This window comes from Pogona vitticeps, chromosome 3, assembly GCF_051106095.1.
Source record: "Pogona vitticeps strain Pit_001003342236 chromosome 3, PviZW2.1, whole genome shotgun sequence".
Classification (NCBI taxonomy): domain Eukaryota; kingdom Metazoa; phylum Chordata; class Lepidosauria; order Squamata; family Agamidae; genus Pogona; species Pogona vitticeps.
In genome coordinates, this window is record NC_135785.1 from 36,619,777 (window position 1) to 36,743,021 (window position 123,245).

The 123,245-nt window shown below is 40.4% G+C and overlaps 3 protein-coding genes across 5 annotated transcripts; 1 reads left to right on the forward strand and 2 right to left on the reverse strand.

Annotated features, from left to right (window-relative positions):
- Positions 1-945: 945 nt before the first annotated feature.
- MOGAT1 (monoacylglycerol O-acyltransferase 1) lies at positions 946-21,361 on the reverse strand. 2 transcript variants are annotated; one of them, XR_013542989.1, is made up of 7 exons: positions 21,036-21,266; positions 16,703-16,881; positions 12,110-12,314; positions 10,165-10,339; positions 5,440-5,639; positions 2,590-4,544; positions 946-2,526 (listed from the first exon to the last, which is right to left on the reverse strand). XR_013542989.1 is itself a non-coding variant. In XM_020795479.3 (6 exons), the coding sequence occupies exons 1-6, from the start codon at positions 21,127-21,129 to the stop codon at positions 4,390-4,392; spliced, it is 1,008 nt and encodes a 335-aa protein (XP_020651138.1). In that variant the 5' UTR covers positions 21,130-21,361; the 3' UTR covers positions 946-4,389. The 2 variants fall into 2 exon arrangements, 1 of the variants encoding a protein (XP_020651138.1); XM_020795479.3 differs by having other exon boundaries at positions 946-4,544; positions 21,036-21,361.
- A 7,610-nt stretch (positions 21,362-28,971) lies between these two features.
- Positions 28,972-69,341, forward strand: FARSB (phenylalanyl-tRNA synthetase subunit beta). The gene is made up of 17 exons (XM_072995968.2): positions 28,972-29,078; positions 31,335-31,390; positions 31,939-32,093; positions 34,274-34,346; positions 35,652-35,767; positions 36,389-36,539; positions 38,041-38,149; positions 40,763-40,833; positions 41,659-41,720; positions 41,810-41,861; positions 43,185-43,246; positions 45,423-45,630; positions 46,072-46,152; positions 47,540-47,632; positions 49,132-49,249; positions 54,366-54,518; positions 68,700-69,341. The coding sequence occupies exons 1-17, from the start codon at positions 29,021-29,023 to the stop codon at positions 68,849-68,851; spliced, it is 1,770 nt and encodes a 589-aa protein (XP_072852069.2). The 5' UTR covers positions 28,972-29,020; the 3' UTR covers positions 68,852-69,341.
- A 1,773-nt stretch (positions 69,342-71,114) lies between these two features.
- Positions 71,115-112,139, reverse strand: SGPP2 (sphingosine-1-phosphate phosphatase 2). 2 transcript variants are annotated; one of them, XM_020795503.3, is made up of 5 exons: positions 111,747-112,139; positions 99,100-99,258; positions 83,193-83,372; positions 81,514-81,603; positions 71,115-73,457 (listed from the first exon to the last, which is right to left on the reverse strand). In XM_020795503.3, exons 1-5 carry the CDS (start codon positions 111,963-111,965, stop codon positions 72,915-72,917), a joined length of 1,191 nt encoding a protein of 396 aa, XP_020651162.3. In that variant the 5' UTR covers positions 111,966-112,139; the 3' UTR covers positions 71,115-72,914. The 2 variants fall into 2 exon arrangements, with proteins under 2 accessions (XP_020651162.3, XP_078245338.1); XM_078389212.1 differs by lacking the exons at positions 99,100-99,258; positions 111,747-112,139 and adding an exon at positions 87,922-88,007.
- Positions 112,140-123,245: the final 11,106 nt, after the last annotated feature.

Consider the following 123,245-nt stretch of genomic DNA (forward strand, 5'->3'; position numbering starts at 1 on the left):
GGCAAGGAGTGGTCAGCATTCCGTGCCCCTCTGCTTTTAGTTTTTGGATTTTATTACATCTCTGAGGAAGTATATAATAAAATATAGGTAGGCAAGAGAGAGAGAGAGAGAGAGAGAGAGAGAGAGAGATCTTTCCCTTCAGGGGTTCAACAGCTTTCTGTTAAGAACAAAGCAGAATAAATAGCTGGAGGCTGTATGCCAAGGAAAAGAAGATTGTTGAGTCAGATTGTTGGGAGATCCTTTGAAGGACAGAGGATAGAATAACAATACACAACAAAGACTGGTGTAATGCAAGACAATGAAATAATAGATTATTATCCTTGCTTTGTTAGTCTTGCAGTTCTTCATCAGATAAACTGATGAACTAGCCTCAGCAGGGTTACTATCCTCCTTTTCAAGTAGAATACAAAACAAGAGTAATTTACCAGGAAGACTAGTTGGTTTGTGCCTTAATAAAATAAGCTGATGTCTAGTGTGTATAAGACTCCCTGTAGGCGTGCATTAATAGCTTTCATGCTGGGTCCTCATGACTGCATGCAACTTTTATTTACTTCTATGCATGTTCACCATACTTCTATGTATGTAGTTAACTTGTGGCCAGAGCTCAGGAAAGCTTTTCTTTGGGTTCTGCAGCTACCCAGATCCCCCAGCCAGCATAAGTAGGGTACTGGATCCAAGTCTAAGAGCATTTAGAGGCAAGCCATGAGTTCCTCGCTTTTGTGTAGCACAGGGGATGGTTCAACAATGTCTGGATGGAGAAAAACAGAATGTGAGGGAGTTTAGGAGTGCTGCTTCTATTTCCTGTTGGAAAGAATACTAAAATGATAAAGATTCAGCTCCCTGGAATAGAACCAAAATGTACGTGTGTGCATTTTAACCTCACGGAAGTTGCCGATGTAAGCATAATCTCATGTGGATATTGTAAAAAAAAACTTCACAAAGACATTAATATTAGACCACTTTAGTATAATCAATCTCCCCATCAGTGGGCTACTAAAGGAATAACAGCAAAAACACAGTAAGGATTACATTTGTATAAACAAAGATACATGTTTGGTATCAAAGTATTGTCCTAGCCAACTATTCACTAGAAAACTAAAACTAATGTATGTTGGGTTTTATTTTGTTTTTGGTTTCTGCAACTATTTAAAATCTTAAAAGATGATGCTGTTAAGGTGCTACATTCAATATGCCAGCAAGTTTGGAAAACAGCAGTGGCCAGAGGATTGGAAAAGATCAGTCTACATCCCAATCCCAAAGAAAGGCAGAGCCAAAGAATGCTCCAACTACCGTACAATTGCACCCATTTCACATGGCTAGCAAGGTTATGCTCAAAATCCCCCAAGGTAGGCTTCAGCTGTATGTGGACTGAGAACTCCCAGAAATACAAGCTGGATTCCGAAGGGGCAGAGGAACCAGAGACCAAATTGCTAACCTGCACTGGATTATGGAGAAAGCCAGAGAGTTCCAGAAAAATATCTACTTCTGCTTCATTGTCTACGCAAAAGCCTTTGACTGTGTGGACCACAGTAAACTATGGCAAGTCCTTAAAGAAATGGGACTGCCTGACCACCTTATCTGTCTCCTGAGAAACCTGTATGTGGGACAGGAAGCAACAGTTAGAACTGGATATGGAACAACTGATTGGTTCAAAATTGGGAAAGGAGTACGACAAGACTGTACATTGTCCCCCGGCTTATTTAACTTATATGCAGAATACATCATGCAGAAGGCTGGACTGGAGGAATCCCAAGACGGAATTAAGATTGCTGGAAGAAATATCAACACCCTCCAATACGCAGATGATACCACTCTGATGGCAGAAAGTGAGGAGGAATTAAAGAATCTTGTAATGAGGGTGAAAGAGGAGAGTGCAAAAAATGGCCTGAATCTCAACATCAAAAAAACTAAGATCATGGCCACTGGTCCCATCACCTCCTGGGAAATAGAAGGGGAAGATATGGAGGCAGTGACACATTTTACTTTCTTGGGCTCCATGATCATTGCAGATGGAAACAGCAGCCACAAAATTAAAAGACGCCTGCTTCTTGGGAGGAAAGCGATGGCAAACCTAGACAGCATCTTAAAAAGCAGAGACATCACCTTACCAACAAAAGTCCGAAGAGTCAAAGCTATGATTTTTCCTGTCGTGATGTATGGAAGTGAGAGCTGGACCATAAAGAAAGCTGACCGCCGAAGAATTGATGCCTTTGAATTGTGGTGCTGGGGGAGGCTCTTGAGAGTCCCCTGGACTACATGAAGAACATGTTGAGAGTTTGGTTTGTACTAAAACTCGTATGAATTCCAGTACAATGCGCAGCAAGAAGTGTCAGCCGGTTCGGGCAGAATTAGCTAGAAGTTCCCTTTTGTACCCGCCCCTCACCAAACACTAGCACTCAAGAAATAACACTCAGGAGGCCTTATTTTGTATAAAAGGAAGAAATCTATATTCTACTCACGAAGATAAGCATTTAGAAGGTTTCAGGTAGATACAGGAATAAAAATAGCAAATACAATGTTCTTCTCCTCTGGCCCCACGTGGCTGGAGGGATTTTCCAGGCTCAGTTTGCCCCGGCATGGAGTTCTTACATCTTTCCAGGTGAAGAGCGTGTGCAAGAATGGTCACCAACAATGGTGGTTCAATCACCTCATGGCCAGGAGGGCCGGAAACAGGGGTGGAGCCTCCCTACCCGGGAACAACAAACTCCCACTAATTGGTCAGCATGCAAACAAACAAGCAAACAAGTTAGTTTGTGTTGCAGGCTCTTCCCCCTTTGAAATTTACATCTAGATTGCTTGACTATCCAACAGAAAAAACCTATCCATTCTAAAGGAAATCAAGCCTGAGTCCTCACTGGAGTGAAAGATCCTGAAGCTGAGGCTCCAGTACTTTGGCCATCTCATGGGAAGAGAAGTCTCCTTGGAAAAGACCTTGATGCTAGGAAAGTGTGACGGCAAGAGGAGAAGGGGACGACAGAGGATGAGATGGCTGGACAGTGTCTGTGAAGCAACCAATATGAAATTGACACAACTACAGGAGGCAGTGCAAGATAGGAGGGCCTGGTGTGCTCTGGTCCATGGGGTCACGAAGAGTCGGACACAACTAAACAACTAAACAACAACAACAACACTTCTCCTTTCCACAGCACTTGGCTTAAGGGTGCCAGGCCCAATGTGCAGTTCAAAATCCGTTTATAACTCATATGCCCCCCCCACAAACATAACTACAAAGCATAAACGGTTGATTCATATGGACTTATACATACACGCTAGACATGGGGACGAAGTGCCAAAATGGTGCTTCATCTTGGTTTGTGGGTTGTCAAACTTGACAAATCAATTAGTTGTCATTTTTTTTGGATAGCCTGTGGGGCTATCTTAAAAAAAGAAAAAAAGCCCCGCCCCCTTCAGCCTCCCTATGCCCCATGGGAACCATCCTACAGCCGCACTGCCTTACCAAAACCTCATTGTCATGCAGATTCGTCGTTTTGCGAGGTCGTCACCTAGCGCGGCACCACTGTAATGATACATACTGTATATAGATATACAGAGATAGAGACAGACTGATCTAATGCAGTTCCAATGCAGTTAACAATTATGAAATATTTACTCCTCACTGAGGTTATGTTCAGCCTAAAAATCAAAATTGAGAATTGTCAGGACAGTCCAATGCTTATGAAGTTGTACCACAAGATATCAACTACATTTCTTCTCATCTGTTTCTTTGATAAATAAGCTTCCAGCTGCAAAAAATATAGTAACACACTTCTCAAGTGGATTTTTTTTTAAAGGAATAAAAGCATACTCTTTGGAATTTCTCCTCTGCAACCATTCTGATATTGATTGACTAAAATAAAAGAAGCCTACTAGGTTGTTGTTTGTTTGTTTTTTTGCATAATCCCTTTTTGTCATAGTACACGTCCGTTTTAACAGAGGTGATCTGAGTATTGAAACTAAACAGCCCTTGTACACAAAAATCCATTCCTGTTTACTCAAATCATTCTTTGCTTCTGTGCTATAAATTATATGGAAGAGGAACCTTTTATTGCTTTCATTGTGAAATAAGTGTGATTGGAAATCCTTGCCAATCTATTACAAATCACCCAGAAATCTACTTTCTGCCCTTGCCCCCAATACCACAAACAAAAGCAGATCCATTTGAAGCAGGAAGAGGGAGAAATATCTCCAGTCAATAGTATGAATCAATCGAGAAACTCAAATTCACACCAAAAGTAAATGCACACCAGACATGTTTTTGAAAATTAACAAGTCTTTTCTAACTTCAGTTGCTGTTATGCAAAAAGGATGCAAACTCTTGAAAGTCTTTTGAGACCGAGATATTTCCTTCCTCATCCGCAGGCATCTGCACCAGATCTCCACTGCTTATATTTAGGTAAGGGTGAGAGACATGTGTTCGGGTATTCCATACTTTTCTTTGTTTTTCTCAAATAATCTTTGCAGCTCCTGCAGATATATCTTATGGAGTTGGTCAATCTCTTCAAGGGTGGGATTTGGATTCTGTTTCACAGCAATAGGATTCCCAACTACAAAGACACAAAAACATTGTACGTAACAGAAATGGGGAACATGTAGCCCTACAACTGTGGTTGTACTGCAACTACTAGCTATGCTGGCCAGGGTTGATGGGAATTGCATTCCAGCACTTGAAAGGCTGCCCATTTCCCACTGTGGATATAAGTGCTCTGCCTCTAAGTCAATAACCTGGATTGCTTTAGTTTAAAACAGCCTTTTTAGGCTTTGCTTTCATTTCCTTTTCTACAGTATGAAAGACAGTAATCCATATATTTATAATTTTAAGAAGCTGCAAGAAATTTAACATCTCCACACTGGCAGAGCGCTGCAAACTATCATAGAATAATTGAATTGTAAGGGGTCTTTAAGACCATCGTCCAACCTCCTGCTCAACGCAGGAATCCAAATCAAAGCAAATCTGTATGATGGGGGATGCTTTCCCTGTTTGATTGAATTGTTAAAATTTTTATTTTGTCAATTTATTGTGTGCTTTTTCTGTTAAAAGTATATTTTTGGTGAGGGTTTTTTTGGGGGGGACTCTTCTGTTTGCTTCTGTGGGAATGTGTTCACCAGGGGGGTGGACTTTGTGACTATACCACACTGAGTGAATGTGGTGATATAAACTAGTGCCTGCAAAGATCTGATAATGATTTTTCTTTCTCAGGTACTGTTGTCTGCTTTTAGAGTAGACTGATTCTTTGTTGTCTTGCCTCTGCTTTTTCAGAGTAGAGTTTTAAATGGTTCTTTAAGTACCAGTTTCAAATGTTTTCCTCTTTTTTTCTAGAAAAAGGACATACTCTCTAAGAAAAGAACACATCTCAAAGAATAGATGCCTAGTCTTCATAGCAACAAAAGTGTATATTTAAATATCCACAAAGAAAATCCAAAACTGGAAAAAGAACTCACCAACTGTATGAATAGGTTTCCTATAAGGCATCAAGCCGAAACTATATTGAAAGACCCCTCGGCCATGAAACAGAGGCATAGCAAATCCCATAATCTTCTGTAGCTTTTCTTGCCATGTTCTCAGCAATGTTCCTTTTGGATTGGCAACTTGCTTGAACAATTCATTTTCACCAAAAGAAAACACTGGAACTAGCTGAGCCCTGTCAGAGAAAAATAATATGTAGCAGGTTAAGAAGGGGGAGAACATTCCATCAGGATATTTCACATCAAACATGTCAAGTTAAACATAGGTTTTTAAAAGCTTTTTTGTTTATTTTATTTATAGTCTGCATTCTCCTCAATTCAGGGACTCAAACTGGCTTAGGAAATGGCAATGGGGGAAGAAAACTAGAATATAAATTTTAAAAATTTAAAAATGCAATGAAATATGACAATATTAAATGTCATTAAATGTAAAGCAATTTAAAAACAAAAGAAAATAACAAACATATATAAAAAATGTTTGCCTTTTAAAAATAAAACTTTTTTTCTCTGCAGCTAAAAACTTGCCTTTAAAGATCTTTGCTGTCACTAAGAGGTCAGCAAAGGAGGGCCCAACCTACTTTTCCAGGGAAAGAAGTTTCTTGTCTTGGGAGTAACCCCTAAATCAGCCTTCTATGGAGCATGAACCAAAAATGCTTACTAGGCTGGTCGGATTGACAGAAGGGCTTCCCCAGGACATCTTGAAACCTTAAGAGGTTCATGTGGGAACATGTAATCTAAGCCCTCTAGGTCAGAAATTCTAACTTTCAAATGCACCACTTGCATTTAACTCCGCTGTAATTAGACTTTTTAAAAAAGAAATTTATTCAGCAAACTACTGGCTCTGGGAAAAGTTTAATAAACAGTATAATTAAGCCTTGATTTACACAATTGAATACTGGATAGCTTAGTGGCTTAGGTTTCTGGCTGTGGAACCAGAGGCTGGGAGGTTCAGTTCCCCACTGTGCCTCTTTGATATGGGCTGGATTCGATGATACGGGTTCTTGGTTATACAAATCCTGATCAGGGGCTCATAAGGAGATTGCCTTCAACTTATAAGGAGGGGGGGCACTGCTAGCTTAACCACTCATCACTTTCTTCCACTGATGAGCAATATTCTAAAGGAGACAGTGTCTTCTATGTGTACAGCCTCTCTATGCAATCACAAACCCTGGTTACTCACAGTGGAGCTTCTTTTCAGAGTGTGGACCTACATAAGAAGAGAGCATTGAGAAAGTGGGCTGGGCTAATTTGCTCCCTCTACTCATACATCCAAGTTAAGTCTAGCATGATGACCTGAACAGAAGTAAAATCTGAGCAGTATCATCTGATCTAGCTAAGAGGGCATCTCATGTTTTAAATACATATACCTACATAAGGACAACCTGCAAGCCTTTCATTTTCAGCCTTAAGTCTCAGAAACTCTGACTGCTGTCTATCCTGTCTGGAGGCTTCTAGAAATGGAAGAAGAAAACATCTGGAAGGCCATACATGGATAATCCCATACTACTCACTCGTAAAGACCTGACTTCCTTTTGGTTTTACAGTCCCTAGACAACTGGCAGCTGGAGCACAGGATTCTTTCTCGAAGAAAGATGGGGAAGAAAGCTTCCTGCATCTGCTCCTTTTCTGGCCAATGTGTACAGCCAGGTGGATTTGTCAAAGTATGTATGTATGTATGTATGTATGTATGTATGTATGTATGTATGTATGTATGTATGTATGTATGTATGTATGTATGTATGTATGTATGTATGTATGTATTTATTTATTTATTTATTTATTTATTTATTTATTTATTTATTTATTTATTTATTTATTTATTTATTTATTTATTTATTTATTTATTTATTTATTTATTTATTTATTTATTTATTTAATACCCTGCCTATCTGGTCATTGCGACCACTCTAGGCGGCTTCCAGACAAATAAAAAATAACATATACATATACCAAAATAAAAATTATAAAAGAACTAAAAGCAAAAAATATAAAAATTATAAAAGTATTTTTTTCTGGAAGACAAATGAGGTAGTCACCTCCCCAACCTTTGATCCTTAAGTAGGATAAACTGGATATAATCTGAAATGTAATTTTTATACATTAAAGAACTAGCATATATAGTACTTACAGAGTTTTGACAGTCCTCTGCATACATCATTACAGACAGAAAAAAGTCACTTTTCGGACTGTAACTCACATCAGCTAGCATAGCCACTGGTTGGGGGATTCAGTGAGTTGTAATATGACTAGAGTATTCTATGAGCTTCAGTCCAAACATGCAGCTTTTCCAAGCTCTGGTTAGAAACAGCAGCTATTTATATAATGTTAGCTCACAAGGCCACTTAGCTTAATACACCATACATTGTAAGACTGCCGAAACAGAAATGTGTTTCTGCTAAAATCATACAGTTCTTTATTTTCAAGTCTCTACAGATTACATAGATCCAAAAATGGAAAACACTGTATATTAAGCCATTTTAAAATGACAAAAAGAGCTTTCCAATGGAGGATAAAGGAAGATAGGATGAGGAAAGGTTTAGGAAATTACTGTTGGCTGTCTCTTTTACCCAGAAATTAAACTAGAAATTATGGAGATGCATTTTGAAATAAGAAAGCAATATATAAAGGAAGGGAAAGGTCTGTGTGGTTATTATTGGCCAATAGCCCATTTAGAAACCGTGACTGGGGGGAAAAACAGTAAGAAAGAGGAAGTTACGACACAGGCTGTTTCACTGGCACACTGTGAGGAAGGTCAGTCAGTTGTTGTCCCAAGGCCGTAGTTCTCCACCCTCTTCCCTGGAAACAAAGCTTACATATATGCAGCTGTTGTGCACATTGCACAATCATAGGATCTCAGAATAATGGAGTTGGAAGGGGCTTATAAGGCCCTGGACTTCAACTACTGCAAGAATCCAAATCAAAGTACTGTAAACCTGACAAGAAGTTGTCTAATTTGCTCTTGAATGCCTCCAGCACTAGAGATAATGGGTTCCATTACCATAGTGATCTAACAGGAAGTTTTCCTAATAATCAACTGAAATTTGGCTTATAACCTTAGAACTGCAGAGCTGGAAGGGGCACTACGAATCATCGAGTCCAGCCTCTGTCAAGGAGGCACAGTGGGGAATCAAACTACCAAACTGTGGCTAGAGGCCTAAACAACTGAGCAATCCAGCAGTTCAAGGACAGAAGGGATACAGATTTCCTGTAACTTGAGCTGATTATTATGAGTCTTGCATTCTAGAATGATTGAAAACAGATTCTGTCCCTCCTCTGTATGATGACCTTTCAAGTATTGGAAGAGTGCTATTCTATCTCCTCTCAGCTGTTTTTTTCTGATGATATGTATTTATGTATACAATATTGAAACAGTGCCGTCTACGTTGGCTTGGGCACATTGTGAGAATGGCTGATGGTCGGATTCCAAAGGTTCTCCTGTATGGAGAATTAGTGCAGGGAAGCCGCCCCTGAGGGAGACCACAGCTGCGTTACAAGGACATCTGCAAATGGGATCTGAAGGCCTTAGGAATGGACCTCAACAGATGGGAAACCTTGACATCTGACTGTTCAGCCTGGAGGCAGGCGGTGCATCATGGCCTCTCCCAATTTGAAGAGACACTTGTACAGCAGACCGAGGCAAAGAGGCAGCCCCGAAACAAGCAAAGCCAGGGAGCTGGACAGGGGACAGATTGGATTTTTCTTCAGTGTGGAAGGGATTGTTACTCTCGAATTGGCCTTCTCAGCCACACAAGACACTGTTCCAAGACTTCCATACAGAGCACGATACTATAGTCTCTCGAGACTGAAGAATGCCTACATGTATTCATTTCATACTGGTTTACAGATTAATATCTGACTTCATAGTTCCATGTACAGTGCATCCCTTTTACACTCACACATATGCAATGAAGCACACAAACAGTTATTGTAAGTGTTGGAGGATGACAGAAGAAGATATGGGCAGGTGTGACCCTCCAGATATTTTTTGCCTACAACTCCTTTGAGCCCAACCTCACAGTGCAGTTCAGAAACATCTTGAGGGCCATATTTACCCATGTTTGACTCAGTGACTCAAGCACTCTGTCAATGTCATCAGTTGTTACTACCAATACTAATCATAATAATACCAATAATTAAGGAGCCTGGATGAGCTCATTCCCCTTCAGGCAATGGAGTTCCTTCACCCATAGTAGGACTCATTTTCACAGTCACTGCCTGGTTATTCCTTACTAGGCAGATCAAATATTGTTTTAAAGATTTCTCTGAGACATCTTTCTCAACTGGATTCCTGCAGTGAGACATTGTTCTCAACTACCTTCCTTCGCAATGCATTTCAAAGTTTACCTCAGATTTCATTTTCATTACATCTTACAGAATGATAAATCACACTATAGTGGATCCGTTGAATCAATGGAGATTTGGGGAGTCAAGTTCCATTTATTCAAATGGGCCTCCTCTAACTGTAATGTACTTTAGCACAATAGATCACAACTACAGTAGGCCCATTTGAATCAACAGAACCTACAAAACAATTTACTCACTAAATCTCCATTGATTTGATGAGCCTTCTCTAGTGCGATTTACTATATGAAGCAATAGGATTTTGGCTAATGTCCATTAAAATATGAGTTCTTCAGATTCCCAATAAATGCCATTCTACACATTTATTCTCTGAGCATGCCATCTTGGTATAGAACTTACCCATGTTTCAAAGCAACTTTAATGAACCCTTTCCTTTTGAGAACATTAAGAGTTATGCTTTCAGGGTGAGCATCCAAAGACTCTTCTGCCCCTCCAATTACAATCACAGCAACATTTCCCCCTCTTTCATTGCTCAGCACATGAGACACACTCTTCTTTGATGCTGAAACCATTCCTGAAAGAAAAACTCATTCAACTTACTACAAATGCTGTGCTGAGTCTTGTAGCTGTTTATAGCCATTATACATATATTAATCCTGAAATCAAACTAAGGTGGCAAACAGCAATTGGAACAGGAGGAAAGGAAGGCTCAAGTCCTCCACAAGACACTACAGACTTGATCTGGAGCAGACTCCCCCTACTAGTAGCTGTTTAAAGATACAGAAGAAGAGGAACCCAAGCATGGGCTTCAAATACGCATTTGACACATATATACCCTGTTTCCCCAAAAATAAGACCTAACCTGAAAATAAGCCCTAGTATGATTTTTCAGGATGCTCGTAATATAAGCACTACCCCAAAAATAAGCCCCGGTTAAGTGAAATCCCGCCGTCCACCATTGTGCAGCAACCAGAAGAAGATGACAGGACTGTATTTGAATCAATATAGATCGCTGTACATAGGAAAAAAATGACATCCCCTGAAAATAAGCCCTAATGCATTTTTGGAGCAAAAATTAATATAAGACCCTGTCTTATTTTCAGGGAAACAGGGTAGTTTAATGCAAAAACATGCACAAATTATGACATTAAACTACTCCAATGTGAACATATGGAAAAATCCCATAAGATCAGAACTTGGAAAGTCACATTTTATACAACATGACTGCTTATCTACAGCTTAAGGTTCCAGAATGAAGTTAGCTATCATTGTCGTTGAAGTTCTCAAAAAGCAACCCTTTTTCTTCTTATTAAAAAGTAACATAAGCGGTTACTTTTAATTGTTTTTTTTTAATTGGAAGGTAACAAACAGCCGAAGTAGAGACTCCTATAACGATAGCCTACTCAGGTGTTTGTTTCTCTCTCAAGCAGCCACACATGCTCCAGCCCATCCCCTGTACTCCTGACTTTCCCATGTTCGTAGGGAAAGTCCAAAAAAATTGTCTGAAAGAGGTGCCCTCTTTTGCAGTGCCTGCTTCAATTCCAGGTCATGCATAGCACCACCAGAGAAACATGTAGTCGGAATAAGTTTAAGCAATGAGGAATCAAAGTAGGGAGTCAGTCCCTTTTACTGGCATAACTCACTAGAGGATTATAGGCACAGAATCAATGGACTTCCATACATACTGACTCCACTTCTGCAATTAAGTCTGTGGGTCCATCCCAGCTGAAACTAGCAACTGCACAGTGCAGCCCTCTGTGAATGTCAAGTCCCATCAGGTCTAGCCAGCACTGCCAAAGACAGAAGAATGGCAGGAGTTGCAGATCCACAACATTTGTGGGTCACATATTGCCCACCCCAGTTTAATCCTTTGGTCAGGATCCAATACAACACCAACAGAGCAAAAAGTTGGACCAGTGGGAAGCATAAAGCTGGTACAGTGAGCCGTTCTTGCATTTCACAGTGGGCAGTTCTAGCACTTGGTGGTGGTTCAGGGGGCTGGGTGGGCAAAGCAGTGCTCCAATGCCTAGCTAATGCTTGACTGGCATGTCAGCTGCTCTGTTGCACTGCCTGGCCTCTGTGCGTTGACAAGAGCCACTTGGGTCTGGAAGCATGGGAGGACTCCTTGCACCAGCTTGGAAAATGTACAACCAGTTACACAACCCAAGACTCTGCTGCTGACAGATTCTGGGCCCAGCCTGATGCCCTGTAGATGCAACTGGCTGCAACCATGTCAGCTAGAGATGATGGAAGTTGCAGCTCAGCATATCGCCAGCTTGAGAGAAGTTGGCTGAAATAAATACAGCATCTGAAGGAATTGTTAAAATGACCTAACTTTACTTACCTGCACACATAATATAATCTCTGAAAAAAGGACATCTGAACCAGAAAGGCAAGATATGAAGATATGGAGTCAGACCAGGGAACAGCTTCTTAAATCCAGTATATTCAGTGCAGAAGTTTCCAAAGGCTCCAGCAACAAGGACACCATGAGGGTGAAATCCAAAGAGATAATTTTTACTTGGATCCAAATCAGAAGTCTTTATGAGCTGCAAAGAACACCCATTAAAGTGTTTACTCCATTTTGCTTATAAACAAGAGAAGTGACTTTTTCTGAATTTACAACTATAGGCAATTCTGCTCCATGTTCTTATTGTGGAAGTGTTACATGTTTCCTCAGAAGTAAATTCAATTCCATTCAAAGGCATGTACTCCAACATAAATGCACTGGACGACAGCCATAACTTATTAATTATAAGAATCACATAGCCTAACCCTGTGTACTTTTAGCAAGAAGAGCAGGTTGAAACTGTGTTGATTAATGTAAAAAGCATAGCATAGGCTCATTCAACCAATGGGAATTTAGTGAGTCAACTTCTCTGTAAGTTCCACTGATTCAAATGTATCTACTCTAGTTGCAACTTATTATACTAAAGTAAATCACAGAGTAGACCTATTTGAATCAATGGAACTTACAGAGGAGTTGATTCACCAAATCTCTACTAATTCTGTCGACCTACTTTGGTTTGCTTTCTTATACTAAACAGCAGAATTTCAACCAATGTTTATCATCACTGATTTATTTACTTATTTATTTATTTATTTATTTACTTATTTTATATCCCGCCTATCTAATCAATTAAGATTACTCTAGGCGGCTTACAACAATAAACAACAACAATACGGTTAAAATAAATTATACAAAGGAAAAGTTACGACAAGATGGGACAAAACTAAGGAAGAAAAAGGAAGGGAAGGGAAGGGTGATCAGGAGTTAATAAACGTGAAAGCCTGCCGGTACATCAAAGTTTTTAGTTGTTTTTTAAAAGTACCCAGTGAGGGAGCCGCGCGAATGTCAGGGGGAAGGTTATTCCAGAGGCGAGGAGCCACTGCCGAGAAGACCCGATTTCTTGTTTTTTCTTTCCGGGCCTCCCTCGGCGTTAGGCTCCTCAGCCTCACCTCCTGACTCGCGCGAGTGACACGGGTAGAACTTGGTGGAAATAGGCGTTCCGCCAAGTATCGAGGCCCCAAGGCGTTTAGGGCTTTATAAGTAAGCGTCAACATTTTGAAGTCGATGCGGAAACGGATGGGCAGCCAATGCAATGCGGCCAGAGTGGGCGAAATGTGTTGGTACCTTTTCACACCACTGAGTAGTCTGGCCGCCGCATTCTGCACCACCTGTAATTTCCGCAGCAGCCTCAAAGGCAGCTCCACGTAGAGCGCATTACAGTGGTCTAATCTTGAGATTACGAGCGCATGCACCAACGTAGTGAGCGCCCCCACCTCGAGATAGGGCTGCAGCTGGGCTATCCGCCTAAGGTGGTAAAAGGCGGTTCGGACAACCGACGCCACCTGGGATTCCATGGTGAGCGCCGGGTCCAGATGGATCCCCAAGCTGCGGACCCCATCCTTGGCGGGGAGGGTCGCCCCCCCAAAAGTGAGGAAGTTTCCCAAACACCCGACTGTGGGAGCGCCACCCTCAGTACCTCCGTCTTGTCCGGGTTCAGCCTCAACCCATTCTCCTGCATCCATTGCAGTACGGTCCCCAGGCAGCGCTGAAGGGACAGAACGGCATCTCCTGTGGTAGGTGGAAAGGAGATGTACAGCTGAGTATCATCAGCATACTGATGACACCGAGCTCCACATCCCCTGATGACCCCACCCAGCAGCCTCATATAGATGTTAAATAGCATTGGGGAGATAATCGACCCCTGTGGAACCCCACAGTTGAGACTCCACGGGGCCGAGACATTCTCCCCAAGCTGTACTCTCTGGGGGCGGTCCCCCAAGAAGGAACGGAGCCAGGCCAATGCCAGGCCACCAATTCCCAACTCGGAGAGCCTCCCCAGGAGGATACCGTGGTCAATGGTATCAAAGGCCGCTGAGATATCGAGGAGGACCAGCAGGGACACGTTGCCCCTGTCGGCCTCCCTCAAAAGGTCATCGCACAGGGCGACCAATGCCGTTTCTGTACCATGGCGCGGCCTGAAGCCCGACTGAAATGGATCCAGGGCATCTGTTTCATCCAGGTGCGCCTGAAGCTGGTCGGCCACCACCCTCTCAACCACCTTGCTTAGGAAAGAAACATTGGCGACGGGCCTATAGTTGCCAATCTCGTCCGCCGCCAAACTTGGTTTCTTCCTAATGGGCCTAATGAGTGTCTCCTTGAGGGCAGATGGAAATCTGCCCTCAAGGAGAGACCCATTTATTATTACAGTGGCCCATTCCATTGTTATCGGCCTGGCTGCTTTGATTAGCCAGGCCGGGCAAGGGTCAAGGGAGGAGGTGGTGGCACGACAGCGATCAAGCGCCCTGGCCACAGTGTCAGGCGTGACTGGCTGAAAAGAATCAAAAGTTACCGGGCAAGACGGAGCGCTGGACATCTCAGCTCGACTCACTGTGTTCAAATAAGGAGAGAGGTCCCGGCGGATGGCCTCCACTTTAGATTTAAAAAATGCTGCAAATTGGTCCGGTGTAAGACTAGGGGGAGGCCCATCACCCGGACCAATTCCGGATAGGTCGCGCACTATACGGAATAATTCCGCCTGCTGGTTGGACGCTTCGCTTATCCGGTTAGCGAAGTATGCTCGACTGGCAGCCTTTACCTTAGCCAGGTAAAGGTTAGTGGCGACTTTAACAGCAATCCAATTGTGATCCGTCGGGTCCTTTCTCCATTTGCGCTCTAGCCGTCTCCTTATCCGCTTCAGCGCCCGGAGGTCCTGGTTAAACCAAGGAGCCGGGCGAGCTCTGCGTTGGAGAGGGCGCTTAGGTGCGATCGTGTCAACAGCCCTAGCCGCAGCGGCGAACCAGCTGACGGTCAGAGCCTCGACAGGAGCGCCAGCCAGGTCAGTCGGAACTCCTCTCATGGCATCCTGGAATCCATTCGGATCCAGTAGTCTTCGAGGGCGGACCATAACAATAGGTCCCTGCTCCCTGCGAGGGGGGAGGGCCATGTTGAGGTTACATTTTATTAGGTGATGATCCGACCATGACAGAGGAGACTGCTATTTATGAAGACTGCTATTTATTTATTTATTAGAATTCTATCCTGCCCATCTAGAGTCTAGACCAAGGGTCTAGTCAGATCTGTATGCCTCTTACATGCCAGTTGCAAGCAGAAATGAACGGGAGAAGATGTTCTACTCATATCTTGCTTGTGGGCTACCACAAGGTAACTGGTTGCCTGAACAGAATGGTGAATTACAGTTGTCGTTCTATTTGCCATTTACATTTTTGTTATATTTTGTTATACAGTATTTTAAAAAAAGAACACTGAAAAGGGTCAGCCTTTATATGATCCACTACATGATAATGGTCATTATTTCTAAGTAAGACATTGTTGCTCCTCCACAGATTTGGGCTTCAACTTCCAGAAGCTCCAGCCAACACAGCTAATGATAAAGGGTTATGGATGCTTTAATTCAAAATACTGGGGGGGAAAGGTGAGATATTAAGATTCATTGTTTTATGATTCACTGCCTTCTGTCCTTACCTAAAAAAATTAAGTCACTGCTAGAAAGAGAGCTGCTTTAACTTTTGCCATCTTCTTTTCGGCCACTATTTTATAATTCAGAACTATTCAATAGGAAAAATGCCTTTTCTGAAATTATTCTACAGATACAAGCTTCTTGCCCTATTTGGGTTCATGTTCACTTGTTTGTCATTTTCTCTCATTGGCTGAAATCCTGTACAGCCTGGGGAAGTATAAAGATACACAAGCAGTTGGTTGCCTGTGTTACACTCAGGCAACCAACATTGTGCAATACAATCATTCAACTAATTGTGCACTTCTCATCACGACTGTTGTTTGGCATGTGTGGTGAAAAGTGGTTAGTGAATAGCATTTCTGCCTTGCTGCTGTTTTCCATACAATTTCTGCAAGCGTGCAGCTGCACAACAAGATTTCAGCTGTTGTTTGGGCATTGGTTCCTGGTATTTGCAGTTCACACAGCAAAATGTCAGCACAGGATTAATAAAAGTAAGAAAAAAAAGAGAGATGCAAGTGATAGGCTTTATTTGCCAAGTAGATTTACTGCTTGCTCATAGAGAAGGCAGTGAGACTCATTAGCAAACATATTGACTCACTGACAGCTGCCAAGATACCACAGAAAGTCTTGGGACATTAAAAAATGAACAGGTTTTATCATACATAAGCAGTCATTGCCTGTAGTCCACTTCTTCAGATGCAAGACTATGTCTTCAGATACAAATACAATGTTCTGCCTTGATACTGGTTCCTCCTCAAAATTATTGTACAGACTCCCCCCCCCAAAAAAAGCAGAAGTTGAATTCCACATTTTCAGCAGTACTTTTAGTTTCTATCCCAGTAAAACTGACAAAAATACTTAATAGAGACATGCAGTGTCAGGGCTCAGTTTGGTTGGAATTGCTAGCCCCACAGATTAATTTTCACCATTCCCTATGGGATTTTACTTACATGGATTGGAAAGTATTCCTTAAAGTACCTCCACACCATCCAGTTTCTGACCCACTGAGATCTCCTCCCTCCAGTGTGAGGTGATTCCCAGTCAAGGTAGAGCCAGAGTGCATAAAACGCTGAGATAAACCAGTAGTCCCCAAAAAGGAAGATCATAAAGATGCCACAGCAACACTGTGCTAAAAAGGAAACAAAGACCACAAAATATTTGAAATAATCCAATTGCAATTTATTCTCAATACAGTTTTCTCCTCCTTTCTCATTGTGCATTGTTCCCTCCTGTGAAGGAGAATTGAAAGAAAGTGAGCCGTCTTCAACAGGAGAGGCGGTCAGAGAGGAAAAAGGAAGTTGCGGTATGGAGGCATCTAAGGGAAGAGAAGTCCTAGGGAAAGAGGCGGGAAAAATAGAAGAGATGAAAGGAAAGGTTGAGGTCTGTTTGGTGGCGGAGGGAGAGAAAGGAAAAGGGGAGGAGCAAAGGATGTTAGTTTGGGAAGAAAGTATAAATACACAGGGGGAGAGGTGGTTTGGCAGTAGATTTGAAAACAAGGGATTGAGAAGAAAGGAAGGACGAGATAGACCAGAGACTATGAGAAGGTGTGTGGGCTCTTGAAGGATTTTCCAAACCTGAAGGCTGGTGGACTGTTACTTGACCCCAAAACCAAAGGAGGGAGAGACCATATGTGAGACACACGAGTGAACAGTGATTTTCTTTCTGTGCGGGCAAGGAAGAGGCAAAAAAGGTGATTCGGCCAGATCCCACCTACAATAAACCACCTAAAGAGGGAGGCTGGGCGAGGCACCCATTTTGCGGAACCATCTGCACAGTGAGGAGTGCTCCCCTGCGGATCGGGAGCATTTTGGCCCAGCACCCCAATGAGTTATCTAGACTTTCATCGCAAGTTAGTTTCTTCAAGTTATGGCCCATTGCCTGATTTATCTTGCTTTGATCCAACTGAAATCATCGTTGAAAGATTAGAAACCAATAAAAGTGAAATTGTGAATCCAACTGACAAGCCTCCGTTGTTATTTCCCTCCAAAAGTGAGGAACTGCCAAAATTTTTAAATGAACCCGATCACACCTCCATACACCAAGTTGAAGGAGATCAAATTTCATGCATAGGTCTTCCAAGACTGTAAACCCTCAAACTGTGGAAGCACCATTTCTTTAGAGATTAAAACAAGACCAAGATTTTTACAAGGCTCTGTCATACAAGAAAAGAAGCCCTGCTGAGGTCTTGTAAACCTTTTGCTTCCTTTAGGGAATCAATCCATCTCATATTTGGTCTCCCTCTTTTCCTGCAGCCTTCCACCTTTGCCAGCTTTATTGTCTTTTCCAGAGAATCCTGTCTTTTCATGATGTGCCCAGACCCACTTGTTCATATTTCTTGCAATTAAGGGTATCATGCTATTCTCCAGTAAGGTAAGGTAAAGGTAAAGATTACCCTTGACAAATGTCCAGTCGTGTCCAACTCTAGGGGGTGGTGCTCATCCCAGTTTCCAAGCTGTAGAGCCAGCGTTTGTCCATAGACAGTTTCCGTGGTCACATGGCCAGCACAACTAGACATGGAATGCCATTACCTTCCCACCGTGGTGTTACCTATTAATCTACTCGCATTTTTACATGCTTTCGAACTGCTAGGTTGGCAGGAGGCTATTCTCCAGCACCATATTTCAAATGATCCATTTTCCCCCTGTTAGCCTTCTTCATTGTCCAGTGTGGTGTAGTGGATAGAGTGATGGACTAGGACTCTGGAGAACAATGTTCGAAACTGACCAGGGGAGTGGAACTGGTAAAACTAGTCTTTAGATGCCTCACTTACCTTGAATGCTCAATTAGGGTTGCTATAAGTCGGTTCTGACTTGACAGCACAGAACACACAGAGATGTCATGCACATTACTAGAAACCCTGACAAGATTTTCAAGGTATGTTAGATATTTAAGGAGGTCTTTTACCATTGCTACCTCCTCCCAGTGACTCTCCATGCTCTCACTAGGATTTGAACCCAAGTCTCCTGAGTCTGAGCCAGGTCATTTTATCTACTACTACACCACACTGGCTTTCAAATAATATTTCCCAAATGTATTTCCTTGCCTTATGTTAAAACTTTTATTTGGGTTTTGTCCTCCAAAGCGATACTGAAGCCACAGATGGAAGAGGTAGGGAAATCAAGTTTTATTTTACATTAAAAAGATCAACTCTAAAGAGAGCTTGGTTGCAGTAGATACTTTTCCAATCTCTGACTACAACGTCTACCCTGCATGATTGCATTCAATTCTACTACAAAATACAATAATGGTAAGAAAAGGTGAAGGTGGTAGAAAAAGGAGTGTGAACAATAAATAGAGTGATTCAATAAAGGAAGTCACAACTTTTACTTTGCAGGACCTAAGCAGGGCTTTTAAGGAAAGCTTTTGAAGGTCGTTCATTAATTCGTAGGGAGAGCTTAGAAAAGTTATACTTTTGATTTATAACATCCACAAATCCCAAACTATCCTGGCCAATAGCCATGCCAGCTGGAGATTATGGGAAGCACATGATCTCTACCAGAAGCACCACAAAGCACACATGGGTTTATAAATCAGAAGTGATTTGATTGCAAATCACAAGCACTATGAATAAGTTGTACTTCAGTCTTTCCTAGCCAGATGTCATATGGGCTGTGGATGATGGATACTAGACTCCAACACATCCAGAGGACACCAGATTTGGAAAAACTGCTTGACTGTTTGCCAGACCTGAGCAAGGGGCAAGATCTGTTCTTGATCATCCCAGAGTGCAGGACACGCAACAATGCGCTCAAGTTAAAGGAAGTCAGATTTCGATTCAATATCAGGAAAAATCTCCTAACTGTTAGAGCAGTACAATAGTGGCACCAGTTACCTCGGGAGCTGGTGAGTGCTCCAACACTAAAGGCATTCAAGAAAAACTTGGATAATCACCTGGCAGATATGCTTTGATTGTATTCCTGCGTTGAGCAGGAGGTTGGACTTGATGGCCTTGTAGGTCCTTCCAATTTCACTTTTCTATGATACTATGATTCTATGAAGGGGGTATGCCTTTTTGTAGGTTGTTCATTCATAAGGTTGCCATAAATTGAGAGTGACTTAATAATACAGGATCCAACACAGCCTGCTTTTTCTCCCCTTTCCTTGCACGCTGCAATTTGGAAGATCCAGTTTCTCTGTTAGGTATCTCATATTACCTTAATAACGTAATGTGAGATACCTAATGTTTCTCTTCAGCAGAGTAGGATCAATTAATTACTCAGAAACTCTGGATCCACCAGTCCATCTTTTTAGAACATGGTCCCATGGGAAGTAATGTGACTGGATGAAAGCAACCAAAACTCGCTATCAGGGTGTACAATGCAGTTGGCCAGTTTTCAGTTTCCATAAACAGTAATGAACAGATCTAGCCTATGGTTGATTGTGCAGCCAGACCAAATGCATACCTGTTTGGAAGCGGATTTTGGAAAAATGACTTTTTTGGCCAACCCTCTGAATCTCCCAGCCTGCCCCTCCCCCACAAGGAAGTCTTAGGAAATTAAACGGGCTTGAGTCACAAGCAAATATGCATTGGCTTTCCAGGTTGCTAGACAGTAGGTCACATCCTGAGCTAGGTCTTATTGCTGTTGTGATGTGCCCTCCAGGCAAAACTGACTTACAGAAACCCTGACAGGGTTTTCAAGGTAAGTACGGGATGGTACTTAACGAGTGGTTTTAACAGTTCCACTCCCTCAGTGAGGTTCCAGGGCAGAGTGGGTATTCGAACCTTGTTTTCCATAGTCCTAGTCTCTCGTTCTATCCACTACATCACACCAGGTTTTACAACCTAGGAAACATGTCTAGGACTGAAGGTAAAGCCCCTTTACTCTGAGCTAACCCTCTCCCTTGTTCCATAAGTCCTTAGTAAAGAGTAAGCTTAGGCGCCTGTTTGAGATCAGTTTAACTCAGTGGAATTGGCTCCCAATGTAGGTGCAGGGCTGTCCACTTGTTTAGACTTTGAGACAGTCCCGATCCAACGTTCATTTTATCCGGAGGTAGACCCTGTTCAATTCAGCTGGAACTCTCACTTCCAAGTAACCGCGCGAAGAACTGCGCGACAAGTCCGTCTTAAGCACGTTTATTAGAAAGCAAATGCCGTCCCCGTTCAGTTGGGTTTGCCGTCTTAAAGACGGAGGGGCACGGCTGAGACTGAAGACTACCAGCACGTTTGGGAGGAAGCCCGCCCCCCCCCAACTTAAGACCAGAGGTCCTTGCAAACCGAGGCGGTCAGGATCGGGCGCAAGAACCACGGCGGTGGATGCGTCCAAGAAGCGAAAGAGCGGTTACCTAGCAGCAGGAAGGAGAAGACCCACTGAAACACGGCCGCTGTCTGTAATCTTCTGGCCAGGGGAATATTGAGCGGGGCAAATTCGACCTTCATGCCGCGCCTGGCTCTGCCCGGAAGGGTCGAGGAGGCTTCGCCGTCCGAGAAAGGCGAGGAGGCGCCGCCAAGCGAACACAGCCCGCTTCGCCTTCGGGAACTGGGCGGCGGCCTGGCGCTCCCGGGGCGGCGCAGGGCAGCCCATTCACTGCAGGGCGCCCCTTCCACGTTTGGGGACGGGCAGCGCCCGCGGGGGCCCTCCGGCCTCGTCCAGTCCAGCCGCCCGAGGTCTCTCGTGAGCCCCACCTACTTAGCGCTTGTCTCCCAAAGGCCTCAAGGGCACGAGGGTCAGTCCTGGGGGAACGAGCAGAGGGGAGACCGCAGGGGCCACGGCGGGCCGAGGCGAGAAGGCAGGGCTCGGGGAGCAACCGGTGGCGGCTCTAGAAATGCGGGGCGGGGGAGGACTGTGGAGGAGGAGGCGAGTGCGTTACGGGGGTGGCGGCACGTGTTTTGTCCCAAACGTCTGAAGATCGACACCTGAAGTCAATGCAGACAGATGTTTGGGGCGGGAACCGGTTGCGCCCCCTTATTTTACTCCCCCCTCCCCCGTTTAGAGTTTGGATGTGAAAAACGCTTTTCGGTCTTTGCAAGTCTAACGATGTGTCTCGGAGCTGCTTGTCCACTTCTGGCGCCGCTTAGACGAAGGTCCGGTTGTCTTTCAAAGGTCCTTGCTTCGCAGTTGTTTAGCCTTCGTGACCCCATGGACCAGAGCACGCCAGGCCCTCCCGTCTTCCACTGCCTCCCGGAGTTGGCTCAAATTCATGTTGGTAGCTTCGATGACACTGTCCAGCCATCTCGTCCTCTGTCGTCCCCTTCTCCTCTTGCCTTCACACTTTCCCAACATCAGGGATTCTTCTCTTCTCATGAGATGGCCAAAGTATTGGAGCCTCCGCTTCAGGATCTGCCCTGCCAGTGAGCATTCAGGGTTGATTTCCTTCAAAATGGATAGGTTTGTTCTCTTTGCAGTCCAGGGGACTCTCAAGAGTCTCCTCTAGCACCACAATTCAAAAGCATCAATTCTTCAGTGGTTAGCCTTCTTTATGGTCCAGCTCTCACTTCCATACATCACTACTGGAAAAACTATAGCCTTGACTATCCAGACCTTTGTCGGCAAGGTGATGTCTTTGCTTTTTAAGATGCTGTCTAGGCTTATCATCGCTTTCCTCCCAAGAAGCAGGCGTCTTTTAATTTCCTGGCTGCTGTCACCATCTGCAGTGATCATGGAGACCAGGAAAGTAAAATCTGTCATTGCCTCCATATCTTCCCCTTCTATTTGTCAGGAGGTGATGGGACCAGTTGCCATGATCTGAGTTTTTTTTTTATATTCAGCTTCAGACCATTTTTGCATTCTCCTCTTTCACCCTCATTATGAGGTTCTTTAATTCCTCCTCACTTTCTGCCATCAGAGTGTTATCATCTGCATATCTGAGGTTGTTGATATTTCTTCCGGCAATCTTAATTCTGGCTTGGGATTCATCTAGTCCTGCCTTTCGCATGATGTATTCTGCATATAAGTTAAATAAGCAGGGGGACAATATACAGCCATATTGTACTTGTTTCCTAATTTTGAACTAATCAGCTGTTCCATATCCAGTTCTAACTGTTGCTTCCTGTCCCGCATAGAGATTTCTCAGGAGATAGACAAGGTGGTCAGGCACTCACTTTTCTTTAAGAACTTGCCATAGTTTGCTGTGGTCCACACAGTCAAAGGCTTTTGCCTTTTTGCTTTGTAGTATTGAGGCACAATCCTGATAGAAATGCGGGTGGAAGAAATAAAAGTTATTCTGTCATCCCCCCCCCCTCCAAATTTGTTGTTTGAAAGCTCCTCCGGTTAATGAGAGCTCTGGTTTAAGTTGTTAATGAGAGACGATGAGGTGTCGTGGTCGGAGTGCTGGACTGAGAGAAAGAAGATCCAGGTTCTAATCTGTACTATAAATGTCGCTGGCCTTGTCTTGCTCTGGTAGCTTGACTCCCTCCACCCACAAAAAAAGCATGTTCCTCTCTACATCATCCAAAGGCCAGGGTGGGAGATATGTTTATTTGACTACTAAAAAAAACTTACAGAAACTATCTTTTGACCCCACAAGCTACATAAACATCACAGAACTGAGCGTGCAGAGGAAACTCCCAAAACAATGGAGCTTTATGACTTTGCCACTAGAGCTGAAATCGGAATCTTCAGCCCCCATTTTGTAATATGCTTTTAACAAAGGAACTTAAGTCTACACATTTGGCCATGATTTGGGGGAACTTTTATGTTTTTACAGCACCATCCACTGCTCTGGTCCCCAGACTAACAAAAACCCTACATGAAGTTGAAAGCTGCTTTTGTTTGCAATTTTTAAAAATGGCCCACCTTTGCCCGCCTCACAGGTCTGCTGAGTGGCTTCATTGATGAGGAACCCGTGCATGCACTTTGAGCTCTTCTGAGGAATAGTGGAATGTAAATATATAATAATAATGACTTATTTAAAGTTCATTTAAAAATCAAGACACTTGTACTGGTCTATGAGGAAAATAAATCCACGGGGAGGACTCCAAATTCTACACTTGTATAGTCTCTTGTTAATGTCCTGCTAAAATGCCACCAAAATATGTATACCTTCTTGTTTTCTAGACAAAAGAAAGGATTCTCTCATACAAATGAAAGGATCACTGGGGAAATGCACCAGAAATTATGCACTAGAACAATGGTTCTCAAACTACAGCCCCCAGATGTTCTTGGACTGCAACTCCCAGAAACTGGCCAGCGCAACAGGTGGTAAAGGCCTCTGGGAATTGCAGTCCAAGAACATCTGGAGACCCCGGTTCGAGAACCACTGTACTAGAACAGTGGTTCTCAACCTTGGGAAATCCAGTTGTTCTTGGACTGCAATTGCCAAATGCCTTCACCAGCAGCTGTGCTGGCCAGAGTTTCTGGGAGTTGCAGTCCAAAAACATCTGGGGAGCCTAAGGTCGGGACTATCACTGCCTAAATGCAGTTACTGAGAAAATAAAATGGAAAAAGTCATGAACACCACCACTGAGCTCTCTGGAGGAAAACAGAGGTTTGCCTCATTACTGGAGGAAGCAAGTTAGGGTTCAGCCTCTTCTTTGTGCTAAATAATCTAGAGCTGCTTTTTCTCACACCTTACTCCTTACGCATGGCCTCAAATCCATAATTCAATTCAAGTGGGTAAAATGTACCATCTTGGTTAGGTTGATATGACTGATTGTGGTCCAAATTTTATGTAACTGTTGCCTTCCTTTGCAATTCATTTCCCCTTCCTCCCCACACACAATTAAACTTATGTTTTAGATTGGGCATGCAGCTACATTTAAAGGAGAACATTTCATTCAGACTTGTTGTTGGATTTTGTTAAGTACCGTGCAGGTTTTTGACAAGTAGATCCAGATTGCCTACCTTCTTAATTTCTGAAAAAGAAAAATGAAAAGAAAAAAATTCCATTTATGGAATAGGCTAGTGTGTGTAAAGAACTTCATTGTGAATTTTGGCAGACTACCAGAATTTCCTTTAAGGGGAACATTTGTAAAGAAAGAGTTCCAAAGTGGATAAAGTTCTGCCCACCAGGAGCACCTCAATGGACAGCACTAGAGCAGAAGCAAATTATAGACCAAGGACAGGCAACTTCTATCTCCTCCAGTGTTGTTTCATGCTTCCCCCACCAGACACAGCCAACATAACCATTGAGGAAGTGTGACTGGAGTTTCCAAAAAATATCTAGAGAGCGAAAGGTGTTCACCCCATAGTACTTGGAAGGCAGACTCGGACGTGTTGCTTCACAACAATAACCTTGCCAAAAGTTCTGTAACTGAATAATTATTATGTCCAGACACTGTTCCAGAAAATAAGAACATCTTTATTGTCAGTCAAGCATATATTCACATACAGCTGAGAGGAGTTGGAGTGTGCTCTTTCATATTTTTGGTCAACTTCCAGAATTATCCAGAAATTTCCCAGGCAGAATTCTTGGGTGGTGCAGTCCAGAATCACAGGTCTGCAGACCAGCTTTCCATTTATTTACCTCCATCATTGCCTTCTCTGACCAGTTTCTGTTTTCAAAATTAGAAAACTGTAACAATGATACCTGGGAATCTTAGTTCTTCAGGTGGTGCCCTCTATAGAGCCTAATGGTCAGCAAGATTATGACTCTCAGTGTTCTCTGCACCCAGGAGGACTCGCCTCTGCTGGTCAATCAAATACCCCTTCTGTCACATGATTGACTAGTAGTGGTGGACCCTCCTGGGGATAGAGGACACTGGGGGTAGTTGTCTTGCTGCCCATTAGTCTCTAAAAAGGGTGCCTCATGAATACTTGTGACTAGGGATGTGCCATTTGGATTTTTTAGTCCAGGGCAGCTTCCTTTTTTTAAAGGTAGAGGTAAAGGTTCCCCTTGACAATTTTTGTCCAGTCGTGTTCAACTCTAAGGGGCAGTGCTCATCCCCATTTCCAAGCCATAGAGCCAGCGTTTTTGTCCGAAGACAATCTTCTGTGGTCACATGGCCAGTGCGACTTAGACACGAAATGCTGTTACCTTCCCACCGAGGTGGTCCCTATTTATCTACTTGCATTTGCATGCTTTCGAACCGCTAGGTTGGCGGGAGCTGGGACAAGCAACGGGAGCTCACTCCGTTGCGTGGATTCGATCTTACGACTGCTGGTCTTCTGACCTTGCAGCACAGAGGCTTCTGCGGTTTAGCCCGCAGCACCACCACCTGCAGTCCTTTAGGAAGCTAAATTGGAACAAGGCCTTTCTCTAGGTGAGTGAAATTTAGGTGTTTGTAGGTACACGTATGTCAGGTAGAATGTCTAGAAAGGAGAACTTTGGGAGTCAGTGGGCAAAAAAAATCTAAATTACACATCCATACCTATGACTTTCATGTATCACTGTGGCAGTTTCCTTGTTTTTGAAAGTAGAAATAGCCCAGAAAATGCAGCAATGGAGATAAATAATTGGAAAGCTGGTCTGTAGACTTGCTTTTCTGAGCACCACCTATCAGGCCAATCCAAACATAAAAAAGAACATACGTACTGTATAGAGAAGAGTCTACCTGATATAAGGTCATGATAGCTAGCAGTTCCCTTTGGATTTAATGATGGGCAACAGGTGATGGTAAGATAATTTCTTTGGACATAAAATTGAGTTTCCTCTTCCAAGATTAATAAAAAATTGAAGAGCCACCTTAGGTCCTTTTTAATGAGAAAGGGTAAATGTTTAAAATAAATAAACATATTTATAGTTTTCTGTGTTATATTCTTCAGTCATACAACACTGGAACTATATAGTCACAATACCTAAGTTAAAACAAAAAAAAATTAACCTTACCTCTCTGCTTATAAAGTATAATTTATACAGAAAATGCAATAAACCATTTAGTTTGCTAAAAGTCAGAAACCTCTGGCTTAGTATCTAGATCATTTTTGGGCATTTTTTCAATTTTTAAACATACTGTAAAAGACTAGTAAAAAAATTAAGCAAACCATAACAATATTGTCATGCCACAACTGTCAATTCTTTTAAAAAGTGTTCTGCTATATTGTCAATATAGACAAATTAAGTACTAGACATTTTGTGCGATTTTGTGGTTGCAGATGGTATTCCCTGGTTATTTTTGATACTGGCTATGTGCGATTATGTGAAAGAAGATTGAAAAAACAGAAGTAGTAACAAACTTCAGATTTTATTTCATTAATCAAGTGTGTTAGCAGTAATATATTCACCCCAGAAAACAATAAAACTGTTCTGCTCATCTAAATAATGTTCTGCTCATCTAAATACAACTTTAACTATTTGTTTTGAAATTTATGCTTGCCTATATCTGCCTCTTGCAGTAAGAAACAGAAAATAAATAAGCCCTCCAATGTTGCAGTGTCTGTGCATTTTGTGTGATAGAGTATGGGGCAAGGGGAGTGATCTGTCAAAATCTGGCTTAAAACCTAATGTTATCTTGATATTGCAGATAGGTTGGATGCGTGATATACAGTACTAATGCACACACGCACACAAAAAAATGTAGTCTCTGAGTGCCGATTATTACACTACCAGGACAGCAAAATCCCTAGGCAGCAGTGAGTCAACCCAAACATTTGCATAAATATTAAAAATTAGGGGGCGGACTAGAAAGAGCGGAGGCAGTACAGACTACATATATATTCCCTAAATATGGAATGCTGATTTACTGTGGAGCTGGAAACAAAACAAGGAAGAGGGAGTGCAATGGAGTAAGTATGCAAAGAAGCCAGGTGGTTCGTAGAAGCCTAGAGCAGTGGTTCTTAACCTTGGATTACTCAGGTGTTTTTGAACTGCAACTCCCAGAAACATAAGCCAGCACAGCAGGTGATGAAGGCTTCTGGGAGTTGCAGTCCAAAACACCTGAGTAAACCAAGGTTAAGAACCACTGGCCTAGAGTATCTCTCATAGCAACATTTTGATGCATACCCAAATTTAACAGCAACATTTTTAACACATCCCAACTGAAGAGCGGGATCAGCAGTTCCAAAACAAAATAGGCACAGAGAAAGCTTTGTTTTGGAATTACAGCTCCTAGTGTCCCACAGCAACACAGACTGAGAAATTTCGCAAGAACTACAGTATAACAGGATATATAGCTATTTCAGCTCAACTCAGTTAGCCAAGAGGGTCCACTGGTTCTTCTGTATACATTTTCCTGAGAATAAGTTGGTTTCATTCAACTCAATGAACCTTACTTGTCAAAAGACTTATCTACAACTGCACAAGGAATGTCATTCATCAATTCATTCATTCATTCCCCGCCTTTATCCTTTAAAAGGACCCAAGGAGGCTTATCTTATTAAAAGACAATAAATATTTAAAGCTAAAAGCAATGAGCATACAAAGGTAGCTTACATAATTAAAAGACAATATTTAGATCTAAAACCAGTAAGTGTACAAATACTAAAAAGGGTCAAACAAATATAACTGAGAAACAGTAAGCACAAGCAATACTAAAACACATTCCAAGCAGGAAAGCACACCCATCCATTAAAAAAAAACACTCAGGTGGCCAGTCATTAAGGGAAAGCTTGCCTGAAGAGGAAGTTCTCCACCTGCTTGCGGAAGGAACTTATGTGTAAGCATCCTTCAGTCTAGAGAGACGATTGTAACCTGCTCTAAATATAGGACTTGGAACAGCGTCCAGTGTGGCTGAGAAGGCCAATTCGAGAGTGACAATCCCTTTCACACTGAAGACAAATCCAATCTGTCCCCTGTCCATGGAAGTTGGGCGTTTGAATTCCCACTGCTCCTCTCTGACCAGGGCTGGACTCGATGAGCAAAGAGTGTCTTCCAGCTTAGCAGTTCTAAAATTATGATGATGATAAAATAAATGCAGTAACTCGCTGCCTTCTTCACCCCATCTAACATTCTCACTCCCAAACCAGCACTCCTCCTAATGAGTCGCAAAAGGGGAGAGCCGGAAGCTGTGTGTAGCGCCAGCACTCCTCCTAATGAGTCGCAAAAGGGGAGAGCCGGAAGCTGTGTGTAGCGTTATTACTCTGACATTTTTCTAACTCTACGTAGAAAGGAACCAGAGGTGAGGCCCATGCTGCGGCTGATGTAACATCCTAAAATTTAGCGGTTTTACAACAGGCCTGACGACAGGCACCTCCAACTTCGGGCAACTTCTTGACTGGTGGGTCAGGCGCCGTGCAGATAATGTGACGCCTGGGCGATATTCATGTTCGGTTTATGCTTCTGAGTGAGACAGACGGGCCTGAAGGGAGGAGGAAAGGGCCACGTTGGATCAGGCAGTAGTTTCGACAACAAAATTGCAACCGGCCAAGGGGCCTTCCGTGCCTGAGCTCAAGAGTGGCGCATGCGCCTTGGGGGTGCGTCTCTCCCCCCAACCCCAGCCATTCAGCCGTCCAGCCATGCCGACGATCAGCGTCAAGCGAGATCTGCTGTTTCAAGCGCTAGGAAGGAGTTACAGTAAGAAGGGGAAAGGGGAAGGGGGACGGGACGAGCTGTGGCAGGCGGCGGGGTAGAGGTCCCAGTGGTTGCAGGGGCTGCCGGGCGAATTGACAAGGAAAGGAGAAGTGTCCGGATTTAGACCCTAACGTAGCATCGGTGACTGAGTCTGTATAAGTGAAATAAAGGAGAGCCGTGTGGTCAATACAGAATAAAATAGAAATGCGAGAATTGGCGATACCTTTATATATGCTATTTGTCATTTATGTGTGTATACACACACACTTGCATTTGCATATAAATGGTTAAAGATGGACTTGTGCACTGATTGCATTTATAATTTCCCACCCCCTCCAGTGAGTGATCCAGTCTGTTTCTCCTCTCACCTTTTTATCCTCACAGCAACCTTGAGAGGAGGTTAGGTTGAGGGATGGTGAGTGCCCCAAAATCACCCACTGAGCTGCTTGGCTGAGTGGGGATTTGAGCCCCTATCTCAAGGTTTCTGTTGTTGAAAGAGGAGTGGATGATTAGAAGCAAAGTGTGCTGCTTCATGACTGTCTCACAGCGCTTAAAAGCACTCTCTGGGTGATTTAATTAAATTATACAGGGTACACTTTGCCCCGCAGCAAACTGGGTACTTAGTTGATTGACCCCAGAAGGATGGAAGGCTGAGTGAACCTTGAGTGGGCTACCTGGGATTGAACCCAGGTTGTGAGCAGAGTTTTGGCGGCAGTACTGTACCGTGGTTGAGCCACAAGCCATTTAGGACTGTGGATCCCCAACCTTGGGCCTCTAGATGTTCTTGTACTACAACTCCCAGAAGCTTTCACCACCACCTCTGCTGACCAGGATTTCTTGAACATCTGGAAGCCCAGGGTTGGGGACCACTGATTTAGGAGATTGTTTAGAGACCTATTTGGAGTCACCAAAGTGGCAGAGGTCATCTAGACCAGCCTTGCTGTCGTATCCTTTCATTCACCACATGTGTACTTCTAGTGGGTAGTACTTATAACATATGGGGAATCATACCCACTGCAAGGCATCTCTTTGCATGCTTTGAAAAGTTATTATTTCATTGACCTTCAAGGTTCAAAGTGTTGCTTTTTGAAAAAGAAAAAAGAAATAGCTACGCAGGGGATCTGAAGTAGTAAATTCTTTAAAATGTAAGCATTTTCCACAGGTTTATATAGTCTTTGAAAACTAGTCTTTACTGTTACACCTTCTCTATAGTTGTCATGTTCTTAAAAAGATGTCCTGATTCCTTTCAGCTGGGATATTGCTATTGAGGGGAGACATTTGGGAGATGACTGGAGCATGTTTTGGTCATCCGAATCTGAGTATAGGTTCAAAATCATATAGGAAGCAATAAGACACAGAAAATAAATGAGGTTGTTAATGTACATTTTTATTTATTTATTTATTGTATTTATACCCCGCCTATCTAGTCATTTCGACCACTCTAGGCGGCTTACAACATAAAGGATAACAAGTTCAAGAAAAATTTATAACAATTAATTAATTAAATGATTCAGCAAGGTGGGAAAAATACAAAATAAATCAAATAAAGAGAAAAAGAATAAAAAAGGAAAGAGGATAGGAATTAACTGGAAGGGAAGGCCTGCCTATACATCCACGTTTTTAGTTGGTTCTTAAAAGTAGCCAGTGAGGGTGCAGCGTGAATCTCTGGAGGTAGGTTATTCCAGAGGCGAGGAGCCACCGCCGAGAAGGCCCGGTTTCTAGTTCTTTCCTCCCGGGCCTCCCTCAGCGTCAGGCTCCTCAGCCTCACCTCCTGGGTCGCGTGGGTGACACAGGTAGAATTAGTTGGGTGTAAGCGTTCCGCCAAGTATCGAGTAAAGAGGGTGAGAAGACATGGAAAAGAAGGACAAACTTTTACATGCGTTTTTGAACACCAGATAAGAAAGCAAACCTGTGGTGTGTTGGCAGTTAGTTATTGTATGTAATTGGAACTTAGTAGCTCTTTGGCAACTGTATAGTGTGAGAAACAGTGCATGTATGAGATAACAAGTTGCAATACAATTTTACCAGTCTTGGTTATCTTAATATTGAACCAGAAAGAGAAGGACTTTACTAAATTTAAAAACTGCTTAACAAAACTGTGTTTCTTCATAAAACTTGTGTAACAACCTCGCCTTCGTGAATACAACCTTGTCAGTACTTTGAAGTTAACTTACAGCACAAGTATGGAATTGGTTACTTTTCAAAAATAATAATTTCTTAATGGAAATGCTAGAATTAATTAAAGGATTTTCTTTTTAGCCGATGAAGAATTTGATGAACTATGTTTTGAGTTTGGCTTGGAACTTGATGAAATTGTAAGTAATTCTTTTTCTTGCTATACTTATAATGTGGTGTTAGATGTGGGATACACAGTGTAATTGAACTGATGTCCTACAAGGTTTTCTTGTTGAGTTTTTTAGACTTGAGTTCTGTAAATGGTTTACAACTGTAGTGAAATCCCTAAGCAACATTTATTCAGGATGTTCTTTCCTAAGCTGTCAGTACCTTGCTGCTTTCCAGGCACTGTCTAATCTTACTCCCAGTGGTTTACCAGCTAAGAGCTTAAAAGCTTATGTAATCTTTCTTGTCCTATGAGCCTACTCAGAAGCTGATAGTGATTTCAATGAGTGATGTTGTCAAAATGTTTTGCTGCATTATTCATTTCTAAGAACTACTAGACTTTCCTTAAGAAAATAGTGGTACTGTATTATAATGTACAATAAATGAAGACCTTTATGTTGAGTTTACAGATTTATTGCTGTATGATCATCAGTGACAATAAGGTAACTTATCTTGAGAGACAGATTTTGGTGTGATTTCAAGATCATGTGCACTTTCTGTAAAGGATCTTGTTTCGTTTCAGACTTCTGAGAAGGACATAATAAGTAAAGAGAAAGGTGATGAAAAAGCAGAGGGTGCATCAGAAGTTGTTCTCTATAAGATTGATGTTCCTGCTAATCGGTATGACCTCCTCTGTTTGGAAGGCCTGGTCAGAGGCCTTCAGGTCTTTAAAGAAAGGTAATGGTTTTCTGCAATATCATTGGAGGTAGTTGCTACCTTGTGTTAACTGTTGGCTTACCATTAAGCCCTCAGTTGAAAGACTTAAATTTGTTTAGGCCTCAGAAGGATTTGTGTAACTTGGCAGTGGATGCTGACATACTTTAAGCAAGCAAAATATGTCCAGATACCCCTCTAAACATCTTGTGATATATTAAGAAGCAACTGAATGATTTGCATACTTACTCTGAACATAAAATTAACATTTTATTGTCTAGAATCAGGTTGGTGTTTTGTTTAGTTTAGGTAAAGGTAAAGGTTCCCCTTGACAATTTGTCCAGATGTGCATTGATGAGGTGCTGGGACATATCTTGGTCATGTGCATCATCACACACTCAGTTGTGCAACTGATGTGTGCCTCAGCACCTTGTGAATTAGTAGGTTGATTTAGGCAAATCTTACTTGAGCATCACGATGATCACATATATTTTCCTTTTACCCAGTTTCTCAGAAGAGGTCCATGATCAGGTTTATGTAATTCTTATGCATTCATTGGATGCCTAGTATTTTGCTGATTGGGACTATTCTAAAAGTGCATCATAATTTTCTCTGTCATTAAATGTGCATTACAGTCCGTAAAAAGGCATTTTTCTTACAAGGCTAATGTGGATGCAAGTTCAGGTATTTTAAAATGTATTGTAAGTCCTTAGAGTAATCCAGATTTATAAAATGTGAGGTCCCAATCCACAGATCCTTTCTGCAGAACTTGGTTTTGCACACTGCTTCTGCTTATTTCTACCAAACATAATTGGCACTGTCAAATTTCAAGTTGCCTGAGAGAGAAAGGGAGACTCAGTTTGTGAGCCTCATCAAATCCATCACTTCCTCAAACATCTTCTGTGCCTTTTTTGTCAGAATCTACTGCTTGTTTTTCAAATATGTGTTGTGAATCCAGTTGGCAAGTCATAATTTTTACATAGCACTGTAAATTCTTTCAGAGTTTTACTGAACACAATGGGATTGACTTCTGAGGAAACATGTAAGATTATAATGCATGTCCTGCTTAGTCTAGAATAATTGCATTCAACAGAACGCTGCATCTTTTTGCATATTTAGGAAGGGAATGAGTTTTCACAATTAATATCATGGAATTCTGATGTGTGTATTTTTATGTTCTTAAAAAAATATCCTTGCTTTACATGCTAGGTCTAAAATAACAAAAAAATTAATAATTTGTACTTTTAAAAATAATCATGGCCCAGTCCAGTATTGTTGTTGTTTAGTTGTTAAGTCATGTCCGAGTCTTCGTGATCCCATGGACCAGAGCAGGCCAGGCCCTCCTGTCTTCCACTGCCTCCTGGAGTTGGGTCAAATTCATGCTGGTAGCTTCAATGACTCTGTCCAGCCATCTTGTCCTCTGTCATCCCCTTCTCTTGCCTTCACTCTTTCCCGACAACAGGGTCTTTTCCAGGTAGTCTCTTCTTCTCATGAGATGGCCAAAGTATTGGAGCCTCAGCTTCATGATCTGTCCTCCCAGTGGGCATTCAGGGTTGATTTCCTTCAAAATGGATGGGTTTGTTCTCCTTGAAGTCCAGGGGACTGTCAAGAGTCTCCTCCAGCACTGCAATTCAAAAGCATAAATTCTTCGGCGGTCAGCCTTCTTTATGGTCCAGCTCTCACTTCCATACGTCACTACGTAGCTTTGACTATGTGGGCCTTTGTCGGCAAGGTGATGTCTCTGCTTTTTAAGATGCTGGCTAGGTTTGTCATCGGTTTCCTCCCAAGAAACAGGCACCTTTTAATTTCATGGCTGCTGTCACCGTCTGCAGTAATCATGGAGCCCAAGAAAGTAAAATCTGTCACTTCCCCTTCTATTTGCCAGGAGGTGATGGGACCAGTGGACATGATCTAGATTTTTTAGATGTTGAGCTTCAGACCATTTTTTGTGCTCTCCTCTTTTACCCTCAGTATTGGGGTCCAGTATTGGAATTCCAGTATTGGAATTGGGGTCTAGTATTGGAATTCATCTATACTTATGGGTAGGAGCTAGGGGAAAGGCGGCAGAAGAGAATGCCTTGCTTCGGAACTGTACATGTTGGTTGGAGGGGTTCTAGAGGACCTGATCAAGTGTCTGGACTCTTAAGCATGTCTGTAAAATTGCCTTTTAATTCGGGAAAATAATTTCAAATGTTTTATTTTAGAATAAGGGTTCCAAGATATAAAAGAATCATGCCACCCAGTGGAGGAATTCAGAAACTTACCATCACTGAAGAGGTAAATATAACAGAATTGTATCTCAGTATGACTACTAGATAAACAATAAATATTCGTCATAATTGTTGTTGTTGACCTCAATAAATAAACATGGTTTTTTTGTCCAGTTTGATTTCATTGTAACAACAACAAATGCTTTATTTGTGAATATAAATATATATTTTCAGTTCTGAAGGTTACAAATGTGTGTATGTATGTGTTTGAGTTCAAATCACATCAGATTTCCGGCACTGGCTACAAACCTTGTGTGGGCTGCTTGGTCATTAATGGTTCCATTTCAGATGGATTCCCCCTTTAAAAATTCTAAACAGAAATAATACATTTCCAATATAAATTAGTTTTAGAAATAAAGTCTTAAAGACTGTGCTTATGAGAGCATAATTCATATGCTAGTGGAGTAGAAGGAATTCATCCCATCCTATAATTTTTTTCTGGAGCAATACTGATAGTTGTGAGCATACAGGTGGTTAAAAGTTAGTTCTCTAAAATGACCACTTATCCAGACAGCTAATCCTTGCACGTAGTGTTAGAATATTCTAAAGAGCTGTTTTAGGATTCTCCATTCTGACATGGAGTTTTCATAATCTTGAGCAGTTCATGTTCGTTGTATTTAACCTAGTGTTAAAATTATAAAGAATTTTCTGGTAAGATGTTCTTCAGTGATTTTCCTTTTCATAGGTGCCTGCTTAGCTGCAGTTTTCTTTAAAGTTCTCAACACCATTATTGTTATCCAAAGACTGATCACTCAGTGTTGGCAAGAGTGTAAGGTTGGAATCTGAAGTCCTGTTTAAGGTCATGAATGGGGCTCGCACTAATTTTAAAATATGTACTGTTCTGTTTTGAACAGCAACGCTCGCTGAAATCCAGTAGTGAATCACAACTAAAGTTAGGCCCTTTGAATCAGTGAGAACTTAGTGAGTCAGCTCCTCCATAACTTCCACTGATTCAATGGGCCTACTCTAGTTGTGACTTTCTACTGGATTTCAGCCTCTGTGTCATGTCACAATATGTGTTTGAAACTCTTTTCCATTTCAGAAGCTGTATATTGTGTTGTGACTGGAATGATGGATCAGGGGCTATCATTTTTAATGGTACAAGTCTATTTGGATGGCAAGGCTTGGTTCCCTTATTCTGTGCCTAGCAGTGAACCTCTTTGTGCTTTGCTGCAGAACTAGGTTTCTTTTTCCCTTTTCATTAAAGTGAAAGTTTAAGTTCATAAAGCACTGCACCTTGATTGCTTCTTAATAACAAAGTACTTTTAAAAATCTATATTGCTGCCTGTAATTGGACTTCTTTACATTGCAGACGATCTCAGTCCGACCTCATGCTGTGGCTGCCGTTCTTCGTAACATTACTTTTGACAAAAACCGCTATGAGAGCTTCATTGACCTGCAAGAGAAATTACATCAGAATATATGCAGGTTGGCCATCATGTCTTTAATCAGGAAGTTACCATTACTGTATTAATAATGAAATATCAACCAGTCTTTTGTAATAGTGGAGCTTCTTTTGTATTGATGAAGACTGTCATGCGTCATAAGAAAAATGTTCTTAACCAGCATTTTGAAATATTTTTCCCATGATAGTTTTAAGAGCTTAGTTAAGCTTGCAATTGCTGGTTTAACAACATTTGAGGACGCTTCTCGGATGCAGTTCTTGACCCATTTGACTTGAATTTTATTGAGTTGTGTATCTTATATAATGGCTGATATCCTGTTAAACAGTTAAGCAACTGATGTAATTTGGATGTGAATTGGCATGAATGAAGAATTCTCTATAGGCATAATTTGTTGGATGTCGGATTGCATGACTGAATATTGAACAGAGTATGCCAGTGTCTAGTGAGATATCTTAATTAATGGCAATTTGCCTCCAAAAGTTACTTCTTTAGTGTAATGCAAGAGGAATTGATCAGTTAAAGAAAAGTGGCTTAGTTTTTCTGTAAAGATTCTGCAGTTGTGTTTTTGTCAGCACAGTACTGGACAGGAATGTCAGGTGTAAGTTGAATCTCCATTACATAATCTTTTGTGTTTTGTTTCTAGAAAAAGATCATTGGTTGCTATTGGAACCCATGACCTAGATACAATTTCTGGCCCATTCACATATACAGCTAAACCACCCTCAGAAATCAAATTTAAACCTTTGAATCAGGACAAAGAGTACAATGCTTCTGAAATTATGGATTTATACAGGGTAAGTGCCTTCAAAACTGTAAGGGTTGTTTCCATAAATAATGCAAGTGTTAGTAAAGATAATATACCAACAATTTGTAGGATCATTTATTCTCTGCACTGACTGGGGCTTTGCTCCATAAGTAGCTCATGTAGAAAACCACATTTGAAATTTTAGAAACATTCAAAATCTGTACTGTGTATGCACACACAAAGTTAACTCAGAAAGATAGTTATTGAAAGTACTTGTTGAAACCTTTGAGTATCTCCTGAGTTTATTGGTTGTGACAGTTAACACCAACCTTGGTACCTAAAGAAATAAAATTTGTGATGACAACAGTTTGGCTTCTAGAAATTAGACTGTTGTAACACACCAACTATGTAGGCTCATTTCACACACCACATGAAACCATGGTTTACATTCCAAATATACAGCAGATATACCACAGCTTAGAGCTGTTTCTCTGTCCTTCTGACACCCAGCTTTGTAGGTTCAGTATGATGCTACAACCTCTGGAAGCTGAGTGATGGCCATAACAATGATTGCTCAGTCATGAAAAACAATCAGTAGTGTCAAGCTGAGTTTGCCAAGCCTTTTCACTTCTCTTCATTTTTATCTAGGTCGCAGATAGAAAAACTGGTTTATTTCAAGGGTCACGGTATAGCAGCACCCTTTAGAATCTCATTGTATTCAACTGTGTGCTCTTTGGAGACAAAGTAGAGTAAAAACATTTTGTTTTTTAATTTGGATGAGTGAGCCATCATCATGAGTTTTTTTTTTTTTTGTAGTCAACACTGAAGTACAATGTTTAATTGTCTTAGTAGCTCCTTGTCATTGAGGTATACTTTGAGGTAAATAATACTAGAAATTGTTCTTTACTGAGTGACAATGTGTCTACTTGCTTCCATGTTAGATACTCTATAAATACTGCATTATGAAGTGCTGTGAAGTTGGAAAGTAAGAAGGAAGTGAGGAGAATGGATTAGGATGGGTGTCATTTGTTACTGTTTAAGGCATTCTTGTATACATAATGTGTCTGCAGTTTTGCAATGAAGGAATTTAGATTCTTATTTCTGTAGAAAAAGCAAATCAGATATCTTTTCCTGATTACATGCAATGATTCCTGGGATTTTCACTGTAAAATACTTAACTAGTTTGTTATTGAGCCATAGCACAAGTAGCATTGTGAGACAGAATAAAAGTTTTAAAAAGCTTTTTTCTCTCAATGCTGAACATAGTTGGATATGAAATTGATACAAGGAATAATGTTAATCTGGTTAGTGAATTAGTAACCATTTGTATGTGTCTCCTTAGTAAAGTTGTTCTCTTCCGAGATTAAAACATGATTCTTAAAAGGATTAACAGTATATTTTCTTTTGTTCAAATAAGTTAGTGTTCTAAGAACAAAATGTGGTAACTTCTGAGAAAAGGAATGTAAACCGCCTAGAGTGGTCTATTGACTAGATAGGTGGGATATAAAATAAATAAATAAATAAATAAACTTTTTTTTTCTTCATTTTAGACAGATAGCCATCTTAGGCATTACCTACATATTATTGAAAATGAGCCACTGTACCCAGTTATTTATGATAGCAATGGTGTTGTTCTTTCCATGCCACCAATAATTAATGGTAAGATTGGTTTATGCTACCTTGTTTTCATTTTCTGCTATCTATCCATTGCCTATCTATGTCGCTTTTCTCCTGTTATGATCTGATGAATTTCATTATTGTGATCATATAGCAGTAATATTAACTCTTTACTTAAATCTGACTTGCAGAAGTTACCTCATCTGTCTCTTGGGTGTTCAGTGTCGCTTATGTGCCTGCAGACAGATCCCTTGGTGTCCGTCATACTACCAGGTCTTTCCGATTAGCAGATTTTTAAAAACATGTATACATATTTTTAAACATATACACTTTAGATACAGTAGCAGTACTGAGCACTGCAGATTAAAGAGAATTTAAAAGATTCAACCACCAAACAGATGGCTATACTTTACAATCAAATTTGAGAGGTTTGGTCTCCAGATAGTTTCTGTAGTTCTTGATGAGAAACTTTTATTGAATTGGATTTGTTATTTTTCCCCAATAGGTTTTAAATACAAAGCCCGACCATTTTTGTAAAAATGAATGCTATAACAGCACTTAGGAGAATCTTGCTCAAAAACAAAAGGGGAGATATAATAGCATTCTTCAAATTCTTGAAAGATTGTCATACTGAGGAGGGAAGGATCTGTTCTCAGTCATTCCAGAGTGCAAAGCGCTTAATGGTGAAGTCAAGCTACAAGAAGCCATATTTAAGACATAAGACATAAGAAATTTATTTGTCATTGCGCTCACAAGTGGGTGCAACGAAATGAGGTGCTCTTCCCCAAGGTAAAACTGGACAACACTACAAAAAAAGTTAAAATATACACAACTTTCACCATCCAAATATAGATACCCCGTTTTCTCTCAGCAATTAAAATTCCACCAAAAACCTATGGCCCCGCATTTAAACTCAATACTGCACTTGGGTAAAAACTGTTCTTGAATCTGCTTGTCCTTGCTTTCAATACCCTGAATCTCCTTCTCGATGGTAATAGTTTAAAGAGCTGATGTCCCGGATGAGAGGAGTCTTTCAGTATGTTAGATATCTTCCTCTTACATCTGTTCTTATACAATTCTTCCAAAGAGAGGAGTGAACAGCCAATGATGTTTTGGGCCTTCTTAATCACCCTTTGAATTGCCTTTTTCTCTGCCACTGTGCAGCTCGTGAACCATACACAGAGACAGTAGGATAATATGCTCTCAATCGAACTCTGATAGAAGGTGATTAACAAACTCTCAGTCAATTGTTGCTTTCTAAGAATCCTTAGAAAATACAACCGTTGTTGTGCCTTCCTGATTAACGCAGCGGTGTTTGCACTCCAAGTCAGGTCATTTGTTATGATAGTCCCAAGAAACTTACATTCAACCATCTGTTCCACACAAACTCCATCTATATACAGTGGATTTTCCTGTTAGAGCAGTACAGCAATGGAATCAATTACCTCAGGAGGTGCTGAGTGCTCCAATGCTGGAGACATTCAAGAGAAAGTTAGACTGCTATATGTCGTACTTTAACTTTGATTCCTACATTAAGCAAGGGTTTGGACTGGGTGGCTTTATCAGTCCCTTCCAACTTCATTGTTGTATGATTTTGTGAATAGGAAAAGGAAAGTAGTTATCACCTTGAAAATACCAGCTTCTACCGTAGCATCCTTCGCTACTGACTTCTCTTCAGGACTGGACCTTTGAAACTACACATATCCATCTGCATGGCTTCCTTTTTACAGTCCTTTTTCCAGAAACAACTTTATGCTCCTCCCAGAACTACCAGAAGTTTCTTACATACTGTGGTGCCTCGCTTGATGATGATAATCCGTTCTGTTGAAATTACTGTTAAGCGAAATAGTCGTCAAGTGAATTTCAAAACCCATTGAAATGCATTGAAAACCATTCAATGCGTTCCAATGGGCTAAATACCTGCTCGTTTTGCGAAGATCCTCCATAGGGCGGCCATTTTCCGGTGCCTGTAAAGTGAGGAATCCATCCTAAAACACATTGGGGAGCCATTTTGCACAGCAGGCGGCCATTTTAGAGCTGCCAATCAGCTGTTTCAGAATCATCATCTAGCGAAAAATCAGTTCCCGAAGCAGGGAACTGATCATTGTCAAGCAAATTTTCCCTATCTAAACATTGTTTTGCGATTGCTATTGTCGTCGTTTAATGAGGTAATCGTTAAGTGAAGCACCACTGGATTTTGTAACACAAAGTAAGCATCTATGGCTGAGGGCAAGAAGCCTTCCTGGCCACCTGCCAGTCCTTGTGCATGCCTTAAGTATCTCCTTCATCATGCCTAGATGCATGTTTCTTACATTGTGCCACCAGGTCTGCTAGTATTGCTACTCAGTACCTTGATGGTGTTGAGTGAAAAATATAAAGTGGATCTCTGGCTTGCTGTTGCAAAATCTGTATATCAGCCTATTGAAAGAAGTCGACCTTAAACTTGCAGAAATTTGTATTGCATACCACCTTGTTTAGGATTGAAAAAAGCCAGGCCACTTGTGCAACAAGTCATTGTCTGTGTGGAGGGGACAAAGAAGGTTATTCCCTCTGATTCTTATGTTTAGTTGAGGTCTGTTTAAACTGTGGAAGGATGTTTTGGCCTGGCTATAGATCAACACATGTAACATCAAAAATTTCATCTGTATTTTCTAGGAGACCATAGCAAAATAAGTCTGGGCACCAGAAATGTGTTCATTGAATGTACAGCGACAGATCTTACCAAGGTAAATGAGCTTGATAAAGTAACAAATTTAAGGACAAACTATAATCCTGCTTTTCAGGATAAAATTGAAATAATGAAAATTTGAAGATAATCTTAACTATTATCATATAATAATCTTCAGAGTTAAATCTTCAGAAAAGTAGTTGATAGAGCTAAGGTGGATTTTTTACCAATGGAGCTTGTTTCTGAAGCCAATGAATCATGGAATATGTGTTTGGACTTCAGACCATTGTTAACAACGGTTAACAACCCATGACAGTGGGTGGAGAAGGACTGCAGAAGTGGGATTTTCACTCACCCCCAGTCCTTTTGTTCATCTAACAAGCCTATTTGAGCCTGGGGGAGGTGAAACTAATGTGGAGGATATATCTAGGGTCTCCTACCAACTCTCCTCAAACTGAAGAAGCTACTTGGATGAGTAGCAAAATGTTTAAACTTAATAAAAAATGAAGTTCAGTTGTCATGACTGGACTTCCAGATAACCTCACCCGGATGACTGAGAATCTTCACAGATGTTTTGGACTTCAGTTTGGGGCTTATATTTGTCCTTCTGGAAATTGAATTTGAGACCAGTGAAGTGTGTAGGGCCATAGCCACACAAAGCTTTCATCTTCTAGGAGCTTTGGGGTTATGTCCTCATGGGAGAAATTCAGTTGGTTTTAATTAGTGGGATTAGGTTGTATGGGTTCCTTCCCTCAATTTCATTGGGGAAAGAAGCTATTTCCGTAAGCTGATAGACCACTTAAGTATCTCACTGTATTGTCTTGTTTTTTTAAATTTGTCACGTCCATTAATCTAACAAATGGATATATTGTCAATATTTCAGGCAAAAATTGTATTAGATATCCTTGTTACCATGTTCAGCGAATACTGTCAGAAGACATTCACGTGAGTTGGGATGAACACTTTTTATTGTAAATATGTGTATGTCTTCTATATCCTGTACTTTAAACATTTGCTTATCTTCCCCCCTGTAGTGTTGAAGCAGTAGAAGTAACTTACCCGAATGGAAAGAGCTACATCCTTCCAGTAAGTATTACAGAAATCATACAGTAAATTGGTAATTAATGGATTTTTAAAAACGATGTTCTTGAACATGCCTTGAGCTGGCCGCTTTTTGAAAGGAATCATGTTACCCTTGTCAGCAAATTAAGTTACCAAAGCATGAATGATTGAGGTCATGTTCTTGTCTGAGAAGGTGCAACAGCTGCGAAAGTGCAGCCTGGTAATCCAGCAGCTGTGATTGCTACCATGTTTTTCGTTGTTGAAGGATGGGCAGACCTGTTCAGAGCAAGCTGGAAGGGTGCTCATTCTAACTCTGCTCTCCTGCCATTATAACCACCATGAGATCTCCTGCCATTATAACCACCATGAGATTTGGGTTCAGCTTCTTATTCATCCAGTCCGTATCTGTGGTTATGCTTTCATTGAAGGACCAACCTGCTGCTCCTGGGATTCATTGAAAATGAAAACTAAGAATTGGGTGCCCTGGTATATTGATTGCACTGCACTCCCAAACAGATGGGTGATTTATTGATGCATATAGATGTGAATTGACTTTGGAAACATTGCAGTAAAGCAGTGTATTTGATGCAAAGTATATCTTTGCACGTGATGTACAAATAGTAGAGAAGAGAATCTGCAAAATTGGTGCACGTGACAGTCATAAATACTTGATGTTCAGGTTTTGTTCCTCTTTGCTGATGTTTGAGCATCCCTTCCTCACTGCTCTAAATTTGTGCCACTCTGAGAAATGAGAGGAGTATCACGACTTGTTTGGTGCCACTGTTGACTGCAGGACCATATAACAGAGAGACACAGAGCAAGGGAAGGTGTGGCAGCTAAGTGGCTTTCCTTTCCATGGTTTCAGTTAAATCTTATCAATGAGGATGAGCTTATTGTAATGAATAACTTGGTCAAGCTGAGGGTAAGAGCTTGATGTCTCTCAGCCTAATGATGATTCTAGTGTAAGGGCTGTGCTATATGTAGAGATTTTGTCCCCTTTTCATGTCAAAGTGGGAGTACTTGTTCCTATCAGGAGGTGGTATCAGAGGACTGAGACTAAGGATTTCTATAACCACAGTCCTTTTATTAAATGATAAAATAATTGAAGAAGGAAGTGCTCACTATAACAGATAACTGTGAGGTTTTGTTTTGTTTTTTGTTTGTTCATGGAATGTTTTGATGATGACTAACCGGTGTCTGTTAACCAGTAAAGCCAAGAATGTTCATGCTTAAAAGCAATATGCGTCTGATTACCACCTTATAGAATTAAATAGTTGGGATAATGGCATCATGCAATCAAATACTGATGTTCAAAGAAAGCAACTGACTTCTTTATTAATTTTGTAGGAGTTGGCTTATCGTCGTGAAAAGATAAAACCTGAAATAATGAACAAGAAAATAGGAATTAAGTATGTTACATTTTTTCACTTCCTTTGAATAGCGCACATAGAATGATGCATGTGTCATATTTTTAATGCATGAGATATCCAGTTTTTACCATGGTAAGAATAGGCAGAGACTGGTCATGCCCTAGAGATCAAGATTTTATTTATTGTGGTGTATGAGTGACTTCTTGGGAAATCTTTAAAAGGAGCCTACAATGAAAATACAGTAAAACAGTAACTATGTATATTTATATGTATCTGTATCTGTGTGGATATGTGTCCGTAAAGAAAAACAGCTACGGAACAAAATAATTCTGTTACACAGTTCATAGAAAATGTATTTGTTTGGCAGCCAACAATGTGTGTCTGTTGCAGGCTATCATGCTATCATGATGATGATACAAAATGCCAGTGTTCCAGCTGCTGCTCTGAATCCATTTTGCACTCATGGTTAAGTTATTAGTCATCATGGATAGTTTTGAACAAATCACAGTAACAAATTAGAATAATGACCTATGTCTTGTAGCTCTGTTCCACTGAAATATTTAACTGGATTGCTAAGAGTCGTAAACATCAAGAAATTCTTTGTTGCTCTCTGTCATTTGGCTTAGATTTAAAAGACTGTCATTTGCCATCTGCACACAGATGTCAGCCTGCATGATCTCAGACAGCCAAACTGCACCAGAAGACTTCATTTATATAACCCGTTTGTCCCTCATGATCCTCATTTTCTAAAGGCATTCTGCTTCTGGGGATGCAGTCGGTGGTCTTCAACCCTGATACTAGTGAAGTGAAAAAGATCCTTAGTATATAGGCAACTTGTGACTGGAGAAGGGAGGTACCAATGAAACTGGGATGCAACCCTGGTCATTTTGTGAGCTGACTTTGCATGAATGTAGTCATGCTGGATTTGACTGTATTGTAAGCAGTGGTACAAGAGGTAGGGTATGCTTGCTGTCATTTGCACAGCTGGTTGTGCAGTGGAAAACTGTGTTTCAGCCATCTACTGGACTAACTCTAAAAATGCATTCCCATTAAAGCAGTGGATCCTGTGCAAGCACAACGGCATCATTGGACTCAAGCTATATTTTGCTCTTTTGTCTTGATGTACAATTAATGTCACTAAGGAATGAATATATGTATCGATCCATCAGCACTGGAGAGTTTCCTACTTTATTTTGGGGATTGGATACAGTGGGCTAGATGCTTTCTTTTGGGACAGCTGTGCTGCTATTTGAGTCTTTGGGTATTGGATTCTATGTGCTTTTTTGTGTTCACATATACTCTGCATCATGAAACAGCCTGGCTTGTTAAACACAAAGTAGTGCTGCACTCTGATTAGTCTCATTCCCTTAAAGAATAGGAGGGACAGGAAGAAATTTCCAGATAGCATCATCCTAGTAGGGACCGCCCAGTTTGGAACAGGCTGTCTTCTCCAGTATGATTAGTCCATATTTGTCTTCTGGGTATACACTTTGATGCTAAAATTGAAGCTTTTGCATGTGATTCCTTCTACCCAAATTCTGGCAGAACTTTATATTCACTTTTCTCTTCCCACCACCCTGACTGCCCTCTGTAAGTTTGCTTTCTAGTAGCATTGCCAGCATGCCTTCAGCTGCTTAAAATCACATCCCATCTCTCCAGGGCAAGTATATTTGCCATTATCTGTAAGAATATCCTTTTTTTTTTCTTACCCACAAAAGATCTAGCCGATTCAGCGTTATGCTGAAAACAATTGTTAGACTGCAACTCTTCCAATAAGAGCACAGCTTTGACTTATGAAAACTAACCGTTTCTGCTGAAGATGAAGGGTCTTTTTTTTTTTTTTAAAAAAAAAGTTTATTCCAGAGTTTGGCCCTATGTTAAATTTTAGTTTTGACAATTTCCTGTTAGATGATGTCTAAAGTAAGGCTGGCAGAGATAGGAAACTTGTTTGAAAATATCGGTGATGGTGTGTGAAAACAGTAAGGCAGATTTTGAATGAAAGAGTAAGTAAGTGATTTTATGAATGAGCCCTACACTACCATCATAAGGATTGGCAGTGTAGTTCCAGAAAACTATTTTATATCCTAGTTTGATTTATTACAGGGTCATACCTATTTTGGAGCTACAGTGCTTGGTTGCTGCAAATGAAATCCAGTGGCTTAGGAATGAAGCCATGTGATTTTTTTTTAAAACATGACTTTTGTTTTTGTTTTAGTGAAACACCATCAAGCCTTGCAAAGCTGCTCACCAGGATGTGTTTGAAGTCACACGTCATAGGGAATGGGAACAATATAGAAGTTGAAATCCCTCCTACCAGAGCTGACATTATCCATTCATGTGATATCATGGAAGACGCAGCAATAGCGTATGGCTATAATAACATTCAGATGACTATTCCAAAAACATACACCATAGCTAATCAAGTAAGATTGCACCCTTAAGTAAACAATCTATATTGTCAGTTAAAAGGCTAGAAGCATGCCAGAAGGGTTCTTAGAAAACTGCATCTAAGAATTAAAACAATATTCTGTGATGTCTTGTGGCAAAAGGGGGTTTGCCATAGTAAGGATACAAAACAGATGCCCAAGTGATCTTATTAACTCACAAGACCTGCATTGGCTAGCCTTTACAAAAGAACGAAAGAAAATAAAAGGTTTTTAAAAAAAAAAAAAAAAGCAAGATTTAAACCTGGAGGCTATATTAAATCTCTAACAGGGAATTGCATTTCCTCTGTAAAGACCAGATGTAGCTGGCTGGGTTTACTCCTTGTTTCTAAAAGGGCATACTAAACAGTCATCTCTGTGATTTTGTGATACTTGTTGAGCAGAAAGATTAAAAAATTGCTTTTTTTTCTCCCTTTCTAGTTGCCTCTCAATAAACTCACAGAACTTCTGAGACAAGATCTGGCAGCAGCTGGCTTTACTGAAGCACTTACTTTTGCTCTGGTGTGTGTAAATAATCTGTTCCTAGAGTTTAAGATATGGATGGAGGGAGCAGTTTCTTCCAAGGATGCAGATGGCAGCAGCATTCTGTGATGGTTTTGGATTCTCTTTCTCTAGTGTAGCAGTCCCAATGTATTCCATGACCTCTGTTGGTAGAAGTAACAATTCCCCTGGTTGTAAGACTTAGCATGACTTACCTTCCTTTCCTTGCTCCCTTCTCATTGCCTAATCCAATTAGGAGGTGCGAGAGATGAAGGTTAAGGAACATCTCTTTGCTGAGTTGAATCAAAAAAAGAATACCTTTCCAGAACATTGGGAAAAGTTGCTTTTTAAGACAATGACTCCGAGAATACCCAGCTCACAGTATTCTTGAATCTCTAATCCAAAAAAAGTAAATTTTCTCATTTTTACTTATGAAAGGAAATATGTCTGCTGGCCCTACCATGTGTCAGAAGAGCTATATTTTGGTTGACTGGTCTTGTCTGCAGGAAACCAGTTTAGGAAAGGATGCTTTATTAGGAACATCTCTCAACACGTCTTGAAGAACAACTGTATAGATTGCCAACCCGTTTCTGGGTAGAACTGAATATACTGGCAGCTACCTGTGAAGCTGTAAATGATTTGTTTGAAATATGGTGCTGGAGGAGAGCTTTGCAGATATCCTGGACTGTCAGAAAGATGAACAAGTGGGTCCTAGATCAAATCAAACCTGAACTATCTCTGGAGGCAGACGTGATGAAATTGAGGCTGCTTTACTTTGGTCACATCATTACCTGGAAAAGACAATAATGATTAGAAAGGTTGAAGGCTGCAGGAAAAGCAGAAAACCAAGTATAAGATGGATTGACTCTAAAGGAAACCGCAGGCTTGAGTTCGCAAGAGCTGTTCTGTTGAAAATAGAACTATTTGGAGATTGCTTATTGATAAGATTGTCATAAGTTGGATGCGACTTGGTGACACATAACAACAGCAACAAGGCCTTATCAGGAGTCACCTTTAAATATTTCTCTAAAATGGCAGAAATGTGCAACCTGAATTTTTAATGTCCTGTATTTGTAAATTGAACGGGCTTGTTAATAGAGCTTCAGATTAACTTTAGTATTTTTTAATTATGTGGTGTTATCAAGAATTATCTGAAATGAGGATTATTATTAAATTGTGGAAGGAAATGTCTTTATTTGTAATGATAACATTTTTAGGCATTGTACAATAAGTAGACATGAAACATAATCACAAGATATAGCTAGAATGTGTAATACTTTAACACCGGGGCTAGCAGACAGGATGGAGATGGTCAGGGAATTCTGCAGAGAATTGCTTTTGCAGCGGTGTTGTATTTAACATTAATGAATTAGATTCATTTGTTTTCTCCCTCATCTCTCATTGTTAGTGTTCTCAAGAAGACATTTCTAATAAACTGGGGATTGATATCTCTGCAACAAAAGCTGTCCATATAGCAAATCCCAAAACAGCAGAATTTCAGGTGAGGAATAAAAATCTAGTACTGTTTTGAATGTAAAACTTCATCTTTTCAGGTAGGTTTTTATGGGTCTCTGAATGCCTTTTTAAAGTTAAGACAGTTTTTAAATGATTACTTCCTTTTAATTATTTAATCATATTTTAATTAGTGTATAAGTTTAATTGTTTTTAATATTTAACTTTTTGAAATTCTATTCTTTTAATATTGTGAGCCACCTTGGGTCCGCTTATCAGGAGAAAGGGAGCCTATAAATAATAAATACTACCTAAAATCCCAATGAACTGTGGTCAAATAATGGAACAGTATTCGCGAAGGCTTTCACGGCTGGGATCTAATGGTTGTTGTGGGTTTTTCGGGCTCTTTGGCCGTGTTCTGAAGGTTGTTCCTAACGTTTTGCCAGTCTCTGTGGCCGGCATCTTCAGAGTGCTGTCCTCTGAAGATGCCGGCCACAGAGACTGGCGAAACGTTAGGAAGAACAACCTTCAGAACGCGGCCAAAGAGCCCGAAAAACCCACAACAATGAAACTTGGGCTTATAGTGCCATGTAAGTGTGAAGGATATACATTACAGTGTCGTCCTAACCCATTGAATTAGCTTTCTGGAGGTAGTTAGAATCAAGCCATAGTGCCCCTCTGCCAGCCCTCGGTGGTACAAAGATTTGTTTAGGGAGACTCTTCTCGCCCATGCAACTCTATTGCACCCACTCAGAGCTCTGAATGAGAATGTTACTCTGGTAGTTCTCCTGGTGCAATAAGAGTAGTAAGCCTCTCATGGGGTATTAAGGGCAGCAGTACTTTGGGATCTCCTGTTTGCAAAGCCTTGCAGATCCCACAAAGGATTTCTTAGCAGCTACTCCAGTCCAGAGGTGGTGTAAAATTCACCCCATCACTTGTAATGTGAATAATTTGTTTTTTGAAAAGTCGAGGAGACCTCATCCCATCCCTTTCACTCTAGATGGCCCTTCCTGCAGTTCGGATTGCTCTGTTGCTTTCTAGTGTACTGATTCTCAAAAGTGAGGCTCCCAGTGTTCTTGGACTGCAATTCCCTAGCTAGCACATCCAAATTCTTAGGGCTTTCCAGAGCTGTACTCCAAAAACCTGAGGCCGAAAGTCTGAGAACTTCTAATGTGGAAGTCAAACATCTACCATTTTTCACATTTGGAATTTTATACTTCTCAATGTTTATGGTCAGTTTGGAGGAATATTTGATAAGTTTTAACTTTATTGCTGTGTTCTCCACTTGATTTTATTGAATTTTTCATTGACAGGAAATTTTTATGCAATTAATATTGCAGTGGGTATTCAAACATGGCATTTGTGACCCAGTGCTGTGAATGTTGGGCTTTGTTGTCAACAAGCTGGGAAAGCTTGACCAATCAGAGAGAAATTAATAGATTTCCCATAAATATTTATCCTCCCTTCTTTCCTGTAGTGCCGTATAATGCTTTCTGTTGGAGATGTTCTTAGGTGTAGAAAAATTAACATTCTCTGTATGACCGATAGGTGGCACGCACTACTCTTTTGCCTGGGCTCCTGAAAACGATTGCAGCTAACAGGAAGATGCCACTACCTCTGAAACTCTTTGAAATCTCTGACATTGTAGTGAAAGATTCCACCATGGGTAAGAGAATATTAAAATATCAAGGGCATAGTACACCATGGATGCTGCACTCATAAGTGGAGGGTTGCTGTAGATTTGATGCAGCCTAGTTCGTCTTCTGCCTGTATTCACTGTAGGATGTGTTCATCCAAGGTAAGCTATCAAGAGCAATGGGAAGTCTGTATGTTCCCCCAAGTCCCTATTCAGCTCACCATCACTAACTCGCAGCTGTAATTTTTAGGTTAGCAAGCATGAATAGTAAAGCATAGGCTTTCCTTACCTTCTTATGATCAGGTGTGCTGGCAAAGAAGCATCTATACATGTCCACAGTTGAAGAGGGCAGAACACGTTGGAGATCTTCTTAAGATGGGTATTTCCTGGGTCATACATTCAAAGGGTTTTAGCACACTTGCAATCAGTGGACTTCTCCCCCGGCCCCACTTTTTTTAGCTGAATAAAAATTATTTTTTATGGAATAATACTTGAATTTTATTGCAACATTCATCTTTCTGCTTGCACCCTTTAAAATATGTTCCTTTACCGTAATAGTTTTTTTAAATATTCATTCATTCAAAGTAGGTTTTTTTGTGTATTTGTTGATTGTTTGGAAATTCCTTATAAGATCCTTTGGAACAACATAGAAAAATTGATTCTGGAGAAAATATTCCAAAGCTCTTTATAAAAAGCAGTGCCATCAATTTGAGATACATTTGGTGAAGGAAAATAGTACCCTGGAGGAGTTCTGTTAGTTTTTCTAGTTGTGCAAGCAGTAGTGCATTTGTTCTCATGGTCCATAGGCACACTACTGCTTAAGCAGCTTGATTGTACAACCAGTTGCACAAATGGAGACTGGATTCAATTCTGCTTTGTCACGTGGTATAGAACTAAAAAGTGTGCTGCTTACAGTATATGCCGCCCCATAGCACTTCAAGCACTTAACTCTGGGCAGTTTACAAGTTAATTATGCAGGCTACACATTCTCCGCCTCACCACCACCCCCGTGAGTTGGATATTTATTTTATCAACCTCGGAAGGATAGAAGGCTGAGTTAACCTTGAGCCGGCTACCCGGGATTGAACCCTGGGTCGTGAGCACAGTTTTGGTTGCAGTACAACAGTTTAACCACTGCATCATGAGACTCAGCTAAGTGTAAGCACAATATAACTCACTTTAGTTGAATGATACTGTTGGATATAGTCTAATAAAAAGCAGACCAAAGGATGGAGATTAACTTTGTGTTGGATGAGGTTAACGCTGTCCCGAAAGATTCACTCCTGCACATCCAGGAGTGTGCCCACATTTATGCAATTAATATAGAAATAGCATTAAAGCTAGTTAGCCAATGGCACCCATTCATAGAGAGGTCTGGCCCGGCCATGGTGATGCATGTCTTCTTTATGTCCCATTCGGATTACTCTTAAGATGCTTTGAGTGGGGACACTTTGAAAGTTCTCAGAAACTTCAGCTGTTCCAAAGAGGTGTAACTGTTAACAGAGAACACACAAAATTCTTGTACAACAGTTTTGGTGGCTACCAGTTTGTTTCTGGGCAAACAACAAAATGCAGGTTATGACCTATAACACCCTGTAGGGCTAGGGTCTAGACTTGTCTACAGGACACATTTATCCATATGAGCCTGATTGGGCTCTCCAAGAGAGGCCTTTCACATGGCCCTGCTAGTGTCACAGGCATGTATGGCAGGTACATGTCAGAGGACCTTTTCAGTGGCTGCTCTCTGTAGCGCTGCATGCCAAAGAATTCTAGCTTGGCTCCCTTCCTGTTGACTATGGGGACTGAGGCATTTGACAGGATGGTGCTCTGAATTTTGCCATTGTATTTTAAAATACTTAAACTCATTGAAGTTGTAATACTGTAATCCTTCCACTATGTCTTAATGTTATTGTTTTTGGTTTGTTTGTATCTGTACTTGCTTTTCTCTCCTATAACTATACCTATTTTAATTTTGAAAAATACCAGTCTACCAAAAAACAAAACAAAACAAACAACAAAAACGGTGGAGGCTGCAACTTAAAGGAAAATGACTAGAGTCCTATTGGGGTTTTACACTGGAATAAGTGAAATTGCGTATGTTGTTGCAGAAAATTGTACCTGATTGACAAGATGCTGATCACAGACCAGTTCTGCAACTAGGCATGGGGTCCCATACACAGTCACCACATTACACCATGGGTGGGTGGGTTTTAATTGTTGTAAATGACCCAGAGTAGTGGATGAGCAAACAGGTGTTCTACAGTTTGGCACCTCACTCCCTCCAGTGGGCACCACTTAGAGGCAGCACCTGGAGGAGGTGGGACAGGGAAGCCGTGGCGTTGCTTCCAAGGGGGCGCCTGTTGGAGGAGACAGGGCACCAAACCATGCAGCCATCACCGAACCGGCATGAACCACCAAAGTGACGGTTTGTCCCTATCTGTACTCACCACTTGATGGGTGGGATATAAGTGCAATTGGTAAATAAATTGTTAATTAGTTGCAATTTGCTGCCACATTTTTCATGATTTCACATACTCCAAAGTAAAATTCCACAAGAAGTCTGGCCACTAATTAACATCTTATATATAAATATGTGCAGTAGTTGGGAAGTTATGTTACTGTATTTTTCGCTCCATAAAACGCACCTCTCCATAAGACGCACCAAATTTTTTAGCAAAAGAAAACAGGGAAAAATAATCTGTTTTCTTCGCTCCATAAGACGCACAGACTTTCCACCCCCTTGTTTTGTGGAAAAAAAGTGTGTCTTATAGTGCAAAAAATACGGTATATCAAACAATATGTATGTACCATGAATGAATGAATGACTATAAATATTTAGCAGAAAACAAATTGATTTTGAGTAGGCTTTGACCAACAATTGCTCGGCAGTTTAGGTATCTGGCTGAGGAACCAAAGGCTGGAAGTTTCATTCTCCAATGTGCCGCCATGACTCATTTTATTGATTTATAGGGAAATGTAAAATATATTCTGTAGTTTGGAGTTGACTAGATAACTCAGAGGTTTAGGTATCTAGCTGCAAAGCCAGAGATTGGGAATCATTTCCCCATTGTGTCTCCTGGGAGATGAGCCAAGCCTCTCTAGCCTTGGGCAAGCTGCACAGTCCGAGGGTGCCACCCCAGAAAGGGAATGGCAAACCACTTCTCTGTATTCTCTATCTGGAAAACCCTGGAAAGGGTTTCCTTAAGTCAGAATTTACTTGGCAGCACATCATCATCATCATAGTTTAGGAAAAATGATCCTAAACTCATTTGAATGAAACAGTCATATATAGTAACTGATAGTAACAAAGAAAAAAGTGTGGGCTGTAGAGATTGAGAGATATTTATTTTAATTTTTATTTGAGTCATATCCCATGTTTCTCCCAGAACATAAGCCCAGAGTAGATCACAAGATAAAAATTAAAAACAAATACAGAGAAAAATATATATGAGGTTGTTATTATAAAATACAATAGCTATTTATAGTTAAATAGTAAACTGTCAATAATATTAGAACACTACAGCATTAAAAATAGTTTAAAACACATCCATGAAAAACTCAGATCTGTTACAAACAGACCATCAGTTCAGGTTGAGCTGAAAGCAAAGCAACAATTCTACACTCTGCTTTTATTTATTTGAAATTGAGGACACACTATTGGCTATTGTATTTAAAAGCTGTTTTCCAAAATACAAGTGTCATGTAGATTTTGTGTTGCTAGAGGGCAACATATAGCAGTTTCACTTCTCATTGCATTTTATCATCTTGAGAAAAGCCAATTATCTGTCTTGCAAATTGCATTGAAAAGGATCTTTAGACAGCACTCTGAAGACTCTGCAAGGCATATGTAACTTAAGTTGACATACCTGACTGTTCTTTTTTTTTTTAATGTTTTATGCAGTGATGTAGTAGATGTCTCGTTAGAGTGAGCTTAAGTTTGTAAAAAACAAACAAACCTTAACTTATATTTGGCAACAGTTCTTTTGTGCAGTCGGGAAAGAATGAACTTCATAATGAACTGGAGTATCTTAAATTTGCCTGGCCTGCCTAGGGAAGACAGAGACTGCTAGACCTCATACTATCTCTTAGTTAAGCTCTAGACCCTACCCTAATTCTTATGGTCATCGTAACCTTAGCCCTCAGCAATGGTGCTTCAAACATAACTGGAGGCTCACCTTTTTTTTTCTTTTTTCTTTTTCTTTTTCTTTTTTCTTTTTTCTTTTTCTTTTTTTTCTTTTTTTGCAAGAGGGTAGTATGGACCAAATTTCTTGGCTTACCTGGCCTTCTTAAAAACAAGGACCTAGCACAAAAGGCACATTTACACATAGCATAAAGTAGTAGTTTAGTGCAATGTGGAAAAGCAGGAATTATAAATGCAGCAAGCTTTGGGTTTTTGTGCTCACATTGGTGGAAGGCAGATGATAGATTGTGTGCTTCTACGAAAGGAAGAGAGAATGTGTGAACCAGAGCTTCTTAAAGCTCATTCTTGTTCATTCATGCCATGCTGTACAGTGGTTTAGTACAATGAGTGAACGCAGCTGCAGAAAATGAGCATGTCTGGAGGAAACACAAGGTCAAAACCTTGTTGTTGCTTTTTACTGAGAGGTTATTTAGTTGTAAATCCAAACCAATAGTTTGAAGAGGTTCAATTTAAACCAGGTGTGGTTCAAGTGCACTCACTATACTCTCTCTTTAAGCTGCTTGTCTGTCCCCCTCCATTCACACACTCTTCACCCCTCATACTCCACCAAAAAAGGCAAATTAAACCCCCAGAAGATCTGGAGTAAGCAATTTGATATTTAAATATTATTCCTCTTGGACCTGTTTTAGTCCAGAAAAGGCCCTTTTCAGAAACTGAGATCTGGGGAGGACAAAAATATGCCCATCCCCACCTCGGGGCTTTTAGCAGTGCTCAGACCTAGTTTAAAGACAAGTTTACTACTGCATTGAGATCTCAACTTCAAGAAAGAAGCTAATGGGTTTTCATAAATGTTACAGTACTGCATATTTTCTTTTCAACCTATACCCAGATCAAAAGGTAGCTGAAAACAGACGCTGAATAAATAGGACAAAAGCTGACAAGCTTCTTAATATTTTATTAAGTGTTTATTAACTTGATAATTTTGGCTTCCTCTTTCCTCCTCAGATGTAGGTACAAGAAACCACAGGCATCTCTGTGCCGTATATTACAACAAGAACCCTGGCTTTGAAGTAATCCATGGATTGCTAGATAGAGTCATGCAACTTCTGGATGTCCTACCTAGTAAAAAGAATGGATATTACATCAAAGCAACTGAAGGTAAGAAGGGCTTAGAAAATGCATGCAGCCTTATTTGTATATATAAGACCAAAACATAACGCCTTTTTCTAATTCATTTCTAGATATTGGTCTTCCTGCTTAGATTATTAACTGCCTCACCTGCAGAGCCTTTTAAACAAATTCTGTGATTGCTCCGCTTGCTTCTCACATGGTGACATCCCTTTGCACTGTGACACAATCTGAGGACTCACAAAGATTCCATTCCTGTTAATGTTGTTCTTAAGTGGAAATATGATTAAGATCTGTTCTGTACAGATGGGAGAGTGGGAATTAGTTTTTGTATCTTGCTAAGGGCACCTACTTGGAGATATGATATGGACACTAAGTAGTGCAAGCTTATGTGTGGGAATGTTCTTGTTCATTTCAATCAAATGCATCCTCCGAAGTTCCCCTCCAGAAGGTTGGTGGACTCTCCTGAACAGTGAAGAAAAGAGTACAGGGTGCCTTTGAGGGAGGGGTGAATGAGCCAAACAAATCATGGTGGAGGCACCGTTTTTTTAGAAAGAAGTGGGAAACAGCAAAAGTTCCAGGAAATACATGTGCCGCATTGTCTGCTACCCCACAGATCCCTGTGGACACTTGGGCTTTCTCAGGAAACAAGTACAGTGACTGGACATTCACTTCTGTTTTTCAAGCAGTGTAATTAATACTGAGGGGAAAAGGTGAGGCCTCCATCCATACCATTTAATAGGATAATCATGCCTTCTTGGAGGTGTGGTTGTGTATTCTGTCCCCCCACCCCCTTCTTGGTATAGTAATTGGTACCCAGAGACACCACACAAAAGGCTTTGGTAAGCTACATGTGATCCATAGATGTCTGTTCTTGAGCTTCCTTATGTTTGCATAATTGAAGAACCAAAGATGTGTATTGTTCTATTGATGGATGAAGGAAAGACTTTGCCTCCTATTTTCTATGCACTGATGGCTCAGTGCATTTTCTTTAGATTAATATATTATACTGGGAATATACAATACATATAACTTCTATTGTTTTGAAAGAGAGTGCTAAAAACATAGCTCTGTTTATCAAGCAAGCAGTAAAATTGTGCCATAAATCAATGTAAAGGTGTATCTGCCAAAGTCCATGTTGCAAGTTTGTGTCACATTTCTCACACTGGTTTGGGAAACCGGAGCCTAAAATTTCACATTCTGAATGTAAAATTCTTGCTAAGATCTTTATAATGATCTGACTTGTTTTAGAATGTTGATAATTTATAGGGTCTGTTTATTGTATATGTTCATTCTCTTTCAATATGTGCAAGCCATAGTTATTAGATCACCCTCTATTCAAGTAATTCCTGAATATCCATTAAGTTAATCTCAAGGCCATAACCTTTTTTGGTCTTGTAAGCAACACCTGTGCAGCAGTTGCAGATGCTTGAAAATATAAGTAAAATTGTAATGTTTCCCAGGCCTTCACATTAGTGTTTTGTGTAATTTAAGCTCAGTGGTATATTAAGGAAGAAATTTAGCCCTGAATGATGAAACACATTAAGACAAGGTCCTGCTCATTTCTGAACTTGCATTCTGGGATAACCTAAAATATTCCCCACCTAATAGCTAATTAAATTATTAATATGTTTTTCTATCTTAGCAGCCTTTTCAGAAATCCATTCTCAAGTTGGGCCTGGACTGAGTTAATCACATTTTGGGAGAAATGTGGCATATAAATAAAATTAATAATAATAATAATAGTCCCACTGAAATCAGTGGCACAAGCTGGTTTTTATTACTAATTTCACTGTCACTGATTTAAGTAGGACTCAGTCTGAATCCAACGTTGAAAAGTTAAGATTCTATTTTATATACCAACTTAACATTCAGAGTTCTTTGCATGGACCAGATAGTAAAATACTTAGGGGTTCGGAGAGATGGCTACTGCATGCAACAAGCCCATTTCCAGGTGTATCCTATATCCAAGAAAATTTACACATTAGTCCTGCCACTTTCTAGACCAGTGGTTCTCAAACTGTGGTTCCCAGACATTCTTGGACTGCATTTCTTGGAAGCCTTCACCACTTGCTGTGGTGGCCAGGATTTTAGGGAGCTGCAGTTCAAGAACATCTGGGGATGACCCTAATTTGAGAACCACTGTTGTAGATCAAGAGGACAGTCTGTGGTGCCACCCTTCCACTAAAGCTAAGCAGGTCAAGCCCTCTAAGCTGGCTGAGTAGAACAACACCCTGGAACCATATATAACCTGCTAAACAACACTGAAGATGACTAAGGCTAGTATTAGGATTAAATGGCATGAGTAAATGTATCTTCTACTGAACTTCATAGGCAAGTACTTGCTCAGAGCAGACAACTCCCTGCCCCCTCTGATTGAAATGATTTCTGACTGGCGGGAACAGTCTCTGCCAGAGATCTTAAAGAGGGCTAATGATATTGGATGAAAGTAATGAATAGTCAGACCTGTATACATAAGGCAGGTATTTGTGTGCATGTATATGATGAATATATATGTATATGTGTGTGCAAGTTTGTGTGCATGAATTGAATATTTGTGTTTTAGTTTTTAAAGCAGGAAAGAGGAGCAAACGGACCCAAACACCCATTTCACAAGTCATGTCCCATTCCTTCTTTTCTCCACTACAGCTATAAAAGGGTAATGAGAGCATCTGGCTCTGCTTCTAAGCAGAGCCCCCTTATGTCTGAAATCTGGGAAACACTAGTTGGTTTAAACAAACACAAAATCCATATGGTGGTTGTGGGGTTTTTGGGCTCTTTGGCCATGTTCTGAAGGTTGTTCTTCCTAATGTTTTGCCAGTCTCTGTGCCCAGCATCTTCAGAGGAGTAGCAAAAGCCTTCGCAAATACAAAATCCATATTTTATAATCTTGACTGGCTTTAGAAGTGGGCCACTTGGGGGCCTCCAGATGATATTGGTATTCATTTCCTGTCTGCCTTAGTCAGGAGGTCCTCTACTGAAGAATGCTGGGAGGTGCATTTCAGTAACATCTGGAGGGTGACAATGTACCCACCTCTGATCAAACTAAGTAAAGATCCTTTCTTGTCAAGTCCAGACATGGAAAGGAACTTTGGTTTAAAACTTGCTTATCTGTCACTGCAAATATTCCTGTAAGATAAGTTATTTCTATTTTAGCAAGTACAGTATCTTTAAATATAATGCATATTCGAAGGACAGAAAGTCTCAAAACACAGAAAAGGTAGTCTCAACATTAGCACAGCATTGGATTTAGAACTTTAAGGGTGTCTCCAATGCATATTACAGAAAATGAGTAGAAGATGTTTTCTTCTCTTTGGGGTTATCCACTCTTCTCACTTTGTTTTTCAATTTTTAGGCATGGAAAAATAGTGTAATCAAATTTATTTGTCAAGAACTGAAGTTTTTTTTTGCCTTCAAGTGTTTTGGTCATGCTGTAGGATATTGCAGCTCACCCAAGGCCACACAGGCTGACTCTTCTCCCCAGAGGGACAGTGAGTAATCAAGCCTGAACCCTTGGCTTTGTGAACTATCTAGCCAGCTGTTGCTATGTTTACATGTTCTGTTTCTTATGATTTTGAATTATGTTGATTCAAGCTTCTCACATTCCATGTTCCAATTATACGTGCTGTGCAGCATCAGACTTTACTTCTGGGCACACCAGTAGCTAAATGTCATTTTGGCTTGAATTCAAATGGTTCATTAGCAGCAGAGCTATTCATACTTTTTCTTTCCTCTGCCCAAGTAGTTGACTGACTGACTTCCCAAGGGGTGTATCATCTTCCAGTATTATGTCTTGTTTAATTTGAATTGCCTCGTTGTAGAGTTTTTGATCTACAAATATTCAGAAATATGCGGAAGTTATTTCCCATAGCTTTCTTCAATGCAACCGTAACAGGTTACTTTGAAGTACTGTCATTGTCACTGAAATATTCTGGGAATGTCACCTTCCACTACTGCTCCTGCCCATAGCTGCCCTTCATGTTGTGGAGACCATTTCATTAAGGCAACACTACCACACTGCAGGTGCAGGCTACATCCAGCCATGGCCATTCTATGCATGCTTCCTGCGGATGGAAATACAGATCACTGACTATGTTTCCTTCTGCTGAACCACCAGCGTGGGTGCTGAGTGTATGAGTGTGTTGGCAAAATCCAATTGCATAGTGGTATCTTTGGGAGGCAAATAGTCTAAGTTACAGTGACTTGTTGCTAGTAATTAATGAGTCCCTATTTGTATTTCCAGGCACATGCCAGACTGGGTGTGTGGACCGGGCAGGGACTTGAAGCCTGTATCATCATTTGTAAAAGAACTAGCATTCTTTTATTCTTTAGCCAGGTATTTGCTGGCTCCCCCAGCATGTCAGTTATTTCTATAGGTCATTGAAGCTTATAGAGGCCTTTTTTGACATTGTTCTTGTAGGTTCCTTGTGCTGCCCTAGTCATGTACATAAGCTTGTAAGTTAAGAGGAAAATGTCTGCTTCACAGAGTCTTGGATCTCACTTCACTACTGATTTAGAAAGTTGTGCAATAATGTTGATGCTTGATAATGTTCTCTTCATTTCCATTTCTGGTCTCCATTTATTTAATCAAAGGTGTGGTGCTGTGTAGAAAATGCTAATGACAGTAAACTATAGTGACAGCTTTTCATTTAAGGTTGGCTGGCAATCAGACAGATATTACATCAGTTGGAAAATGTGCTCCACATTTGTATTACCCTAAATGAAAAACAACTTTCAGAACTGCAAAGTTATCTTTGCTGTAATTTAATGAAAATTTCAATGTCAATGGGGACAACCAACTGACCAGATCACACTCTTAGATCTTGAAAACAGGCCTGGAAACAGCTATTGGAAATAAGATTGAGACTTTTCACAATCCAAGAACTTCTTAATTTAGTTCATTGATTGTTATTCTTTCTGTCCAGTTTTCTGGTTTGGTCACAAGGCAGTTTCCTGACCTATAACTATTGAATTCTGCCATTTGTTCTTAGCATTTTGGAGAGTAGGCTGTTGGTAAGGCGTGTCAACAGGGAAGCTTCACTTTTTAAAAAGCTAACTTCATATTGTAGTAATAAACTCCCAACAAAGAAATGCAAATTTGAAACATTTGTATTTGATTTGTCACACTATGATCTATAGTTTGTAATGATTTTTGCGTTACAAATGTGTTGCAGGCTGTTTTAGTCAGGCATTTTAGAGGCTAGTAAGTTTACAGTTAGTTTCCAGGGCCATTTCTTTAAAAAGAATCTTTTGCACAAATGCCTAATTTTTTTTAAAGCCTGAAGAGTGAACTGCTGAACTTTCTAAGGCTTACAGTAACTTGAGACATAGGAACAACTGCAGGCTGCTGACCCAGCTTCAAGCTGATGTGAGGCCAAGAGTTTAGGTCAGGGATGGGGAATGTGTGGCCCTCCAGATGTTGTGAGATTACAAATACCATCATTTATCACCATCAGCTATGCTGGCTAGGACTAAACGGAGCTGCAGTCCAGCAACATCTGGTTAGTCGCATGTTTCTTTCACTGGTTTAGGTGATGTACTGGGAGATTTAATCTGTTACCCATTCCTGCTGCTTCCTTTCTATCCCAATTGGACGTTCTATGTGGTCCCAACTCATGGTTTGAAGACATAAAATGCAATAACCCAGGGCTGTAACTAGGGCAGGACAACTGGGGCCGAGTCCAAGGATGAAATCTCAGTGATTGCTCTGTTCTCTGCAAATCCACTTCAAAAACAATAAGCTGAAACTAGACAATTCTACACTCCCACTCACAGTGCGAAGCAAAGCATTATGTATTTCCACTGCCACTGAGCCATGTAAACCCCCCTGGTACTGGAAGAAGAAAGTAGGCATGGGGTTTTCAGAATTTCTGGACTACGGACTCCAGAAGTCTGCAATAATTCTCCCAGCCAGATTTCTGCAAATTTTAATCAAGAAATCAAACCGCTGACAGGGTTTATTTAAGTTCTTAAACTAATGAATTTAGACAGGAACATCCATTTTCATTGAGTGGTGAAAACAGGGGAAATGGGTGAGCAGAGCTAAGCACTATAGGAGCTAAAAGCAATTACGGGTCTGGTAGTTATTTTTGATGTTGGTTTTGAGAAGCTTTCTGTGCAGAGCCTAATGGGCAGATACTCTCGTACTCATAATTCCTTGCAATTCCCCCAGAGTTTTGCTCTGCCCACCAAAGTTGGAATGAAATGGATGTATGAAAAATGAACATGTATGCAAAATGAGCCTTATTTGCAACTATAACTAATGATAACTTGCTAGTATTTATTTATTTATTTATTTATTTATTTATTTATTTATTTATTTATTTATTTATTTATTTATTTATTTATTTATACCCTGCCCATCTGGCCTAAAAGGCCACTGCTAAGATGGTTGTGTTAATGTTTTTTATGGAACAGAAATCTTTTTTCCTATTCAAAACTAAATGAATAGGGCATTTTTAAAATCAGTCTGAGTTCAGTAGTTTCATACTGCTGTTTCTTTTTGTAGATCTTTTGTTCCAAATCAGAAAGAGAGGACTTGGTAGGTTGCTTGCTAGAAAGTTGCCATTTTGGATATCCCAATTTCTGCCCATTTCTTCGTCTTCTATGGCTGTCATGTGCCAGCCATATCCTTCCACTTTCTTCACATGATAAATATGGTTTATTTATCATGTGAAGAAAGTGGAAGGATAGGATATGCCTGGCACATGACAGCATAAACCACACTGAAGGTTGAGTTGTATTTTTTTGTCTGAGAAAAAAAATCAGTCTGTGAAATAACTCTTACTTATTAAAAGAGGTAGCCACGTCAGTCTGTGCAAGCATTTTAGGCAAAATCCAAAGAAACAAAACAAAACAAAAAAAGGACAAAGACTAATCATTATATTTTAATATAATCTAATCTCTTGGTGATAACCTAAATAAGATTTCACATGCAATTGTAACTGAGAAGTCAGAGATGCCACTATAGAAGGGACATCTTGTTAACACAAACATTGGCCCACCTTTTTTTTTTTTTTGGTTAATCAGTATGAAACTTCCTTGTAGATGATGTAAGAGAAAAATGTTGCTTTCTGCTTGAGGGGGAAGTTCAGACTCCAGAATGGGCTGACTAGGCAATTATCCCTTTTTATCTTGCATCTACATACCTGTCCAGACTACCACACCTGCCCTATTGATTCAAACTTACAAAAAGGTGTGTGTTTCTCTTTTTGATGTTTGGAAACAGGATGAGAGAGGGGCTGTTGTTGATTTCAGGGATTAGGTTTAGGCTATTAAGAACTTTAGGAGCCATTAACTGTTTCATGTCCAGCAGAAACTATTCGCCAGATCAGATTACTTGTTTACATTTTTAATGGAAGTGGTAAATTTTATTTTTCTCTTTATCTCTCTCCATTAGTGCACAAATAATACTAGCTTAGGAATATTGATGAGTGTAGAGTGTGCTTTTTTTCATGCAGAACCACATGAAAGATTTTCTGCCATTTAAAATGAAAAAGCATTACTTTGTAGAGCCAGGATGCATAACTCCTCTTCACCTGCAAAATTTGGCTAGTTAATGAATATTTACTTATGTGGAAAGGGCAGCTAAGGAAGGATAACATAATGGTAAAATATTGTTTTCTTACAATTCCCAGCATGTTGAAGCTGTTGACTTTCTGTATCATTGACAATTATGTGGTGTTGGCTCTACACATTTGCTCCAAATTCAAGCTGATATCTCTTTATCAGTTTGTGCCAGATAAGCTTGTAATTTGTGTGATTAGAGTTGACTACATTTCCAGAAATGGCCATCTGTGAAGATTTCTTTATACCTACTGGAGAAAGATAACAGAAAACGTGTTGGAAAATTAGTTTGTCCGGCATGAGTATAATGGTTTATACTATGTACTGTATTCCAAGTTGTGCCAGTTTATTTTAAAGTAATAAGTAGAAAACAAGAACTTTGACTATAGCAAGCAGTTGTGTTAGATAACATGGTCCATCTTATCAGTTACATTAAGTGTAACTTCTGGTTATTTGCTTATTTGTTCATTTTTCACATTATAAGAGTATAACTATTGTGGTAGCTAGAGCTTTACCTAGCTCGGATCCTGTATCATTGCTTTAATTTTTTTCTTCCAAATGTGGGAAGAAGGAAATACATAGGCAGAAAAAGGAAGCCTTGTAGGAGCTTCAGCAAGCCCTTTGAAGGTCAATTAGCCAGAAAATGTGCTAAAAACTAGGTGCTTCTGTTGGATTAGTGACTAAAGAGAGCTGTGTTTCCTCGATAATCAAAGCAGTTCTGCATTCAAAGCAGAAGGACAATTATTGGCTCTTAGGGGCATTCTTTAGGGTCTCTAATAACAGAATTCTTTTAACCTTAAAGGATTTTAGGAATCACACTCCTATTATAAATGTGATTTTGTTCTAGGTGTGTGCAATGTCTCTATACCAAGAAGAGAGTAGACCTTCTATTCCATGTATATGTGTTTGTCTGAAGTCATAGTGAGCTCCCCTGCTCCCCGCACCCCAATTTCTTAATTACAGATTATGAAGATTCGATACTTTCAATTGATATTGTTCTCTTTGGGGGTATCCTGTGAAAATTCAAGAGTCCTGATGCCATTGCAATAATATCCTTGTATTATGGGCTTTGAGAATGGCCTATGGCTAGATGGGTGGTATTGAAATTCAATGAATGAACGAAGAAATGAATGAAGTTAAGTTGGGTTGGGATCTGAGGGCACTCTAGAAGCAGTAGAAAATAGAGAAGTTGTCTGGAATTCCACAGTTTTGTTTACAGTGGTTTTACCATAGTGGGGCTTATTATGGGACAGTATTTGCCCTTGTTTGTGAGGAGGATTCAGGTGTCAAGATCTGAAGGAAGAAAGGAGCACTTTCTCTGTGTCTATTCAGGAACCTGTATGTTTCACCTGAATAAAGGAATATATCTCAGAATTGTAGTTAACCTGTGTGTTGTTGTTGTTTTAAAAAAGGAGACTAGCCATGGATTCTTCGCTTTGGTTGTGAACATTTTTAAAAAGTGAGTTTATGGGGTGCTGGAATGATTAAAGGAGAGCAAGAAAAAAGTGTGTCCCATTTGCAGAGAAAGTGAAAGTATGGTTGAAAAAGTGCTACATGAAGAGAAAGCTTGTATTAGTTACAACTGTTTTCTAAATAATCCCACTACCTCCCACAACAACCAGCTTGGTTACAGATAAGAGAACATTGCAAAGGCATTTATTTATTTATTTATTTATTTATTTATTTATTTATTTATTTATTTATTTATTTATTTATTTATTTATTTATTTATTTATTTATTTATTTATTTATTCCATTTATACCCCGCCTATCTGGTCGTATTGACCACTCTAGGCGGCTTACAACACACAAAGGGGGGAAAAAATATAAGAACAATACAGTGGGGTCTTGACTTGAGAACTTAATCCGTATTGGAAGGCGGTTCTCAAGTCAAAAAGTCTGTAAGTCAAGTCTCCATTGACCTACAGTGCACTGAAAACTGATTAATCCCGTAACAGGCCGTTTTTGTTCCATTTTGGTTTTTTTCTGGTCTGTAAGTCAAATCTCAGTCTGCAAGTCAAACCTAAATTTTGCGGCCAGAGAAGTCTGTAACTCAAAAAGTCTGTAAATCAAGCCGTCTGTAAGTCAAGGGTCCACTGTATATAAATAAAAAGGAATTTGTACATACAGTGGGGTCTTGACTTGAGAACTTAATCCGTATCCACAGAGGCGAGGAGCCACCACCGAGAAGGCCCGGTTTCTTGTTTTTTCCTTCCAGGCTTCCCTTGGCGTCAGGCTCCTCAGCCTCACCTCCTGACTCATATCTCATTCATTCTGTGCTGGAGAGAGTAAAAATAACACTCTGTAATGAAAACAGAGAACAAGTAGAAAAAAACACCCTGAAATCCCTCCATCTAGTGCCTATAGCCAGCCACAGGTATAGAGGATCAATGGTAAATTGATTGGCAGGGATAGCCAAGTCATCCCCAGTCGGGTTGCAAGATCGCTGATAAAACCTACAACTGTTTGCTTCCTTTGCCCAATAAGAAGTGCAATTGTTTGGATTATAAGGGGGAACACAAACTGTAAATATGGCGATATGGTAATGTATTCGTCAGTGAATGAATGACGAGGCATTCATCTCAACTCCATTCTGTTGTGGGCAGTAGACGTCAAAGAACAGTAATCATCATAGATGAATTTCCTCAGATTTTTAGTCTCATTGAGCTATTTTAAGAATTTTTTTCTGTTTATCTAAACATACTTAGAACTAAATCATGTTTTTTTTACTTTATGTATTTTTATTCGTAATAACCTCTTATTTTGTATGCATTTTTATTGTTAATAACCCTAATATTTTAGACTGCATATGAAATACTTACATTGTTCTTTTTTACTTTTAAAAGTCTTTACTCTTAAAAGAGATGTTCTTGCATTTTAGAATGTAACCTGCAACATTCTTTCTGATATTTGCTCCTATATTCTGGAAACAACTTGAGTTTAATACCTGTGACTTTTATAAATTGCAGGGATAGACTGAGTCATGTCTATAGTTTTTTCTACAACTATAAAATGTTTGGCTGTTACAACAACTCTGAAGTAATTTTATATTATGGAACCTAGAACCTATGTAGGGGAATAAAGCCTTGTAGAGAGTAGCAAGCTTTGGAATTGCCTGGAATTATTGCAGCAAAGAAAATATTTATACTTAGATACTCAGATAAATTTAGAAATGATTTCAATGATTGTCTGTTTTCATTCTGGGACTAAACCTTTACTGGACTAATGTCAGCTATGATGACATAGGCTTCTGTTCTTTGTTTAAGAGGTATATAAATCTCTGTAGGACTCCTGCGTGAGTCAGGCACTCTCTTCAGAATCTGGCATTGTAGTCTGATTTAATCTGATGCTTGTACACCAACCAGCAATTCACTGAGCCCTTAATCTCAAATTAAAACTGATTGTCAGCCATATGACACCAGCATTTGGCCTATGGTTTCTTTCATTACCTCCTATGTGCGCATGGATGTTTGCTTGTATTTATTTTGATGCTACCTGAAGAAGAATTTTAGAAACCTCAAAAAGTTTGTGCACTTACCTGCTTTTTAAAGTTGGTCCTAATGAAGATAAGGCCCCATAGTAGATTGTTGTTTTTACTTACAGATGAACTTTTGTTTTTCCTAAGAACTGGCAGACTTGTCGATTCTAACAGACAGATGAGCTACTATTCTTTTGAATGTTTAAATGGGAATTAAGCCCCTTGAACATATTGAACAAATACACAGCTTTGCTTTGTTAGCTGTCTTAAAACCTTGTTTGCGGATTCCAGCTCTTGATTCTGGGAAGGAATTGCTATTAGAATCACTGTACCTGATGTATTAATGGTGTTTTTCAATGCTCATTTAGTTCCTGCTGCCAAAGTGGAGGCCTGTTTTAAGTATGTGTAGAGTGTGACAGAATCAAGATGCTTTCTTCTCCTCCAAGGTTACTTCATGTTTGTATTTTAAAGTGAAGTCTTTATGAAGTTAATGTATCCTGAGCTTGGATCATTTGAGGAAGATACTGTAAAATCATAGAAGAATAAATTAGGGCAAACTCGGTGATTTGAAAGGAGTTGAATGTGTATCAGATGCACTTCAAACAAAGAAAATCTTTTGGCAACTTCCTGTGGTCATCATTTGTCTGTGGTGCAGACATGACAACTGCGGTTTGATGCAACCTGTTTGAGTGTTAGATTTTTAAAAGAATTCTTGGTGTTCATAGAAGTTATTTTGATGGGCAGCCATGTGACTGAATTCTTGGGACAATACACCTGCATTGGTCATTTCTTACTCTTTATTGTTTGTTAATTTATCAATCTGTTATGATAATCATCCTTTCAGACAACACGCTCTGGCCATGACAAACAATATGCATTATGTTTTGTCAAGAAAGAGGAGATATACAAGAACCATTCTTGCTGCCAGGCTAGCTATCCCCGGGTTTTGATAGGGAGAAATATTGAAATGTGTGCATTTCCTTATTTAACCCAGGAAGGTAATGTAACACACTGCTTTTGGTTATTTGTTTTTCAGGGGTGTAGCTAAATTCTGATAGGAGAATATTTAGAAAGCAATTCCCTCTGCCTTGTACAGGAAATTTCCTTGTACAGGGAATCCAGGGTGGTATATTGCTAGCATGTCTTTATACTAGATACAGTACTGTATTCTTGCCATATCTTTTACAGACCTAGTTTCAGATAGTAGGATTTGGCAGTGTAGTAATATCTAGTTTGCAGTTGGTTTTGCTATTCTGTTTTCATCAGTTTCCCAATAAAAGCTCTCTTCTTTAGCAAGCTCCCTATATTAGAATGAAGTGGTCTAATATAATGTAACTTTTTGCAGTGCATGATTTCCAGAAACGCATGACAGAGATATCGTTTTGAGGTTCTCAGAGATCCTTTCTGAGCCACTTGGTGTGGGAGACTTCATGGAAGCTTTTGCTAATAGCTAAAAAAAGCCTTTGGATGTTTTCCTTTAATTCATCTGTGTCTGAAGCCAGCAACTTTAGCAGCCCCATGCCTTATGAACTTACAAGGATTATCCAATATATAGATGCATTTTTCATTGCTGGCACTGTATGTGACTTTACGTTGTTACACCAGTCTGAAATTGTGGCAATATGAGCTATAATATAGCTGCTGTTAAGTCTAAGGACAGTGGAGTCTTTTATAAAAGCATAATATGGCATTTTTATATGGCTTGCTGATTGTATTAACCCTTTTGTTCTAGGATGCAGCCTCCTTTGCAACTGAGGTAGTAATTAGGCTACCCTTAAACAAACATATATTTTAAAGGAATATATCTGAACTGTATTAAAGCGATTGAAACAGAATGTTTAGGTGAATTAGATGCCAAATGAATTAGAAAGCTCTGAAGCCGTCATACTGTCTCATAGAAACTGATCCTACAGGTCATAGGATGGGAACATGTCACCCCCAAATTGTGTTAAACCACCTCCTGCCAGGCTCAGTGGGCATGGCTAATAGTGGTGGTTGGGAGTTATACTCTAGCAATAGCTGGAGTGCAAGATGTTCCCTGTTTCTTTGTTGGGTCATGTTGTTTGCTTGCTTCATTCTGCAGCTAATACTGTATTTATGCAGCAGCAAAAGGGGCTCTGCATAATGCAAGGTCAAACAAATCTTTGGCCAGGGGAATAGTTTATGTTGGGAAAACAGGGCAGAGGAAGAAGTTTGATTCACTGCTGCAGCTTTCAAGGAAAGAAAAATTTATTGGGAAATCCATTTGTGAGTACTGTGTGTTGTGATTTGATTGTCAGACACACACACACACACACACAGGCGGGAAGTCAGCCAGGGAGGTGCTTTTGTGATACGTATGTTGATGATCCTTGGGATGTTTCAGATTTGCTGATCAGGCAAAAGATGTACAGTACCTTTGTGTACACTGCTCACTCACAGACTGTTCTTATTTCTTTGCAGGGTAAAGTATTTGGATAATTTTCACCCAGTTCTTGCAAAACATTGTGGTTCTGCTAAATGGCTGCTGCATGGGTGGTGGTGGTGGTAAAGTTATATGTCTGATGTAACTTTCATACCCCTGCCCTACATGGGAAATGTGTAACATAAAAGCATAACAACATTACATTCGCATGGTGGAGTTCCTGTATAATGACTTTGCTGGAGTTGGTCCTTAGCAGTTTTTTAAATAGTTTTAAAGGATTTAAATGGGAATATAAGCAACTGGTGGCAAATGGGGATGTAGTTTAAGACTAAACCACTTCAGCTGCAGTGGGTTATAACTTCATTCTATATTATGAAGTAGCTGATTGACAACTTCAACTTTTAATATCCTAATCATCAACCAAGAAAATGTGTCACGATAATTATATACTTATATAATAATGCATATTATTAAATATGTAATTTTGGTTCGCCATGTGTGGTTTGGAGTCATACTGCCTGTTCTTGTATACAGAGATATTGTATACAAGTCAAAAGTGTTTGATGTGAATTATACCATAGTTGTTAAGGAGTTCTCTCTCTCTTTAATCTGCCATAGCCCATTTCTGCCAATGGTACAGCATAAGCCATTTTTAAAATTGTTTTTGAGAATTGCTGTAGTAGACTCACTTTTGTCCTTGATGTTTGGTCCCTTGCCTGTTTTTCTAGAGAAGCATTAACTGCCCTTCTTTCTTTTCTTTTAGAGCCTGCCTTTTTCCCTGGTCGCTGTGCTGAGATCTTTGCCAAAGGGCAGTGTATTGGAAACCTAGGAGTCCTCCATCCAGATGTTATTACCAAATTTGAGCTGACCATGCCTTGCTCTGTCCTGGAAATCACAATTGAGCCATTCCTGTGAAATCTTGATTCTGCATCCCTCCTTCAGGACATGTCACCATGCTGATCCGTTGCACCATTCATTCCTTCTTTTAAAAGAATAGATCAATCTTGGCTTGGTCATATATATATATGCATTGTAATAAGAATTGCTTGATAACAATATAGAGCTTCCCTTAACAGATGGAGTCATTAATATTTTTAAAAGCTAGAAGCTCGGTGTATTAATTTGTATATGTATTGATAGAGCACATGATACTATTTTAAGGAGGTTTCAGAGGCTGAATGTCTGACTTACTGATTACAGCTGCACAACAAGAATCTCGTTGTTTTCTTATTGCATGATATAGGATAATTTATTACAACGAATATTAAACGGATTCAAGCTTTTCCTGTTATCACTTTCAGTTGGAAAGGGACAGGGCAGGGCAATTTGTGCCCCCTGTAAATGGCAGTAATTATAGTACCAAATCAGCTTGTTACTCTGCAAAATAAAAGGGAAGGGTTCTGCATTTAATCATACCTAGACTTAATCTCCAGTGGGGAAGGCAGGGAGGTGGACAGTGCTGGTGGTCCATCTGTGCCTGCTGCAGGTAGCTGGGGGTTGCAGGGTAAATTATCTTTCCTTGCAAATCTCCTGCTATATCAGCACAAAGAACATGAAATGGTACATTTCAGGCTGTTGTGGGATGTGGAAGAGCTTTAGGGGCCTTTTAGGTCATGGATTTGATCGTATTCCCTTTCAAAGTGGCTGAACTAGCCTACGGATGAGAATGCCAAAGGAAATTTTCTGCGACCACATATTTGTATATATTCTGAGCATATTAACTGAGCAGCAGCTGACACGTACTGCCTGTGGTATCTGGTTCGCATGGCTTGTCCTGTTTCATATTCAGGTATATAGCAGGGGCAGGGGTTTCCTTTAACCAAGAGCTTAGCTGGGCTGGCTGAGGGATTCTAAGAGCCAGAATCTGAAATAAAGATTCTAAGATCTGTCTAAACTGCTGCTTGAATCACCAACAACAGACCCAATAAGGAGAGTGATTTCTACCCCTTAACAGAGTAGCTTATGTATAGTTTTTGCATTTAAAAATTCATTTACAAACATTAAGAAGCTGCTGTTGGTCCCACAAGCTAGTGCTGTCAACTCTAAGGGCTTCGGGCAGGATTTTTTCCTATGGAAGATGCTGATATTTGCTTTTGTCCTCCTATCTAAGTACTGATCAGGCCCAACCCTGATTGAATGGTATTGCTTAAAAGCTACTGGAATTTTAGTGGAGTGTACTGTTTCTGCTAACACATTTGACTTTACAGACTCAGTACACTTTGCTAGCAGTTGCCTCACAATAGCAGTCCTCAGCGTCTGAAGGTGCAGGAAGCATGAAATATAACTGCTCAAGTGATTTTGTTAACAGCTGGTTCACATATTAACAGCTTTTCCAATATGCTTTTTCCATTAACCTTGTAATCTGTGTTGCATCATCACACAGAAATGTGTAACAGTAATTCTCACGTATTTGTATTTTCTTCCCTTGAAACACTGAACTCCTAAGCAAAGCCAATAAGCCACTGAGAGCTCGTATTATGTACAGGCTTCATTTTGACCTGCGACCAGTTTGAAATATCCCTGTCACAAACTCAGATTGTGGTCTGGTCTCGGATTTTGTGCTTCATCTCTAACATTACAGTCACCATTGGCTACTTTACACAAATGGGAGAATTACAGAATTCATTTATAAAATACTTTTGCACACCAATGTTCTGCACATTGATTGAACAAACAGGTACATTAAATGCACTCCTGTCTCACATCTTTGCCAGCTGGGAGCCATTCTTTGTATTGTCCCCTAGCAGTAGCCTCTTGTTTATAATGTAGAGTATGCATCAGGACAATCAAATATTGTGGCATAGGCAATTCGTCTTTTAGAACAGTGTGTAGCTTTTCATGATCCATACTGTTAAAGGCTTTACTGTAATCAATAACACATAGACTGATTTTCTGTTGGAATTCTTTTATGTGCTCTTGTAGCCAATGTATATGATCTTTCGTGCCTGTTTCTTTCCTGAATCCAGCTTGAACATCTGTCATTTCCAGCTCCATACATGGTGAATTTTGTTGTTAAATCTTGAGTTTCATATTGCTTATATGAGAAATTAATGCAGTGGTCCAATGGTTACTGCACTCTTCATCTCCTTGAATATGATGCCAACAAAAGAACAAGGTGACACACTGCAAAATATCCTATTATCTGTCTAAAGTCTCCACCCCAAAAAACACACAAAGATACATGACAGGACGAACTTTAGTAAAAATAGTTTGTAGAAACATAATTTGAATAACAGCACAGATAATTTCAGAATAAATTTCACAACTTTAAATAAAATAATACAAGTTCTGAAGGTGATGGTTGATAAATCTAAGCATACGCGCATTATAAAACTGAAAGCCGGCTTTATGTGGAAAGGCAATGCTGTGGCTCATAATATACACAGACGTTTCAGCTAAACCAGAATGAACAGAAAAAGTTAAATGAGATTTCATTTGGAGAGTGTTTCCCAGCCTACATATAATTTTTGCACAAACATACTCTTAAGCTTGTAGATGAGTGCAGGATGATCAGATGGGATGGGGTGCTCAACTTCTCCCACACTATACATTCCCCCATGCTGAAGATCACCCTCAGCCTCTAAAAGCCAAGGGTTACCTATAATTTCTAGGTCTAGATTTGAGGGCAGGATGGGAACTTGATGTGGGGAAAGCTCCACATGCTCCCCACTCATCAGCTCTGTCCCACAGATAGCCAGCATTAATTTCCAGGGTGTTAAGAGAGCTCCATACTGCCTATATATTGCTTAATTTTGCCCTGAGGTTCTTGGTTCAACATGGTCAATTCAGGCTTCAGGTCTTTTGCCTTCATGTAGCCCACATATTGCATAACATGCATTATCCATAATACAGTAGAAGTTCATATGCTACAGAGCAGGAATTTAAAACCTAGTATAATACTGAAGTTTCACCCTTTCCAAGCAGGCTATGTCATTTAGGGATGTTTTAAAGAAAAAAACACTACCACCATTTTAATTCCTAGTCTCACATTGCATTATATTGCTCGCCTATAGAAGGAATCTATGGAAAGCAGCTATTCAAGCAGTTTATAAACATGGTTAGAATAGGTAAAGGTTCCCCTTGACATTTAGTCCAGTCGTGTCCGACTCTAGGGTGCAGTGCTCATCCCCGTTTCCAAACCATAGAGCCAGTGTTTGTCCGTAGACGGTTTCCGTGGTCACATGGCCAGCGCGCCTATACACAGAATGCCATTACCTTCCTACCAAGGTGGCACCTGTTTATCTACTCCCATTTTTACATGTTTTCGAACTGCTAGGTTGGCAAAGCAATTAAAAACATCTGGCTTTCATATCTCTGTGCAAAGTCTATAACTGTTCATTGCTTGGATCTGTCCAGCAAGCAGTACATTATATTTCTTCCAGTCGCTGGCCAGATCATCTTGAAGTCCCAAGTTTCCCTGAAAACTCTTACTTCTGCCATTACTGCACTGCTACAATGTCAGTGGAGAGCAGAGGCCGATTTCTGAAACAACAGAATACTGTATTCCTAGCTTGGTTCCTACCCTCCTCAAGGCCACAACAGATTCCTGGAGAAAAGAAGAATTGCTTTACTAAACAAATAAGAAACTCAGTGGTCCTGAGACTCAACCACAGAATAGGCTGGTGAAGGAGAAAAACACAAAATATATGTTCCAGCATCAGTGAAAGAGTGAAGGCTAAAAACTATTTTCATTTAGCCCATTTATCCCTCATATACTACAAGATGTACAGTAGTTTTTGATTTCACAGTTAGGATACTCGGGAAGCTCAAAAAGCTGCTTGAGTTTTCTAGGAAGGAAAGAAGCTGCTAAAGATCTGACTGTCTTTCACGGCAGCATACTAGACCACCAGTATCAGCTATGCTTTAGATCTATGCTGAAAGGCACAACAATTTTTTTTTTGGTTCAAGTCACTACCACTGCATACATTTTATTGCATCCCATAATGTGGGTTATTTCTTTAAAAGAAATGCACAGGATTTAATTCAAACCCAAAAAGCCATGCAGTAATGGCACAAGCACGGTAGCACTTAGGCCAATGGAACAGTAAGTTGCAAATTTATAGGGCACTTCGATTTCAACTTGCTGCTTAGCTTTGGGATCATTCACAGAAACACTGTACCAAGAACAAAGTGATTGAAGAACCACAGTTTTGACGATCTGCCGTGTAACCACTAGCACAGCAATTCCCACCAAAAACTTTGCAAGCCCCGTCAAGAGTATTTCAATGGTGATCAAAGGAACACTGGGTGAAACAGCTCCAGTCAAAGTGTTTGAGATGTAGTGGTTATTTATCCAAAAACCTATAACTGATCCAGCTCCAGCCCCTAAAATTGTGGTGGTGTCTGCTCTAGTTGGGCTGTAGAAATCTAATTTGGGGTAGTTGTAGCATAAGAGGAGGGGCACAGCAATGCAGAACACAGGACACAAGCAGTTGGTTAGCAGCAGTTGATCAAGGACATCCCAAGCAGGGTACACAAGAGCAGTTAATAGTGCCGACATCAGACTGCCAACAATCACATCCTGGAAAGAGACACAAAAAAGGAAGAAATTAGATGCGTTGCATTTTCTCACATGCTCCATGAAAACACAATTCTATCTGCATTTTAAAGTGTTTCTAGAGTTACACAGTTCTAGTAAATTCAACAATTATTACAGAACTGCTCCCTGACAATTTGTTCAACTGCATATTTAGCCATGAACTTTTTTTAAAAAAAATTACTAATTATAGGACAAAGTTATTTGTTTTGAAATAGTTAATGGTTTTACAAGCTTTCCAGGAATGCTGACAGAAGTTCTCCAGGAAGTGGACCTTTAAGACACAGAACTAATCTAAATATCTGAATTAGGCATAACCCCAAACCAAGAATCAGGCTGATTTGGACAGATTTCAGATATGTCCAAATAAAAGTGAAGATTTGCTGAAACAGATCAAATCTGAATCTTTATACTATGGTAACGTCCTCTGAATAGAGGTCTTGGAACAGCGTCTAGTGTGGCTGAGAAGGCTAATTCAAGAGTAACAATCCCTTCCGCACTGAAGACATATACAATTTGTCCCCTGTCCAGCTCCTTTATTTGGCTGGTTTCGGGACTGCCTCTTTGCCTCGGCCTGCTGGACAAGTGTCTCTTCAAATTGGGAGAGGCCATGCTCCAGGCTGAATGCTCAGATGTCGGTTTTCCAGCTGTTGAGGTCCATTCCTAAGGCCTTCAGATCCTGCTTGCAGATATGCTTGCATCGCAGCTGTGGTCTCCCTCTGGGGTGATTTCTCTGCACTAATTCTCCATACAGGAGATCTTTTGGGATCCGATCATCAGCCATTCTCACAACATGCCCAAGCCATCATAGACATCACTCAGTAATATATACATGCTAACAATTCCAGCTCGTTCCAGGACTACACTATTTGGAACTTTGTCCTGCCAGGTGATACCAAAAAATGCGTCAGAGACAATGCATATGGAAGGTGTTCAGCTTCCTCCCCTGCCATGCACAAAGGGTCCAGGACTCATTGCAGTACAGGAGTGTGCTCAGGACACAGGCTCTATAGACCTGGATCTTGGTATGTGTCGTCAGCTTCTTATTGAGCCATACTCTCTTTGTGAGTCTAGAGAACATGGTAGCTGCTTTGCCAATTTGTTTATCCAACTCGACATCTAGGGGGAGAGTGTCAGAGATCGTTGAGCCAAGGTACACAAATTCATGAACAACCTCCAATTCTTGCGTGGAGATGGTAATAGAGGGAGGTGAGTCCACGCCCTAGCCCATAACTTGTGTTTTCTTTAGGCTGATTGTTAGTCCAAAGTCTTGGCAGGCCTTACTAAAACGGCAGGCCTTACTTACTATAATTAAAAGTGACCTGTGCTTTTTGCCATCTCACTGCTTTCTGCACTGGGGCCACAGCTTACATCTAAGTGAGCAACTGGATACTATCTGCTTCATCTAACACATCTGCAAGTAAAAGTAAAATAAAACTTTAATAACAATCAAATCAAATTAAAATCTGAAATTTTGAGGAAGGGGCTTGGTCCTGTGCACACACATCTCACACCCAAACAAACCACTACACACTAACCTGCCTGCCTATTACTCTGGAATATTACTCTCTTGTTTTTCCTCTGTTGCCAGGACAAAGATCAACAAATATTTCCTTCCAAATGCCTTTTTAAATGGATTGAGGAGTTTAAAAAAACTACAGTGCAATCTCTGTCTTGCACAATTTGCAGAGACAGCCCTGAACACATCTCTTTTAACTCTATGTAGCTTCAGCTTGCTACTACAACAGAAGTGGTTAAACTTCACATAGATGTTTTGAGCTAACGGGCTGGAGACATATGTGCTTTATATCAAGATCATCCCAGTAACATCTTGCTTGGGTTTTTGTTGCTGTTGAACTTCCCAGAATTCCAAATATTTGCATCTTCAGTTTGAATAACTGCACCAAATTTTGATTTTAACAGAAGAGCTAAAACTAAAGGGAAAGATAATCTATGTCTTGCTTTCTTCCCATTTCATTTTTATAATCAACATCTTTGCCCTGGGTATTTAACTAGCTGCTTTTCTCATGGTTTAGCACCACTTACTCAATTTATCTCTGGCAAACATTCCTTCAAAAAACAGCATATTTCTGTATTTCCCCGCATAATCCTCTCATTAAAAAGGGTGGGGTTCACAGTAATTTTTAAAGCTTTTATCGCACCATCAGCCAAAAAGTCCAGGTACAAACTGCTCTAGCTCTATTGTCTCCATCATTTGGTTCACGGGTGTGGTTCCTATGTCATTTGCACAATCATACTCCCTTGGCACATCCTTTCATTCTATTCTGGAATGTTGCTTAAAAACTCGAAAAGCACATCCTTGCTTGCTGAAAGATTCTGAAATTTTTCAAGCTCAGGGGTGGTTGTGGTGTTAGTGGACATATACTTCATTACTATTGCTTCTGTAGCAAACAGACACAGTAGGGACATTTCCTAACATCGGTTCCTGAGGAGAGCACTATTGCACAATCATGTCCTGGTGCTAGGCTTTCCAGGAGGTTCCAGTTCAACATATAGGATCAAAATGCTGGGCCAAGTAGCCCTTTGGCCTGATCCAACTGGACCATTCTGAATAATCTCAAATTAGCAGGTGCACCATAGCTGTAGCTACCCTTGCTAGACTTTTTCATGCACAGACCGGACTTCCCCACCAGGGCACCCTCTCATGTATTGTGTTCTGCTACACATCCTCATTTTAGCCAGCAGGGTCAAAGGCTTGCTGACAGCAGATGATGCAGTTTTCAGTCCACGCAGCAGAGCTGGAAGGCATCACTTGGGAAAATGCAATGCTAGAGGCTACAGTAAACTTAACTGTCACACTCCCTGTTTGGTGCTGTTGACTTGAGGATGGGCATGAACCTCAGTTTGGAGGTTTGTGCTGATTTGTATGCATTTCCTTCCCCAACTGCATGGCCAATAACTCACTCACCAGTCAGAGTGTGCTCCTCTCTTCCTCCTCTTTGGCTCTTTGACCAGTCCCCAGCAGGAGCACCGGTTTGCCAGTGGGCAATCACCCAAGGAAGTTTGGCAGGGAAGGTCATGCCCTTGCCAGAGACTGGTCGAACAACCAAGGAGGAAGAGCAGGAGAGGAGCACACTCTGACTGGTGGGTGGGTCATTGGCAGGGGAGTTGGGCGAAGAGGTAATAATTCCAAGCTGGATCTAGTATTATTCTCCTCAAAAACTAGGGTGTGCATCAGTGGCTTTCCAGATGTTGTTGGACTTCATGATGCCTTGCTCCTGCCTGATCTGACCTAGGACTGCAGTGCAGAAATATCTGGCCAGAATTTTCTATCCCTCCCATAAAACTTCAATTGCAATTAAAAAATGATCCTGTGCTTTATATACTGGTGTCTCTTAAAGGGACATCATTTGATAGGCTAGTATATTAAAAAGATGAAAAACTAAAGCTTGATGCATGTTATGCACACATAATGTGAGACATCCTACGAGAAACTTCTGATGGTTACTTTGCCTTTTCTTGCCTGACACGTACAACACAGGCACTATTTCATCATAACAACCAGGACTCATGACAGAACAAGCTAAGCCACACAGATAAGAAAAAAAAAATCAGGCTTTAAGCTTCCTCTTTCTCCTCTCCTAAATATTTTGAAATGATGCAGCAAATACCATTTCCCCGAAAATAAGCCCTACCCTGAAAATAAACCCTAGTATGATTTTTCATGATGCTCGTAATATAAGCCCTATCCGAAAAATATGCCCCACTTAAGTGAAAGCTCGCCATCCACCATTGTTCAGCAACCAGATGACATGAGTATCTGAATAAATGTAGATTGTTGTTCATGAAAAAAAAAATACAACATCCCCTGAAAATAAGCCCTAATGTGTTTTTGGAGCAAAAATTAATCCTTGACCCTCTTTGCTGGGGGTCAAGGAGATTATTAATGTTTCTCTGAAGGGGGGGCAGGGACACTTCTGATGACTAACTCACTCATCAAAGCAAATAGTTTCAGGAGGATATTTAAAGCAAGTTTGAACAACAGTTTTCTGTTCAACAACAGTTTTCTGTTCAACTTCTCCACCCATAATCTTAGGATTTAATTTCATAATTTCTCCAGAGAGGATTATGTTTCCTTCCTTCACTTAGCACAAGGTGGAAGTCTTAATGAAAAGATTAGGGAGGAAACCACTACAAAGAGGCAAAAGGATGAACTTTGAGCCTTTCCCTAGTTCAACTCAGGCAAGAGAAGAGGATGTTCTAGTAAATGGAGTCTTAATGACTGGGGAGCAGCTTGGATCTAATTTATTAAGGAAAAAATAAGGAGTGTTATGCAAATTTTACTATTGCTATTGCCAGCAAGGTGAGGGAAAGAATTGGGAGATCCAAGAGTATCACAGCCTACATGCATTCTTTAAGGGATATAAAAGCACAAATGGATTCCTACTTCCCCCCATACAAAACTAGGTACCCAAGAAGTTTTTCCTTTTTCTTCTTCTTCTCTTTTCATATGCAGTTTAACAACCATATTCTTCCTTTATTTTCAACTCATACCCATCTGCAGTGATACATATGCTGTTTACTAACCGTTCAAACTTTGTAGATTGTTTAAGGAAAATGCAATAAAACCTGAAAAATCCTGCCCAAATGCTCTAGAAATGGCTTACACTGTCCTTTAAAGTTATTTTTTAAAAAAGTAATTAGAACACAGTGCTTCGCGATACTTCACTCATTACACAAAAAGCATCATATTTCCAAATCATGCTACATTGTTTTTGAAAGGAAACAAAGCAGACAGAAAACATGACTACAGAAGAATTACATAATTTCATGTTGGCAGTAAAGAAATCAAAATTGACTGAACTGTGTGTATTGTACTTTAGACACACCATGGAAAGACAACCTCTTTTCCTACTCTAGAGAAGTCAAAGCTAGCAGGAACCCATTATGAGATAAGACTCATTTAAGGGAGACACATCCTTGAGGCTGCAAGTCGTGAGCAAGAATGTTAATGATCAAACTGTTTGGGGATCATTAATTCATAGTGTTACTGTAAATCAGAAATTATTTAATAGCACAGTGACCACCACCATGAACAATTCCATAAATGAGTTCATGAAAACTCACCAATTTTTTTATATATAAACTTTTTTTCCCTATTTTTCTATTTGAGGTCAACAAGCAACAATTTTGATTGTTTTGTTATCAAAACTTAAATATTCTTTCTGCAGTCATGATTTTTTACTGTAATATTCAACTGCAACCCCAAGAATCAGAGAGACAGATGGCATCCTTATGAAAATGCCCAAACACTACAATTCTGCAAGCCTTGACCCCAGATTCTCACATTTTGGCTCTTGATAACTATACTGTGCTGGTAATTACTGTTTGGGAGGTAATCTCTGTGTTGATCAGGAAAAAGAACTTTTAACCAGCATGCCAGAATGCTCAATTTAAAGATGACATCACGTCCACAGTCCTTCATTAGAGAAAGCATGTGATCTAAAAGACCGCATCTCTCTTTATGAGCCTGCCCAGGCTTTAAGATCATCAGAAGAGGCTTTTCTCTCAGTCCTGCCATCCTCACGGGCACACTTCATGGGGACATGCGAGAGGGCCTTCTCTGTCACTGTTTCCAGACTCTGGAACTCCTTCCCATGGGAAACTAGGCAAGCTTTCCTTTAATGACTGAGAGGGGTTTTTAAATGGATTGTTGTGCTCTGTTGTTTTAAATGTTTTTAATATTAATTCTATTACTGATTTTAATTCTATTACTTGTTTAATTCTTTTTAAATATTTGTATACCTACTGTTTTTAAGGTCCTACATATTGTCTTTTTAATGATGCAAGCCACTTTGGGTTCTTTTTAAGAAGAAATGTGGGATAAAAAATATTATAAATAAACAAACAAATAAATATACTTTGTTGCAAAGATATGGATTGTGTAAACATTTCAACAGAGCTTTTCTTAATAACCTTTTTTTCAGATAAATGCATAAAGTTAATCTAGAAGGATGACCAAATCCAACACAAGACCTTTTTTTAAAAAAAATCTTTTTATTTTAATATTTCAACTTGATTTGCACATGACTGACAATATTATGCTAGATCTTGATAACTGAATTTATTTAAATATATTTAAACTACAGAAGGGTTATTGCTATTACTTTTAAAAAATCACTTGTTTGAGACAATAAAAACCCTCACAAAGTTTTAGCTAATAAAAAGCATCTTTCCTCCCCCAGCTAAAGTAGCTTTCTTCTTTCAAGATAGCCAGTTAAGTCTTTACTCCTCACCACCATTTTCATGTGAGTTCTGAAAAATCTTTTATTATAATTGATAATAATAACTGCATGCTGTCAAGTCAATTCTGACTTAAACTTTTCCAGTGTTTTCTAAGTAGAGAATACACAGAAGTGGTTTACCCCTCCCTTCCTCTGGGGCATTCAGACTGCACAAGCTGGCTCTTCCCACAGGAGGCACAATGTGGCAATTGGAACTCCTAACCTCTGGCTCCACGGCCAGATAGCTAAACCACCGAGCTATCCAGCCAGCTTAGATATTAACACAATGTACAAAGGATTTCTATAGACTAACTCTAGGTTACTGGAGACACACTCAAGTTTTTTAGTCATTGTGTTGATATATTAACGCCTGGATATTTACTAATGTTCATGGTGATTATGAGGAAGATAAACAAATGTAGCCATTTACAACTATTAATGTTCAAGATTATCTCCATATAAAATCAGCAAGCTATGTTTCTAAAATTCAGCTCTTCTCAGTATTTATATGACATTAAGCCTAGTTTTCAATTATGAGTATTATGTATAGGTGAAGGAGTAGCGTAGGTGGCTTCTTTCAGAATGGTTTGTATGTTCTCAGCATTGAAACATGCAGAAACTCCCATAATGGGCAACCTGTCACCTTCCAGATGTTGACAGATTGCAAACACACCCACCCATCATCCCAGCCACCTACTAATGATGACTGTTACAGGCCAATAACTTCCTTAGCACTGTACTAGAATGATTGTGTTACCTAATTATTAAAACATACAGTATCTCTGTGCTTTTGTTTCTGCATTTTGTTCTGTTTTCATAAGTACCAATGCTCAAATAGCTGGACTGCTTATAACATAAATGTAGATACAGCCTCACATAGGTTTCTTTTATTATAGTATTGTATTGACATTTTCTACTGTTTGGGTTTAAACACACAAGCAACAATCTTCTGCTTATTCTACTGAAGCAGTTAGATTTCAGTTTACTGACAAAATCAAATCAAACTACTATAGCCTCTAGATTACATGAAGTCTCTTGAACAATGCAGAACAAAGGGGCTTCCTTACATTTAAAATCTATAGAATTTATCTTACCTGTTGTGAAATCATCTAGAACAATGATAATCCACCACACAAAAATCAGATATTAAAAAAACCTAGTTAATCTCCTTGGGCTAAAATCCAAGTGTCACTCCCAGTTACAACACATATAGTGAATGAATTGGACATGTTAAGGCAACACTTATATAAGTTCCACTAATGTAGTGTGCCTACTCTAGCTGGGACTACCAATTGGCTTTAACCCCTTATTATTATTTCTTCTCAAACTTAACATTCACAAAGAAAACAATCCAGGCTTCTCTGGAGGACTTTTCATGCTAGCTATCAGAGGTTTGGTGTACCTATCCCAACTTCTTCTTCATAACAGAATTACTATCATAGAGATAATATTAGGTTGTGAGTGGAGAATCCAAGAAGTTCTGTAAAGTTCAGTGGGTGGGGGAAGTTCCTGGTGGGACAAAAGTCTAACCTGAAGCCATTTCTAATCTTGGAAGGGAGATCATTCCATGCAATCAGACCACACTGGAGAATGTCTTCCAAGAAACGCTGTCTCTGGAAGCTATGGAACGGTAAGCAAGGCTTCCTCACAGATTATAAGGCTTATATGGGAGACAGAAGTCTCTGGCTTTTATGACTTTTGGTTATGGCAAATACTGACACACACTTATAATTGAAAATGAACACAGAAATGCAGTTGCAGTATAGCAATATGTACAATAGTCTGTTAGTACTTACCAGCACTGTGTGCATGCCTGTGTAAATTCTGCTGAGGCATACCAGGATTGAAAATAAAGAGGCTCCCATCAGCCCTACCACAACTGGATACTGTGAACATGACCGGGGGGGGGGGAGAGATATTAATAGCAATCATATACAGCATGCCATACATGCAATCACCAAACCTTTAACAGCAACTTGTAAATATGGACCAAATCACAGCTATTGGTGCATTTCTGAGGCAATCATGGAGTGGAACAAAGAGCCCAGGGCATTTATCCCTTGTGTTAAATTCAACATCCATGCTGTTAAACATCTTAAAATAAAAAGATGGCACACAATTTTAAAAAGGGAATCCAAAGCATGAATACCTTATAGGAAAGGTATACAGTGGTGCCTCGCTTAACGAGCGCACCGTTTAACGACGAATCTGCATAGTGACGTGTTTTTTGTGATTGCTAATGCGATCGCATTGCAATGTTTTAATAGGCAAAACATTGCATTGTGATGATCGGTAGCCATTTCGCTTACCGATCTTCACATTGCGATGTTTTGGGAACAGCTGATCGGCGGTTACAAAATGGCCGCCGGGTCAACAAAATGGCCACCCACAGTGTTTTCGCGCCCTGCCCTCGCTTACTGGACAGTGAAAATGGCGGCCGGATGGAGGATTCCCCACATAGCGGTGAGTTTTCCCCCAATAGGAACGCATTAAACTCCGTTTAATGCGTTCCTATGGGGTTCCCCCCTGGCATAGCGACGAATCCGGATAGCGACATTAATCTTGGAACGGATTAAGGTTGCTATGTGGGGCACCACTGTAACCAAAGTTCTAAGTTACCTTGGATCGTTTTTAAGGAGAAAGGTGGGGTGAAAATATTTTAAACAGAAAACAGAGACCTTTGGGTAGTGTGGGCGGCATATAAATTAATTAAATAAAAATAAATAAATAAAATAAAGCTAGGTATGCCTTTGCACAGATGAACACCTGTATTTACTGCTAGTCCAAAACTAGAGTAGAACCACCAAATCATTTTTTGAATGGCAACTTAATACTCTACTGTAGTTGGACCAGCAATAGGATTCTGGCCTCTGGGATATGTGGGGCTTAAGGTAATCATGGGGCCCTTGGGATTAAAAGAACTGCTGCTCGAAACTGACTATACCCATTCCTGGGAAAAAGATATCTCAGCCACAGTGAAATTTCCATTGCAAGTGTCTGAACACTGGAAAAAGGTAAACTCAGTATCAGAAAGGCCCTGAAAATAAAATGCTTGTGGTGTCATTATTTATTCATGGATCTTACACTGGGGAATCTGAGGATTCAGTCCCGCTTTGAGCAGGCCCTTTAAAATCAATGGGGTCCCCATGAGTAAACTCAAGTCTCATTGATTTCAATAGGCCAACCAGGTACAGATGAGATGCAACTGTCAAGTACATCAGAATCTGAATCCAACCCTCCAACTACAGACTATGCCAAACAAGAAAGAACATTTGGTTTATTCCACATGACCCTTCAGCAATGCATTTCCGCACCCCCAGTGAATATCAGTTATACAAGTCTGTCTGCCATGGTGGCGGAAGGAAGAAAAAAGACAGAGGACAAGTCAGGTCAGTCCCGCTTTGAGCCACACTTAAATTCTTGAGAAAAAATGTTCACTGGTCTAGAAAGGCTCTACGTGGTTACTTGTCCCTACCTTATACTGGTTTGCAGCTGCAGCAACAAAGGTGAAAGATATGGCAGTCGCTGCCATTGCATGCGTGGAAGGCATTCCATATTCTGCATTTGTCCTTGTTTCTAGCTTGACAACAGGTGGTGAATAAGGCCGAGGCCACTTCAGAAGGTCCTTTGAGACTTGGCCGATGTACATAACCACCTGGAGAGAGAAAAGAGAGACTGAAGAATCACAGTTTGGGGGATTCTGAATATTACGCAAAAAAAGTAACTTTCTCAATCTCTGACTTCAACCCCAAACAGCTTAAGACAAGGATCTGCCTATTCATTCATTAATTCATCCAACCAACCATCTTATTTTTGTCCCACCCTTCTCCCAATAAAGAAATTCAAGGTAGTTTACAAAATATTCAGAAGTCAAGTAATAAGACAAGCCTTTAAGTCCCAGATAGTGGGCCGCTGTCTATGATGATAGCAGTGGTGAGGAGGATGAAGAGGAGGAGGAGGAGGTGGCAGAACAAGGTGGGGAGGCGACAGGAGCAGTGGGAAGGGGACAGTCAGGTGGCAGAGGAGGGTTTCATTTCCCCTCCCCTCCGGCACAAACTTTTAAAAAAAGCTAACTGGTTTGTGGCTCTCTTTTTTTTAAAATTCAGAAAGTCCATGGTTTGCAGTTAGCCACGAACCACAAACGACAAACCACCATGAACCGCCATTTTTCTGGTCCGTGCCCATCTCTAGTCATCAGTATTCTATGTTATCAGCTCTTTTAACACTGAGGAATAGTATCTTAGGAAGGTCTGCCTATACTGCAGGTGTTTCTCAGCAAGTGCACTGCCAAAATACTTCTGCTTCCCCATGAATTCTCACTAGTATCCTCTATTTGAAAAGAAGGCAAATTAAAGGAGTTACATTTTCCAAAAATCCATGAAGCCCACAATGTACCACTATTAAGTGTACTGTGGTGCCTCTGACATGAGCAAACAAAGAGTCACAATACAGGCCAGAGGATATATATTTTTCCTGCCATATGTGAGAGATTTGTTTGGGGACAAGGAGGGTTTTGTAACCTATAGATCAAGAATCGACAAATGCATCCTGCGGGCTGCATGAAGCCTCACAAGGCCCCAATACACACTTCATACCTTGAAGCAATTAAAAGAATTAAATAAAAATAATTTTATAGAACCAAAAAACTAGAAATATAACTATTTAAAAGCATGATTCGGGACGTGGTGGCGCTGTGGGCTAAACCGCAGAAGCCTGTGTGCTGCAGGGTCAGAAGACCAGCAGTCATAAGATTGAATCCATGCGACGGAGTGAGCTCCCATCACTTTGTCTCAGCTCCTCACCAACCTAGCAGTTCGAAAGCATGTAAATGTGAGTAGATAAATAGGTACCACCTCGGTGGTAAGGTAAAACGGCACTCCCTAGTCACACTAGCCACGTGACAACAGAAACTGTATTCGGACAAGTGCTGGCTCTACAGCTTGAAAAACAGGATGAGCACTGTCCCCTAGAGTTGGACCCGAATGGACTAAAAATGTCAAGGGGAACCTTTACTATTTAAAAGCATACAATGGTGCCTCGCTTTACGATTGCCCCACATAATGAATTCGCTTTACAACGATCTTTTTGCGATCACAAAACGATGGTCTAAAGGGGGGGATTTTGCTTTGTGATGATCGGTTCTCTGCTTCGAGAACTGATTCTTTACAAAACAATGATTTTTAAACAGCTGATTGGCGGTTTCAAAATGGCCGCCGCATTAATAAAGTGGCTCCCTGCTGTGTTTAGGGATGGATTCCTCGCTATACAGGCAGCGAAAATGGCTGCCGTATGGAGGATCTTCACTGGACGGTGAGTTTTTACACCATTAGAACGCATTGAACAGGTTTCAATGCGTTTCAATTGGGTTTTTATTTTCGCTTTACGATGCTTTTGCTTAACGGTGATTTTCCTGGACTGGATTATCGCCGTTAAGCGAGGCACCACTGTACATTTGATACATATACAGAGAAAGAGAGAGAGCAAATAAAGCATTCTAAAATCACAGAATCATAATCCCTTAAGAGCAAATTTTATCTTTTTTATGAAAGCAGAGCATATTTTTCCCTCTAATGTCTTGGTAGCTGCCTTGAGCAGAGATATAGCAAACCATGCTGAATTTGTTGAAAACTCAAAAGAAAAGAATGAGTGGGTTTTTCCTACCAAATCCTATTGCATTTACTATTCACAGGATCTGTGCCTATTCATATTCTTTTTATCTCCTCAGCTCCTATAATGCAGCTTGGCATGACACACTATCTCTCCCTGCATTTCACTGTGCCCTACAATCTACCTCTGGTTGAAATTTCATATTGCTTCCTGCTGATATTTCAATGTCCACACAGCCCTCCTTTGTGTGTGTGTCATTCTTTGTTCTTTTTGAAGTGTGAATGTCCCATAAGATTTTTATGCCCTATTTGAACAACACTTTGAAGTTCAACCCATTATAAAAATTGCATGGAGTTAAAAACAACAGGAAGTGTGGTGATGCTGGCACCAAGCCAAAGAAGACCATGGCAAACCTGCCAGCTATCTAGAAGCCACTTTTCTGGAAACTGCTCATTCATACCCACTTGAAGCCACCAGACCATTCTACCCTCCCCACCAGAAGCCAAGAGGCAAGCCTAGAGGGCTGCAGTTTTTTTTCTTCAATGCCTAAACGAAACTATCAGTCCAGAGGTGTGATGATTCTTTTGATTGCCACAGAACAAATTTAGGGATGAATTCTATCTGGAGGAATTTGGTCACTGGTTGGGTTACAGGTTCAATATCATATTGTTGTTTAGTCGTTAAGTCCTGTCTGACTCTTTGTGGCCCCAGGGACCAGAGCATGCCAGCTCCTCCTGCCTTCCACTGCCTCCCATAAATTAGTCAAATTCATGTTGGTAGCTTCAATGACACTGTCCAACCATCTCGTCCTCTGTCGTCCCCTTCTCCTCTTGCCTTCACACTTTCCCAACATCAGGGTCTTTTCCAGGGAGTCTTCTCTTCTCATGAGACGGCCAAAATACTGGCACCTCAGCTTCAGGATCTGTCCTTCCAGTGAGCACTCAGGGTTGATTTCCTTCAGAATTTGATCTCCTTGCAGTCCAGGGGACTCTCAAGAGTCTCCTCCTGCACCACAATTCAAAAGCATTGGTTTTTCGGCGGGCAGCCTTCTTTATTTCTTTATGGTCTAGCTCTCACTTCCATACATCGCTACTGGAAAAACCATAGATTTGACTATGCAGACCTTTGTCAACAAGGTGATGTCTCTGCTTTTTAGGATGCTGTCAAGGTTTGTCATCGCTTTTCTCCCAAGAAGCAGGTGTCTTTTAATTTTCACCATCTGCAGTGATCATGGAGCCCAAGAAAGTAAAATCTGTCACTGCCTCCATATCTTCCTCTTCTATTTCCCAGGAGGTGATGGGACCAGTGGCCATGATCTTAGTTTTTTTGATGTTGAGCTTCAGACCGTTTTTTTGGCACTCTCCTCTTTCACCCTCATTAAGAGGTTCTTTAATTCCTCCTCACTTTCTGCCATCAGAGTGGTATCATCTGCATATCGGAGGTTGTTGATATTTCTTCCGGCAATCTTAATTCTGGTTTGGGATTCATCTAGTCCAGCCTTTCGCATGATGTATTCTGCATATAAGATAAATAAGCTGGGGGACAATGTACAGCCTTGTCATACTCCTTTCCCAATTTTGAACCAATCAGTTGTTCCATATCCAGTTCCAACTGTTGCTTCCTGTCCCACTTATAGATTTCTCAGGAGGTAGACAAGGTGGTCAGGCACTCCCATTTCTTTAAGCACTTGCCATAGTTTGCTGTGGTCCACACAGTCAAAGGCTTTTGCATAGTCAATGAAACAGATGTAGATGTTTTTCTAGAACTCTCTGGCTTTCTCCATAATCCAGCGCAAGTTAGCAATTTGGTCTCTAGTTCCTCTGCCCCTTTGAAATTCAGCTTGTACTTCTGGGAGTTCTCGGTCCAAATACTCAAGATCATTAGCAAAAAGCTAATCAGGTTTTTCATTATCAGCTCTTATCTGCCAGTTTAAGGAGAATATACTCTTTTTTTCCTGCAAACTCTCTTCTGTCATCATTTTAGCTACACTTTTACAGATGGACTTCCCTCAGTAAGAAGTAGCAGCAACATATTAGAAGAAAAAAACAGTGGAAATTAACCGGAAACTGAGCAGCACTGTTGAAAAGCAGGGAAATTTGGCTTCTCCATACCATCTATATCATGGAGCTGATGATGATGACATTGGAATTATGTTTCACACTGACTACGTAGAGAGTTCATCAGAAATGTCATAAATTAGGGTTGTACCTTTTGAGTGAGCAGCGAATATTTGTTTTAATATTGTAATATTATAAGGAAAATCAGTAGAGATTTAGACTGGAGTTTGGCAGATCCATGTTCAAGCTTGCACTTAGCAAAAAACAAAAACAAACCCATCCACCCCCTCACTGGATGACCTTGAGTCAACCACTCTTTCTCAATCTGCTCTACATACAGTACATCAAAGGGTTACTGTGAGCATAGAGTAAGGGAGGAACCATGTACACTGCTTTGAGATCATGGCAATATAAATGCTACTAATGAATAAATGAATAGTAACTTAAATGGCTATCAAAGGAATAGTATTCTTTTAGAGGAACATGTAATTTTGTTTTCCAAAGCCATATCATAACATTGGGATGCTAGAAACTACTTACATTTTAGGTTCTTTTTCCCCCCAACTTGTTGTCCTTAAGTTTTTTTTTTCAGGGTAGATTTTGTTTCCGGAAAACCAATTGCAAGGTGATTTTTTTAAAAAGCAACTAGAATTTAAGGAGCATAACTTTTTCTTTTAGTATTTGTGCTGTTAATACATGGATTTATTAAATCTCTCCTTTTTGCCTTGCAATACAAAAACTCGGTTTATGGAAACATAATGGGTGGTGCATGATAGCTGGGCCAGCAATTTCAAAGCAATGCATGGGGATTAAGTTGTGTGACTTTTGAAAGTTGAGGGGCAAAGCATGACTAATTTTTCTGTGTGTTGCTCAGAAAACTGAAGTAAAACATACACCTCATAATTCTCATTTACTTTTAGAGCTTAGTTTTTAACTCCTTCATTTCCACATTTCCAAAGGGACCTGTAGGGTAAGCTCTAAGACCAAGCAGTAATATAGCAAATACAAAGGACTGGAAGGTTAGAAAAGGACAAGCCAATGTGGCCAAAAAGGATATACAGTATAGGGGCCAAAGGAACAACAGAAGCCCTCAGTCATTAATGAAGAGTATCCATTCTTAGTATGCTGATCTTAGCTATGTTCCACATGCACCAGATAACTCTTTCTGCACAAATACAGGGAAGAGGGAAGCTTTCTTAATATTTAATGTACTGAGGAGCCTCAAGGCCCTGCGGTTAAACTGCAGGACTCCAATCAACTCTTGACCTGAGTTCCATCCCAACCAGTTCAGGTAGTTGGCTCAAGTCTGATTCAGCCTTCCAGCTTTCTGAGGCTGGTAAATTGAGCACCCAGCTTGATGGTGTGTGTGTGTATGGGGGAAATGTGTAGCCTGCATAATTAAAATCATAAACCGTGGAGGAGGATATAGCCATAAGCCTTTGATTTTCTCTTCTATGGGAAAACAGAGTCAAGTCAATCAATCAAATTGTCATGTATGCCTTAAACAACCCTACTGCCTTCAAACGAGTTGGACAACTTGTTTTACAAAGATTTCATCCCTGTCTTTCTGCAGCTAATGTGTTGAAGACAGAGGGAGATTAGAACAATACACACAAAACAAACTCACAAACAAATCAAATACCAGCATTGGAAATGTACCTTAGAGACACAAACTTTATGTAAACCATACTTAGCACCTATGTTACATGATATACACGATGCCCCATAGATTTGAAAGCTCAGAGTAATTCAGCTATTTCAGATATATCTCATCATTTAAAAACAGTAATTAAAAAAACACTTTCTGCTGTGTGGCAGCACACCCTGGGGAAACGGATGCCTGGATAATACAAATAGCCAGATGGAGTCAGATGGTTGGTAGGAAAGGAAAGCAGTATTTATGTGTGTGTGTATGTGTGTGTTTTAGGTGCACTTGTCACAGTACAGCCAAGAATGAGAGAAGGCACAGACAGAGAAGCCTGTTTGCATTTTTCTATGACAAAAACATTCCATTTGTTGAATGTAAATGGTGCCAACATCCACACGAACTTCCTTCAAAAGACAGCAATGGTTATGGTGCCAACTAACAACCAGCCAATCAAAATAAACATTTTGCCCTGCAGCCGTGGCCAGCCCTATTGCCAGTCTGACTGAAGCACCCCTTTTGGGCAGCAGGTTTGGCATGACTTGAAAGGGCAGTAAGTGGATAGCTACTGAATTTGTTATTGCTGTATTTTATTGCCAGAGATGGAGAGAAATGTTTGTGGAATGTTCAAATAACCCAGCTGTCTTTGGTTCCTGTAAAATGTGACTTATGGTACCATTGGCTGCTATGACTCTACTTCGGGCAGCAAAATATCTTGGGCTCTACATTACGTAGACTACTACATGAGGATAATTAACAGTTTAGCAGTCTAGCAAATTTCTGCATTAGTTAATTGACTTACTTGTTGCCAGGATATCTTGCAACGTTTATGGCCAATGTTAGCAATACAGGTCTCTTTTTCTGTATCCAGTTTCATTCTGATCCTGCCCTATACCACCAATGATAACCATGACCGTAATGCAGATAAACCTGTCGCTTAAATACTGCATACCATGCATCTGAAGGTGCAGATTGAAATCCACAAAAGCTAAAACTGAACTAAATCCATCAATCTTTAAAGTGTCACAAGATTCTCGCTTTTGAGGAATAATGCTTCATGCAGTCATTTCTGTGCAGAAAGCACTTTAAATTCCATCTTCCTCTAAGGTCACCATAATGGTTCTGCAGAAAGCAAGTAACCTCACAATAAGAGAAATGATCTACAACAGGATGTTTGCCTCCTGCTTGAATGTTTCTTTATGTGCCCAGTTCTTATTAACTGCATTCCCAATTTCAGCACTGAGGACTGTAGTGATATTAATCTGTGAAGCACTACACAGAGACTATCTAGGTTAATTTTGCTCACCTGACAGTTATGCAAAGCAGGGGTATAGTAGATACTTGCAAAAATATGTGTTGTGGGCAATCTTCTGAGTCTTTCCATGCTTAGACTTTCCACCAAGACTCCCCATACTCAGTATCAGAAATGTCCTGGCTTTACGTGAAAATAAACCCTGGCTCTCTTAATTTATTGACTGTTTGAATTTCAGCTGCCAAATTCTACATAGCTTAATGGCTTTACTGGTGAACCCACTGCACCCAAGGCGAGAAAGACAACATTCTGTGCAGGAACTGTAATGCTTCTCTGCAGGTTGCCATTTTTGCAGCAAAAACAACATTATGAAATGTCTAGGCAGAGAAATCTTCCTATGAGAACAGGGCATCTCCCCACCTTCATTTTCTTTCTGTTGTATAGAAATAGGTGAGGTCCCTAGAAGAAGGTGAGGAAAGCTCCCAAAGCTTAGTATCATTCTGGCCTCTATCATAGCAGAAGCGAGAAAAAACAACAGTGTGCATACTACAAGGCTAGACAGACTCATGACACATTCCTGCTATTGTCATCTTTGTTTAAAGTACTCCGCTTTCATACACTTCTTTGTGGCAATAGATATAAGTGTGCACTACTTGACTTTCTCAAGATAGGCTTGTTGATGTCTCTGTGCAGAGACTTGACTGAAAAGCACCACACAAAAGTTGTAAGTCTAGTATTTGACCTAACAACTGGCTCTTTCACAGGTGAAGGTTACCACTTGAAGGCAGTGATTAACCAACCCTGAGGGAAGGGCTGTCAAATTTGTTAACTTTTTTGTCAGAGGTTTGCATAGTTTTAGTCATGCGAATTCTTCATAGCAGAATGGCACCACAACAGAAATGGAATTACACTCACAGCAGATACTGGAACTGCACTAAAAATTCACTTCCATTTGCCTACAAATCTTTTTGGAAGAGGCCCCCAGTACTTTTCCAAAATTAAAATCTGGAGGATAGAGGAGCACTTTCCCACCAGCCAAGACTGCTTGGTGATTGACAAAAGAAATCAAATATTAGTTTTGGTCAAAATACGGGAAGCAGTTCTGCTGTATGAGGACAGGATCTAAGAATACTATTTATTAATTATATTAAAAAATTAAATCTGAAAATGAGAATGGCAGATATATTGAAATTCAGCCTACAAAGCTATGGCCAAAGAAGAGTGAGAAAGATCAATGCAACACATGTACTCATGCTATGGAGATTTCCTGTCCCCTTGTTTCAGCCCCTCTGTGGAGGGGGAACAATTCTGAGAGTTGGGGATACTCACAATACTGATGATGGGAGTGTTTCTACTCATGTTGGACTTCTTCAGTTCAACCAATACTTTTCTTGTTTTGAGTTTTTTAAAAAATAAGTTGCCATCTGATATGCAACACACACACAGGAACATTGGGGAGGCTCCTAATCTATATATATGTTAATTAAGACATGTTTCTATAAAACCAATAATCTATAGAGATCAATCACCAGGTCAGAGCAGTGGATTAATCACTTTCCTTAATCCTAAACTGAGTCACAAGGTGGCTGATAGAATGCTTTATATTTTGGGATCTCAATGAATATGAAATATTCAGTATTCACATGACTAAAACATGGCTCGAAGCTGAATGTCCATGTAAGTTTCAAAAAAAATGTTATAGAGGAATATTGTAAGGGCAAAAGTGTCCCAGATGATGACTGTTAAAAAAAACACATAAGCAATATGCTTCCCACTGAAGGTTCTTCAAGTCCAATTCTTAAAATGCAGTTGTGAGTCTTGTCCTGAGACACCAGTTTATAACACTGAAGTGATATACTGAGAAAGTGAAGAAGTGAATCTGTACAGAGTTTGGACTATGTGGATCCCCGATACCTTGACCACTTCACTAAAATCCCTTGACCACTTCACTAAAAGGTAGCTTTTCATGCAGACTATATGTTGGCTACATGTATGGCCGTTTCATTTTTATTTTATTTTTTAATATAGAGAGGATGTGGTTACTAATGTCTACTAGTCATGATGGGCATATATTTTTCCATCCATTACCTGAAAAAGAATGGTTCTGTATAACCACTACTGAAGAGAAGAGTGCTTTTCTGTGCATGCCTTGCTTGTCTCTTCGCCACAGGCTAGTGGTTGGTCATAATGGAACCAAAATGCTGCATCAGAGCGGTCTTTGGTATGGTCTACCTTGTATATTCTTATGTTTCTTCTGTAACAGGTTGTGCAGTTTTCCAAAAGTCACAAATACACGTTCCATTTAAAAACAAGTCAGAACAAAACACAGCCATCTGCTAACCTCCTGGTCCTAAAACACCACCATCTTAACTTCATCATCAAGTGCAATATTCAGGTTGGCCTCTGTATGTATTTAAACTTCACCACGTTGTCTCACAGAAAGACTTGGATGCACCATATTTTGAAAGAAAAAACACATGGACTAGGACTTGAAAACAGAAGATGGCTGGGCCTACATATTGGAGGACTAAGATATTTTGCTTACCTGATGCATCCTGCAGAAAAGTCATAAACATTCAATTTCATTTGAGAAAGGAAGCAAAACTCACACGGAAAATGGGTTAATGGTCCACAGATTGGTATCATGTTTCTTCATGTCTATTCAGTTCTTAAGTGTAAATGTACCAATTTTCCAATTTTGCGTTAAGGATGGGGGAATAATTGGGTTTTTGCCTTCTTGCCAGATATGAGAACTAGAAGATTTTAGACACTGGTTTCTGCTGGCAAGCCTCCTTTCTGTCTTGTTTACTCTGCACAAATTAATCAATGCCAAAAGTCCCAGTTTTCAACTAAACCTCTTTAAAAGCACTTTAGGAGCACTTGAGCCATGAATCTAGGAAGAAATGGGACACCACTTTCCCCCTTAATGAAGGTGAAGTGGCTACTGATGCAGCCATACAGCTATAAGTCAAACTATGGTATCTTCATTGTATGTGGATAATACATTTCACCATCGGGAGGAAAACTATGATCAGGCAATCTGTGAACCTACCAATTCTGCCATCCATGTCATCTCAAGAGGCAACTTCAAGTTCCTTACTTTTCCCTTTTATTGTTCTTTCTTTCAACTGAACATGGCCTGAAGAGTCCTTAAAACTGAGGATGCCTGCAAACAGAGGACGGATTTCTGATAGCCCTTCTGATGTCATACTCTTCTAAATAAACTAAGACATGTCCTTCCTCCCTCCCCCCTCATCATCCAACCTACATCATTTCCCCATCCAGGGAAGAGCAAAGAAGGAATAAATAATAATTCAGGAGAAAAAAGGCAGCAAGTATGTTTGTAGATGCATGAACAGCTGAACATGCATGTTTCTGTATATACACATGACTGTGCACCACTTTGTTTTCCATCAATGGATGAGGCAGAGATCCTTTGGCCCACTTCCACTAATGACAGTCTCCACTGAGTGCCACTGTAAACACAGATTTGCCTTTAAAACAAAAAGTCACTCTTGTCCCTGTATATGAAAACTGTTTTAGTACTTTAAATATTATCTTGCTTGTATCTTGCATTCTTTTTTTTTTATCATGCCTCCAAAGACATCAATGTATGAGTCATGCAAGGAATTACTTTGTCTCAGATTTCAGATCCAGAGGAAGAAGCACACACCCAGCTTTCTTCCATGCCTACTCAATACCCAATTACAGGCTCTTAACCAATTAGTCTAAATCCAAATGCAGCCTTCAACACAAAGGTTTTTCCTCTTGGAAACAGGCCTAATTTTAGAAGAAACGTTTACTGTAACTTAAAACGGCTGCATTTAGGTGTTTATGTTTTTGTTCAACTGTCTAATTAGAGTGCTCTTGAATCTAGCATTCATTTAAGGCGGTCTTGAAAATAATTTCAAAACACACTATATATAAAAAAGTGTACCACCCTTTTCCCACATGATGTCTCCTTCCTGTGGGTATGGCAGGCTTTTGGAATGAAAGCAGTCAGGTTAGTTGCACGTGCCTGCTGCTGAGGAGCTATAGCTTTGCTGTTTTGTGTTTCACTAGAGATGTGTGTATCAGTCTGTCCCCAGCTGGTAAACTGTAATTCTGTCATATTCAGTTACTGCATTTATTTTCAGACTCAGCTTTCTCTAACATATGCATCTTGTGTATATCTTTCCCAATATGCATGTGTGACAGGAACCATGTTAAATCTGCCTGGTAACAGGGAAGCAAGATGATTGGCTGGGTGGTACATGCAGCCAGCCTATCTGGAAGAGCCCAAAGGAGGAGTGGGATGGAGGAGGCAGTGGCAGGACGCAGCAGGGGGAGTGGGAATTGGGAGGGGCAGGCTGTGTGGGTGGGAGGCACTGGGCTGTCTAAAAAGAAACATTCCTGAACAAACCAACACCCTGATTCATGGTTTGTTTGGGGGGGGGGGATGTAATTTCCACAAACCAAGATGACCAACCATTTTAGCAGTATGTGCCCATCTCTAGTTGGAACTGTAAAAGAACTGAAGCTTAGATCTGTTTCCCAAGTTGATGTTACTTTGTAATAAAGAGAATATTATGTTTCATTCTTCCATTCTTTAATTATTGTTGTACTTACTGCTTTAACAGGAAATTTTCCTTGATATTCAACCAAAATCTGGCTTCCTATAACATGAGGCCATTATTATGTGTCCTTCATTCTGGGATAATTGAGAATATATCCCGTCCCTCCTCTGTATGGCAGTCTTTCAAGTATTTGAAAAAATGCTATCCTATCTTCCCTCAGTCTAAAGACTAAAAATGACAGTTATTTTGGGCTTTCCTCATAGGGCATCGTTTCCAGCTCCCTGATCATTCAAGTTCCTCTGAACTTGCTGCAGTCTGTCAGCATCTTAAAATGTGATGTCCAGAGCTGGACACAATACTCAAGATGAAGCCCAACAAGTGCCAAATTAAGGGGAGCTACTATTTCACAGGATTTGGATACTATACTTCTGTTCATGCAAAATAAAATAGCACTGGACTGTTTTGCAGCCATATTGCACTGTTGACTCATTCAGCTTGTGATCTACAACAATTCTAGGAAGCTTTTTGCATGTTGTACTACTGTGCCAAGTATCCACCATCTTATAACTGTATTTGTTTCCCTCTTCTCCCCAGGTGTAGAACTTTACACTTACCCCTGTTAAATTTCATTCTGTTGTTTTCAGCCTGGTGTTCAAGCCTATTAAGATATTTTTGAATTTTGTTTCTGTTTTCCAGGGTATTATCTATACCCAATTTTGTGTAATCTGCAAATTTCATATGCTTTCCATGTACCTCTTTATCCACATCATTAATAAAAATGTGGAAGAGCACAGGCCCCAGGACTGAGCCCTGAAGTGCACTATTTCTTACCTCTTCCCAGTTTGAGGAGTTATTAATCACCGCCCTCTGAGTACAATTCTGTAGCCAACTGTGTATCCACCTGACAGTTGTTCTATCCAGCCTTACACCTAGTTATCTCGCTAATCAAAATATCATGGGGCACTTTGTCAAAGGCATAGCTGAAGTCAAAATACATTACATCTAAAGTATTCCCATCATCTACCAGGGAGGTTACCTGATTTTTAAAAACTGAGATTAGATTAGTCTGGCAGGATTTGTTCTTGACAAATCCATGTTGGATTCTAGTTATTACTGCATTGTTTTCAAGGTGCTTGCAGAGTGATTGGTTTATAATCTGCTCCAGAATTTTCAATGGGTTTGATATCAGCCTGCCTGCCTATTTTGTTTCTTTGAAGAAATTATGTTGTGGGAGAAAAAATGGGCTGATCACCATGAATACAATTTTTCTTAGGATCTAATTTGATCCTCACACTTTAAATATGGAAGCAAGGTGCACTTACTATGCAGCATTTCAAGGCTGTGCAAGTTCTTTGCCATTGCACACAATTACAGCAACCACAAGATGTCACAATTTCTCTTTAAAAAACCCAAGAAGAAATAAAACTGACACAGGAAATGTAATTTTTAATACAGGCCCTGAGATTTTGTGCTAGGATTATTTTTAACAATTTTGTACATTGTGTTAGCTCAAAAGTTCCCAATGTGGGACTCGTATGACAACTCTCAAATGACATGCCCCCCACCAAAATTCCCTATTCCTTCTATTTTTTAAATCCTGTATGTTAATGGTGTAGTGAACGTCGTGCATACAATCTTCCTATTTGCAGAAATATATTTAGTGGGAAAAATTAAGAATTTACTTGCAGAAATTCAAGAAAATAAGTGCCTTATCCTTTTTCAAAATGGTTTGTCTGCTGGAGTAAATGTATGGATTCTGTAGGAATTTTTGAAAGGCTAGAGGAGCACCATTAAAGAGAAGGGGTCACACACACACACCTAAATCTTAATCCAGTCTTCTGTCTTTATAAGGAAATCACTTTGTATTCAAGTCTGATACTTGGTCCATTTAGCCCAGTGCTCCCAGTGCTGTCAACACTGACTGGCAGCAGCTGTCTAATGTCTGATACAGAATTCTTTCCTAGTTCTGCCTGCAGAGGCCAGTGGATTGAAATGGAGATCATCTGCATGCAATACAGTAACTCTAACAATGAGAAGTGGTTCCTCCCCTTGTTATCTCTGGTATTCTGATTCTTGTAAGAGAACCCCCTTGTGTCAACAATCTTCAACTATCAAGATGGTATCCAGAATCTTCTACTTTAAAACAACTTTAAAATACAAAATGGAGAGCCTCAGACTCTAACAAATAGTTAAGTACAAGCAAACATTCATTTTGGAAATAAAATCTTAAAAATGAATACATGTATGCAGCTATGCTAGCAAAATCTATTAGAAGCTGGATGTCTTCATGAAAGTTGCCTAGCCACTGCATGGCACCTCATTTTTCTGCAATGTCAGCTTGCACTAGACTCTTCCATGGCAAATTCTGGAACCACAAACAGACCCCATTTGCAGATTTCTAGGTCATTTGGTTTTAAGTGTTCTTTAATTAGTTTATCCTTCAATATTTTCTCCCAAAGATCATTCAAAAACCAGATTTCCTCGCCTCCGCTCAACTAAACCGAGGTGAAAGGAAGCATGCACACATATTTTCATCCAGAATGTAACAATTCCCAGACTACAGATACTTTTTTAAAACCACAAGGAAATAGAACTCTCAAATTTGAAATGACATGTTCGCTCATTCCTCTGTCCTATATCAACTGATCTTACGGCAAAGCACAATCACTAAACTGATCTTAAAGCAATCTCAAGAAATGCATATATTTTAAAAGAATGCTAAACACTTCAGCTGGATGCCAGGTGGATGCAACTTCACTACACAGTGATCCAGAACTCTTCTCAAATTTATTTCCTTTCCTTCCTTCTCTTTTAAAGAAGGGATGGCTTGCTCTGCCATTGCCTGTCATAAGTCAGAGTGGGAGAATCCAGAGATGGCTCCAGGACAACATCGTGCCCAGGCTTTGCTCTGCTCTGGCAGTGCCACAGGTTTCCCATCTCCAAGACACAGAGACAGATGCTTCCCCCAAGACAGTCACTCTCCCATGGGCCCAGGAATGTTGGCTTCCTTAAAGAAGAGAAATGATTGCTTTTCTACTTGGTCTGTTTGAAACTCTCCAGGAAAAATCCAAGCTATTTGATGGGAAGGGGCTGCAGGCTGCACGGTGTAGTACAATATACAAGCATTTCAACAAAAAATACAGAACAAAACAAAAGCAAAGGTACAAGTTTCTTCAAAGGTGCCAGTTTCATCCACCAGTTCAGCTATTTTGAGCAATATCCTCCTCGCTCCAGCAGAGGTCACTTCTATACACAGAGATGTGTAGAACATAACTGGGAAGGGCCAGGATGGAGAATACTGATCTAGAGCATGGATTAAAAACCAGTTACATTAAGCTTTGCAGCCGATCTGTATCTGTCTTCCTTTCTCCCTACTCCCCCTGCCCCAAATCAAGAAAAAAAACCTTACACTTCAACAGGATTGACCATTTTTATGTGAACTGAAACAAGTTTATAAAGAAGGGTGGTTTTATTCTCAGTAGAGTAAGACTGTAATGCAGCACTTAAGTAGCTATAACAGCAAAGCAAAGGTGTAGGATTCTTAACCATAAATATTTTTGGTATCTATAAGCATATACAATAATCTTTGTGATTTTTCTATCTCTTCATCCATTCAGAATGAAGAACTAAAGTGAAATCCAATATCATCATAAAAATGAGAGAAGACAGAAAGAAGTACTCTTTCATCATTTGTATGATTCTTCCTGCAAAGTGGTACTTCCTTTAACCCATATCATCCTTGTTTTTTCGACTGATGTTCTTGGCTCTTTCCTGGTTCCTGTTCCTTCCACCCTCATTATCTCTGTGAAAGGAACGCCACAGACTTCTCTTGCCATAACTCTCATTCTCTGCTTGCCTTAAAGCTTCTGCCTACTCTTACATGGCAACATCAGCTTTCCAGTGCAGTCCCCTGCCCTACTGTTGCTACCATGATCAAGCTTTCTTCTTTTTTTCCAGGCTATGCCTCAGACTCTCTCCAAGCCTTTTAAAGCTATTAAAGAAGTGGATAAATGTTAGAATAATTCAGATCTGAAGAAGTGCAATTGAGCCAGCTACCTGAATCCATTGAGATTGATCACTTTCTCAGAAGAAATACACAATGTCAGACTTCAGACTGTTTTGCTGGTCTTTTAGAATTACATTCACAAACTCAGAGCAAAGTTACAATAACTTGATTGTTGTTGGTTTTTTGGGGATGTTTGCCCGTGTTCTGGAGGTTTTAAATTAACTTGCTTGCATACAGTAATAATCTAAGCAATACTTACACACCACATGATGACCAGCCTTCTAGCAATGTATGGATTAATGCTCCAGTAACTGAATGGAAGGAATGTAATGTAGAAAACCTCTTGACCCATTGCAGCTGAAATCCTGAACAAGTAGTAGTAGAAATAGTTCTTTACAACATACTCCTGCAAACTGTCCTAAGAAAGAAATATTTTATGTGTTAATAAGTTTCTTGAGAGGAATCAAATGTTACATTTAATTTTTCAGCAATTTTGAAATCCCCATAAATGTATGTTATTTAAACAATTTATTTCCATATCAATTAGCTTTCAACAACTAAAGCTAATGTTTCAGTTGACAGAATGGCAGGATGCAGCTTCTTTTCCCTGATATGCAAATGAACTAGACTTTAATTTATTGGGGAAAGATGAATGGATTCAAATGAGCTCATAATACGGAAGGGAACAGAGATATCATACTTAACAGGTGGGAAGCCTCTGGCTCTCCCAATATGTTGGTGTACAATTCCCATCAACCCCAGTTAGCATAATCAGTGCCATGAGATCGTGGCATATAAATTTCAAAAACTATCTCAAGGACCAAAATTCCCCTGGGTTTTCTCTTTGCCATACTTGTTCTCTCCTAACTCTGCATCAATAAGCTTGGGAATTACTGAAATACACTATGAACAAGTTTGGAGAAGTTATAGGCTAAAGCTAAGGGAAAATTACACAGGCTTTTCGAGACACAAGCCAGAAAAATATATGTTTAGAAATGTATATTGTGAGCGTTTCAAATGATTAAATTTACTTGTCAGAGATAATATTGTTTTATTTTGTCCTAAAATTTAGTCTGTGATATCTGAATGGTTAATTCCACCCTCCTTCTTCTAGCAAGGATATAGTTTAGCCACAATATGCATTTCTACATATTCTATTTACCAGACAAGTTATTTTATACAAGCCAGATGGAAAAACTCAAGGAGAACTAACAACACTTTGGGGGGGAAAGCTTCAACAAAGATATATTCAGTTGGGATATACTCCTCTCCCCCCCCCCCCCGTCTCTCACACAAATAAATGCCAGTTAAAGGGAGGGAGAGATACAAAACTACAACATTTACTGGCACTTAATTTTTTGTTACATTTGTAGTCCTCCCCAATATGCCCACTGACCCCACAACTACCCTCTAATGAAGATCAGACTGAGACAGGCAGGCAGAGGCTGGCCCAAGGTTACCTACTCAGTTTCATGGCTTGGTGGATACTAAAAACGAGATCTCCCAAAACCCAATCCATTCCAATAAACCCTATACTGTAATATGCCGGCTTCCTGAGGGAAAAAAGAAGGAAAGATGGGAAAGAGAAGGTCAGTGTTGATGAACCTGGGAGCTAATAAAGGACTCTGAGAAAACCACACCGAACAGTGGAAAAACAAAGGCAGCAGAGTTTTAGAACAGATAGTCCACCCTGCCCAAAAAAAAAAGGAGGAGGGGGGGACAAGCTAAAGGCTAAGGCCAGACAGTTGGCTATGTGGTATGTATTTCTTTGAATGCCTTCCAGGCGGAAACACATTGCCATCATTAAAAATGATTAAGACTTTCTCTTTTCCTCCAAGAGTCCAAGCAGGAATGATTTCAAAGTATGACACGATGCATACAAATATCATGTAGAGACATAACATTTGACTGGCAACTACAAAGCTTTGGAAGGAGCTTAGATCACGGAAGGGCAAAAAGCCATGCACCATTTCAAGAGAGATGTAGGTGCTAGAGACCTAATGGCAATATGAATTCTAGGATTCAGTTTGTGTTGATACTGCAAAGATTCATTCAAGCCTTCCACAGATGTTACAGCAGCATAAATAGAAGTTCCCACAGTTTAATTTCATACCATCTTGCTCATATGAAAATTACAAAAACAAAGCAGTCTCAATAATGTGAAATCCGAGTGTGGGAGGAAAGCAAAGCATATGCCTTGATGGTCTACCTGTGTTCCAGAAAGATGTTTCTAAACTTACAACTTCTGCATTTTCAAGAGGACTTCACATGGATGTGTAAATCTAAATAATTTGTGCACCTCACATGATAGTAAAAAAAGCATTGCTTAACCCACAAAAGAAATGTGTTGTATTTAACACTTCTCAAGAAATATTCAACACTCTTATGCCTGACCTAGTATCATACAATCTTACACTGTATCTAATGCCAAAAGAAGCAAGCCCAATAATTTCAGCACTAGTGTAAATAGTGGAAGGCATCACTACTTTAAAATAAGGGCCATAGCACTAAATGGCATAGCATTTGTACATACATATTGGGTATAAACTATTGTCCACTGGCCCTTAGTTAAAAATGAAGGAAACATTATAACTAGAGATGGGGTATTCATGTTTGTATCCCTGGAGACACAAATATGAATAGCAGCACCACAGGCGCCACGGAAGTCCATTCCTTCCCCCCAGAACTGGCCAGTCCACTTACCATTTGGCACACGGTGTTTGGCTCTGTCATTGTCCTCACACCAATCATGGAGGGAGCCTGGCTGGCAATTCCCCACGTCCCCACATAGCCAACTACGATACGGGGGTAGGGCGGGGAGTATCTCTGTTCAGCTGATAAGTGGTCAGCTGCATGAGGAGGAGGGGAAGAGGTGGCCAGGCTTCTTCTGCAATTAGTGAGACAACGACCATGGAGTCACGTGCCACACAGCGAACAATGAGTGGACTGGCCAGTTCTGGAGGGAGGGAATGTACCTCTATGGCACCTGTGGTGCTGCTATTCATATTTGTGTCCCCAGGGATACAAACACGAATAGCCCATCTCTAATTATACCTCCTGCATGATTCAGAGAGCACAGCTCGATATATAAAAACTATTAACAATATGAATCATATCCTATATTAAAAACAATTTAATGCTCTTCATGCTGATCCTTACATAGCCAAAATGGAACCAAGTATTTGTAAGGGACAGATGGAAACTCCAGTTCCTACACAGGTATATAACAACCTCAAGAGTCTGTAGTCTGATTGTGTGTTTAGTCGTTTAGTCGTGTCCGACTCTTCGTGACCCCATGGACCAGAGCACGCCAGGCCCTCCTGTCTTCTACTGCCTCCCGGAGTTGTGTCAGGTTCATGTTGGTTGCTTCGCAGACACTGTCCAGCCATCTCATCCTCGGTCGTCCCCTTCTCCTCTTGCCATCACACCTTCCTAACATCAAGTTTTTTTCCAAGGACTCTTTTCTTCTCATGAGATGGCCAAAGTACTGATTAGTGCAAAGGAAAAAAAAAATCTGAGGTAAAGCTACAAATCACGCTGGAAGATATTTATGGAAACTTATTTTCCTACTTCTTTGGGAAACATATTTTCCTGCTTCTCCAGCTCTTGTGATATTTGCAAGAATCAATCACAAGCAGAAAAAGCAACTTTCCTAGGAGGTTAGTGTTATCACACTAGAATGTGTGGTAGTACAGTTAAAGTAGGTTGTCTATACTGAGAAACTGAAGATTTGTGTTTCTGTACAAAGAATTCAGAGAAGAATTCAGAGCATTACCAGTTCTTGGGCTCCATGTACACAGGTAAGAGGGACAGAAATTTGGTAGGAGAGACAAAACACCATAATGATCAGGGACGCCAGTCTGATTGAGAACCAGTACGAGTAGATTGACAGTGCCAAATTATCTGTCAGTTTACAGTCTATTTTACAGGGTGGGTGTAGAAAGAGTTTTGGGGGTTGAGCAGAGACAAACACTAAGGGACAGGAAGAAAAAGGGAGGAGTTTCTACTAAAAAAAGAGGAGATTTCAAGAGGAAAGCCTTGACAGGTATTGACAAAAGCAAGTCTCCTGTATCTATGTTAGTTGGAACTCTCAACTATGAAATGTATTTAAAAAGCCATTCAATTGTAAATACCATGTTTTCCCATTAAAATGCCATCGTGCAAACTTAACAGCAGCTTTTGATATGTTACAAGTATAGCAATCAACACGTGGAAAGACTTTCTAAAAAGAATTTGTTTAGTACTACATATTCTGGATGTATTCTGGTGAACACTCATTGCCTCAAAGCTGTGAATTTTATTTAGGTAACTACATCTCAGAATTCTTACCCTATCTGTTGTACTGAAGGAACAAATGGCAAAGATCATGGCTGCATCCCAAACCCACCTCCTTCCATGTAGTAGGAGTAGCAACTAAATGACACTAATGAGGATAATCACACTAATAAGAAAAGAGAGGATGATACTGACCTACCCAGTAGGACTAAAACAGTATGCTTTCGTGTCCAATAACTGCAGTTGCAAAAGCCATGATATCATCCACAGACTATTACGCTGGGACAAGTGCATCTCATTCATACACCTATAACCAATCAATTCATTTACATGGGCGCACACCCACACAGTCACCTCATATTCATATGCATCTTCTCATATTCATCTGACACAGTCGATGCTCTTTGCTCTTCCCCTGATACTCATACTCCCAAACCTGCTCGCCCTGCTGCTGAAGTCTATTAATTCCTTTCACTGGGCTGATCTTATCCTCCCTGCCCCAGCCTTAGCTATTGTTGTTCTGCTCGCTAACTCAGGCCAGCAAGCTGCTCGCTCCCTTGCTCTCTTTTTCTCTGTGGTTTGAAGAAATCTAACTGTACTGGAGTGGAACCTTCCAAAAGAGGGTGAGAAGATATTGGAAAATGATTTACATGAGGGTGCCCCCCCATCTACAAAGGGGAGCGCAGGTACTAATGGGCTCTATCTGCAGAGCTAGAAGTTGGTAGTTCATTCCCCAATGTGCCTCCTGGGAGAAGAGCCAACCTGTGAGGCCTTGCGCAAGTTGTGCAGTCCCAGGATGCCCCCAGAAGAAGGGAAAGGTAAACCACTTCTGAAAACTCTTTATTCCCTGAAAAGGGTCGCCGCAACTCGGGATTTACTTGACAGCACACAATTATTATTATAAGTGGGAGCTGATTTCTAACCGAGTCACCACACTGAGAGGGGGCCCTTTTCATTTCTTTCCTCAGCCAAAGATAGTCAAATCTATTAGGACCTGATTAATGCACGCGCTGTATTATTCTCTGAGACACCATGACCCATCATTACTGAAGCACTAGCAGCCAAAAGGAAGCAGTATATATACTGTATAGTATACAGTACTTCCTTAATTTGAATTGTTTATAATACTACAGTACAGAGGTTGATGGAGACTCAGGTTTGTGTAACAGTATCTACAGTATGTGCTACATTTAATTATCTATAAACATCATTTGGCACAACTACATTCATGAAAGCCTGTCATATAGGATTTATACCTGTTTCTGAAGATGAACTACCAGTAGAAAGACTCTGTTCTACGTAAGGGTCATGGACCAGTTATCTATTATTTTTTAACATTGTGAGCTGCATGGGTTACCCTCACAGAGAGAAAGGCGAAATACCAATGATTTTTTAAAAAACTGCCAAACTACCAACTGACTGTCCTACCTACCTAATTATCTATCTTTGCTTCTGACTGGCTCCAACAGCAAACTACACTTATTTAATTTTCTTAGGCCAGCCATATATTAACTTGCATGAGAGAAGCTATATAAGGTGAATTATTTATCATGATAATTTGCAAGGAGACTAGAAGGCTGAAAGGCTCCTGCTACACTACACACAAAAACATTTTGAACTAGAACTGACTTGAAGGGATTCTGGAAATTGTAGTCTGTCAAGCGTGGCACCAGCTCAGGAGGTTCCTAGCATTTTTCAAACTAGACCAACTTAAAAAATTACAGCCCTATTCAGTCATTGCCTCATCCAGCATGATCAACACAGAGAGAAGGGGCAAGCCTTAACCCTTATCACTGTCTCCATTACCCAGGCGTTACAGTCTGAATCCTAATAGGGTTTGAAGCACAGTGTGGATGGGGCCATCTATGTAAGGGCAGTCTCCATACCCCTACACCACTTGGAAATCAGGCATACCTTTGTATGTTCACAGAAAAGGTCTGCAGTGGTTCTGGCAAACAAAAGCTCCTGATCTTGCGAATGCTGCAAACACATTCAACAGGACACACAAGTGCCACTACACTCATTTGTTGTGAGCATGTAAAGATCTGATTCACTTTCAGGGAAGGTAGCACCATTGGGGTGGACCTTGCATGTGTGGGCGTATCACAACATGGTGTCAAGTCTTACCTGGTTTCAGGCAAAACATCTGTATGTCACTTTTGAAAAAGAGAGATTCCTGTTCATGTGTAACCTCTAGACATGAGCAAGAATCCACATTTTCCAGGGCTCTTCTCTGCACTTAAGAGTCTGCATGTGACTGGAAGCCTCTCTAGAACTCATCTCTGCCCGCATGAAAAGGCAAGAGCGTGGATGTAGCTAGCCATCACCCCCCCTCTCCATATTAGCAAGAAGTGTGTTGAGACAAAAAAAATCTACATTAGCAAATGTTAATTTGTTAACATGTCAATAAATTAACATTCAATTTTATTTATATGGTTTGATTTTAGTATGTTATTGCAGGACCATAGGGCTTGGGGACTCAATCTGGGAGGTCACGAGAAGAAGCCAAGATGTAGGTTAGGCACCACTTCAAATGACAGATGTTGAGAAACAGTAACAACACTCCCCCCAACTATTCTTTCTTTTGGGCTGTCTCCCTTTCTTGAACAACAGGGTGAAGTGTGCTACACAGCCTGTCCTCATCCCCCTACATTTCAGATGTAGGAGACTGTTTTATCTCATAGCCAGTACTGAATGAGGGTTCAACTAGCTTCCAATCAGCATCTTTGTGTGGAATGCTGGGGATGGGGGTACCATCTTGCCCTCTGTCTTAGCCAGCAACATGTTTTGAGCTGCATCAGAATCATTTAAAACTGAAGCTGCTTATAGCAGATTTTTCCTCTGAAAAATATAAGCAAATCCATCATCAAACACATTGCTCTGTACCTGTTCAATTCTCCACCACAACTAAAAACAATGTTATACACACTAAAGTTGCAAACCCTTTTGCATTTTCCAAGTATAAGATTTTAAATTCTGGGTTTCTATCGTTTAATATAGCCTACGGGGGAGGGGGTGATTAGGCAATGCTCAATTCCTTGCTTTCATTAATAGATTTGTCTTCAAAGTGATGTACACCATTAAAAATTAAACTGTAGTTGTATCAAGCCATCAGTGACCCTTTTAATACAGAAATGGGTTGCCAATGGGGTATAAATTGACTATGGGATTAGAACTGCAGTGTACTGTGAATCAGGTCAGTGCCAAACATAATATTCAGTCCTGCCTCTACATGCTCAAACATTCCTTTTTAGTTAATTAAATTATAATTATAGTTAATTATAGCTTAATTAACTAGAAAAAAACATTGTCACACCCAGTAAACTGATAAAGCCATAGCAATCCTAAACTTAGGGGTTAACTACATCAGCATTTGTCCTGCTATTTTGTCTGCTGTGGGGACATGCTGGTTTCTTTAGCTGGTGAACAGATGGCATAAGTGCCAGTCTATACCCAAGGTGTTCCTACCACAACTTTCTAGCTCCCAGTCAGGGTTTACTCTTTTTTAGGTGCAGGTAGGACTGCTCCATTTTGTAATTACTATCAACAAACCAAAGTGAAGCCTGCTGCTTTAAAGTTTCAATTTACCAATATTGTTAAAATTAGCTACTTGATGATATTGGGGTACTAAAAGAGGGAGGATGCAAAGTTTTTTTCAAGCCCATTAAGATAGCACTGATGCTCTGTAAATAAAATAGAAAAACAAAAACTGAAAGCTTCCAGAAGGTGGAAACAGCAGAAGGCAATAAGAAGGCCTTCCTCCTCTTTTGCTTCTTAAGAGAGGCAGGCCAAATAGGGCCACTTGAGGTGCATTTGCCTTGTGGGTGCAAGGACTGCAACAAATGGTATAACAGACTTCTACGTGACCTTTGTTGCTGTGTATTGCCAAGTCACCACCAACTCATGGCAACCCTACGAATGAGTGCTCTTCAAAATGTCCTCTCCTCCCTCAGCCACCGTGCTCAGTTAGTTCCTGCAGACTCAAGCCTGTGATCTCTTTCAAGGAATCAGTTCATCTTATATTTGGTCTTCTTCTTTCCCCGCTGCCTTCCACCTTTAACAGCATTATATCAAGCCTGAGCAAGCCCGTTCTAATTGAGCTACCTAGCCAAGCCCTTAGACTGAATGTTTCTTAGATATTATGATCTACAGTTATGAAACAAATTAACTATACTGTATTCTCTTGAGCAGTAAATGAGTTATACTGAAGCCTAGCAGAAGTCTAGTAGAACTTGCTATTTATTCCACTATCTACCCTCCAACCACCAAACCTAAAGCAGAACCAACCAGGCTTAGGAAATGACCTGAAGTAGATGCTTCAAACTCCTTCCCTTCTCTTCATTGTGCAGAGGTAGAGAAAATAAAAATGCTTGAGGTTGACACAAATTGTGCTAAATCAATGTAATATCTCCATACTAACTCAATAGAAAAGAAGGCATAGGAAGAAAGTATCCTGAGGCCAGCCATATTATTAGACCAAGGGCATCAGCTGCCTCAGATGGCAGTCACTAGAGAGTTGCAGTGGCACACTGCATTATTCCCCTCAATCTCCTGATCATTTCACTTTGTTTAGCCACCTTTTCTAAGTAAAGGACCCTGCTTCATTGCCAATGTGAAACTAAGATTCTATGGTCAGTCCAATTGGTCTTGGTACATATTTATATCATGTTCTTTGCTTCAGGCAGTAAAAAGGCCTCAGGCTGGCCCAGTACATAACAGAAGGTCCTGGGATTCCTTGGTCAGAATCCTGTTGCTGTCTTGTAGCATAAATTAGGAACTGAGCATGCAGTGTGTGCAATCTTGCCCACTGTCTTCTGTACACTCAAATAAGTCTGAGTTGCACAATTGGTTGAGCTCTAAGTTGTCACCACATGCATGACTGACCGTACATGAACAGTGATTTGCAACAGGGGTTTAGCCTTTCTGTTCAGAGGCATGCTTATCTGTGTGGCCAACAATGTTGGTTGTGTATATGGCTGTATGATGCAGAAAGAGAGAATCTTATGTCTTGAAGACAGATTAAACTGGTCTTCAGGTCTCAAGAGTTTTCATCCAATTACTTAGAACCTGTATTGAGACACTCTGGATGCTTTCCAGACAACTCTTTTATCACGCAATCACATCTGTAAGGTGCCCCACATGGGACTGCTTTTGGGAAGTGTTCAGAAAACCCACCAGTCAAAAACACACAGCCAGATTGTTAACTGGGGCTGGTTACAGAGAACATAAATTTCCCTGTGACAGCTGCTCCACTGGCTGCCAATTTGTTTCCAGGCACAATTCAAAGTGCTGGTTTTAATGTAGAAAGCCATAAATGACTTGGGTCCAAGCTATCTAAAAGACCATATATTCCCTTATAAGCCTACCCAGGTATTAAGATAATCAGGAGAGGCATTTCTCTCGGTCCCACCATGGCACTGTACAGCAAGAATTACGCATCTCAAATATGGCAATTGATACACATGAAACATACTTTGAAATTATAACTTGAAAGTTTATCTTTCCTTTGTGCTACAGAATCTACAGAATGAAGAATTGTGGTACTTATGTAAGCAATTATTCCCAGAAGCGAGGTCTACCAGAAACTAAACTGCATCTCCTATAACATACACGTCTCAGGTTTTCATACTCTCCTCTAAGAGTCGGAGCAATTTAACGAATGAGGGGAGGGGAACAAAGCAGTGAAGAGAGAAAAAGGTGGGATCCAAGCATGGAACATGCAATAAACTAAAATTGTAAGAGATTATTTATCATTATAATTGAAACATTAAAAAAAAGAATGAGGGATTTACATATTTCCCACAGAACAAACTTGCAGGACCTCACAGGGAGACATGATACGTAAGTGTCAAAGCTACAAAGGTGGAAAGATTCTGTAAGCAAATTATTAGCAGAAGAAGTACTGCAGGTCAAAGGACAGGTGATTTAAGAAGACGTGTGAGATTTTGCTAGCAGAATTCCATTGGCGATATTAAACAAGATTCAACAGCTGGGAATTAATCCTCTTCAAACAGGAAATTAGAAGAATCCTACCTACCTACCCACCCACCCACCTAGCTAGTATACCACCCTAGTAATGCAAAGCACTATTCTGGGTAGTTTACAAGTCATGAATAAAACGAATACTATTAAACTACAAATATTGTAGAAAAAGATGAGGGTTTGATAAAAGAAGGTAGCTAAGAGGAACCTGGATCCAGGAGAAAAGGGGCTGATTTAGAGGACATAAGACAATGATTGAACACAGAGAGGTGTAGTGGTTAGAGTGGTAATAGTGAGATTCAGACTCTAGTCCTCTACTGAGTAGGTCTGTCTGTATCAGTTGAAATTAAATCCTGTCTTGATAGGCTGCCACTGAGCAGCAGGAGGAGATTTTGTGCTGTCCCACCACTGCGACATGAAGCTCACCTTATGGCAGTCACACTCCCTCAGTCTGACCTACTTCACAGGCTGTTGTGGAGATAAAACGGAGAGAACAGCTGTATATACTGCCTTGAGTTCACTGGAGGATATAAAAGTAACGAATAAAATAAAAACAAAGTAAAGAACTGACTTCAGGAAAACAAACAATGAAAACAACAGGAAGGAGTAGAGCAGGCATATGAGGAAGACTAAATAGTAAGTCCTAGCAGAGGAAACCATACGCAAGCAAAGCAACACTTTGCAAACAGGACAGCCAAATAAGGGGAACAGAACCTCATGTTTTGTAAAGAAATTTTGGACCACGGTGCTGTACATTTAGTTGATGCAGCCTTGTCCAAATACCTCTGATGTTCTGGCATTTAAGGCTGGCCATATCAGAAGTATAGACAAAATTAATTGAAATAGATCAGGTTACAGACTTCCCTACAAAGTGCAGGGGAATAATGACACATTTCTTCTAGGTTACAAATAGCAACATATTACTTTCTCTTTCATACTCTACTGGTATGTATAGGCAGCACATTGATTACAGAGGTAACAGTGCCCACCCAACAGTTCCCAACATGTTCCAATTACTGGCACTCTTTGTATTTGTACACACTGTTGTCCTCTAGTAAGTTCTTTGGCACAGCAGGGACTTTTACTATGGTTATGCTAAGCCTTACAAAAAGTGGAAAAGACCAAGCTGACCCTGCCTTGCCACGTTCTTGTTTTGCTAAGTATAAAAATGTAACGAAGAAATGCATGGCTTAGTTTCAAGATAGGCAGGCTAAGGAAGTTCACAGAGCAAAAGCTTTCTACCCCCTTTCTCCCCAATGCTGCATTCTCTGGTCCTCTGAGAGCACCTTCTAGATTATGAGAGGATCCTCTCAAAAATTTAGGTATTTGATGACAGTAGGGAAATTTGTGCCTTCCTTCAAGTGCCAGCCCTACCAGGAGAGAAAATGAGGCCACCTCCTGGAATATTCTAGGGGATGACAGCACACAGAACAGTAGCAAGGTGGTAGAGAAAAAGGGACGCATGGGTCACATCCCTCTTGTGATCCTTAACCAACCTTGCTGCCCACAGGAAGAATCTTTGCCATCACTTTCCACCTGTGTCAAAACAGCATGCCCAGTCAGTTTATGCAGCAAAAATACATATAATCCTCTTCACTTTAGGCAACATATTGGGTAATTTTCCTGCGCCGTCCTTAAAAATAACATATCTATTTTATAGTGATTTGTACGTGTAATTATGTGCATACTGAGTCTTCTGTTTAATAACACAGAAGCTAGTCCTATCAGGGAGTGGAAAGACCGGAACAGAACTTTCACCATCTCTGCTCATTGCTAAATGCTGGAATAATTTGCTACTCAATATCTTTACTCACCATTTTAAGAAACAAGGCATCCTCGTTTCTTTGCCTATGTGTTTTATTTTATTTTATTAGATTTATACCTCGCTCATCTCGACCAAAGGTCTGCTCTAATTTTCCTATTTAGCTCAAATGCAACTGTCTCTGCCTCACTAAGCACCCTGATTGTTATCGCATCAAAATCAACATCTTTGGCAAAAGCCACCTCATTCACCAATTAACGAAGTTCCTTGCAATCCTATAGTAACCCTATTACTTACTCTCCACTCCGCCTGTACATTATTTTTCCTCACCGTCCCGGTGAGTTTTCGTCTGAACATTTGCACCAGAAAGAGCGCCAGCAGGGAATCTTGCTGGCTCCGATCCCAGAGCAACCTGTGCTGTTTTTATCACCGCCAGGGGATCGTGTGGAGGATTTTTTAGCCCCGCCGAGCACGGTCGTCCCCATTCCTGCAAAGAAACGGGGTCTCCCGGGCTTTCCCTGGAGTCTCCCCTTTCACCTGCAGGCAACAACAGGAAGTTCGCCTGCCTCCATAAAAGAGGATGGACTGGAGCGCAATGATGGTGGTGGTGGTGGTGGTGCTGGTAGTAGTAGTAGTAGTGGTAGCAGCGACGCGGGCAAAGACCGAAAGCACGTCGCGCCCTCCCGGATCGAAAACTCGCCACCCCGAGAAGGAAGGAAGCCGGCCGTTTCCTAGGTCTAAACTCCTCAGAGCCCTGAATACCCGGACCAGGAAGGGGCCACCGGCGCGCTTCTAGGGCAAAGGCTGCCGCCTGGGCGCCGGCGCGGCTCGCCCTCCAAGCTGACGCTCGCCCCCACCCTGCGCTCCCTTGTCACCAAGTACTGTACCTTCCGGCCGTTGCCAAGGCCGCCGTGGTCGAGAGCGCGCCGGGGGCGCTTCTCGGCCGGGCTGCACCCATTGCAGGCGCCCGGCGGAGAGAGGGGGCGCGGGGGGCCGCCCTTACCCGCCGCCGGCTCCCCTCCCTCCTTGGCCGGGAAGAGCCCGCAGCGGCGCTGGAAGCGGGCGACCGGCTGAGAATCCAAGAGGCTGCGGAGCAGGCCGGCCATGACCCCACGCGGCGGCGGCGGCGGCGGCGGCAGCGGCGGAACCCGTGCGAGGCGCGCCCGCTCGCTTCGTCGCCCAGACGCGCAAGGTAGCCCAGGAGGCGAGCGCGTTGCGGCGGCGCCCAGAAGGAAGGGCGGGGCCCCGTCGGACAGGTGCAGCCGGCCGGAGCTCCGCCCACGCGCAGGTAGGCCGCCCGGGCCGCCCTCTCAAGCCAGCCGGAGGGCAAGCCGCCTCACCTGACTGCCGTGCCCCGTCGTCCGTGGGGTGGGCTTTGAAGGAGAAATTCAAGGACGAGCTTCTTTCCAGAGGAGCATCCTGCGCCGAAGGCTGTTTTCTGAGGAGCGGAGCAAAGGATGAAGGGCAAACGGAGGGGATTCAGCCCCTGCCTTCCTCCTCCGGGAATCATAGTCTAGATATGCTTCTCCTCTAACAGTGCTGCAGAGTTTGGGACAACCTGATGTGTTTGATTGGACTGCAATTCCCAGAAGTCTGTCGCCAACGGGGACGAGGAATTCTGGGAGTTGCAGTCCAAAACAAAGCAACTTTTCCAAGCCTAGCGGTCTTCAGGGATCTGGAGGGCTGCTGTGCAGAAGCTGGACCATCTGTGGTCTTTCGTTCTTGAGAGCAGGGCTGGACTAAATGGGTGGCAATTTCAGAAAAGCAGGCTTCTAAAAAAAGAACAACTTCCTTCGGAGTTGGTGGGTTTTCCTGATATTTAATACGGGTTGGAAGAACCCCTTGTTGGACTGCCGTAAATGCATCCTGCAGTGCAGGATGAGCTTACCCTGACCAAGGTTATGTTAGATGATCTTACAGCTCTTGTGATTCTTTGATAGTGTTGGACTAGATCCTGGGAAACTTTGTATCAAAGTCTCATTCAATCTGGAAGTTCCATAGGAAAATGAGTAATTCTTAGCTTAACTGATTGTTGTAAGAAGACAAAAAAATGATGGCATGCATTTCGTTCTTCAAATAATGCTGCATTGAATATTGCATTATTACATTACCCTGTGTTCAAGGTTCCAGCACATCAGTAATACCCCTTTCTAGGATATTCTATTCTTTTTCTCAGAGTTTTCTACTCCCTCTCCAACAATACATACACAATGTTTGGTGACTATTGAGCACACTCAGTCTTCACTGGGCTGTTCCCTCATAAGTTTCCTCTAAATACTCTCCTCTAGTCTGATATATTTATAAAACTTAGGATCTCCCAGTGGTGTCATACATATGTGTATGTAGGCTGTTCTTTTTTGAGTACAGAAAGATCAGACCTCATAATAGGTTTTTGCTTACTGTCTATGATAACTATGCTTACCTTCCTGCTGTGAGCTTGTTTATCTAGAATCACATCCCTATCCCCCATTTGGCCTGGAAAAGCCTGGATGCTGCCCTGGAAAACGTGCAGGAAAGTACAAAGCATATTGCCAAGAGGCCCATGACGTTACGGAAACATTAATTGGGCCTGATCACATTTCTGAGCAGTTTTACAGGGCAGATAATGAGAAGGCATACAGCGTTGACTCTCAATGTTTTATGCTGATAAAGAAAGAGTAGGCAAAGATCAAATGGTTGAGGTGGATTAAAAGACAAAATCTAAATCCTATTAAGAGCTATATGATGTTTTGTCAGTATTCAATCATGTGTGTCCCACCAAGGTTGTAAAAATCTCTTGAGAATCTACAGAGGTTCTACTATGTGCCCTTTGTCTGACTCCACCTAAGAGTTATTTTGTGCCTATTGAAAAACAATGATAATCACCTTTAATATGACGTGATTAAATCGGATTGATGAGGGCTTGATTGTGCTCTTTTCTAAGGAAGACTGTCCTTTCCTATTGAAAATGCAATAACTATTCTGTTTTTCCTTCGGATTCTGTATTGGATCTGCAATGCAGAGACACCAGTTTGCAGAATGCATCTGCCAGCACAGCTTTGGGTGCTGCTGTTTTATGCTGTTTACTCCATTGTGATCCTGGCATTCTCATTTTTCTGCTTATATAGAGACTCTGAGAGGCTCTAGGGCCATTTAGTCCAACCTTTGGGAAGACTACATCATCATCATGATGCCTGGTGTTATAATAATAATAATAATAATAATAATAATAATAATAATAATAATAATAATAATAATAATAATAATAATAATAATAATAATAATAATAATAATAATAATAATAATAATAATAATAATAATAATGATGATGATGATGATGATGATGATGATGATGATGATGATGTTAATTCAATTCTGACTTATGATGACCCTTTCCAGGTTTTCTAGGGAGAGAATACTGAGAAATGGTTTGTCATTTTTCTTCTTCTGGGGCCAGTTGGGACTGTGTTCCTTGCTCAAGGCTACACGGGTTGGCTCTTCTCCCAGAATCCTCCTGACCTCTTGCTCCACAAGCCAGGTACTCAACTAACTGAGCTAAGAGGAAAAGGATATGAAAGAAATTGATGACCTGACTCTGGCATGGAACGAAGCCCCCCCCCCCCCAATTTAACTATTAGTTGTGTTATCTAACTACAGGATCCTATACACGTTTGCTCAGAAGTTACTCTGAAACTCAGTGGTGTATACTCTGAGGTTATATGATTGCATGTTAAAAACAGCTCAAGGCAGTTTGCTTCCTGAGGTGATAGCAGATGATGTCTCTCCTCCAGAGTGCAGAAAATCTCTCGGGTATCTTCCCCACCCCCATCCTAGCAGTGAAAATACAGTAGTAGCAATCAGAAATGTAGTAACTAACAATTTATGGTCCTTTCATGACACCCTAAATCTGCTGTCCAAGATGGCTGCTGTCACTTTGTTCAGTGGCAAGGCTGGCCTGGGGCACCTCCATAAAACTGTAAACCATTGCAAAATGAGTATCTGAGCCACATTTTCTCGTGTCCCATATTCTGTGCAAACCCTGCAAAGATCTTTCATGGATGTTTCTCTAGAAAACCTCTAGATATTTAATGCATTGAAGAAACAGTTTCCCTCAAAGTCTGTGAAAAACAAGACATGGAAAACAGCCAGAAAGTCAAGCACACACTTCTACTGTTGAAATGAAAGATTCACATAAATTCCCCCCACAAAGCATATGTAAGATCTTTGAGTTCATTAGCAATAGCAGGGTTGAAAATAGTGGTGGGTGTGAAATCAAAAATTCTCTATACATCTAGCTAATGGTGGCAACCCATTTCAACAGGTCTTGGACAAAGGGTCTAGGAATTTGACAGATTTCTGGAGGAAAAGTTCATTGCAGGTATAATCGCCAGGTTTAAAAGGAAGGTACTTCAAAATGCCAGATACAGAGGAGTGGTATCAGGAGACAGGCACCTAGTTGTCTTGTGTGCTCCCAGAGGCATCTGGTGGGGCCACTGTGAGATACAGGAAGCTGGACTAGATGGGCCCTTGGCCTGAGCGGCATTAAATGCCAGGCTCCCAGCTGCTACTTTCAAGCCTAGCCACATTTGCAGCTAAGGTGATAGTGTGAGCCCTTATCAATACAGCATTGTTATTTTGAGACCTCACTATTTGCTCACCCCAGATTAAAGCAGCTTCTTGCCTTGATTGTTTGATCTAGGAGTTATTTTAGGTCCTGTGCTGACATAGAACATAGATAGCCCATGACTGGAGCTGAAAATGTGTTACTGTTGAAGCATATGGATGCAGAAGTCTTTAATTTTAGAAATCAGATTTGTAAACAATTCCATGATTAAGTTTTGAAGACCAATAATAAAATCAAGCAAATTGCACAGAGTGAAAACAAAATCATGCTGTCAAGTCAGACACTTTTCAGAAGTTAAGGAATCCCCACTTCTAAAGGCAAATTATCTGTAACGTCCATTTTTACTGATTACTATACCAGTTGTCTAAATGGTAGAAATTCTGGCAAAGGAAATAAAACATTCAGTGTAAAATAAATGCAGACATTACTGATATTTAATGTATTCTCAAAGGCTTTCATGGCCAGGATCCGATGGCTGTTGTAGGTTTTTCGGGCTGTTTGACCATGTTCTGGAGGTTTTCCTTCCTAACATTTTGCCAGTCTCTGGTCAGCAAAGGACTAAAGCGACCCCCTCACCACTGCAGGAGTATATCAGATATCTTGCAGTTGTGGCCAGGTATATATTGGGACCATAAAACGCAGCATCCACACCAGAATCAAAGAACATGAAAGACACTGCAGACTAAAACAACCAGAAAAATTGGCAGTAGCTGAACATGCCCTGAAACAAGCTGGACATGAAATTCTATTTCAAGACACTGAAGTTCTGGACAACACCAGCAATCATGTTATTTTAAGGAAGCCATTGAAATCCACAAACATCAGCAGAACTTCAACAAAAAAAGAGACAGTCTAAAACTTAACAAAGCCTGGCTCTCAGCACTGAAAAATACAGCTTGCAAAAAGGTCAATGAAGTCTACCCAGCCACAAGGACCAGCGATCACTGCACACAAAAAACTAGCTAACAACACCCATCAGTCACAGTGACAGATCATCTCCCACTTATCACAATATATCCACAACAAAAAACACTCTGATCACCATAATCACCCTATCTCCTGAAAAGAACAAAAAACTGATGTCACAGCTACAAATACTCAACTATCCCTCACACTACACCAGAACACAGAGTTCTAACTCCTGTCCTCTGAAGATGCCAACCACAGACTGGCAAAACATTACGAAGAAAAACCTCCAGAACACAGTTTAAGTCAAAAAAAACCCTACAACTATTATTGATGTTTCTTGCTTGATGAACATGTTCAGCACTAGTATAGCTCAAATGTTTCAGAACTGTGTTGTGTTGATTTTCTGTCACTCTTGCATAGAGAACTAGAATTCATAACACAGCTGATAACTGAATCCAGCTGAATGATGCCACATGGAGAAATATGGAAGAGACAAAGATGTGAGAAATGACTTCTTTAACATGGCTGATTACCAATTGGCATAGTTTCTGAAGAATTAATGGGAAGCACAGCTGTATTGTTCCTATGAACATTAAATATAGTTTTTTGGGGGGAAATGAACAAGCTCCTAATCTGCTGTTAAGGATTCTGCACTTAAAATTCACTTTAATGAACCAGGGTCCAAGATCAAATAACACAGAGAGACAGAAAAATAGAAAGTTAATGCTGTGAGGTATCTTAGGATCTTCCATAATGTGTACACCTGCTGCCTTCTACCTCTGTGCATTGAGGAAAACTACCATTTTGGAATCAACCCTAGAAATAAATGCTTCACAACAAACTTAGTCTCTTTAAGTAGGCCTTGTTTGTATTTGAACATTCATTTTTCTTCTGTAATTATTCCTAATTTAACTCTTTCTTGAGCCCACTAGTCCTGCTCAGACATTAGAAAACCCGTTTTTATCAGTTTGCTTACAAGAGGAGCTCCTAACATTGTCTTTTCCATCATTGTTTTCTTCATGTCATGTGACCAATGGTCTGAAGTGTTTTCTCCTCATGTATATACTCTGCAAATAAACAAGAACCCAGAATTTCACCTTGCACATGTGCACATGTGCAGAAGTTACAGACCAGCAGGAACTTTTTCTCTTTAGACTCATTGTCAGTAATTGTATAGGCAAAGTGCCAATAGAGGGGAGAGTGGCTATGAGCTCTCTTCAAATGATGTTAATAAAAGCAGACTTTCCAATGTCTAAATAGCATTAGTGTTTTCCCATGAACTCTTGTTTTTCTTCTTGCTTGTTCATCTGAAGGTCTGGTTATTTTGTCTGTGCTATCTAAGTCTGCTTTCATTATGTTTCTGAACATCCCAAGTCTATCTACTGTCTTTTAAAAAAAATATATTCCTGTTAAGTCCTAGATAGTGCCTGGCACATGGTTTGTAAACCTTTGAGCAAACCTGCTGTTATTGACATACATCTGTATGTCATTTCTAAGAATCATCTTATGTCAGATATCAAAACAGCCTTGTCTCTCTTGAACAAAACATACACAATTAAAGTAGGAATGTTTGCTCTAATATCTTTGCTGGTACCACTGACAATATAATGAAGTTTTAAAGAGTAAATTGTAGACCTGGCTATTCAGGCTGGCCTTTCCATATGCCACTACTTAATTTTCCTCTGCTTTTGGCTTGTCTTAGTTTTTTTTATTGAAGATTGTAATGTTATTGCCTTTCTTGGACTGTAAACCACCCAGAGTAGATTTGTCTAGATGGGCGGTATAAAAGCCAAATAAAATAAAATAATAAATGTGTCATTTCTAGTCATCAGTATGAAAAGTATGGCTGAACCACCATGTGTCCAGAATTTTAAAGCCAAATGGTTATCTGAGCCATTACTAATACAAACAATGCTTTCACTGTACCAAAACCAGTGTTGAAAGATTTCATGTTTAAGTGTGGTAATGTAACCACAAAAAGGGGGTGGAGTAGAGTTATTACCTCTTTTAAAAGAAAAAAAAAGCTATTGATGTATATACATGTTACATACTGAATCAGAGTTTGGAAAAGTCACTTTTTGGACTACAACTGTTAGAATCCCTATGGTGACCCTGTTTGTAAAATTCTGGGAGTTATAGTTCAGCTTCTAAAAATATTTAGTCAATGTACATTCTGTTTATCGACTAGCATCCAAAATAAAGTTATTGTTTAAAATGTACGCACATAATACACTTCAGAAATGTATGTTTGGCCTTCTAGTTCTGCCAGATTTCCCCACCTGTTAGCTGATTCAGCAGCATTGCTTCTGCATGATGTAAATCACCGCCCTATTTGGTTAATGCAAGTCTGTTCCATGCATGCAGCAATGCTAAGGGAGCTGTCATCTATTTCATATGTGTTAGTGAATACTTCTGTGTTTTATAAGTGAGGCAATACATTCCACAGGTTTAAATGCCACAGATTATGATGTCAGATATGCTGGATAAGATCTTATACCTGGCAATGCTCCTGCCAAAAACCAGTTATCCGGTCATTCTCAGTCATATGGAGATGAAGACAATTTTTGTTCCTGCTCAGCTTGTACTATTACCCTTTTCTTTCTTCAGGGTCAAGATTTTTCCTCCTGAATAGAACTACATTGTGCCTAGTTATAGGTATGTAAAATGAGTCATTCCTAGTTCAGTTCTGAGTGTGCGACCTGAGTCAGGTGAGATTTTAATCAGTTTCGATCAGTTTTATCAGCAGCTGAAGAACTATGCATATCCCTGGAAAACAACAAAAAGCAACACACCTGTCTTACAGTAAACCAGTTACAATATTTGCATATTATATAGCATCCACAACAACAACAAAAAACAATGTGTGTTTGTGTGCATACACATATTTAAGGGGTCCTCCAGGACCCCCATTCAAAAAATTATAATTTGCTTACTTATGAAAGTAATTTGGAAGCTTCCACTTCTAACCATTTCTTTTAAAAATACCAAACCAGAAATGGACTTATGACCGCCTCCTAGTTACCTTTCTTTTCCTTTGTCCCTTCACTAATTTGGGGAAATTCTTGTGTAAAATCAACCCCTCTCCATTCCTGATCAGACAAACATATGTACACATGAGTGTATAAATGATCAAATGTGCTAGGGTAATCTAATATATATATAGCAATGTAAAATACAATATTTATAATAAAATAAACTTAATATTTAGTACAATATTGCCAGTATGATATACAAGGTAGATTTACAGGCTAGGAATCAAGAGATCTAGGTGTGAAAACTTGCTGTGCCATGAAAATTCACTAGGATGTGCCTGGCAGTGGTAAAATCACTCCTTAAATATCTTGTATACCTTGAAAACCCTATTAGGAGTACCATAAATCAGATGAGAACTGATGGCACAAGTATGTATGCTTGTACATATACAAACTAGGAGATTATGTGGGTTCACCATTACTGGAATGAGGGAAGGGCACATGAGGGAAGCACATATGTACCTTTTCATCAAACAATGCCAGTGTTAGTCTTTCTGTGCAGTGGGGGACTGGTCCACCATAGGCTCAGCCTATCTGAATCTGATCCTGAACTGTTTTGTGAGCAAGCAAATGGGGTGGGAAGATGGACTGGTAATTCATCTTTTAAATAAACCATGGCCTCTCACCCACATGCTCAAACACTAAAAGTATCATTTTTCAAAACTGAAGGTGAACATCTAGCCACATCCAGTTTATTATAATTATGATAATTCACATTTATTGGCATTTTTGGCATCTGCCAGAGTTTCCCATCCTTGAAGAGAAGTGATTTCACAGATTGTGACTCTCGCCTATAAACATACTATTTGTCTTCTGGATGAAAAGTCTGCTTCGACCTTGATTTTCATTGTATGTGAAGGTGTTCCTCAGCTCCTATCTGTTTCTATTGTCAAGAAGTATTGCAAGTACATGTCCAAAGGCATGCATCTTGCCACAACATGTTACAGTGGTGCCTCGCACAATGGGTGCCTCACACAACGATGAATTCACACAACGATGCCTTTTTCTGTTAAATTTGCCGCCTCACACAGTGATGTTTCCTATGGGGGATTTTCACACAATGATGTCTCTTTTTCGTTCCTGTAAAAGTGTCTTACAATGTTTGGAAGCCGTTTTAAATGCTTGCAATGGTTAGCCGACCTCCTGAAACCTACGCAAACTGATTTTGGTGTTGTTCTGACACTTCGTTAATTTATGGTAATTTTTTGTTTTCTCCATTGAAAACCATTGAATGGTCTGTCTAATGGTTTCCAATGGAGAAAACAAGAAATCATCATAAATTAACGAAGTGTCAGAACAACAGCAAAATCAGTTTGCATAGGTTTCAGGAGGTGGGCTAACCATTGCAAGCATTTAAAACAGCTTCCAAACATTGTAAGGCACTTTTAAATGAGCAAAAACGGACTTCGCAAAGCCATTGAAATGTATTGAGTCGGCTTCAATACATTCCAATGGAGGAAACATTGTTTCACACAGCGATGTTTCCTATGGGGATTTTCACTCAGCGATGGCAATCCGCTCCAATTGGAACGGATTAACCGGTTTTCAATGCATTCCTATGGGAAATGGTGTTTCACAGAACGATGTTTCACACAACGTTGATTTTTTTGGAACCAATTAACATCGTTGTGTGAGGCACCACTGTACTTTGTTCTTCTTCACTGATCTACTTTGTTCTCATATAGCATGTTTCTGCTTACAACACATTAGCTGACTGTATGATGAGATCAGTCACTTATACTGTAGCTGATTAATTGTATGATAGTCAGTTACATGATGAATTGTATGAGTCAGTGAGTTACTATAACTGCACCTCCTGCGGGTCTACAGGAGAACTTTTATTAACAAAACATATTTTATTTTAACATCATCTGTGGGAATTCCCTCCCTTCTGCCATCCCTGTAGGTTTATAATGATTTATGACGTGATTTTCCCAACTTGCCTGGGAAATAGTTTATATTATTAAATAATCCATTATGTCATTTTAAGACACTTGAGTGCTTTTGGTATTTGAGAAAGAACTAACCCAGTATGGCTGTAATCGTTGAGCACAGGTTGCAGTTATTCCAACTTTTTCTTCTCCAAGATAGCTATTGGATCATGCACTGTAAGTGGAATGTTCTGATGATTCTGAAGGTTCTCCTGTGGTTCATTTTGGTCTAGGAGAGGAGAAGCAGCTCCAGAGGAGTTGAGGGTATTTGCAGCACTAATTAACCTGCAGGCCTACTTTTAAACACTCACAGGACACAGGAATGAAGAGACAGGACACAGCTTCTTCAAGGCCTGGGTTAGGGGACTGCTAGCTATCCTGAGCACAAGGACATTTGTTTTTACGTTTTGTTCTGAGTATGAATACAACATTCAACATGTTTTTGTTATGTTGAAAATAGATATGCAACAAATGGTATTATAATACTATCTGTTAATATTATAAATATTTTCCCCCTCTTGCTTGCTTCTGTTAAATATATAATCCACTGAAATTTATTTTTTATTAAAGGCACACTCCAGTTGTTAATTTCCATTTATTTTCCTCCCCTTTTGTTTCCCTCATAAGACTGTGATTACTTTGACAGAAAGTGAGGGAAAATTCGGGATAGTCTGGTCCACATTTTTAATGACTACATTATGTAAAAGAAAATATGAATTAGCCCAGAGTCCCCCCATCTGTAGTCCCCCCCCCCACTGCTGGGGTTCTGCTTTTTCCTTGCAGCAGATCTATACCCCTTGGTTCAGGCAGTGCAATCATTTGGACTGAAGAAAAGTCTGTGCTGTAGTAGGTGTGATGACACAGTGACTGATGGGGAACAAATAATGCATTTTTTAAATTAAAAAAAACAGCTTTGGGCTAATGCTGTTGCTCTAGGGTACCTAGCTGAAAGAAAGGAAGAAAGAAACAAACAAAGAAAGAAAGAAAGAAAGAAAGAAAGAAAGAAAGAAAGAAAGAAAGAAAGAAAGAAAGAAAGAAAGAAAGAAAGAAAGAACACGATGAGGAATTTGACTCAAAAGTCTTGTTTACAGCTTATTAATGTTCTGTAACCGCACCTACAGGAAGAGGGGAAAAGCAACTCTTGGCTGCAAAATTCAATCCCAGGTGAGTTTAGCCCTTAGTCACACCAAGAACTGGGCTACCCGAAAGTCACTAATAGGTTATGGAGTGGAGTTGGCAGAACCAAAGTGAACTTAAGAAAATGGAGAATTTGCACGGACACAATTATTTGCACAAATGGAGAATGGGCAACTTCACACCTCTGTCAGTCTACTTTATGCCCCTTAATATGTACCATGGAAGACTTGATGTTAACTGTCTCAAATGCTCTTAATGCTGCCTGTTACTGAGCAAAAATTATTTGATATATTTATTAATTGCACCATTGTGCTTCTGACATAAACAAAGAAAAGGATCCTCAAAATAACAACAATAGAAGATAGGTCAGACTGAGGGGGGGGGGGAGAGGGAGAGACAGAGAGGTAGTTTCTCAGTCACCCACAGTTCCACAGCTTCAAGATTCCAGATCACAAGAATCCAAGTCAAGCACACAGACCCCCCCCCCACACACTATAGTGCTAGGTGTGATGATTCTCTGTACACATCATAATCAATGCATGTAGACTGGAAATAGAATCTGATGCTGCATAACTCTTCTGCACATGTTCTCTGAAGTCATGGAGGCAAGGTCAGCCCTACTGCTGCGAGAGCCAATCTATGGAGCAGACACTGGGAGAAGCCATGGCAGCTTCCCAGCCATTCATTCTGATCCCCACAATTCCTAGTGGCAAAAACCCTCTGTTGGAGAACAGATTTTTCCTTCACCATTGAACCACAATCCCCAAGTTTCCA

Excerpts from the sequence above, each read along its gene's own strand:
- SGPP2 (XM_020795503.3), bottom strand. The coding sequence starts at position 111,965 with ATGGCCGGCCTGCTCCGCAGCCTCTTGGATTCTCAGCCGGTCGCCCGC. Across the intron at positions 81,604-83,192 it reads CAGCTGCAAACCAGTATAAG|TATCCAGTTGTGGTAGGGCT; the intron begins GTAGGGACAAGT and ends TCATGTTCACAG. Across the intron at positions 73,458-81,513 it reads CAGGCATGCACACAGTGCTG|GATGTGATTGTTGGCAGTCT; the intron begins GTAAGTACTAAC and ends GTCTCTTTCCAG.
- FARSB (XM_072995968.2), top strand. The coding sequence starts at position 29,021 with ATGCCGACGATCAGCGTCAAGCGAGATCTGCTGTTTCAAGCGCTAGGA. Across the intron at positions 29,079-31,334 it reads AGCGCTAGGAAGGAGTTACA|CCGATGAAGAATTTGATGAA; the intron begins GTAAGAAGGGGA and ends TTTTCTTTTTAG. Across the intron at positions 36,540-38,040 it reads AAATTATGGATTTATACAGG|ACAGATAGCCATCTTAGGCA; the intron begins GTAAGTGCCTTC and ends TCTTCATTTTAG.
- MOGAT1 (XM_020795479.3), bottom strand. The coding sequence starts at position 21,129 with ATGAAGGTCGAATTTGCCCCGCTCAATATTCCCCTGGCCAGAAGATTA. Across the intron at positions 16,882-21,035 it reads CTTCTCCTTCCTGCTGCTAG|CACAGTGTTGCTGTGGCATC; the intron begins GTAACCGCTCTT and ends TTTCCTTTTTAG. Across the intron at positions 10,340-12,109 it reads AGATTATATTATGTGTGCAG|GAATGGTTTCAGCATCAAAG; the intron begins GTAAGTAAAGTT and ends TTTTTCTTTCAG.